We start from the raw sequence: 144179 nt of genomic DNA on the forward strand, positions 1-144179 counted from the left end.
TACATGCCAGGCAAGTACTCTACCACTGAGCCACAACCCCAACCCAGGAGCCTAAATTTTTTTCTAAATACAACAGGCAGCATTGACTGCTTATGAAGTTTATTTCACAGATAACTTGGATAATGGGTTGTAGAAATCCAAGAATGAATTAAGTAAGAAGATAAACTGCAGTGGCCTTGTTACTGGATTCAAATGTCTGGGCTGCCCTCTGCTTTAGTACCATATTTGGGAGGGAAAAGTGAGAGGGGAGTGGGCAGTGAGGTTGCAGGCTGGGCAGGGTTTTCCCCTGCAAGGATTTGATATCCTCTCCAGGATATTATAGTTGATTTGATCTCCTGCACCAGTTACTGAGGAAGGTGTTACAAATGCCATCTGAGTTCAGGGGATCTAAAGCCTCTAGCTGGACTGTTCTTCAGCCAAAAGATAAGAGAGGGATGGAAGGGCAAAAGGAAAGGGGAGCACCAAACAATTCCAAGGGAGCCACTGTTATAGTCTAGGATAGAGATTTTTTTGTGATTTGGTTTATGGTGGTAAAGATGGAGTGAGTAAATAAAGATTTTAAAAGCAAAAAATAAAAAATTGTCTATTGGATTGAGTAGGAGAGAAGAAGAGAAAAGGAGGAACAAAGTATGATCCTTAGATACTTAGCTTGGGAACTGACTGATTAAAGAGCTATATACTAAGATGTGAGTAAGGTGGGAAAGCAATAAATGAAGGAACAGATAGTTTTGTTTGGGTCATATTTGAGATGCCGTTAAGACTTCCTAGAAGTCAGGAGTGGTGCACAAATCTGTAATCCCAGCAACTCAGAAGGCTGAAGCAGGAGAATTGCAGGTTCCAGGCTAGCCTCAGCAGTTTAGCAAGGCCCTAAGCAATTTAATGAGAACCTGTATCAAAAATAAAAATAAATAAAATTAAAAAGGGCTAGGGATGTGGCTCAGTTGTTAAGCATCCCTGGATTCAATTCCTGGTACCTGCCTCCCAAAGACTTCTAAGAGGAAATATGAAGAAGCAAGTAGGGCTGGCTGTGATGGTGCAGGCCTGTAATCCCAGTGGCTCAGGAGACTGAGGCAGGAGGTTCATGAGTTCAAAGCCAGCCTCAGCAATAGTGAGCGAGGCACTAAGCAACCCAGTGAGACCCTATCTCTAAATAAAATACAAAATAGGGCTGGGGATGTGGCTCAGTGGTCAAGTACCTCTGAGTTTAATCCCCAGTACCAAAAGACAAACAAACAAACAAACAAAGAAGCAGCAGTACCTAGGACCCCCTACAACTCAGGAAATAATGCCAAGAGTTAATAAATGAATGGCATCAAATTAAAAAGATTCTGCACAGCAAAGGAAACAGGAATGTGAAGAGAGAACCTACAGAATGGGAGAAAAATCTTTGCCAGCTACTCTTCTGAGAGAGGATTAATAACTAGAATATATAAAGAACTCAAAAAACCCAACACTAAAAAAGTCAAATAACCTGATTAATAAACAAGCAAATGAATTAAACAAACACTTCTTAAAAGAAATACAAAGGGCAAAAAATATATGAAAAAATGTTCAATATCATAAGCAATTAAGGAAATACAAATCAAAACTATACTGCTAATCTCTGGTATCATCTTATACCAGTCAGAATGACAGTCATCAAGAATATAAATAATAATAAATGCTGAAGAGGATGTGGAGAAAAAGGAACACTTTTACCCTACTTGTAGGATTGCAAATTAGTACAAGGTTATGGAGATCAGTATGGAGGTTCCTTGAAAGATTACGGCATGGAGGCATCATATGACCCCTTGGTTTATCCAAAAATATTAAAGTCAGCATACTATAGTGATATATGCACACCTATGTTTATAGTAACATGATTAAAAATAGCCAAAGTGTCCATAAACAGATGAATAGATAAGGAAAATGTGGTATATATACATAATGGAGTTTTATTCAGCCATAAAGAAAAATGAAGACATGTCATTTGCAGAAAAATGGATGGAACTGCAGTCCATCATGTTAATAAAAGTAAGCCAAACTCCAAACGTCAAGGGTCATATGTTTTCTCTCATATATAGAAGATAGAAAGGAAAAAGGAGGAAAAGGTGAGAGGTGATCACATGAAAAGCAAAGGGAGATCAGTAGAATAGAGGAAAGGGACCAGAGGGTGGAAAATGCTGGGGAAGGATATTGACCAAATCATGTTATCATATTGTGTGCATGTATGGATATGCAACAACAAATCCCACCATTATTAAAAAAAGAAAGAAAGAAAGAAAGTCATTCATAATCTCAAAACAAAAGAAAAGCTAGGTGCAGTGGCACATGCCTATAATCCTAGCAGCTCAGGAGGCTGAGGCAGGAAGATCATGAGTTCAAAGCCTGCCTCTGAAACAGCGAGGCACTAAGCAACTCAATGAGGCTCTATCTCTAAATAAAATACAAAATAGGGCTGAGGCTTAGTGGCTCAGTGGTTGAGTGCTCTTGAGTTCAATCCCTGGTACCTTACCACTAAAAAAAAAAAAAAAAAAAAAAAAAAAAGCAGATATATGAATTTGGGAGTCATCAGTCAATAAAGATATTGACTCACACAAGGGACAGGTATGGTTAATTACAAAATTTAAAACTTCTTCAGATGACTTTTGACTTCCCCCCCTTATTTTTTGGTGACTTTTTGCACAAACTATGTCTATTTCCTTTTCATTATCTCTTCAGTACTTATATCAGAGGTTGACTGGCCTCAGGAAAAGTGACTAGGGCAATGGGATCTGGAAAAGAGGTGAACAGAAGAGGTGTCTTTCAGGACTGGGCAAAAAAGAAGGGGTGAGTTTGGGAGGAGGCATCGGGATAGGAGAGATGGTGGAATGAGATGGACATCATTAACCTGGGTACATGTATGACTGCACTATGGTGGGATGCCACATCGTACACAACCAGAGAATAAAAACATTGTGCTGCAATTGTGTACAATAAATCAAAATGCATTCTGCTGTCGTATATACCTTATATATATGTGTGTGTGTATATATATACATATATATACCTTGTGTGTGTATATATATTCATATACATATATATCTTACATATATATACCTCATACATACCTAATGTGTTATTTATTAAAATAAATTAATTAATTTAAAAAAGAAGGGGTGAAGTGAGAGCTGGCAAGCTGTAAGGAATAATCAGTAAAGAGCTCATTTATTGGAGTCTTTTCTTCTTAAGTATATAGTGAGATTGTTAGCTGGGTATGGCGGTGTGCCCCTGTAATCCCAGTGACTTAATGACTTTATTTTTTCAAAATAAAAAGGACTGGGATATAGCTCAGTGGTAGAACACTACTAGGTTCAATCCCTAGTATGGTATAGGAATAGGGAGAAAAAAGATAGTAAGATCATTTAGTGTGTATACAAATCATTTCTTTTCCTATTTTGTTGAGGGCTAAGTTTCATTTATTCTTATATTCTTTCTGCTACTTAGCATGGGGCTCTTAATATAGTACATGTTCTAAAACTGTGTTTTGGGGGGCAAGGAAAAATGGGTAAAAGCATATTTCATAAGCAGACATGGATCATGCCTATAATTCCAGTGACTGAGGTAGCAGGACCCCAAGTTCAAGACCAGTCTGTATGATTTAGTGAGACCCTGTCTCAAAATTTTACAAAGTGGCTGAGGATGTAGCTCAGTGGTAGCATGCCCCTTGGTTCAATCCTCAGTAACACACACACACACACACACACACACACACCCCATACCTTTCATATCTTGAACATCACAGATTACATCTAGAACTGCAATCTGCACATAATTTGCATTAAGCCAATATCCAGTTGATTGATTTGCAGCATGACATAGGGTGAGATAATGATAAAATGTGAAGTCTTCAAACAAAGTTGCCATCTAAGCACAGAGTTCTATTGATTCACTTTGCTTAATAACAAATAATTCTGACATTTTCATTTGTTTGATACTTTGTGTACTTTTTCCTATTCAAATTGAAGACAGATTGGCACTGACTAGGATTCTCAGAAACTTCTGAAAGAGAAAATAAGGAGGCTAAGCTGGAATAAAACAGATATTTGTCTTTGTGAGCTCTAAGGGTATTGACAGTAAATATATTTAGTAGAATGACACAGATAGGATCTTTTAAAACAAAACTTTTAAATGAGTCTTCAATATGAATTTTAAATACAGCTTACATTTAGAAAGTTCACATTAACCATTTATAAAAATAACTACCTAAAACAATGGTTGCAGAAAAAAAAGTCACAAATTTTTACTTTATTCATTTTAACTGGTGCATAAAAACATAAAATTGTACATATTAATGGGGTACCATATACGGTTTTGATATACTTATACATTGTGTAATATTTAAATCAGGTTAAACATATTTATCTCCTCAAATATTTATCATTTTTGGTAAAAATTTTCAAAATACTTTCCTCTAGTTTTTTGAATTGTACATAATCTCTCTAACTTCTTGATCCTTAGCTTGGCATAGTGGTACACACTTGTAATCCCAGCTACTCCAGAGGCTGAGGCAGGAGGATTGCAAGTTTGAGGCAAGCCCTGGGCAATTTAGCAAGACCTTGTCTCAAAAATTTTAAAAAGGCTGGGAATGTAGCTCTGGGAAGAGTGCTTGCCTAGCATGTGCAAGACCCAGGGTTCAAGCCCCAGGACTGTAAAATAAAATAGTAAAATAAAATAAAATGAACTCCTTTATTTCTATCGAATTGTAAATTCACATCCATGGATCAAACTTCCCTCATCCTCACCCACCACTACTCCTCCCCACTACTACTCTCCTTGGCTTATATAATGGCTATACTACTCTCAAATTTTATGGATCAATTGTGTGTGTGTGTGTGTGTGTGTGTGTGTGTGTGTGTGTGAGATTGGAGATTGAATCCAGCATGCCATGAAAGTGTTCTACTCCTGAGCTACATCACCCACCTTTTTAAATTTTATTTTGAGACAGGATCCCTCAAAGTTTTGCCAGCTAGCCTTGAATTTACTATTTTCTTGCCTCAGACTTCCAAGTAACTGGGATTATAGGCATGCACCATCATGCCCATTTATGGATCAACTTTTTTAGATTCCACATGACTGATATCAGGTGGTACTTGTCTTTCTGTACCTGGCTTATTTCATTTAACATAATGATCTCCAGTTCCACCCACGTGGTCACACTTGACAGGATTTCATCTGTAAGAAAAAAAAAAAACAGTCTGAATAGGATTCCATAGTGTATATGTACAATATATCATTTTCCTTTCTTTTTTCTTTTCTTGTGTGAGGCTGGAGATTGAATCTGGGACTTTGCACATGCTAGGCAGGAGCTCTACCACTAAGCTACATCTCTAGTCCTTTGTCTTTTCATTAGTCGATGGACACTTCAGCTGTTTCTCTCTTGGACGCTGTGAAAAGTGCTGCAAGGAACAGTGGCGTGCAGATATCTTTTGACATATTGATTTCATTCCTTTGGATATATACCAAGTGATAGGATTGCTGGATCATATGTTAGTTCCATTTTTAATTTTTAAAGGAACCTCTATACTTTTTTCAATAATGGATGTACTAATTTACATTCCCACTGATAGTGTGCAGAAGTTACATTTTCTCCACAACCTCACCAACATTTATTATCTTTAGTCTTTTAATAGTAACAGTTCTTTACTGGGGTATGGTTTTGATTTGCATTTCCTTGACGATTAGTGATGCTTGGCACTTTTTCATATACCTATTGTCCATCTGTATGTGTTCTTTTTGAGAAATATCTATTTAGATATATTGCTCATTTTCATTTTTTATATTTAGTTTTAGGTGGACACTATATCTTTTATTTTACATTTATGTGGTGCTGAGGATTGAAACTTGTGCCTCAACCTAGTGCTTTGAGCACTTTATCGCTGAGCCAAAACCCCAGCCCCAAAGTTAGTGTTTCTTGGGATCTCAGGAAGATTCTTTTTTTTTTTTTGTGGTGCTGGGGATTGAACCCAGGGTCTTAGAGAATGCAAGGCAAGCACCCTACCAGCTGAGCTATATCCCCAGCCTGCTCATTTTTAAATAAGGCTACTCATTATTTTGCTATTGAGTTTTTGGACTTCCTTATATATTCTGGATTGGGAGATGTATTGTTTATGAATATTTTCTCCTATTCTGTAGGTTGTCTGTATATCCTGTTGATTATTTACTTTTTTTGTGAAGAAACTTTTTAGTTTGATAAAATCCTCATTTATCCATTTTATTTTCTATGCTTTTGGAGTCTTTTCCAAAAAATTATTGCCCATTCCAATGTCCCAAAACATTTCTCCTATGTTTTCATCTACTGATTTCATATTTCAGGTCTTACATTAAGTCTTTAATATATTTTGAGCTGATTTTTGTAACTAATGAGAGAAAGGGCCTAATTTCACTTTTCTGCATGTGGCTATCCAATTTTCCTAGCACCATTTATTGAAAAGACCAGCCTTCCTCCAAAGCATGTTATTAGCATCTTTGTTGAAATCGGTTGGCAGTAGCTGTATAATTTTACTTCCAGATTCCCTATTCTGTTCCATTGGTCTCTGTTGTTATGACAATACCATGCTCTTCAGGTAATATAATACCTTCTGTTTTATTCTTTTTGCTCAAGATGGTTTTTGCTATTCAGTTTTTTTTTTTTTTTGGTTGTTGTTCCATATACATTTTAGGATTTTTTTTCTAGTTCTATGAAGAATGTCATTGGTATTTTGATAGAGATTGCATTGAATCTGTAAATCACTTTATGTAGTATGGGTATTTTAACAATATTAATTCTTCCAATCCTTGAACATGGAATGTCTTTCTACTTTTATTGTGTCATCTTCAATTTCTTTCATCAATGTTTAATAATTTTCACTGTAGAGATCTTCCATCTCTGACTGAGCGAGGTGGTGCACACCTGTAATCCCAGAAGCTCAGGAGGCTGAGGAGGATCACAGGTTCAAAGACAGTCTAGCAATTTAGTGAGGCCCTAAGCAACTATTTAGTGAGACCCTGTTGAGAGAGAGAGAGAGAGAGAGAGAGAGAGAGAGAGAGAGAGAGAAAGAGAGAGAGAGAGAGAGAGAGAGAGAACTAGATCATCCACCTTGATTACATTTATTCATAAATATTTTATTATGTATTTTTGTAGCTATTGTAAATGTAATGTTCTCTCTCTCTCTCTCTCTCTCTCTCTCTCTCTCTCTCTCTCTCTCTCTCATCCCTGCAAGATTGAATTTATAATCTTGCACATTAGGAAAGGGCTCTACTATTGAGCGACATCTCCAGCCCTTTAAAAATGTGTTTTTTTTCTTTTTGTTTTGAGACAGGGTCTCGTTAAGTTGCCTAGTCCGAACTTGAACATATAATCTATCTGTCTCAGCCTTCTAAGTAGCTTGGATTAGAGGCATGTGCTACCATACCCAGATGTTTTCTTGATTTCTTTCATTCCTTCTTACCTTCTGTCATTCCCTCTTTCCTCCCTCTTTTGCTTTTCTTTCTTTCCTTTTCTTGTGATACTAGAAATTAAACTCAGGGCCTTGCACATACTAGGCAAGTGCTCTACAACTGAGGTACATCATTATGTGTTTAATTTTTTTTTTTTAATTTTGAAATAGGGTCTCACTAAATTGCACAAACTGGTCTTGAACTTGTAATCATCCTCTGCCTCAGCCTCCTTAATCTCTGGAATTATAGGCATGCACCACCATATTTGGCTTAAAATTCACTTGTGTGTGTGTGTGTGTGTGTGTGTGTGGTGTGTGTGTGTGTGTGTGTGTGTGTGTGTGTGTTGCTGGGAAACAAACTCAGAGTTTTGTACATGCAGGACAAACATTCTACTCCATAGCTATACCCTATTCTTGTCTTCTTGATTTCTATTTCAGATAATTTGCTATTGGTACATATCAATGCTACCAATTTTGTATGTTGATTTTGTATTCTGAAACTTTGTTAAACTCATTTATTATTCACTTATTCCAACAGTTTTTTTTTTTGGTGTCTTTTTTTGGGGGGGAGAGGGTTCACATATCTTCTTAATTTCTATTTCAGATAATTTGCTATTGGTACATATCAATGCTACCAATTTTGTATGTTGATTTTGTATTCTGAAACTTTGTTAAACTCATTTATTATTACTTATTCCAACAGTTTCTTTTGGTGTCTTTTTTTTGGGGGGGGAGAGGGTTCACATATAAGATCATGCCATCTGCAAAAAAATGACAATATGATTTCTTCTTTCCTAATTTGGATGTATTTTATTTCTTTCTCTTACCTGATTGTCTGGGCTAGGATTTCCAGAACGAGGTTAAATAAAAATGGAAAATTTGTCTATTTCAGATATTAGAGAGAAAGCTTTGAGCTCTTCTTCATGCAGTATAATGTTAGCTGATGTCTTATAAATGGCTTTTACTATGTTAAAGATATGAATCTTCTAATATTGACTTATTTAACATTTTTATCATGAAGGATGTTGAATTTTATTAAATGCATTTCCACATTTGTTGAGATGTTTATATGATTTTTGTCCTTCATTATGTTGATAAATTGTATCATATTTACTGATGTACATTTATCAAACTATCCTTGCATCTCTGGTGAATTCCACTTGATCATGGTAAATAACCTTTTTAATATGCTGTTGAATTTGGTTTTCTAGCATTTTGTTGTGGATTCTTTTACATCTATGTACCTCAAGGGTATTTGCCTTCAGTTTTCTTTTCTTTCTTTCATGTATGTTCTATCTGGTTTAGGTATCAGGGTAATGTTGGTGGTGTAGAATGTGTTTGGAAGAATTTCTCTTTTTTTCCCTATTTTTTGGAACAACTTAAGTGGTGTTGGTATTAGTTTTTAAGTGTTTGGGTGAATTTTAGTGAATTTGGATGAAACAGATCTTTGTTTTATTGATTTTTTTCTCCATTTCATTTATTTTTGGTCTGCTGTTTATTATTTCTTTTCTCATGCTTATTCTGGATTTGATATTTGTTCTTATTTTATATTTATATTTGTTCTTATTTTTCTAGTTCCTTGAGATGAAGAAATAGATTATTTATTTTAAAATTTTCTATTTTAAAAAAATTTTATTTATTAAGAAAGGGTCTTACTTAAAAAAAATTGCCCAAGCTAGCCTCAAACATGTAATGCTCCTGCCTCAGCCTTTCAAGCAGCTGGAATCACAGGCATGTGCCACCCTATCTGTCTTTCCACTTTTTTCATGTGGACATTGATTCCTATAAAAATCTCCTTTAGTATTGCTCTTGTTGTATCACATAGGTTTTGGTATCACCATTTTTGCTTGTTTCAAGAAATTTTTAAAATTCCATTTTGATTTCATCTCTGATTCATTGGTTGCTCAAAAATAAGTTGTTTAATTTCCATGGATTTCTATAGTTTCCAAAGCTTTTCTTGTTATTGAATTCTAGTTTCATTGCAATGTATTTAGAAATGATGCTTGACATGATTCCAATCTTTTAAATATTGTTGAGACTTGTTTTGTGATCTATCATATGACCTATCCTAGAGAATGTTCCATGTTCTCATGAGAAAAATATGCATTCAAAAGCTGTTGGATGAATTGTTCTGTAGATGTGTTTTAGGTCCATTTGGCCCAGAGTGTAATTTAATGCTGTTGTTTCTTTATTGATTTTCTATCTGAATGATGTTCCCATTTCTGAAAGTGGGGTATTAAAGTACCTATTGATATTTGCTTTATATAATTGGGTGCTCCATTGGATGGATATATATATATATATATATATATATATATATATATATTATATATATAAATATTATATTATATATATATAAAATAAGGTAAATATATATGTTTATTTTGCAGTGCTGGATTGAACCAAGGGCCTTGTGATTGAACCAAGGGCCTTGTGCATGCAAAGCAAGCACTTTACCAACTGAGTTATACCCACAGTCCCTCCCTATCCCTTTTTAAACTGTATTTTGAAATCAGGTCTTGCTAAATTGTTCCAGCTGGCCTTGAACTTTTGATCCTTTTGTCTTGGTCTCCTCAGTAGCTGTGATTTACAGGTTTGCACCGTGTCAGACTATATATTAATGAAGAATTGATATTTCCTCTTAGTGAATTAATACTTTCATCATTGTGTAATGACCTTTCTTGACTCTTCTTTTACTGTCGATTTAAAGTTTATTTTATATAAGCATTGCTACTCCTGCTTTCTTTGGGTTCCATTTGCATGAAATATCTTATTCCATCTTATTCCAACAAAGTCTCTTTGTTCTTAGAGGTGAAGTTTCTTGTAAGAAATACAGTTTGGTCTTAATTTTTAATTCATTCAGTCACTCTATGTTTTTTTAATTGGAGTATTTAATCCATTTACAATCAATGTAATTATTGATAGGTAAGCTTTTACTACATCCATTATGTAACTTACTTTCTAATTTTATTATAGTTCTTATCCTTCTTTCTTTCCTTACTACCTCCCTCCCTCCTCCCTTCTTTCTTCCTCTTACAGTCTTCCTTTGTAGTTAAGTGAGTTACTCTAGTAGTATGTTTTGATTCCTAGCTTATTAGTTTTGGTTTGTGTTATGTTTTGAATCTTAAATATCCCTAATCTTGTGTTTAATAGATTTGTCCCCAATGTAGTCATCTGCAGAAGTGGAGCCTGTAGGAGGTGAGTGGGTGATGAGGGTTCTGACCTCATCAATGTATTCATTCATTAATGGATTAATAATTTAATGGGCTATTAGGAAGTGGTGGAAACTTCCCAATAGGAAGTTAGGAGATGGGGCATAGTTGGAGAAAGTAGGTCATTGGGGGTATGTCCTTGAAGATTTTTTTTTTTTTTTTTTTGGTACTGGGGACTGAACTCAGGGACACTTGACCACTGAGCCACATCCCCAGCCCTATTTTGTATTTTATTTAGAGACAGGGTCTAATTGAGTTGTTTAGTGCTTTGCTTTTGCTGAGGCTGGCTTTGAACTTTCAATCCTCCTGCCTCAATCTCCTGAGTCACTGTGATTACAGGCGTGAGCCACCGTGCCCGGCTTGAAGAGAATATTTTATGTCCATCCCTTTCTATCTCACTGCCTTCTGCCCACTGCAAGATGAATAGCTTTGCTCCATCATGTGCTCCCTGTCATAATGTTTTATCTCACCACAGTCTCAGAAACAACAGAGACAAGTGATCATGAATTAAAACCTCTGAAACTTAAGCCAAAATATTTTTTATTTAAGTTGATTTTCTCAGATATTTTGTCACAGGGATGGAAAGCTAGCAGTTTGCCTATTGTAGATTTTTGCTTTGTTATCATGAGGCTTACAAAAACATAATTTGGTCATAAAAAGCTATTTTGAAATGATAGCAACTTAATGTGATGGTAAAGAAAAGAACAGCAATAATCAAACAAACAAATAAAAGAATAAGTGAAGAAGTACCCATAAGAAAACTCTCCAATTGCATTCCATTTTTCTCTGCATTTTGTATTTTGTTATCCCATTTACATCTTTTATTATAAAAAATAACTTTTTATCCCTTTCACATCCTCAACTAATGTGTTAGGTCTTAACACATTAATGTAGCTCCATTCCATCCTTCCTTTTTATTTTTTTTAGTGGTACTGGTGTTGAATTCAGAGTCTTGTACGTGTTAATCATGCCCTCTGCCACCGAGCAACACCCAGTCTCCCTTCTCCCCTTTGAGACACGTATCTCATTGTATTGCCCAGGCTAGTCCAGAACTCTTGGGCTCCAGTGATGCTCCTGCTTTGGTGTGTCAAGTAGCTGGGACTATAGACTAATGCCACCAAATTCTGCTAATGTAGTTACTACTGTTTAATTTTTTATTGCAGTACTGTGACTTGAACTTGAGCCTTATGCATATGAGACAAGTGTTCTGCCATTGAACTATGTCCCCAGCATTTTTTAGATGTTTATTTGGAGACAAGGTCTTGCTAAGTTGCCGAGTCTTCAAACTTGCAACCTTTCTTCCTTAGTTTACTGAGTAGCTGGATTACAGGTATGTACCACTACACCCTGCTGTTATTTTTTATTTACTTATTGTACTGGGGATTGCACACAGGGGTGCTTTATCACTGAACTACATCTCCAGATCTTTAAAAAAAATTTTTTTTTGAGACAGTGTCTTGCTCAATTGCCCGGGTTAGCTTTGAATTTGTGATTCTCCTGCCTTAGCCTCCTGATTAGTTGGAATTATATGTGTGTACCACCATACCTACTGTTATTTTTAATTGTTTTATTTTTTAGTCTTCAAACTAAATATGAATGGTTTATGCACCATGCGTGTAATATTATAGCCTTCTGAATTTGTTCATATAATTTCTCTTACCAGTGAGTTTTTTATATATATATTTTTAGTTGTAGATGGACACAATACATTTTTTTATTTTTATGTAGTGCTGAGGATCAAACCCAGTGCCTCATACATGAGAAGCAAGAGCTCTGCCACTGAGCCACAATCCCAGCCCCATTACCAGTGAGTTTTATACCTTTCTATGTTTTCTTCTTACTCGTTAATGCCCCTTTCTTTTAGTTTGAAAAACTTCCTTTAGCATTTCTTATAGTTCAGTAGAAATCTATTCTCTCAGCTTTTGTTTGAGATTTTTTTTTTTTAATCTCTTCTCCACTTCTAAAGGATAGCTTTGCTGGGGACAGGATTCTTGGTTGTTTTTTCCTTCAGTACTGTAAAAATCTCATGCCACTCTCTCTTGGCCTATAAGATTTCTGCTGAGAAGTCTGCAGTCAGGTAAATTAGGGCACTCTTATGTCCTAATATTTGTTCCTTTTCTCTTGCAGTCTTGAGAATCTTCTCTTTATCTTTTTCCTTTAAAAGCTTGTGAAATTTTCTCTCTCTCTCTCTCTCTCTCTCTCTCTCTCTCTCTGTGTGTGTGTGTGTGTGTGTGTGTGTGTATTAGTTACTTGGGATTAAACTCAGGGGCACTCTAGCACTGAACTACATCCTTATGCCTTTTTATTTTTTATTTTGAGGCAGGATCTTGCTAAGTTGACAAGGCTAGCCTTGATCCTGCTATCCTTCTGCCTCAACTTCCAAAGTCACTGGGATTACAAGCATGTGCCACTGTGCCAGGTTTATAAAATGTCTTTTGGTACACTTGGTTGAGTAAAATTTGGTGATGTTTGATGTTCCGATACCTTAATATTCATATCCTTCTCTAGGTTTGGCAAGTGTCCTGAGGTGATGATGATGATGAAGAAGAAGAAGAAGAAGAAGTAGTAGTAGTAGTAGTAGTAGTATGGAGGATCCCATGGATATTTTACCACTGAGCCACATCCTCAGCCCTTTTGTAATTTTATTTTGAGATAGGATCTCACTAACTTGCCAAAGCTGGCCTTGAACAATTCAGACACCTGAGTTGCTGGGATTACAGGCATGTATCACTGTGGTTGGCTATCATTATTATGTTTAAAAATAACTTTATCCCTTTCGCATCCTCAAGTCCTTAAGCTGCAATAATCTGAATATTTGGTCTTTTAAAACTATCTCAACATTCCCATAACTTTCTTCATTCCTCTTCATTCTTTTTCTTTTTTCCTCTCCCAACAGTGTATTTTCAAATAGTTTGTCTTTAAGCTGATTCTTTCCTCTATTTGGCCTATCCTACTATTGATGCCTTCATGTTTAAAAAAAAATTTTTTTTTGGTTGTAGATGGATACAATATCTTTATTTATTTATTTTTATGTGGTGCTGAGGATGGAACCCCATGCCTCACACACGCAAGGCAAGTGCTCTACCACTGAGCTACAATCCCAGCCAGCCTTCATGTTTTTTAATTTTTCCAAATGTATTTTTCAGCCTCAAAATTTCTGTTTTAATTGCTTTTCTCTGTTGTAAGTTTCTGTGTTAGAGTATTGAAATATTTCTCTTCATTTTCCTCAATCTCATTGAGTTTCCTTAAAATAGTTCTTTTAAATTCTCTGAAATTTTTCCCATACTAATTATGGCTTGTTCAGTTTCTGATACCTTATTAGGTGAAGTTGTGATTTCCTGAAACCTCTCAATGCTTGTTGATGAGACATTGTTGGGGCATTAAAGGGTTAGGTCTTCCTATGTTCACTTTGTTTGTGCCTGTCTTTCTAGAAATAAGAAAACCAGCTTATTTTCTCTGAGCCTATAGTCACTTCCACTGTTTTAGCAATGGATTATGCCCAGGTTAATTTTCTAGGCATCTGCTATTGATTTGTCATTCATAGTACTAGAGGGCAATCCAAGCCCAGGTTTGTCCCAATACATGGTTGGTGTGTTATTCAAAAAAGAATTAGGAGAGTCCCTAGAAAGAGTTGTCTGTTCCCACAAGCCTTTCCCTGGCTTGTGTAAGGTTGAGTAGGCCCATATACCAACTATGGTCAGTCACTGTGGGATTCTGCCTGGCTCTGGGTAGAGGACCATGGATGGACCAGCTCCAGGCTTCTATGTGACACCTGTAGCCATCAATAACCCCCAAGCTGTGTCACACCCTGAGCTCCCAGCCTGCCAAGACCAGCATAACACTGGGAGTAAGACCAGGACTCATACAGATATTAGCTACCTATTGTTGTGGTAGACTCCTGACTCAAAACGGCTGCAATCAGCCACAGGGAATGCTAGCTGCAACAGAAGTCTGATAGGCTGGGGCCATGTGTCTTGCCCTGGCATTGGAGTTTTTCCAGTTGTTCTATCCTCAGACAGACCTGGATATGGGGGCCATTAGGAGGCCATTACTGTATTGTTTTTCACTAACGTAGCACTAAGTTCCAGTGTAAAGACTGTCCCACCTTTGGCAAATGGGATCTTACACTATATTATGTTGCCCAAGGTTGGGAGAGTTCTGGTGAAGGCAGTCCTTTGGCAGATGCTAAGCTGGGTCATGCTTGAGTCTCACAGTTGCAAGGACATACATGGTTTAAAGGTCCATCAAAGCCCACACCAAAGGTGGCAGAGATGCAGGCCGAAACAGGGTTATAGCCCATTGGTGCACAGGACTCTGCCTGTTACCTGGGCAGTTCTAATGACCCATCTCTCAGTACTAGCCTAGAGATAGCTGTGCTGCTCAAGGTAGGGAACAGGTGGTAGAGACAGTACCTTGACAACTAAGGCTGTCACAAAGGTCCCTTATGTCTCACAGTCACAGTGTCCTGCACAATTTCAGGATGAGGGTGGGTGTTCTCTAAGCCATTTCAAAGCTAGAAATGATGCAGACCAAAACTTGAGTCTGTTTCACTGGTGTGCATGTCTCTGCCTAATGCCAAAGCCTATCTAGAGGAACCATCTACAAGCTCCGGCCTGTGTACAAGGATTTTGAATTCTAGCAAATGGTGGGTCTTATCTTGGTGAGCCTGGCACTTGGCTCCAGGGAAAACCCCTGTGCTAGTTTTCCTGCTTGTTCTCCAGTGGATGGAGTCTTGATGCTTATCTACTGCCTGAGTTGAAAGGAGCTGTGTTGAGGAAAAGTTCTAGCAGCTCATTCTGCAGGTATGCCATGGGGCACTGGGTTTCACTGTGGTGAATCTGGTACTGGGCTTCAAGTCCAAGGTCTAGACTCCATCCTTTTTGCCTTCCCCAAGCAGGATGCCTCTTTCTCTACACTGGGTGCTTAGAGTTGGGGCAGGAGTGATGTAGGGAACTCTTTCTTTTCTGCCTTCTTCAATGAATGTTTTCATTTCCTTGTACTAAAAGCAGGCACTATGTTCTCTTGCCTGATTTTTTTAGGGCTTGTAAAGGTAATTTGGTGCAGAAATAGCTGTTCAACTTTGTGTTTTTGTGGGGACAATTGCCAGAGGATCTTAATTGTCTGCCATCTTGCTCCTCCCATCCTATATGGTCCATATCCACTAGGGATTGGATCCAGGATTTCCCCCCTCCCACAGATACCATAATTCAAGGGTTCTCCATTGTATAAAGTGGAATAATGGCTGGGCATGGTGATATAAGCCTGTAATCCTAGTAATTTAGGAAGCAGAGGCAGGAAGATCCCAAGATCAAGGCCACAATCAATAACCTAGTGAGATCATGTGTTAAAATAAAAAATAAAAAGGGCTGGAGATATAGATTAGTTGTAAAGTTCCCCTGGGTACAATCCCCAGTATCAGAGAAACAAACAAACAGATAAATTAAAATAATAGCTTGGCATAGTTATATAAGCCTGTAATCCCAGTAATTCACGAAGCAGAGGCAGGAGGATCCCAAGATGGAGGCAAGCATCAGTAACCTAGGGAGACCCTGTGTCAAAATAAAAAAATAAAAAATGTTGGAGACATAGCTCAGTAGTAAAGTGCCCCTGGGTTTAATCTCCAGTACCAGAAAAACAAACAAACAAACAAACAAATAAATACAATGGAATAATAGTTGGGTGTGGTGATGCATGCCTGTAATTCCAGAAACTCAGGAGAGTGAGGTAGGAGGATTGCAAGTTTAAGATCAGCCTGAGCAACTTGGTGAGACCCATCTCAAAAAAAAAAAAAAAAAAGAAAGAAAGAAAAAGAAAAAAGGAGCTGGAAAATAATATTTGCCCAGGCTACTATCAAACTTGTGGGCTCAAACCATGCTTCAGCCTCAGCCTCCTGAGCAGCTGGAACCACAAGCATGTACTACTATGTCTGGCTTCCTCCAGTATACATTAAGTCATCTCTAGATTACTTATAATTACTAACACAATGTGATATGCAATAGTTGTTGTACTGCATTGTTTAGGGAATGATGACAAGGAAAAAAAATTTGGCTGGGTAGGGTGGCACAAACCTGTAATTCCAGCAGCTTGGGAGGCTAAAGCAGGAGGATTGCAAGTTGAAGACCAGTCTTAGCAACTTAGTGAGACCCTGAGCAACTTAGTGAGACCCTGTCTCACCAACAAAAAAAAAAAAAAAAAAAGGAAAGAAAGGGTTGGGGACTTATCTCAGTGCTAAAGCCCCTGGATCCAATCCGCAATACACACACACACACACACACACACACACACACACACACGGCTGTAACTCTTCAAACACAATAAAAAAAAATAGTATTTGTAAACTGGATACAGTGATGCAGGACTGTAATCCCAGAGACTTGGGAGGTTGAGGAGTATGGCAAATTCTAGGCCAGCCTCAGCAACTTAGAGAGACCCTGTCTCAAAAAAGGGCTGGGGATATAGTTCAGTGATAAACCACCCCTGGATTCAATCTCAGTACCCTCACCTCCATCCCACTCCAAAAAAAGTATTTGTGATCTGAGGTTGGTGAATCCAAGGATGTGGAACTAATGGGTGCAGTTGTGGGCTCACTATACCACATTCCTTCTAATACCTTCTAAGACATCCATCGTTCCCTTATGCTGTGTATTCTTTCTTACTCTAAGGAGTAATAAATTCAACTAGTCTAACTATATATATATTCATGAACATCTAAACCATATTTTAATCTTATATATTTATACAAAAGCACACACTCCATAAAGGGACTATGTCATGCTTGCTGGAGTTGTTTTTTGTTTTTTAGGTAAAGTTGTTTTTTTTTTTTTTTGTCTTGCCTTTTGTACTTCACCCTCTTTATGGTTACTTCTATTGACCTGTATCCTATGCTTTCTTCCTTGCTCACATAATCATATACATATGTTGTCAAATTAAAAAACCATACAAATCCTACTTAGTAAGAAGAGACTTTCTGGTAGTCTTTGGTAGGAGGATATTGACAATATGCTTTGCCTCTTTTCTCTTAGGATCCTTTTCTGTGGGGAGGGACCAGCTGCCAAGTAAGCTGACCAAATACGCTGATGTCACCAGGCTGTAAGGAAGTTCAAATTAGTCTACATGGAGGGTCCCTGAAACTAAGTGGCTACAGAGAGGTGCTGGTCAGGTGCTAGATTTTTCAACATTATTATCATATCCTACCCCTGCCTTCTAACTTCAACTGCCTTCAAATGTAACTGCACTAGAAACCTCGAGCCAGAATTGCCTGGCCCATGCTTTCCTGAATTCCTGACCCACAGAAACCACAAGAGATAATAAAATGATTGTGTTTGAAGCCACAAAGATTTGGGGTTGTTTGACATACACAATAAATAATATAAGTATCTGATATATGGTAGGTGCTCAGTAAGTGGTAGTTACTATTGTTGCTATTATTTTGACTTGTAAGAAGTAAGATTATTATGTACAAAATTCCCAGCACCTAATTTTTTTTCCAGTACATTTCCTTGGACAAAAACTTGTGGATTGGTGCCAACAGATCGACTCAATGTATTTTAATCCTGATACCAAAATAATGTAGACTGATCAATACTCCTCAGTAAGGGAATGAGCTCATTTCGTGCTAGAAAGTACTACTACTTGCTCCTCTTTGAGGAGGACTTTGTGTTTAGAAAATACATATAACTTTTTAACTTTAGAATCTGTACCACTGGTTGAATATTTCCTGGCTCCATCTTCCCCTGGAAGTGATACATTAAGCCTAACATGTTTTAAATTAAGATTAATATGGCTTATTGAAAAAATTCCCTAATTGAATTTTATTTTATTTTTCTGGTACTGGAGATTGAACCTATGGGTAATTTACCACTAAATTACACCCCCAACCATTTTTCTTGTTTTTAATTTTGAGATAGGGTTTCAGTAAGTTGCTTAGGGTCTTGTTAAGTTGCTGAGGCTGGCCTTGAATTTGTGAACCTCCTGCCTCAGTCTCCCAGGATGCTGAGACTACAGGCAAGCACCATTGCGCTCACCCAGCTAAATGAATACTTTTTTAAATCACAAAATTAAAATATTAATTTCTAAAAATTGAAGCTATTTTAAAAACCAAAAAAAAAAGAAGAAGAAAGGTATGTCATAAGAAAATGAAGATATATAAGACAGCTGGACACCGTGGCACATGCTGGTAATCCCAGGAACTCTGGTGAGCTGAGGCAGGAGGATTGTAAATTCAAGGTCAGTCTTAGCAATTTAGTGAGACCAGGTCTCAAAATTGAAAGAAAGAAAGAAAGAAAGAAAGAAAGAAAGAAAGAAAGGAAGGAAGGAAGGAAGGAAGGAAGGAAGAAAGAAAGAGTGGCTGCTGTGAATGTAGTTCAAAGGTAAAGCACCCCTAAATTCAATCCCCAGTACTGGGGGAAATAAGATACATAAGACAATCTCTCTGTTACTGAAAGCTCAGCCCTTGTCCCTGATGCCAATCCAATAACAAGGATGAGGATATTTTAAAAAAAATTTTAAATACATGACAGCAGTAGAAAGCAATATAATTCTTATTACACATATAGGGCACAATTTTTCATATCTCTGTATATAAAGTATGTTCACACCAATTTATGTCTTTATACATGTACTTTGTTGTTGTTTTTTTTACATTATAATTATTAATACACATATATACCACAATTTTTTGTATCTCTGTTTATATATAAAGTTTGTTGACACCCAATTCAAGTCTTCATACATGTACTTTGTATAATGATATCCATCACATTCCACCATCCTTGCTAATCCCCTACTCCCTTCCTCCTGCCCCCCCATCTAGAATTAATCTGTTCCTCCCATGCTCTCCCTCCCTACCCCACTATGAGTCAACCTCCTTATATCAGAGAAAATATTGGCATCTTTTTTATGGTTGATTGGCTGACTTCACTTAGCATTATCTTCTCCAACACCATCAATTTACCTACAAATGCTATGACTTTGTTCTTTTTTAATGCTGAGTAAAATTCCACTGTGTATATATGCCACATTTTTTTTTTTATCCATTCATCCACTGAAGGACATCTAGGTTGGCTCCACAGTTTAACTATTGTGAATTGTGCTGCTATAAACATTGATGTGGCAGTGTCCCTGTAGTATGCTGTTTTTAAGTCCTTTGGGTATAGTCCCAGGAGAGGGATAGCTGGGTCAAATGGTGGTTCCATTCCCAATTTTCCAAGGAATTTCCATACTGCTTTCCAAATTTACTGCACCAATTTGCAGTCCCACCAACAATGTATAAGTGTACCTTCCCCCCCGCCCAATCCTTGCCAACACTTATTGTTGTTTGTCTTCATAATAGCTTCCATTCTGACTGGAGTGAGGATATGGTTTTGAGAAAAAGGAAAAAGAAGTTTTATTGCTTTGCTAACAAAGGAGAAACACAGGGGACTCCTGTTCCAGAGGCTGTGATTTTGCACATTAAGGAGACTAGAGGACTTTTAAAGAGGTTATTCAAAGGCTATATTCCACATGTTCTGTCCAGAAGTTGTAATTCACTTGTTAATTTGGAAGACAGTCATTTCTAAGATTTTTTTGGTGCCATCCCCAAAGTCTGAATTACTTCATTCCTATAATGGGACAGATAAATCTGCGTAGGATGGGGAAGAAAGGTAATCTTGTTTCCCCTGAGATTAGGGAGAGAAAAAATTTAGGGAGGCACGAGGAGAGAGGAAGAAAAAGTAACATGTTCTTTACAAATCATTTAAAAAAATAAATTGCAGTGGCAGAACAAGGCCTATATTCAAAGCATAAAGTGGGCCACTGTCACATCTCCTTATATCCAACTTCAATTCCTGATCACTCCCATGATTTAATCCTTATTAGTTACTTAATATGTATTCTTCCACACCCTACCTTTCTTGATCATGTAAGTGCAAGTGAGTATAAATATATTTATATGTGTATGTATTTGCAAAGATATTTTGCTATTTAATTGGTGGTTTTCATTAAAATGCATACACATTACACTAATACTCCGCAACTTGCTTTCTTTTACTTGATAATATATTATCACCTTTATAAATTAGTATGTTTATATTTATGTTTGTTCCTTATGGCTACTGTAGCAAATTACCATCAATTTTTGTTTTTGTGTTTTTGGTACTAGGGTTCTAACCCAGGGCATTATACCACTGAGCTACAAACCCAGACCTTTGAATTTCTATTTTGAGGCAGGTTCCTGCTAAGTTGTTGAAGCTCTCACTAAATTGCTGAGACTGGTCTGCCTCCTGAATTCCTTAGATTACAGAGACTTTTCTTTTGCTCCTTCCTATGATACTTCCTCCTCCTCCTCCTCTTTCTTCTTGCATAAGTATGTGGGTAGGTGTGTGTATGTGCACGCATGCGCATGCTTGCGCTGGGGATTGAAGACAGTGGTACTCTATCACTGAGCTAAATCCACAACCCTTTTTAATTTTATTTTGAAATAGGGTGTTGCTAACTTGCTCAGACTGGCCTTGAACTTGAGATCCTCCTGCCTCAGCTTCTTGAGCAGCTAGGATTATGGGTGTGTGCCACCATACACAGCAGGTTCACTTTTTTTTTTCATTTTTCATATCCACTTACCTTTTCTCCTTTTTCCCTCTTAAAGTTTTTCTTTTCTTTTTCAAATTTCTTCCCCCGCCCCCACCTCTCTCTCTCTCTCTTTCCTTGTACCTAGTGAAGGGAAAGTGAGGAGCAAGAGATGGGTAAGCAAGAAATGAAAGACGGAGACCAGACAGAGATACATACAAGAGTTTATTTGTCAGAGCTGACAAATAAAGGCCCTTTCTCTATAGCGCAGAGAGGCAAAACAGGCTTGGGTTCCGGGATTTTTATGGAGGAAGGCTCAGGAATGAGAGCTGGGCACATCCTAATGCAGGCGGTTAGGGCTTGGGTTGGTATGAGGGAATGGTGAGCCTTTCTCAGAAACGCTGTTGGGAGGGAAAGCGAAACTTTTTCCTTAAAATGACGGTTGTCACTTAAGATGGCTGTCCAGATGCTAAGCAAGGGCCTTATACCTAGGGCCTCATGTATGTTAAGTGTTCTCTCTTTACCCTTCAGGTTTTCTCACACATTCTTTTAAGGTTACTTGGTTACTTATTTTGACAAACATCCTATATTTTTCTCTGTGCTCAATAACCATAAATATATTGTCAAATAAAAATATGACTTAGTAAGCAAAGACTTTATTTGGAAGAATTATTGCCTGGGGAGGGGTGGGGTTTACTGCAGTAGAAAGAGGGGGGCTAAGGGGTGGGGTTGGGGCTCAGTGGTAGAGTGCTTCCTAGCATGCATGAGGCACTGGGTTCCATTCTCAGCACCACATAAATATAAAGACATTGTATCCACCTAAAACTAAAAAATAAATATTAAAAAAAAGAAAGAGGGCAGCTATTCCCTGAGTAGGTGGGGGGAATAAATGTAAGCGTGGCTTGATTGTTAGTAGATGACAGAATGTTTTGACCTGAGGTCAGCTTATAAGGAAGGGCCTTAAGGAGGGTTTACGTGTTTGCTCAGCCTTAGGGTAGGTGAAAGTACAGAGGCCAGGAAAGGAAAGGAATTTTACCAAGAATTTTGTTTTGGTTGGTCAGTGGAGACAAACATTTCAGCCAATCATTTGTGAGATAAAAAAATAGTAGAAGAGAGGGAGGGAGGGAGGAGGTGGGGGAAAGGGAAGTACTGGGGATTGAATTGAAGTAAATTATATTCCATGCTTATATAATTATGTCAAAAGAACTCCAATGTGTGTGTGTATGTATGTAATGTATGTGTGTGTGTATATGTGTGTATATGTATGTATGTATATATATATATATATATATATATATATATATATATATATATATGAAAGAATTTAAAAGATCTGAGGCTCACCTTGTCCCAAAGGGACATTATGGGTCTTAGAAAAATCATATGGAGGACAGGGCTGGGGTTGCAGCTCAGTGGTAGAGGGCTTGCCAAGCATGTGTGAGGCACTGGGTTTGATCCTCAGCACCACATTAAAATAAATAAATAAATAAATAAATGTATTTAAAAAACTCAGTCTTCATTAAAAAAAAAATCACATGGAGGTGTTTCTTTGTACTGTGTTGTTTACAGGAACTCAACAGTGTGGGAGATTTTTAAGCCATAACTATTTTCCAGGAGCACAGGGCTTGGGTAAAATTCAACATTGTCAATATGCAGGATTTAATGCGCTGGGGCTTTAGAAAAAGGAGATCCTATTAAATACAGTTCTGATGTCCTCATAATGCTTCATGATGTGGTTGTTTTATACCATTTAGTTAGTCCTTTATGGATGACTTAGTTTTCAGGGGTTTTTCCTCCATTTCACTTCAGCAATTTACGCACACGCGCGCGCACACACACACACACACACACACACACACAGTGGGGGTCAGGGGGAACCCAGGGGCCTGGAACATGCTAGCAAGCACACTATCACTTACCTCCATTTCCATCTCTATTTTTATTTTGAGACTGAGTCTCACTAAGGTGCTCAGGCTGGTCTTGAACTAGGTCATTCTCTTGCCTCAAGTTCCAGAGTTCCTGGGATTATAGCAGTGCACCACCACACCAGGTTCACTTCAACAGTTTTTAAAATAAATCATTTCTTTTAAACTTTGGGGTTTCAGCTGGTCCCCGTGACACACCCAAGTAATCCTTGCGCATCCAGAGGCTGAGGTAAAGGACCAAAAGTTCAAGGCCCTCCTCAGCAAGTGGGACCCTCAACAACTTAATGAAAGCTTGTCTCAAAATAAAACATAAATGGAGTGGGGATGCAGCTCAGTGGTAAATCTCCTCTGGGTTCAATCCCCAGTTTAAAAAAAAAAATCAAGCAATAGAAACAAGCAAACAAATAAACAAGCAAAACAAACTTCAGGGTTCCTGTAGTTGGTAAATTTGGAATTCCTGAAGCTACATTTCATCTTTCAAAACCCATTTATTTATTTTTTTTAAAGAATCTTTTTACAGAAAACTGCCCACTCATTTACACTTCATATATATATATATATATATATATATATATATATATATATTTTTTTTTTTTTTCTTTTTTTTTTTTCTTGTCCTCCACCTCTCCCAAGGAAGGAGGTGGGGTGGATGTGGGGAGTGGGGAACAAACAATATCAACACCTTTTCTTTTGTCTTCTTTTTTTCCCCCGGAAGCAAGTACTCAAGCAGACTTAAGGATTTCCTTCTGTTTGGGAGAGCCTGGAACTTTCCCACCCTAGGCTTTAGTCTCTTTTAATCCTTAATCCTCTGGGGTCCTGGGGAAGCATCGGAAGGTGTGGCCCTGGCAGCGGCATCCTGGCTGAGCGCCAGGGGTCGGTAGCGTTTCCCTCCCTGGCACCCCCAAGACAGCTCCGAATGCTGCAGGGAAAACCTAACATACCCCTCAGGAAAGAGACGTGCCGAGCTCCACGCCACAAAGACACATTTCCAGGATCTTTTAAGGATCTTACCCGTTGCTTTGCAAGGAACACACACACACACACACACACACACACACACACACACCCCGGGAATGTGCCTTTAGTTCTTTCAAAGGGGCTGGCTATCTTCTATAAATCAGAGGGAGGAGACCGCGAGATAAAGGGAGAGGTCGGTCGGTCCTGCTAGTTAGCAAAGTTCAGGTAGTTACCACCTCTCTGTTTTTAGTGAGGACACCGTGGAGCCAGTCACAATAACCTCGGATCACCCCATTTGCTGATTTGAAACAAGGAACCATAAAAACCTGAAAGGCATATTAGGTGCCACAAAACACGGAGGCTCGACTGCCAAGGTGAAAAAAAAATCGCCCTTTCTCCTGCTGCTGCCCCCGTGGTGCCAGGTTGCAATCTGCAAATGTATTGTCTGGCCCTTGGGGCTCGACAGTTAATGATTTGTCGCGGAAGGAGCCCGACTGAGGAGCGAGAGGGAAGCGAGCGAGCCAGCCGGCGAGCGAGCTAAGGAGGTAGAGCAAGCGCAGGGCCCGAGCTCAGTCCCCGCCGGCTGCACAGGCGCCGCCTCCTGTCTTCCGGGCCCCGGCACTTCGTGGGGTTCCGGGCGCAGGACAAGTCAGGGGTCCCCATGGAGACAGACTCGCCGGCGAGTGCCGGCACCCCGCTGCCCCGCGCGCTGGGAGAGGCGGGCGCGCCGGGTAGCCTGCTGCGCAGGATAAAAGGCAAACTCTTCACCTGGTGAGTGGAGGGAGCGCGCGGCGGCCGGCCGGGAGGCGGGAACCCGAGGGGAGCGCGGGCCAGACCGCCTGGCGACCGGCTCGCACGTGTCTGGCGAGCGGGGAGGCAGAGGTGGCGGCGGCATGGACTTTGGTTCTGGGCGCTCAACACGAGCACCAGGATGTTGCGCTTTCACCTGGCTTCCTTAGGTACTTCTAGCCCCTCCCTTGGCGCTCTCTTAGGTCGTGGCACAGCCTTTCAGAGGATCTGGGTGACATTCACCCTCCTGGCATTGTTAGGTCGGGTCCCCGGTGGCCTCCCGGCGGATGCTGTGGAGAAGGGGTACCCATCCTCGGGCTTGGCAGGTGGATGAGTTCCACCTCTGGCACGGTGCCCGCATTCCTTCTGCCTCTGATCCTGTCAGACGGGGGGCGGTGATCTGCACTGAGTTCACCCAAGAAACAAATCCAGGTTCAGTTTAGTATGGCAGAACAGAACCTGCCTCGTTCTTGGGCCCGAAGCTAGGTGACATGGCCACCTCCGGGGCTGGAGTCCAGGGAAGCCTGTTTCTGGTGTCACTCCCGCTCTGAGGGAAGTAGGGAGAAATGTTCTTAAGGAGCTGGCAGCGACTCTGGGGAAAGCATTTCTGTGGTTACTGGAGGACTTGCATTCTGGAAATACAGATAACCTAGGACCTAAATAATGAAAGCCATTTATTGAGCATTCATTCTGCGCCAGGTATTGTGCATAGCAATTTGTATGGATAGTATCATCTCATCCTCCCCAGTAGGAGATAGTGCTATTGTTATACCCACTTTGCAGATGGAGAAACAAAGAAGGCTAAACAATTTGGCTAGGACCATTAGATGACCTATAAGGAGAGGTGACCGTAAATTCTGATCTAAACTGCACTTTAACCTCTCCTGGCCAGGCACCTCCTAAAATGGGTATTTGATTTTTATCTTTTCCCTTTGGAGATCCTGAAAGCTATATTCTGAAAAGCCATACTATTTTCAAAACTAGATCAATAAAGGTGTATGCATTCTTGTCATATAAGTAAGTATAGTTTTAAATAGATGCACATGTTTAAAGGGGACATTTGGTCAAAAATCACCTTGTTTCCAGCCAGGCACTGTGGCGCATTTCTGTAATCCCAGCAGCACCTCAGAAGGCTGAGGCAGGAGGATCGTGAAGTCAAAGCCAGCCTCAGCAACAGCCAGGCACTAAGCAACTTAGTGAGACCCTGACTCTAAATAAAAAACAAAACAGGGCTGGGGATGTGGCTCAGTGGTTGAGTGCCCCTGAGTTCAATCCCCTGTGCCCGCCCCCCATCACCTTGTCTCCTAAAACTTGTGTATATCCTGATAATGTAGCTAAAAGTGCTCAGCTCTGAAGTAGTATAATGGTATGGCCAAGGACACATATTCTGTATTCAAATCCTGGCTGGGTAGACTTGAGCAAGTCACTTAACTGTGCTCTAGTTTTTTCTTTCTTTCTTTCTTTCTTTCTTTTTTTTTTTAATTTGTAAAATGGAGATAATCATAGTAACTACAGAGGCTGGGAATGTAGCTCAGTAGTAAAGTGCATGCTTGGCCCATGCAAGTCCTTGGATTCAGTCCCCAACACCAAAAATAAAATGTAGTAAAAACAAACAAAAAACAAAAACAAAACAAATCAAAACTAAAAACTAAACAAACTAAAAAAACAAAATTACCTCCCAACCTCAGGACAGTACTTACCTTGTAGGACTTTGTGAAGATTAGTTGGGGGACTATACATGGCTACACAGGAGTGGGCACACAGTCTGGTCATTTCAGTGCCTGCATAGGTTGTTGTCACCATTAGTTCTCTCCATTCCTGGGTGATGGGAAAGTGGAGGTGATTGCTCCAGGAGATGCCTGTGGCCCTGAGGCTGGGCCAGATGATATAGCAGATTTCAGTTTAGCAAGATATAATAAATAGCAATAATTACATTAGCAATTCTCCTAATATTCTCACATTTTCAGAGTCCTGGTGTGTTTTACACTTAGAGGCTCTAGTAGCCCATTTATTTATTTATTGTGGTCCTGGGGATTGAATCCAGGGCTTTGTACATGTTGGGTAAACGCTTTACCACTGAAATACACTCCCAGCCCTTTTAGTTTTATTTTGAGACAGGCCTTGCTAAGTTGTCCAGGTTGGCCTTGTGATCCTCCTGCCTCACAGCCTCCTGAATGGGTGGAATTCAGGCATGTACCACTGCACCCGTCTAGTTACTTTTTAAATATGAGATTTCCTCTGTCTCCAAATGTACTTCCTTTTTTCTTTCTTTACTTTTTTTTTTTTTTTTTTTTACTTTTTTACTTTTGTCTGGAGACTTTTTGCATTTCCAGTGGATAGAGTTCTTTAACAGCAGCAATCATATTATTTTCATTTTTATATGTCCTATAACCTTTAGCACACAAATGAATGAAAGAATGAATTAGAATTGTTCATTTCAGTTTTTGGTCTTACCTATGCCAAACATCTAGGCACTTCAATTCTGGATGGCAATTTTGTCCAACCTAGTGACTAACTAGTTTAGTGAATACCTATCTGTGGTGAGGGAACTATGGGGATGCAGAGCAGTTTGTGAATGGAGATGATGTGTTACCATTGTATGGATAGGATGGAGAGGGATTGGTTTGTAATTGCACAGCTCTTTTCTACTCCTTTTACCAAAAAGTGGAAAGAATAGCCCTTTTACCAACTGGGTACCAAATACAGAACAAAGTTGGGGGCCTAGAATTCATTCTGTTTTCATCATGAGAAGCATGTATTCAAGGTGACCCCAACTCTTAGCTATCTGCCTCCCTAAGGTACAAACAGCTTTTCTCTTTGATTAAGAATTTCAGGTTGCTCATTAAGTTTATTGAGCACTTACTATGTGTTAGGATTCATGATAATGAGTGTCACATAGTCCCAAAAAACTCTCTGCTCTTAATTTTTACTTTCTTTTTTAAAAAATTTTTTAAACTTTTTTTAGTTGTAGTTGGACACAATACCTTTATTCCATTCATTTATTTTTATGTGGTGCTGAGGATGGAACACAGGGCCCTGCGCATGCTAGGTGAGTGCTCTACCGCTGAGCCACAATCCCAGCCCCTAATTTTTACTTTTTAAAAATATCTTTTAGGTGCTCGCTTTGGCAGCACATATACTAAGATTGGAACGATGCAGAGAAGATTAGCATGGCCCCTGCGCAAGGATGACACACGCAAATTCGTGAAGTGTTCCATATTTTAAAAAGTATATATATTTTTTAGTTGTCAACAGACCTTTATTTTATTTATTTATATGCATTGATGAGAATTGAACCTAGTGCCTCACAGATTCCACCCAGTGCTCCACCACTGAGCCACCACCCCAGCCCTTAATTTTTACTTTTGTCATTTATCACTGTCAACTCAAATGACCAGTTCTGTAACAAAAGTCTGTGAGTGCCCAGAAGTACCTGAAGATGCTTATTATTTAATTGTATTCCATCAGGAGGTTTACATATTGTCCCACAGATTCTTTTATTCATTTATTTTTTTGATTAGAGGAGAAAGAGGTTTTATTGTTGTTCTGGGTGTAGTGGCGGAGAGCTGATGGCCAGGCCTGGGTGAGTCCCTTCAGGTAACTTTAGGTAGAGGGGAAGGGATGTACCCCAGGATGGAGAAATCGTGGATCACAGAACCCCTGTTGATTGCTGTTGTTCAGTGCACTTCCATTAGGCTGTTTTATCAGCTGCTTGGAATGAGGAGGCAACTTCTCTAGGTTGTAACCCATTAGCCCAAGGAGCTGGGAGCAGGTGGGTGGAGGAATGATGGCTGGCTGGACAGCCTGACCTGTTTGGTTAATTTCTCAACACTCTGGGGAGATGTGAAAGGGGCAGGCAGTATCTCTCCCCACGCAATGTGAGTGGAATTTGAAAGTGTTCCTCTAGCGGGCCTTCCTCTAGGCCTCTGGTTGCTCCACCTCAGGCTGTAGTCCTCTCCCGCCTCCAGACCAGTTCTAGACAACCCCTGGATTCTTCCTGCTTTCCTTCATTCCTTTTTACATGTTGATTTGAAGGCAGCAGCAATGGCTGCCAGTGCTTATTCTCTGTTTTGACAACACTTCCAGAATATTCCCAGATTCCTTCTCCTTTTTCAATCCTTACCTTCACTACTTCAGTGCAAGCCTTTATCTTAATCTCTCACTTGGACTCTTATGGCAGCTTCCATTCACATGACCTGCCTTCCTCCTCCTCAGTCCCCTGACTTCCCAGGATCCAGAGTGATACCAGCTAAGAAGAAAGGGCACCAATAGCTGTCACTATGTGAGAATTCACCATGTATCAGCTATCCTACTTACATTTCATCAATCCTGTGACACTCCTATAAAATAGGTTTTTTTTTTTTTTTTTGCTTTTTAAAAATTTTTACTTTATTTGTTCTAATTAGTTATACATGTCAGTAGAATGCATTCGATATTGTTGAGAGCCACAGTTTAGTCGGAGTGACTAAACGCCAGAGTTTAGTCTGGCGTTTTGCTAGAGGGAATAGTTGAAAGGTGACCCTGCTCCGGGATTAGGGTGGATCCTGCTGGGATTAGGGTGGATCCTGCTGCCCTCTACTTTGGAGTTCCCCTTGAGTTCTGGAGGGGGGGGGTTTCCGGGAGAATTTGCACGCGGAGCCTGGTAGAGGGAGTGTGTTCCCGGGAAGTGTGTGTAGAGTGCCCGTGAGAGTTCCGGAATAAAGAGTTGCTGTTTGAACCTACAAGGCTTTGTGGCGGCTCAGTTATTTGTGCCCAGCCGGACTGCAGCATGACATATTGTATACAAATGGAGCACAACTTCTCATTCCTCTGGGTATTCATGGTAAAATAGGTTTTTTAATCCCACTTGACAGAGTAGGTGAGCAACTTGCTTAGGACAAATGGCGGCTGCAAGGCAGAGCTGAGGGAGTGTCATTTGATTCCAAATGCAGACTGTCTCTACTTTTTCCAGCATCTCACTGTATCATATTCAAGTGGAAGCTTCTTAGATATTCCTCACATCACCTACACCAGTGATTTGCAAATTGGTGGTGAGGCTCTTGGGGTTCCCTGGAGGTTCCTTAGGGTTCACATGGGGGAACCAATGGAAAATTAGGAGTTTGTGTGCTTCTGGGAGGGCCTCTGGGGCTATTGTCAGTTTTATAGTTGGGCTTTTAATCTGTCCAATTGGGCTGTGATAACAGCAATACTATAGACTGGGTAGCTTATACACAACAGAAATTTATTTCTCATAGTTCCAAAGTCTGGGATGTCCAAGATCAAGGCTCTGGCAAACTGGTGTCTGGTGGAGGCCCACTTCCTGCTTCATAAAAGGCTATTTTCTCACTGTGTCCTCATATACCCCAAGGGTTTTGTCTTTTTTATGAGGGTACTAATCTTGATCATAAAGACTCCACCCTTACTGCCTAATTATCTCCCTGACCCTCTCCCACAGCTACCATCACACTGGGGATTAGGTTTCAACATGGATTCTGGGAAGACACAAACATTCAGTCCACAGCTGTGTTGTCTGAAGAATGATTTCTATAGCTAATAGGGGTCTGAAAGCCACTGGTTACTCGAAAGAGCTCAAGTTGGTGCTGTAGCTGCTGGCCCTTCCCCTCCTGCTGTTTCTTCTTTTTCCTTTACCTACTATTTTTTCATTTTTTTCTTGAACTCGGAATTGAACCCAGCGGTGCTTTACCACCAAGTTGCATTGCCAGCATTTTTTTTTTTTTTTTAATTTAAGACAGAGTCTCACTAAATTGCTGAGGCTTGCCTTGAATTTGTAATCCACCTGTCTCAGCATCCCGAGTTGCTGGGATTACAGGTGTGCTGCACTATGTCAGTTCATGTTTTTTTTTTTTTTATTGTGATAAAATATATGTAACGTAAACTTTACTATTTTAGCTGCATTTATGTGTGCAATTCAGGGGCATTAAGTACCTTCACAGTGTTGTGCAACCATCACCAATGTGTATTTCCAGAACTTAGTCATCCTTCCAAACTCCATAGCTGTCAAACAACTCTGTGTCACCTCCCTGCACAGCCCCTGGTAACTCCTGTTCTACATTTCATGTCTGGGAATTTGATTTCTCTAGAAGCCTCACATCGGTGGTGTCTCATCACATTTGTCCTCTTGTGAGAGCTTAAGCTTCTTGGTATGAACCACAAGGGCCCCATCACCAGCCCCTCCAGGCTCATATCTCAGAACCTGTGTTTCTCACTTGTGTTTGCTCCTGTGATTGCTCATGTGCATGCTGTGGTGGCTGCAGTTTTGCCCTGTGGTCCCCTTCTGGGTTGCTTTTGCTGTTTGACCTCTTCTCCTGGCATCCTAAAGAATCTTTGTAGTCAGCATCAAGTTGGGAAGTTGTCTTTGCTGAATTCTTTCAATTTCTCTTCACAGACATCTTCTTTGGGTGCCCCTCCTGTCAGGTACTATTCTTAACTCATCATTGTCCTTACCGTATTGCAGGGTGAAATGTAGTTCTCACCAGCCTGCCAGTGTACTTTCAGGTAGAGGCTGCCATTCATCTTGGAACTTCCTGCAATACTTTGTTCTTGGCACAGACCTCAAATGATAGCAGTTCTTTCCATTTTGGAGGTAGAATTGATTTCAAGGAACAGTAAAAACCTATTTGCAACTAGATTTGGTAAGTAAGACGTATAAGTTAGGACTGAAGTAAGATTAGGCTATTTCTGGGGAGGAAATTTCAAAGCTGTTTCCAAGGTAAGCACATACATGGAAAATGGGCTTGTGTCTGTAAGTTTTGGTAAGTTTATTAAAGGATTCTACAACTTCCTTATGTTATTATTTACTGAGGATCATCAGGAGGAAATTATCATTTCACACAGGTGAATTTCCCAAATAACTTCAAATTTACTCTTCTAAGCATTAAAATTTACTTTTTAACCCAATTGAACGGCAGCATTTATGTAATGGATTTCTCACTTCTGCTAAATCATTTGTTCATAATTTATTTATTTATTTATTTTTGGCAGCAGCTCTCCAACACTTAATTGGTCTGTACTGAACAACTCTCCAGGGTAGGCCAAACCATTTAATTACTTAGTGGGTCCATTTGCAACAAATCCTAGAGATTTTGCCAAGAAAGAAAAAAATAAAACATTATTCAAAATTCTTCATGGCATGTTTAAAATATATAGGAGTAGTCTTTTTCATAAATTGAATGTGATGCTGTCTCGTCTTGATTCAGGATCATCATGAACTTGATTCTGTTGAGCGGCAATAATATGCTCAGGTGCATTTAAGTGAATTACTTATCTTATTTTTTCCCAACTTTTTCTCCCAGCTTGTCAACATATGATGTGTGTGTGTTACTAAGCATATTTGCAGAAGCCTGTATTCTTTCTAAATTATGATTTCTAACCCATTAACACTATAAGAACCAGATAACTCAGTTCACTTGCTGTGAAAGTGTGAATAGGCTCTGAATAAAGACTTGAATGGTTTTCATTTTAATAAGTTATAGATGTTTTTAATCTGCAGATTTTGGGATGTTTATTTTGGATGGTTACAGGATGGTCTATATTAATTGAAAGTCACCAGGAAAAATGGTATGTCGCAAAAACCTGTGTTAGTTATTGATAACAGAGACAGATTTTATGAGACTTACATGAAAAATCCATTCCAAAACTTCTTTCTAAGGCTCGGGTTGTAGCTCAGTTGTAGAGCAGTTACTTAGCATGTGTGAGGTACTGGGTTTCAGTCTCAGTACCACATATAAATAAATAAAATAAAGGTCCATTGACAACTAAAAAATAAAAAAAATTAAAAAAACCCCAAAACTTCTTTCTAAAATATGGGTGTATTTATAAAACAAATTGATTCAATTTCTTAAGTCCAAGTCCTTACTGCGAATTTAAGGCTGTTTTCATGCTGAGTGTAGTACGTCTTCCCAGAGAATTATTAAAACATTTCTACTCTAGAAGAGCTTAGGATATACTTGGGGAGAACAGCATTTTCTAAGTTTTTCACAGTGGAATCAAGTGAGAGATAAAAATAATAATAAAAGTCAAACTTGATTATATTGGACTTTGTACACCTAGAGCACCCACACCATTTCAGGACTTTGGGGATGGGAGAATTAACTCATGTAATCCTTCCGCTAACTTTCTGCAGTCAGCATTTTAATACTATAATTGCCAGCCCCATTTGACGTGTGGAAGCTGAGGCAGAGAGGTTAGATAATTTTCCCTAACAGGATAAGTCATACAGTAGTGAGGAATGCAACCTGGTTTCCCACCAGGTGGTCGGTCCCAGATTCTGTACTCAACACTGTTTTCTCTGTTTCTTGAGAGATGCACAGCAACAACAATAAAACAAAAAACAAAACAGTTCTTGGGCAATCTTATCCCAGGCTTGCTCTGGGCTATTTGTGTCTCCAGTGGGACCAGAAAGATGTACATCACAGGATAAATAAAAGTATCTTCCTGGAACATCATTTGACTAATTTTTTAGCCTCCAGTGCCCTGAAGTGGATTAATCATAATTCCTGGTTCATGACACACTCCCATTGTTGACCCATGCGTGGCTCAACTGATTTTTTTAATGTAACAAGTTCCCATGTTCCTACTACCAGCCCTAAAACGAGGATTTTCAAGTTTTATAAAACTAAATTTACATGCAGGTAATCCCTCTTCCAATCCCTTACTCTTCAACCACAGATCGTCATCATCTGGAATCCTCTTTATCTCTTATTTTCATATAGTTTTGTATTTCTATGTATCTCCACAAAGGGTTCCTGTCGTGATTTTAAACTTTATAGAAAGGGTACCATGCTGTGTGTAATCTTGAGATCTCACCTCTAAGTCACGTTGCCGAGATTACTTTGTCTTATTGCATGGTGCTGCAGAACAGTCACTTTTTCTCTGAATAATATTCTTTCTGTGAGCACATCATTCTCCAACCATTCTGTTTCTAGGCATTTAGAAGTTTCCAGGTTTTTCACTCTTGTGAACAGGACACGCTTTTTGCACATTATATTTATATTAAACAGATCCCTCTATACACTTTTCTGTGAGTTTTAAAGACACCACCAGAGGGCTTGCAGCAGGTTTACCACCCAGGCTCTTTGGCTTCCCTTGGAGAGTGGAAGTTCACTGGGGAAGTTTGAGAGTATCTAGCGTTGTTGGCTGGATGAAAGCAGTGGAAGCTGACGTAGGAGGAGGAGTGTGACAGTGTTTTGGGTCTGAGGCCTGTGGGGTGTTGAAAGGCTGGTAGGATAGGATGACTCACAGGAAATCTCCCCTCCGCCTCCATTCCTCTCACTGGGCCAGGTCCCCAGAAGCTTTGTAGGTCAGTTTTAGACTCTAGTTTTTTTCAGGAGCCTGGGTGGTGTTTGATGAGTGGATTAGGTCGGTTCTTCCAGAAATCAAGCTCACTACTGGCCTAGGAAAAAAGAGCATTTATCGCTTTACAGGATCAGGAAAGGCCACACTGCCAGACCACAGGGAGACCAGGGAAGGAGAGGGATCCTGGAGCCCAAACCACACCGGGCTTCTTTCTCTCTGTCTCTATTTGTTCTTCTCGTTCACTGTTGGCTTCATTCTCCCAAAGGCAGGCCAGTTGTTTTGTCTTCATTTGGATATTACATTTTGTAGTTTAAGTCACACAAAACAAAACAAAACAAAAAACAATGGAAAAGTCAAGTTTTGAAAACATTTTTTGCTTGGATAATCCATGAAGAAGTAAGTTTAGATGTTATGACAGTTAAACAGTCCTTCAAAACTTCTTATTCGGCCTCAATGGACAGACAGTATTAAGGATTTTCTGGGATGTGGCTTCTTGGCTGCCTTTGAGAGCAGGGTTAGTCTGTTCTCAGTTCTTGTGCCAGATTGGGGTGGGTAGAGAGGGGGGAGTTGTGTCCGTCCCAAGGACATAAACACTTGTAATCCAGACTTGAAACAGCAGTGCACTTATGATTCAGTAACAATCCCACGCTTCCTAATCCTGCCCTCCCCCCATCCCTGCACCCACCTTTCCAGCCGCACTGGAGGTCCTGTGTGTCTACCTGGGTGCTTCTCTTGGAATTCACAGAGAGGAGTCTGGGGAGAGGGAATATTCTGGAAACAGAGGCAAAATCCTTCACATACTGCCCACAGCATAGGACTCCCCTCCCTGAATCTAGGATCTACAAAAATAGAAGGACAAAGAGAAGACTATCATAAATTGATTTTATGGGATCTGGAGCTGTAGCTAAGAGGCAGAGTGCTTGCCTAGCACTTGTGAGGCACTGGGTTCGATCCTTAGCACCACATCAAAATAAACAAATAAAATGAAGGCATGCTGTCCACCTACAACTATAAAATAATTTTAAAAATTAGATTTTATGGCTTCTTTCCTTCATTAACTTTGCAGTACTGGGGATTGAACCCAGGTCACTGAACCCAACCCTTTTTATTTTTTATTTTGAAACAGGGTCTTCCTAAATTGCTGAGGCTCGCCTCAAACTTGTGATCCTCCTGCTTCAGACTTCTGAGTGGCTGGGATTATAGGTGTGCTCCACCTGTCTGGCTTTCTCTCTTATTTTCATCAGAACACCCATTATTAAATAACTGTAGAACATATCATCAAATGGGTTGTGCTAATCAGTGCCCATTGTTAGAGATGCTGGAATAGGTTTATATCAGTTGATCTCCCTATGTAGTACAATAGTCTTCAATATTATATATTTACTATTATGAATATTATGAGCGAGACATTGTGTGGACTGGCAAAAATGTAGACTTACTAATTCTCTGACCTTGGGTAAGTTAATTCTCTGAACAACCGAACCTCACTTTCTCAACAGTGTAACTGTGCTAATCATCCCTATCTCATGAGAGTTTTTTCTCCTTTGATGCTCAGAATTGAACCCAAGGGTATTCTACCACTGAGCCACATTCCCCAGAACTTTTTATTTATTTATTTTTTATTTTGAGACAGGGTCTCTCTAAGCTTAGAGGCTCACCTTGAACTTGTGATCCTCCTGCCTCTGCCTCCTCAGCTGGGATTACAGGCATGCTCCACTACGGCCACCAAGTTTTTGTGAGACTGAAATGAAACATCATATATAAGCACTTAGTATGATCCTGGCACATAATTACTTTTATTAAGCCACCTCAGTTTTGTTGGGATAAGATGAAAGTGTTTTTGAATCCCTAATGGATGTAAGTAGTGTTCTTGCAATACAGCAGTGGTTATGAGCTCTAATGTCACACTTGGGTTGTTTTCCAGATTTTATCATTTGCCTCTTGTGTGATATTAGGTGAGTTGTTTAACATCTCTGTGTCTTGGTTTCTTTATCTATAGATAGCAACAATAAATGAATTAGGACTGTGAAATTGTTAGCATAGTGCTTGGAATATAGTGCACAATGACTATGAGATGTCTATTATTATTATTATTATTATTATTATTATTATTATTATCATTATTATCATCATCACTATCCTCATTCTACTGTTACTAGATATTTTGTGTGGCTATGTGTATACGGGGAGAAGGGGTAAAAAATATTCCTGACACGGTTTCTTTATTTATAATCTGGTAAATCAAATGCAATATGTAAAACTTCACAGGCAGAATGTAGAAATGGGAAAAAAGGGTTATAACCAAAATGCCATAAGAATTTAGAGGTTGTCATTCTGGTGCTATGCACCTTTTTCTTTAATATTTATTTTTTAGTTGTAGTTGGACACAATATCTTTATTTTACTTATTTATTTTTATGTGGTGCTGAGGATTGAACCAGGGCCTTGTACGTGCTAGGTGAGTGCTCTACCGCTGAGCCACAACTCCAGCCCCTGCTATGCACTTTTATTACTTTATTTATTTCATTTTCTTAGCATGGCAGAAGGGAAAGAACACAGGCTGTAGAATCATATTTAGATTTGAACCTAGTGTTGCTACTTATTTGCCATATGAACCTGGTTAAGAAACATAAACTTTGGCAAAATGCTACCTAGTTTGTAGTATTGTGTGAAAACACAGTAAGTTCATACGTGTAAGAGGTCAGCACCGTGGCTGGTACTTTCCCTTCTTCCTGTATAGGAGGTGGGAGAGCATTAACAGGTTTCCCTTATTCTTGACTATCTAAGACTCATGCAGGCCATAATGTATATGAAGAAATCACTGGATTTATACTTTTATTTTTGTTGGTCTGCATAAAAGTGGTTTAGTGCCACTTGATGGCATGGTTTTATCTTTTCCCTGGCAAACGATGAAAGTGCTTTAATCCAGGGTGACTCCTGATCAGCTTTGCATGCAGTTATTTAATGGACTTTTTTATTTGATGGGATTATCTTACTAGTGAGGAAATTCACTGAGATGAATCTGAATGGATCTAACATTATGATTCAAGTATCTCATACATTATTGACTTAGTGTGATAGTTTTCTATTGCTTTCATAACAAATGCCTACAAATTTAGTGACTTAAAACAACACAAATTTGCTGGGCGTGGGGGTGCACATCTATAATCCCAGCTACTCAGGAGGCTGAGGCAGGAGGATCTCAGTTGGAGGTCAGCCTCAGAAACTTAGTGACACCCTGTATCAGAATAAAATTTAAAAAGGAGCTGGGGATGTGACTCAGTGTTAGAGTGCCCCTGGGTTCAATCCTTGGTACCATATACACACATCAAATAAAAAAAAAAAAAGAGAACCCACACATTTATTATTTTATAGTTCTGTAGGTCAGAAGACCACCACAGGTCTCACTAGGCCAAAATCAAAATGCTGGTGGGGTTGCATTCTTTTTTAGAAAAGTTAGGGAAGAATCAATTTGTTTGAGTTTTCTAGCTGCTAGATGCTGCCTGCCTTCCTTGGCTCGTGGCTCCTTTCGATCTTCAAAGCCAGCAGCTCTCTGACTCTCCGACTACAGTTGGAAAAGGTTCTTCCTTATAAGGCTCATGTGGTTAGATTGAGTTTACTTGGATAATCCAGGATGACCTCCCCATCTCAAGCTTCTTCACCTTAATCACATTTGCAAAGACCCTTTGTCCTGTAAGTTATCCTATTTACAGGTTTGGGGAGAGGACTTGGCTGTTTTTGGAAGGTCAGTATTCTCCCTCCCAGAATTAGTGATAAAACTTAAAATGGCTCCAATAAAAAAAAAAAATAGCTTTAAAGCACAAAGAAAGAAGACTACCTGGATGTTGGTAAAAATGAAGCAATAATTCATAAAATGTCAAGGAAACATTTTCTCAGATTTTTTAAACCCCAACTTTTCATGTTTGAAATAATCAACCAAGAATAATTGCTACTGACTCTGTTCAAGTTGTACCATAGATTTGGAAAAAATTAGGAAACTGCTAATTCCTTTGGAAGAGCTGCATCTCCTTGCTCCGGTCATGCTGAGGACTGCTGCTTCGGCTGCTGGAATGACACTTCCCAAATCTCTTCTCTTGACCTGAAAAACTTGTCCTCCACTACTTCCCCCTCTTTAGTTTTTCTTCTTCTTTTTTCCCCACTGTGGATGGAACCAGAATCTCACACTTGTTAAGCAAGTGCTCTACCTCCCAGCTGCATCCCCATCCTTTTTTTAAAAAAAAATTATTTTGAGAAGGTCTCATTAAATTTCCTGGGCTGGACTTGAACTTGTGACTTCCTGCCTCAGCCTCTTGAATAGCGGGGATTTTAGGAGTGTACTACCACGCCTGATTTACTCTGTAAGTCTCAGATGACGTATTACTTCATGAAATACTTCATGAAGATCTCCATGAAATCCCAGATTAGGTTGGATCCTATTCTACCCGCTCATCTCTTTGGGCACACTCTCCATATTTGTAATGAAGTCTTTACTGTTCTTCTTCTCTGTTGTATTGTGAATTCCATGAAGACAGGTGCTTTATTTGTCTCCATTCCCAGAGCCTAGCATAGTGTTAGCATTCCTCTAGGTATTAAGAAAGTATTGCTGAATTGAACTGGACATCATTAAAGAGATGACAATAAAAGTCACTGTGGGCTTTTGAAGTTGCCTTCTAGGTTTGGACTGTTTCCACTAAACAGACAAGGAATATTCTCACATATTCCAGTCTTTCAGTAGAAGACTTGTGCTGTGTGCTATTGCAAAGGCCTCTTCTGAAAAAGTCCCAGGAACAACCTGGACTTGAGTGTTCCCAAAATAGTCCAGATAAGACTGCATTTACCAGGTGTGCCCTGTGCATCCCACAGGTGCAGTTACCTTCAAATATCTCCACTGGCTATTTTCTCTTTCTCCACCTCTCTCTCTCCATCTTTGTTTGCAAGTGTGTGTTTTTAAGGTTTCAAGACATTGAATGGTTTAGTCCCTTCAACTAGCATCTATTTGATTTTCTGCTTAACAGTAATTTTCTAGAGGATTTGATATTGATAGCTTTTGTCTTATTTTCAGTGGAATGATATTGTGATGATTTAAAGTTGTCAGGGATTGCAGAAAGTTGAACCCTGTCAGTAGTGTGGGCAATATTTATTAAACTGATTAAAGTGTGTAAGTATATATATTTGCATGCAAAATTCAGATAATTATAATCTTATAAAAACTGAGTCTGTAGTTATTATGAAATACATTATTATATACTATATGAAAAATATAATACCCAAGTAATGTTTAATGATCTTTAGTTTGGAGTTATTTTAATAGTTTCGTGTAGGAGGAATATGGTTAGCAAAAGTACTCTACTTAGTGCCAGTGGATTTGAATTTTGTACCTGACACTTTCCAACAGCATGAGGTGACCCATTCAGCCGCTCTTAGCTTTAGTTTCCTTGTGTATCATCCTGCAGCATTGGTGGATGGATCAAAAATCAAATAAGGAAGGGTATAGAAAAGTTTTTGTAAACTATGAAGCACTATAAAAAACAAAGTATTCTGATGGGGTCCATTAGCATGAATGTGATAAATAAATAATACCTGATGATGATGGATGCCCTACTGGCAAATCCAGGGAGCTTTAAGTCAGCAGTTTGGAAACCTTGAATGTCAACAGAGGATCACAGGGTAGGAGGAGGTGGAGGGGAAACAAGAGGAAAGTGAGCTGTGAATCCAAGTTAGCCCAAGGATTCAAAGTGAGGAGTGAGGAGAAGTCTTCGAATGTTATAATACTGTTTTCTCCTGGTCCCTTTACTTTGCTAGTTTTTTTTTTTTTTTTTAAATAAATGGATGTTGTTGGAGAAGATAATGCTAAGTGAATTTAGCCAATCCCCCAAAACCAAATGCCGAATGTTTTCTTTGATATAAGGAGGCTGATTCATAGTGGGATAGGGAGAGGGAGTATGGGAGGAATAGATGAACTCTAGATAGGGCAAAGGGGTGGCAGGGGAAGGGAGGAGGCATGGGGTTAGAAATGATGGTGGAATGTTATGGACATTATTATCCAAAGTACATATATGAAAACATGAATTGGTGTGAATATACTATGTATACAACCAGAGATATGAAAAAATTGTGCTCTATATATGTAATAAGAATTATAATGCATTCCACTGTTATATATAAATAAAAAATTAAAACAAAAAACAAAAAACAAAGATTTAAAAAATAGATTTCTCCTTGTTAGAAAACTTGGTACACATAAAATGGATAAAGAAGACGCACCAGATTCTGTGGTTCTTTAAGATGCCATCAGGTAATTTGATCCATTCATCAGTACATCCAAGTCATTGATCTCCTACCCCTTCTACTAGTATCCTTCAACTGTAAGCCTTCTCTTTTTTTGGAATGGGGGTGTTACTGGGGTATGAACTCAGGGGCATTTGACCACTGAGGCATATCCCCAGCCCTATTTGTATTTTATTTAGAGACAGCGTCTCATTGAGTTGCTTAGCACCTCGCTTTTGCTGAGACTGGCTTTGAACTCCCAATCCTACCTCAGCCTCCCGAGCCACTGAGATTTCAGGCATGAGCCACCACTCCCAGCTCTAAGCCTGCACATTCAGAACACAATGAAACAGTTCCAGGAACTAACAGAGTTGGGAAAGCTAAAGGTTGAAAATTGTTTTAATTGAGAACATCCTGAATTACAACTAAAGTGACTGGATGTAATTCAGTGGGTTTCTTGCTGGATCTAGACCCACACTAGGCTTGCTCTTCTCTGCACTTTTGTTGTGTTGAGAAAAATGCTGCAAGACTGGTTCATTGTTTTTCCCTTCTAGTCTAATAAGTACAGTATGATGTATTGTGAAGATTAGTAGAGAAAAGAAATTGCTGAAATCAGGCATGTCTTACTACATTATTCTATAATCACAAATATAAGAAAATGTAACTGGCCTAACATATGGGTTAGTTTTTAGAAAAGCTTACTTTGTTGCCTCATTAAATGCTGGACTGTGGTTTTGGCAAGACTTTATGAATATGCTTCTAGAGTTGTAGATAAGGCTGACATCTCGATCTCAAGGATTCCTGTTCCTTGCTGGAATTTTTCCAGTTCTGTATGTTTGGAACATCAATTAGTTCACTTGAGGGTGACCAGGCTCTGGAGAAAGTGCTTGTGCTGTTCAGACTTACATTTATACTTGAAAACAAATGTACTAATTAAGGGAATCGACCCTGTTAAATTTGAAACTGGTCATAATAAGATCCTTCCAAATGAAAAGCCAACATAAAAAATGTAAGATCTGACACACACACATGCACACACAAACACACTCATGCACACATACAACACACACACATGAAATATGATATCTGAAGTTGCTTGGTAAATCTAGAACAAGGACAAAATAAATTATATGACCTCCTCACTCCATGAAACCTTTTCTTCTACTCTTGATATCTTTCTTCCAAGAAGATGAGAAGTCTTGGTAGTGGAAAAGGACTCCACGACTCTTCCTCATCCAGTTCCCTTTTTTTTGGAATTCATATTACCCAGCATATCAGATCACTATCACTCTATCCCATTTCACTATACACTATGACTTATTTTAGATTTTATTTTTAATTTATTTTTATGATGCTGGGGATTGATTCCAGGGCCTGGCCCATGCTAGGCAAGCTCTTCACCACTGAGCTCTGCCACAACCCCTACATTTTTAAGCTGAATGCTTTTTAATGGTCACGTATGGGTTGGCACATTTCTAAATTACACTGTGGAATGGTTTCTTCTTATAATCCATTATAATTTCTATTTATAATCCATTTGCTATAGATGGACTAATGGGCCTTCAGAAAGGCCAGCTTTCTTTGTTGGCCTTTTCTTAACCTTTGCAGCAATTCAGCCCATACTAATTCACATACAGGATGAACAGAGATGAACGTAACATCGTTTCTGCCTTCCAGGAGCCTACAACCTTACTTGGGGAGCCAAACAAACATAGTAAGGAGAATTAGGGGAGATAATTTATAGTGGATCAGCAGTCTTCATGTTTTTCCTTCATCATAATCCTCATTTGTTCATTTTTTTGGGGGGGCCAGAAATCCTGTTTTTAAAAAAATCTTAACACTTTGCTCCCATAATTGCATTTGTTAAGTACTAATGAATTAATGTTTCCCTCTGTCTCTTAACTAATCAGAAACTAGAACTTCTCATTAGCAAAAGAAAATGAGTGTTACCACACTTGTTGGTATAATTATAGTTGACAACAAATATATGCGATGCCTTGGTGTGTCTGAAAAACCTTACCATTGAAATGTTTCCTTTAAAAAATTTTTTATTGTGGGAATGTTGAAATAAAAGTAGAGGCTGTTCCCTCTGATGTATTCATCACCCAGTTTCAGTAGATGTCAGTAACTCATCTCGTGCCATTTATACCTCTGCACTTCCTCCTTCCTTGATGGTCTTAAAGTAAATCTAGGCATCAGATAATATTATGTGTATAAGTATTTCCGTATTCATTTCTTAAAGATAAAGACTTAAAGATATAATCATAATCCTGCTATCTCATCTAAAAATTAACAATAATTCCTTAATAGCAAATAGCCAGTTCATCTTCAAATTTCAGTTGTCTTTCGTTTTATGGTACTGGGGATTGCATCCAGCACCCACCCCACACTGCCCTGCACTTTTTTTGAGGCATACTATTGGTCTTGCTGAATAGCTGAGGCTGGCCTTGAATTTATAATCCTGTTTCAGCCTCCCATGTTGCTGGGATTACAGGCCTGTTCCAACATGCCTCTGGCTCATATAGTTTTTTAATGGTTTGTTAAGTCAAGATGCAAGTAAGCTCCACACATTGCAGTGGGTTGTATTACCTATATATTTTTCTCTCTGGAGGCTTCCTCCTTCACTTTTTTTGCTCTTGGTGTATTTTTGAAGAAACCTTTTTTTTTGTTATACAGAGTTTTCTATATTATGGTTTTTGTTGATTGTGCCATTCTGGTGGATTTACGGTACTTCTTTTTCACATTTTTAAACTAGTTCATTATAGTTGTACATAATGATGAGAGTTTTTGCTGCATTTTCATATATGCACACAATATAACAATATAATCTGACCAGTATCACTCCCCAGCCCTTCCCTGATCCATCCCCTCCCTCCAACCCCTGGTCCCTTTGTTCTACTGATCTTTGATTTACCTGAGATCTGCGGCCTTTCTTTTCCCTTTTCCTCTCTAACTTCTGCATATGAGAGAAAACATGCACCCCTTGACCTTTTGAGTTTGGCTTATTTCACTTAACATAGTGGTTTCTAGTTCCATTCATTTTCCTGAAAATAACATAATTTCATTTTTCTTTTTGGCTGAATAAAACTCCATTGTGTATCTATAGCACACTGTCTTTATCCATTCCTCTGTTGATGGACACCTATGTTGGTTCCATAGTTAGGCTGTTGTGAATTGTGCTGCTATAAACATGAGAGACACGTGTCACTGTAGTATGTTGACTTTAATTCTTTAGGATAAAGACTGAGGAGTTGGTATAGCTGGGTCATATGGTGATTCTTTTGAGGAGCTTTCAGACTGATTTCCAAAGTGGTTGTACTAATAGTGTAAAGTGTCTATTTTTTCTGTTTTCTTGATGACTGCCATTCTGTCTGGTATGAGATAAAATCTGTGTAATTTTGATTTGCATTTTTCTAATTGTTAATGGTGTTGAACTTTTTTTCATATGCTTTTTGGCCCTTTTTATTTCTTATTTTGAGGAGTCTCTTTAATTCAGTTGCCCATTTATTAATTGGCTTATTTATTTTTTTTGGTGTAAAGTTTTTTGAGTTCTTTATATATTTTAGATTTAATCCTCTGTCAGAGGAGTACTAGCAAAGATTTTCTCCCATTCTGTAGGGTCTTTCTTCACATTCCTAATTGTTTCCTTTGCTGTGCAGAAGCTTTTTAATTTGATGCCATTCCATTTATTAACTCTTGGCATTATTTCCTGAGCCTCAGAGGTCCTATTAAGTAAGTCTTCACCTGTGTCTATATGATGGAGTGTTGACCCTATGTTTTCTTCTAGGAGTTGTATAGTTTCTGGTCTAATTCCTAGGTCTTTGATCCATTTTGAGTTGATTTTTGTGCAGGGTGAGAGGTAAGGGTCTAGTTTCATTCTTCTACATATGAATAACCAGTTTTCCCAGTACTGTTTGTTAAAAAAGCTGTCTTTTCTCTAATTTATATTTTTGGAACAGTACTTTTTTCTTAGAATAAATATTTTCCCCCTCAGTACTGGGATTAAACCCAGTACTGATTCAACCCAGATTGAATTTATTGAATTCAGAATATATCACTGATCTATATTCCCAGCCCATTTCATTTTTATTTTGAGACATGGTCTTGTTAAATTGCCCAGATTGACCTCAAACTTGTGATCCTCCTGCCTCAGCCTCTGAGTCACTGGAATTACAGACGTGTGTCATGCCTGGCTAATTCCTGAATTCTTTGGCAGCAAAGTCATAGATACTGTAGTACTATAGTTGTCATCTACATTCATAATTGAAGGAATTGTTAAATTTTCAGATCATGTTACTGAAAATCAGGATGTATTTTTTTTCCCAGTGAAGTATATGTTTCCCAGACTATTTTCATGGGCTTGGCTCATGCATGCCAGGTAAAAGCACTTGTAATTGTATTATTGGTGAGAATATTTCACAGGTATTGTGTACTGCCATTAGGAGTCACTTAGTGTTTGCTTTCTCTTTTTTGTTATGTTAGTAGCTATTGACATTTATTATCCAAATTCATTTTTTAAAAATTAAGACTTATAAAGTGATATTCTATTTCTATCATTTCATAAGAATATTTCTACAAAGATTAAACTCGCTTTCATCAACTCTTTGAAATGTACAGGAAAAGGCAGGATAAATGTTTCATCTTTCCCTTTATTCACTATTATTTATTTATTTATGGTACTGTAGACTTTTAACCCAGGGGTAATTTACCACTGAACTATATCCCCAGTCCTTTTTATTTTTCATCTTGAGATAGGGTCTCACTAAGTTGCTTAGGGCCTTGCTAAATTGCTGAAGCTGTCCTTGAACTTGTGATCCTCCTGCCTCAGCCTCCCAATTGGCTGAGATGAATTCCAGTGAGTTTTTTTTTTTTTAAGTATTGCTATTACTAACTAGTGAATTTAAACATATTTGAGGTGTTTGAGTCCATTGCAGTTATTCTTATCATACTCAGAATATCTTTTTGTCATGTATTTGGTAGTTTTCTTGTGCTTTGGTATTGATGGTCCAGGCTTGTTTTGTCACATTTCCTGCCCTAGGTCTGAAATCAGCTATTCTCAAAGAACCCTACCTCTTTTTAGTGGGAGGTAGTACTTGGTCTTCATGATATGGGTTCTGTGGGTGTTCATAAGTCAGTGGGTTGGTGTTTGTTTCAGGGCTTTTCAGTGGACAGAGGTGGGAAATATGAATAATTATAGAATATCTCATGAGTTAATTCTAACTTTTAAGTTCAGAATTATAGGGTCTTAACCCAACCTCGTCAGTCTTAAATCTTCATCTCCTTTTTCCTTAACATTGGTACATCCATGTAATTTCTTGTTTATTTTATTCCACAGTGTTCTAACATAGTCTCATAATAATAGAAACACTATTGCCAAACCAGTTTAAGATGTCTTACAGTTCTTTTTGTTCCTATGGTGTATTTTTCTGTTAGGAATGTAATGTTAAATTAGCATATGTTAAAGTCACTTGAAATAATTCCCCTCTTTTTTTTTTTTTTTTTTTTTGGTACCTGAGATTGAACCCAGGCGTGTTTAACCACTGAGTCACATCCTCAGCCCTTTTAAAATATTTTAGCTAGAGACAGGATCTCACTAAGTTGCTTAGGGCCTTACTAAATTGCTGAGGCTGGCTTTGAACTCTTGATTCTCCTGTCTCATCCTCTTGAGCTGCAGGGATTACAGACCTGTGCCACTGCAACTGGCCTCTGTTTGGTTTTGCCATCAATTTAAAACATCAAATTCATTTTTAACTTAAGTTTTTAGTTAGATGTACCTTAAAAGTTTATTTTAGATAATTAAATTGTTTTACAGTCTTTACATGGTTCCAAAGACAAATCTAGAAAACAAGATATATTTAGATATCTTTTACTTTGCTCCCTTCCAACCCTATGAATAACTTTAACTTTTAAATTTTAATTTTTTGATTTTAAAATATTAATAAGTCAGGTGGGGTGCGGTGTTGCACGCCCACAATCCCAGTGGCTTGGGAGGCTGAGGCAGGAGGAGTGCTAGTTCAAAGCCAGCCTCAGCAAAAGCGAGATGCCAAACAACTCAGTGAGACCCTGTCTCTAAATAAAAAGAAAATAGGGCTGGGGATGTAGCTCAGTGGTTCAGTGCCCCTGAGTTCAATCCCCAGTACTCCCTCCCCACTTCAAAAAAATAATAAGCCAGGTGTGGTGACACACACCTGTAATCCCAGTGACTTTGAAGCCTGAGGTAGGAGTAGCACAATTTTGAGACCAGCCTCAGTAACTTAGTGAATTCCTAAGCAACTTAGTTAGACTGTCTCAAAAAAAAAAAAAAAAAAAAAAAAAAAAAAATTAAAAGGTTGTGGGGCTGGGTTTGTGGCTCAGAAATAGAACACTCACCTAGCATGTGTGAGGCACTGGGTTCAATCCTCAGCACCATGTTAAAAAAATAAAATAAAGATATTGTGTCTACCTATAACTAAAAAATAAATATTTTTAAAAATAAAAATATAAATAAAAAGGGATGGGGATGTGGTTCAGTGGTTACACATCCTGGAGTTCAGTCCCCAGAACCAAAATAAGTAAATAAATACATAAATACAAAACTAGTAATGAATTATAGATAAATATTAGTATTCTGTTTCCACTTAGCCCCACATTTGCTTCTTTTATTTAAGTGCACCTGGCAGTTACTTTATAGCAGTGTATAGAAATATTTGCCTTGTTTCTTTTTCTTTCCTTTTGCCCTGTTTCATAGCTGTACAGTACTGCTCTGTGTTTACTACTCCAGTCCCTTTTTGGACATTTGGGTTTCTTCTTTAGTCTTGCTATTACAGTGTTGCAGTTAATAGCTTTTTATATATTCCTTTTGTATTTTTGATGACATAGCTTTGGGATGGGTTCCTAGAGATAAAATAGCTCAAGATGCCAAAAATTGCCATTCCCTCCCTCTCAATAGAGATTATTTCATTTTGCATTCTTACCAGCAATGGTCAGAAGTAGTTTTAGACTTCTTGAAGTTTTATAAAGATCCCCAACAGTACAAGAATTGCTGTCACTTCTTTCAAAGGGTGCTGGGTCTGAGGTCTCTCAACCTCAGAATTGGAAACATTGCTGTAAAGCCTTGCTACTTGAAGTGTGGTCCAGGGACTGGCCACATAGGCATCACCTGTGCACTCATTTGAAATGCAGAATCTCAAGATTGTCTCCAAATGCATTGAATCAGAAGTATGCAACTTAACAAGAGCTTTAGGTGATTTATATCACATTAACAATTGAGAGGTACTGGGCTAGAGCTGTGCTTTCTGGTATCAGAGCTAGTTGCCATCTGTAGTTATTTAAATAGAAATAAATAAAAATGAAAATAAGTGAAAATTTTAGTTGCTCATTCATACTAGCTACCTTTCAAATGCTCAATAGTTACTTCTTGAACATTCCCATTATTACAGTAACTTCTACTGCTCAGTGCTCTTTTATAAGTGCACCATTTAATTTGATACCAGTAGCTACATATGACTGTTTTAATTTACATTGTAGTTGAATAACATTAAAAATTCAGTTCCTCATCCACATTAGTGATATTTTAAGAGTTCATTAGCTACACATGGCTCAGAGCAATGTATTTGATGGTGCATGTATTAGTCCATTTTGTGTTGCTAGAACAAAATCCCCAAGACTGTGTACTTTTAAAGAAAACAAACTTATTTGACTCACTATTTCTGGTGGTTGGAAGGTCCAACCAGCATGGTTCCAGCATCCTGATGGGATTCCCCTGTGTCACAACATGGTGGAGAAATGGAAAGGGAACCAGCTGTGTGCAGAAATGGGAGAGTGGCCGCCTGGTGAGACAGGAAGCCAGAGAGATTTAGGGGAGGTTTCAGTCTTATTTATAACAGTCCTCTCTGGGAGAATGCACTTCTATGAGAAAAGCATCAATTCCTCTCAAAAACTTAATCACCTCCCAAGAGGCTCCACTTCTTAGAGTTTGTACCCCTTTCAACATCACCACATTTGGGATCCAGCTTCTGGCACATGAAACTTTGGGAGACACACTCAGACCATATACAAACCATACCAGTGCACATATGAAATATTTTCATCATTAAAATTCTACTGGGCAGGTTACTGAAAGGATGGGCAAGGCAGAGGAAGGAAGGAAATAAAATTCAATGCGTGCATAATAAGGTGGGTGGGTGGTATAACATCCATTTAAAATAACAAGAACAACTATAATTTTAAAGGAATTTTAAAAGGGTAGAGTTAGGTTCTCTGTTTTGAAGTCTAGGATTCTTTGGTATATTTGGAAGGCATATTCCTTTGAAGGCCACATCTCAGGAGCAATCACCCTCAGACTTCTAGAACAAGGCTTGATGCAAACCACTATTTTCACTTGCCTATACCTGTTTCTGTTCTCGTTCATGTTTCACATTTAAATCTAGATCTCATTTATTTTTAAAAGTTATTTTATTTTATTTATTTACTTTTTGGGTGCCGGGGATTGAATCCAGGCGTGCTTTATCCCTGAGCTACATCTCTGGCCTGCAGAGATGGAAACAAAACAGGTCATTGAGGCTTCTTTTCACTATGTAAAGAAAAAACTACTTATAATTAATTTTGAGCTTGTTTCCAATATTATTTAAAATGTTCTAGAAAACAACTGGATAATTTATGTGCTAAGTGTAAGGACTTGGCCTAAATGAATATTTCTTTATGGATATGTGATAAAATTTCTATAGATCTTATGGAAATTATTATTCTTTACCAGAAATTTATAGGGGTAGATGTGATGGATTTAAAAAATTATCCAAAGTCGCTGTGCTTTATAGAAGTCTTTAATATTAAATCCTACCTTTAGCAGACAATGTGCAACCTAGCAGCAGATTTATTGAGACATAATGTGAAGGAAATATGTGATCTGCATCCAAACAATGCATTTTATCAATCATTTGGATGTTTCTCTCTCTCTCTCTCTCTCTCTCTCTCTCTTTCTCTCTCTCTCTTTTTTTAAAAATATATTGAGGGAGTTGAACCCAGGGTGATTTATCACTGAGCTACATTCCCAGGCTTTTTATTTTTTATTTTGAAACAGGGTTTCACTAAGTTGCTGAGGCTGGCCTTGAACTTGTGATCTTAGTGCCTCAGTCTTCCAAGTCACTGGGATTCCACATGTGTGCCCCTGTGCCCAGCTTGGAACTCTTTTCTTTTCCCCATCAAATAAAAAGAAGAGAATAATTTGATGACTTGCTATCTTGATTGAATCTTAGACTCATCTAGGAGGCTTTTAAAATAGGTTGCTATTTTTGACCCTGCATCCCGAGAATCTGATTCCGTTGGTCTGAGCTGGGGTCTTGATGTCTAAGTAGAGGACTTCTCGTCTGACTGGAAGTTGCACATGAACAAGTGCTAAAGAAATGAATGAACTCCATCATTGTGTATCATGTGTATATTATGTCCAACTAGTATTTGATTTAGGCAGAAATCAAGATTATAGCCTTTCCTATGTTCTTGAATCTTCCTGGAAATCGTTCATCTTTCTAGTCTCTAATCAAGTATCTCCTCTCTGAACCTTCTCTAGGGGATCCTGACCCTTCTCGTCTTAGCTGCAAGCACTGCTTTTATTTTTAACTTTCCCATTTTATTGTTCTTCTGTGTTGTTAGGTCTGACTCTTTATCTAGACAGAAACTCCTTAAGATGTTCAACAATGGTAAATATCCCTCCCTGTGTGCCAGACACTGTGTTAGTCATAGAGGATGTAGGGTCCCTGTTCTCTTGGAGCTTAGGGTCTTAGTGGAAGAAGAGCCATGAGCCGTGTCAGACCCAAAGTGTGAGGCCCAGATTTGGGCTGGGGAGAAGAGAGAGGGTCTGGACTGGGAAATATGTGGGTCTATTATTTTTATTTTTTTTTAATGTTAATGACTTTTTAAAAAATATCTTCATTTTTTTTAATGTGGTGCTGAGGATCGAGCCCAGTGCCTCACGGATGCGAGGCGAGCGCTCTCACTCTGAGCACAATCCCAGCCCCAGATGTGGCTCTTTTAAATTCTAAATTCCTGGTGGGTGACATATATATAATATACATATATTAACATTCAATATATGACTGAAGAATTTACTGAAGGAGTAAGTGCATAAAAGAGGATATGGTTTCATTGGAAAGCATATGCATGAGTATGTGTTTTGGAGTAGAAGGGATATTAAGTTACGTACTTTAGGTTTTCTGGAAGAAAGAAGGGGGAAATAAAGTGCTTTAAGGACTGGGAATGTAGCTCAGTGGTAGAGCACTTGCCTAGTGTGCGGAGGTTAGGTTCCCAGCACTACATACAGTCTTCTTCTTATTTTTTTCATTCCGTAAATTCTTAGGTTCTTATCGAAACAATAAAGTGGTTGGAAGTGGCCTTACTCACATCTTTCCTACCTGTCTTCTGCTGCTGCCTCCAGAGATCCATAGCTCTTTTGTTTGCTGTGCTTTCTGGTGGCCTGGCTCCCACAGCATGATGCCGCCTTGGGAAATATATCTTACAGTTGGACCGTATCCTGCCATTGAAGTTCACTTCAGTGAAGGTTCCGTTTGAAAAACCATGACAGGATATATCCCATGGTCAGATGCACGATGATTCTGGCAGCTTCCCTCAGACAGGAACAGGTTTTGTTCTGGTGTAGTGTCCCTCTGTTCAGAATTCATCCAAATTAGGACCTCATGGTAAAATGTAAATATGAATGTTAGGTTTTAAGCAACAAAACGTGTTTTGAAGCTGCTGTGTCTTTCATTACAAGTCTGAGTGTTTCCCTCTTTTTTCTTTAATTTCCATCCCCTCCAGGTTCTCCCTCTCTCTTGCTTGTATGCCCTCTCTTTCTCCCTCTCACTTGCTCACTTGATCTTGCTCTCTCTCTCTCCTGCTCTTCCATTATAGATGAGGTCATTATGATTTGGAGCCAAGAGAAGTGCATTCCTGTAACTTTAAATCTCCATACTCAATTTGTGACTCTTCTTTTTTTTCTAGAAGATGGTATACTTTATAGTTGGAGGACAGCTTGCTTAATTGCACTATTTTAGAATGCAAATATGAGCTTACTGGAGAAATTCTGTCGGTTTGTGAATAGGACTTAGTGATGCCACACTTCTTTTTCTCACTTATTTCAAATTTATAATTGTTTTCAGGTCCACTATGGGATGTGAAAAATAGTCTGAATATGATTAGGTTATCAGCCACTTGATTAGATTTACTGTGCCTTCTCGTTTGGAAATCTAGCTCCCCCATTATACACAGGGAGGCAGTGTTACTGAAGGGAGGGGAGAGACCAGGGGTGGCTCGCTCTTTCTTGACAGCAATGTGAGGTGCCAAGAATGTTTCGGAGGAGAGGTTTTCTGATATAGGCTGTGTTATGGAATCACAATAGAGAGGTTCAGGCGGCTGGGGAGAGAGACATGAGGAAGGAGATTGAGGAGAAATGATGCAGAGAGGAGGAAGATACCCACTGTGAGGGATGACCTCACCTATTATCTCAAGACCATGTGCTGTAGGAGGCACAGCAGATGTTTAATGGTCAGGAGATTTGGGCATTGCATTTTTTCCCTGTCTGTCCTTAGGCAGAATGAATCCCTCCTGTGGGCCCCAGTCTCCTCAATTTAAAGAGGTGGGCATTAGTACCAAACTTCGATAATTCTAAGATTTTCTTTCTGGGGAGGAGAGGAATTTTCCCTAACTCCCCCACCCTCTTAAAGGGAACTTGAACCTTCTGATTAGTTCAGAACAAAACAAAACGAAACTGATTTCTTCTGCCCTTGGCTAACTGGGCGAGTTTCTGAACCATTCTGAGCTTTGTTTTGTCCATCTGTAGCTTGAGTGTAATGATGCTTCTCTCGGGGTTATGGTGAGAATTGTGTTGGGAGTGTGTGCTACGGTTATACTCACTGCACAATGAGATATTGGGAGAATGAGAAAATTGGGATAATTCCCATTGCCGGAACCCTGTCCTTCATGCTTACCAAGGGGAATATGTGGCTGTGAGGAAGGACACTAATGAATGAACACATAATGAATGACAGTAATGAATGAACTGTTCAACCTTTGGCTTTGTCCTCTTATTCCTTCAGACACTGAGTGTACTATACGGGACCAAGTGGTGCATTTCTTTTGTCTAGGATAGACCCAATTACAGCCTGAGATCAAGGCCAACAGGCCCCATTAGTAAGAAGTGAGCACAAAAGAAAGAGGCAGCAACCTCGGGATCTGGGTTACCACATTAGCCTGTGGCTACAGCATCCCTAAAAAAGTACCTCCCCTCCAAGAGCATGTCCTTAATATTTTGCTCATCTTGGTGGATTGTTTTTTTCAATAGCTTAGTCTTTGGATTTGGCAAGTTTCTGACATCATTCCTTCCTCTTGAAAGGTGGAAGTTCCTTCCTTTTGGAATCGACAGACTAAAACTACAGGGAAGAATATAACCCTTTGAACTGCAAAACTAGTAAAGTTAATGCTTATGCCCTAAGACCAATGACTCCACTCCAGATTAAATGATTGCTTTAAACTCTTAAGACACAATAGAAAGTCATTATATTTTCAGTGCACTCTAAATTCACTGTTCCCAGAAGTAAAAGCAACCGACTGGAATCTCTCCAGATGCCTTAGATGGCCCCATCAGGCAGTCCTGAGCGCTAGGGAGATTACATTTTAAGTATATCTGTAATCCATTTGTACAGGTTTGTTAAAAACTAGAAAAATAGATATGTAAATCAGGAGACATAAACTAGAATGTTTGTAGAGGCCTTGTTCACAAGAACAATAAAAAATTGGAAAACAATCTAAAAATCTAATACTGGGAGAATGAATAAAATATGATATATTTGTACAGTGGAATACTACATAGTAGTGAAAAGGGAGGGATGATACTCTCAAACAATGTTGATCAAAATAGCAAGTTGTAGAAGTATACATATGTATACATATACAGTATAAAATTTAAAAACAAACAAAAACAATGATATTTGCTTAGGGATACTCATGGTAATAAAAATGCATGAGAATAATAAATATCAAGTTCTGGAAAGTAGTTACCTCTCAAGAGGGCTCAGAGATTGGGAAGAATACAAGAGAGGTTATGTTGATGTTAATTTTTATTTCTTAAGCCACCTGGTAGCTACATGGTACATATTGATTGTATATTAGATAATTGGTCTTGTATCTGCAGGTTTTGTATCTATAAATTCAACCAACCATATTTTGAAAATATTTGGGAAAAATTATGTCTGTACTGAAGACATACAGATTTCTTGTCATTAATTCTTAAACAGTACATACATTATAACACATACCTTACTTTTTTTTCTTTTTGATGGTACTAGGAATCAAACCTAGCACATGCCAGGTTAGTGCTCTACCATTGAGCTCTACCCTCAAGTCCCTTATAAAGTGCTTATGTTGTAGTAGGTATAATAAATACTCTAGAGGTGCTTTAAAATACACAGGAGAATGCTTTGGTTATATTTGAATACCACACCCTTTTATATACAGTATTGAGCATCTGTGGATTTTGATAAGTGTGGCAGATCCTAGAACTATATTTTGTTAAAAATATAACAAAGGTATCGTGTTAAAAATTAAACAATCTGTGAAGGAGTAGTGCAAGATGAGGCTGGAGAGCCAGGCACAGGTCCATCTCCAACTTGGTTCTTTCCCCAACTTCCAGCTGCCTACTGGACATTTCTTCTTGGCTGTCTAGCAATTAAACAAAATCCAGTATGTCCAAAATAGAGTTATTTCCTTCTAAATGTGTCTTTTTTCTTGCCTTTGGGATCTTGATTAAACATTGTTTTCTGGTCTAGGAATCTGGGTTTTGTTCTAGACTCCTTTGTCTCTGTTAACTTGTCTCTTTAATTGGTTTCTTTCTGTGTTAGGTAAGGTTTCCGGTGCCATGTACTCTGACATATTTGGAATGACAATGCTAAGGGTTGACAATGTATTCTTTTCTCTGTAAGATTTGTTTCAGTAATTTGCCATTCACCTCAAACAAGGACAAAAAGAAGAAAAGTGAAGCTTGCTGGGTAAGACAACCCTAAGTACATTTGCAGAGCACCCACCATGTGCCAAGCCTTGGAGATGCAAAAATGAACAGGCACCCTCTGCCCTGAGAGGCTGGGTCTGCTGGGGATGGATGTCAAGAGTTCACCAGAGGGGCTGGTGTCGTGGCTAAGCGGTAGAGCGCTTGCCTAGCATGTGTGAGGCACTGGGTTCGATTCTCAGCACCACATATAAATAAAGGTCCATCAATAACTAATAAAATATTAAAAAAAAGAGTTCACCAGAGGAGGGCTGCAGCTTAGTGGCAGAGGATTTGCATAAAGCACATGGGAGGCCCTAGGTTTGATCCCTAGTGTCACACACACAAAAAAAATTCACTAGACTGACTCAGTAAGAAAAGGCATTCCCAGCAGAAGGGATATCAGATACCAAGGCACAGAGCCAGAAAACTGTGGCCCATTCAGAGATTTCAAGTACATTGATGTAGGTACAGCACAGAGCATAAAGAAAAATGGCAACAGGTGAAGGTGGAAAAGTCAACCCAAAGCAGATCAATAAGGGCTGAGGATGAAAAATGCTCTAATGTCAATGTCTTATCTTGCTGGTGGTGAGATCACTAAAACCTCCTAAATAGGAAGGAGGGGAGTGATCAGCAAGGCCGGAAGGGAGCATTCATTCACCACGACACCAGCCCCTCTGGAGAACTTGACACTCATCCCCAGCAGACCCAGCCTCTCAGGGCAGAGGGTGCCTGTCCATTTTTGCATCTCCAAGGCCTGGCACATGGTGGGTGCTCTACAAATGTACTTAGGGTTGTCTTACCCAGCAAGCTTCACTTTTCTTCTTTTTGTCCTTGTTTGAGGTGAATGGCAAATTACTGACACAAATCTTACAGAGAAAAGAATACATTGTCAACGGTTAGATATTCTGTTTCCTCTTACTGCTTAGGAACTCTGGACAACAAGTACATGTTGAATGAAATAAAAGAAATGAACGAACAAGGAAAATATTTTAAAAAGTAAGACAGGGTGACAGTATAAGGTTCTGAAGCTAGAAGAAGCACTAGAGAAAACAATTAGAGCTGGGTGTGGGGGTGCATCCCTATTATGCCAGCTACTTGGGAGGCTGAGGTAAATTCAAGGCCAGCATGTCCAGCTTAGCAAGTCTCCTGTCTCAAAATTAAACAAAAAAAGGTTGGGATGTAGCTCACTGGTAGAGCATCCCAGAGTTCAAGCCCCAGTACTGTAAAAGGAAGAAGAAATCACACATCCACTAATTTAACAGAAATTCATAAATCACTGCAGCAAGGCTGGACTATATCAGGCTTTCTTGTGGCAGTTGGGTTGTTTTAGTAAAGCAAGACAATAGCGAGTTGTGTTTAAAAGATGGCTCCTGGGGACTGGGGTTGTGGCTCAGTGGTAGAGCACTTGCCTAGCATGTGTGAGGCACTGGGTTTGATTCTCAGCACCACATATAAATAAATATATAAAAAAACAAAGTCTATTGACAACTAAGAAAATATCTAAACAACAACAACAACAACAAAGATGGCCCCTGGCACATAGTTTTAAAATTCTCTTTATTGGCTCTAAAGATGGTGGTAGGAGCTGCCTCACAGGCCAGGAGAAAAAAAAAAAAAAAAGAGGAATATGGTCATGATTAGAGGAAGGGGCAGCCCTACCAGTGGCTGATGGAAAGGCCCATCTCCGTGGCATTAAAGTATGTAGAGGGCACTTGTGGCTTCTGCAGTCTCAGATCCAAAGAGAACAATGCCTCGAGCTTTCAGCCTCACAGAGAGCCCAGCCTACTAAGGTGACATCAAAACCAGGGGTGTTTTTTTTTTTTAGTTGTAAATAGACACAATATCTTTGCTTTATTTATTTATTTTATGTGGTGCTGAGGACCGAACCCAGTACCTCATGCATGCGAGGCAAGGGCTCAACCACTAAGCTACAACTCCAGACCCCAAACCAAAGGGTTTAAAAGGAGTTTTAAAAAGCCATGACATACTTTGTTGAAATGATCATGCACATCCTCAACACAGATGACATGGTGAAGAGTCTTGGAATGTCTGTGAAGACTTATTGGGTTATGCATAATTTCTCTGAAACGTTAAAAAGAAAAAAAAAAAAAAGGAAGAAATTCGTAAATCAGATTGGCTCTCTAAGGCACCTCATCTCCCCTGTGAACTTTCCTATGGCAGCTGTAACAGGAGAAGGTTGAAGTGCCTCTTCAGTCTCAACGTGGCTCCCTAAAAGCAGACCAATTCCTAGATTCCACTATAGAGATTGTCCAATAATTGGTCTGTTTGGGGGGGCCAGGAAATCAGTATTTTATCCTATTTATTTGTTTGTTTTTTTGCCGTTGAAGATTGAATGCAGGACCTTGTGCATGCTAAAAATTCTCTCTGCCACCGGCTCCTTCCTGAGCCATAGGTTACTTTTAAAACAGCTCTCCTGTTAATAGTAGTATGAGCCAGGGTGGAGAACCAGTGAACTCTGAGGTTCACACGATAATGAATTCAAATTCTTATCTCTCTAAGTTCAAGGAAGCATTTCTATAGAGAATATTTTTGATAAAGGTTGTAGTGTTCTCAGCCCTGGTTCCTGACCCTTCCAAGAACTGTCTGCCTCCATCATCTCTTGATTTTCTTTCCTGTGGGTCTTAGGCTTTCACCCTTGCTGTCTTCTGTTGTTAACCTTCCAAACATGTTTAAGTTTCCCTGATCCTTGGCAAGACAATGAAAACCCTGTCCTCAACACTGCTGCCTATTCTTTGAACTCTTTGCGCATCCCTGTTCTCCTTCCTTTCATCATTTTTTGAAACAGCGGTCTGTTTGGTGCACTCAATTGCAGGTCTTCTGTTCCCTCGGCCCGTTGAAATCCACTTTGGATATTCCCACCAACAAAAAGTTTGCCTTCAAAAATCCAGCAGCTTCCAATGTACCAGTCATCCTGTTTCCTTAGCCATCCTGTCATTCTCTCTGCAGTTTCTGACACTCTGTATTGATGATCTCTTCCTTCTTACTGTGCTTTTTCTATCCTAACTTCTCTGTCATGGCATTCTCAGAATTTCTTACCTTTTTCTGACCATTGCAAACTATTGGGAAAATAGGGAAGTGTATGTATATTTGGACTGACAAGGACTGACAATCTATTTACATTCTTTCATTTAACAAATGAAAGAATTTATTTAGTGATTACAAAGGGCCAGTTATCTATGGCTACATAAGAAATTAGCATAATCTTCGTGGCTTAAAAACAACACATATCTCTTATCTTACCTTTTTTTTTTTTTTTTTTTTTTGTGGATCAGAAATCTGAGCACTGCTTAGCTATACTTTCTGCTTCAGGGTCTTTCACGAGGCTGCATCATGGTGTTGGCCTGGGCTGGACTCTAATCTGAAGATTCAGCCGGGAAAGGATCTACTACCAAGCACCAAACTTCTAAAGTGCAGGCAACATTGACAATCACTGATTCTAGAAGGGCAGTTGAAGAAACAGAGTCTTCAGAGAGTGAAAAGATGACAAATTGTCCAATGCTTACCGAATAGAGAGAATTTAACTAGAGTTAAAACTGAATTTAAAGAAGTCTCTCTCTCTCTCTCTCTCTCTCTCTCTTTCTCTCTCTCTCTCTCTCTCTCTCTCTCTCTCTCTCTCTCTCTCACACACACACACACACACACACACACACACGTTTCAAATAGCATATAACAGCTTAACTAAAATGATCACTGAATGGGGAACATGTCTTCATGAGACTGAGGAGGGGTCAGAAATGTAAAAGAGAATAAAAATGTAGCCTCTCAAATCCAATAATTTAATTTTTTGTGCACATGAAGTAAGCAATAAAATGAAATAAGGAACTACTTGCAAAAAATTTAGTATTTCCCTTTATGTTTAGCAAGAGAGAGAGAGAGAGAGAGAGAGAGAGAGAGAAGGAGAGTGTGTGTGTGTGTGTGTGTGTGTGTGTGTGTGTGTGTGTTATGGATAGAACTTACTTGCAAGTTATTCTGATACCTTCTTTTATTTTCTAGGAATATTTTGAAAACCATTGCTCTGGGCCAGATGTTGTCCTTGTGTATATGTGGGACAGCCATCACCAGCCAGTATTTGACAGAAAAGTACAAAGTGAACACCCCCATGCTTCAGAGCTTTATCAACTATTGCTTACTGTTCCTAATTTATACAATGATGCTGGCATTTCAGTCAGGTAGGTCAAATGTGGAAATTTTCAATAAAATTATCTTCAAAAAGATGTTTTGCTTTTAGTCACTTAAAAAATAAAACAGTGCAAAACCAAGAAAGAAAACAGTAGCATTAGTTATAAAAGTTATTAGAAAAATATGACATTTTTAAAGTCTGAAAGTAGTGACTAGAAATTTATGCATAACTCTCTGAAGTTGTTGATTAAAATCAAGTATGTAGCACCAGCTGTTTGTGACAGGGTAGAAGTTGTAAAAAAAAAAAAAAGTGTAAATGTTAGATTTCATTTTTTTCTTCTTCTCTCCTCTGGTTGATAAAATTAAGAGCCAATATCAGAAACACTTGAAAAGTCAAGAACTTCGCTTTCCAAAATACCTAGTTCCACCAAGGGGAGAATGCTGCATACGCATGGATTACATGTGGGATCAAGTCCATTTTGAGAGTGACAAAGATGAGAACTTGGCAAAGAATTAACATCATTTTTGCTAGCATCATTAGAAAATTGTCGAATTATTGTTTCTAGCTAGTTATACAAAAATGGGAAAAGCTAGACTTTTTTTTTTTTTTTTTTGGTGTTGGAAATCAGACCCAGGGTGTTGGTCACATGAGGCTCACATTGAGCTCCACCAGAGCCCCAGGCATCATTTTGATTGCTTAACTCGTTTGTTATATATGGACTCATGGAAGCCTCATAGCTCAGGTGTTATATTATCCTCATTTAACAGAAGAGGAAGCAGGTGTGTAGCACTTAGATCACTTGCTTTAGGTTATGTTGGTGGTAACTGGTAGAACCAGGAATTCAACCTAGGCAGCCTGTCCCAGATACCATGCTCCCGTCACCTCTCTGTATTAGGGGTTGCTTGTTTTGCAGTCCTAAAGTCCTTCCCACAAGAAAAGAGGAACATGGTATCGCCAAATCAGTTAAAAAAGATTCAGTTCAGGAGCATGAAGAAAATGGGCAACCCAGCTGACTAGGTTTCATCATATTTAAAATTACCAGTGTGGCATTTGTTAATCCACTTTTATTTTTTTATTTTTTATTTTTTTTAATTTTTATTGTTGGTTGTTCAAAACATTACATAGTTCTTGATGTATCATATTTCACACTTTGATTCAAGTGGGTTATTAAAATGAATCTTAGTGCATTGGTGGTATTCCTATGTGTCAGGATCATGACTTTTTTTTTTTTTCTTAAAGAAAATAGAAACTAGTTGTGAGAGGGGAAAACATGTTTGGGAGTGGGGGAACACCACATTTGGCAAGAGTTCTAGAAGTTGGAAGCAAAACCAGTACATGGTTTACAGACATAGACCTTGCTCTTTTCTGGAAGCCCTGGACTTCAGGAAGTCAATGTGATGCATAAGTGCATCATGCGGTCCTCCTAAGGAATGCTTGTTGTGTGCTTTCCGTGGATCTTACATCTAGGAAGACTTACTCTGTTTTCAGGATATTCCTGGCAATTGGATTTTAATGATGTTTATTTGGTTATGATTTTCATTAGTTTTGTTTCTTTTTAAAAAATTTTTTTTAGTTATACCTGAACACAATATATTTATTTTGTTTATTTAATTTTATGTGGTGCTGAGGATCAAACCCAGTGCGTCACACGTGTGAGGCAAGTGCTCTGCCACTGAACCACAACCGCAACCCACTGGTTTTATTTCTTCATGGGTTATCTTACCATAAAGCTTCCCCTATACATGCCAACTCAATGTCTCCTGTGATGCTCGATTCTCCAAAGTATTGACTCTTTGTTAATATGAATAAACAAGATTTGGTAGAATAAAAGGTGTTTGTTTAGTTGTATGGCTGGGCCTTTTCCTAAGCTTATCACTGGCTTCCTTTCACTTAACAGTTCATCTTTTTCAAAAGAAAGACCACTTGCAGAGTTTCCTTTGAAGAAGCCCATGAATGGAGGTTAAATAACCAGTTAATTCACAGGAAAACATTTCATTTCCTAGAATAGTCTGTGGCTAGTCAGAAATAGTGACATCCACGCTCATCTGGATATTGTACTTCTTTGACAACAGGAAAGAAAATCTAACCACTTTTCTCTCAATTTCTTTCTCGTGTTTTCATTGACTACTTGGTCTATGGTGACACCTTAACTTGAGTATCATCTAGGAAAAATATGACTCTGCTAAGGTGGTGCAGGAGTTTGGATTCTGGGTAATGAAACTTAGGTGGGACCACTTTCAAAATACACAATACAGAATACAGATCAGAGAGTCCTGGCTTGAACGCTCTGATCTCCAGATGAATATGTGTTTTATTATTTTCAAGTAACATGAACTAATCCAGCATTCTTTCACCCAGGCAGTGATAACCTTTTAGACATCTTGAAAAGGAAATGGTGGAAGTACATTCTGCTGGGACTGGCAGATGTGGAAGCGAATTACACGATCGTCAGAGCATACCAATACACCACTCTAACCAGTGTCCAGGTGAGAGGGAGCCTTCTGACCACTGTGGATTTTATAGCTTCATGAGGAGAACATGTGCTTACGTGTGCTAACTAATTTTATTGAAACCTGTTCACTTGAAGAAAAACCTAAACACAGGTGGATGATATCTGTTTTCCAGTAGAGCACATGCAGTAATGAGTAATGTTGCCTGGAATTAGTAAAAAATGTATACATATTAATCATTTCCTAAACCACTAATGCTGGAGCAGTTTAGAACAATTCCTACCAAAATAAACACAAATATTTAGTTGGCAGTTGGTACTGTGATGTTGACAGGAGTTCTGTTTTATGCGTTGCTCAAACATGAAAGTGGATGTATCTTTATACTACAGAAAAGTTGGAGGTTTGCAAGCAAAGGAACAGATTGAAGGAGCCTATTAAACATCTTGGGGAGAGAGGGTAGCCAAAGGTAGAACTCTCATCCCTATTTCTTTATTAGTTTTATTCTTGCAGGGTTGAAAGAAAAATGCTCCTATATAGCATTAATTTCCAACTTTTTGGAGTTGAGGAAGACTTAATTTCAGTTGTTTAAATGTTAGTGGGGATGCTATGTATTAATACCAACTCATCATTACTAGCAACAAAATGTATATGGAGATGGAAGTGAAATGGACTCCATGTTTAAACTTCGAAGTTCTATGAATTTATAACTTTTTGTTGTATTACTTTTCTCACTATGCAGTTTGTATTAGACCTATAAATTTTAGCAACTGTGGAAAAATTAAAGTGAAATTAAACTCATTTCACTGGAAAAGGTAAAGATTGACAAAAATTTATTTTTTCTATATGAACATACATGAAATGTTATTCCCAGAATGTGTTTTATTAAATACTTTTTCCCCCCTATAAAATTGTGCTAAGCATCATCCTCAGCAAACCCTTTGATTTTTTCACTGGTATAGCTTAAAATTCCCAGATAGGAAATGATTTGTTAAGACAGACATTGTTTTAGTCACCAAAATTCCTGACAAGAATAGTTAGAGGGGGAGAAGTTTATTTTGGCTTGCAGTTTTGGAGGTCTCAGTCCATAGATGACTAACTGCATAGCTCTGAGCCCAGGGTGAGGCAGACCTCTTGGCAGAGGAGCATGGTAGAGGAAAACAGCTCAGGATGTGGTAACAGGAAGTAGAGAGAGCTCTCCTGGGACAAAATTCATACCCAAAGGCTGGCTCCCAGTAGCCTATGTGCTCCAGCCACACCCTACCTGCCTACACTCACCACTGGTTAATCCATATCAGTGGGATAAGCCATCCATCAAGTTACACTCATAACCTAATCATATCACCTCTGAATGTTCTTGGATTATCTCACACATGAGCTTTCAAGGGACACCTTATATCTAAACTGTAAGCTGAACACCAGAGGAGGCACACAAAGAACCTAGAATTTCATAAAAATTATAAGCAGAGTTACGTAAAGGATGAAGTTTGTCACAAGGAGGAGTGAGTACATATAGAAAATGTCATTTTCTAGTCACATCTACCCTTATAATTTCAGATACCTTTTTTTTTTTGGTGCTAGAGAGTGAACTCAGATACATTTTAATTACTTGATTTCAGTTTTCAGAAACTTTGATATCTGACTAGTAATGATGAACAGTTTTTTAATTGGTTCAAGGTCTACACACAGTTAAACAAAATACTTACCTTTGGATTTTCTTTAAGGGGGGGGGTGAGGTATCAGGAAGTGAACCCAGGGGTGCTTGATCACTGAGCCACATACACAGCCAGTTTTATTTTTTATTTTGAGACAAGGATCTCCCTAAGTTGCTTAAGTCCTTACTACGTTGCTGAGACTGACTTTGAACTTGTGATCCTCCTGCCTCAGCCTCCTTAGCTTCTGGGATTACAGGCATATACCAACATGCCCAGCTTACCTGTTGAAACTGAAGTTCATGCTTTTTTCCTATTGAAAACAATTTCTTATATGCTAGCCCCTTAGAAAAACCTAAGCATTTGATTGTCAAGTCATATACTTCTGGTCCTAGCAAAGAATATATTATTTCAGAAAAAGCATCTAACAACTAAAGCTCCTTCTAGCAGCAGAGATGCCTATGATTGGATTTATTCAAGTTGATTCTCTGTTAAGTAAATCTCTTGACCAGGGAAATCTGAAAATGTGGAAATTTGGATTAGAAGGTCTTTGTACCTCCTTCTTAAGGATTCCTTCAATGATTCGTAATTACAGGTAGTCAGACGGTGGTTCATTGAAGTTCATTGTGTGGCCTTGGGTTTCTACTCCTGTCTCTTCCCACTCTTCTGCCACATCTGCCCATCCCCTGCCATATCTGCTCCTTCTCTCTTTTGCCACTCTATTTTTTTTCTAGAATATAATCTAGAAATCTGTTTTGAAGTCCTCTCCTCTTTCTCTAAGGCTTACTTCAATGTAGCTATCTTTTCTATATGCTATTGTTCTTCTTTATTTTATTAAAATATATATTTATTTTATTATATATGATGGCAGAATGCAACTCATTTCATATTACATGTATATTGCACAATTTTTCAAGTCTCTGGCTGTACACAAAGTATCTTCACACCATTCGTGTCTTCAAACATGTACTTAGGGTAATGATGTCTAACTCATTCCACCATCTTTCCTACCCCCAAACTCCCTCCCTTCCCCTCCCTCCCCTTTGCCCTATCTAAAGTTCCTCCATTCCTCCCATGCTCCCTCCCAATTGCCATTATGAGTCAACATCCTCATATCAAAGAAAACATTTGTTGTTTTTTTTTTTGATTGGCTTACGTCACTTAGCATGATATTCTTCAATTCCATCCATTTACCTGCAAATGCCATTATTTTATTCTCTTTTAATCCTGAGTAATGTTCCATTGTGTATATATATACCAAAGTTTCCCTATCTATTCATCTACTGAAGGGCATCTGGGTTGGTTCCACAATTTAGCTATTATGAACTGTGCTGCTATGAACATTGATGTGGCTGTGTCCCTGTAGTATACTATTTTTAAGTCCTTTGGGTATAGATCAAGGAGAGGAATAACTGGGTCAAACAGTGGTTCCATTCCCAGTTTTACAAGGAACCTCCATACTGCTTTCCATATTGGCTGCACCAATTTGCACTCCCACCAGCAATGTATGAGTGTGCCTTTCTCTCCACATCCTCACGAACACTTATTGTTGTTTGTATTCTTAATAGCTGCCATTCTGACTGGAGTGAGATGAAATCTTAGAGTAGTTTTGATTTGCATTTCTCTAATTGCTAGAGATGTTGAACTTTTTTATATGTTTGTTGATTAATTGTATACCCTTTTCTGAGAAGTGTCTGTTCAGTTCCTTGGCTCAATTATTGATTGGGTTATTTTTTTTTTTTTGGGGGGGTGTAAAGGTTTTTGAGCGCTTTATATATCCTAGAGATGAGTGCTCTATCTGATGTGCTTGTGGTAAAGATTTGCTCCCATTCTGTAGGCTCTCTATTCACTTCATTGATTGTTTCTTTTGCTGAGAAGAAGCTTATGATTTTGAGTCCATCCCATTTATTGATTCTTGGTTTTAATTCCTGCACTATAGGAGTCTTATTAAGTAAGTTGGGGCCTAATCCGACATGATGGAGATTGGGGCCTACTTTCTCTTCCATTAGGTGCAAGATCTCTGGTTTAATTCCTAGGTCCTTGATCCACTTTGAGTTGAGTTTTGTGCATGGCGAGAGATAGGGGTTTAACTTTATTTTGTTGCATATGGATTTCCAGTTTTCCCAGCACCATTTGTTGAAGAGGCTATCTTTTCTCCAATGTATTTTTTTGGCACCTTTGTCCAATATGAGATAACTGTAATTATGTGGGTTAGTCTTTGTGTCCTCTATTCTGTACCATTGGTCTACAAGTCTATTTTAGTGCCAATAGCATGCTGTTTTTGTTACTATTGCTCTGTAGTATAGTTTAAGGTCTGGAATAGTAATGCCACCAGCTTCTCTCTTCTTGCTAGGGATTGCTTTGGCTATTCTGGGTCTCTTATTTTTCCAGATTAATTTAATGATTACTTTTTCTATTTCTATGAGGAATGTCATTGGAATTTTGATTGTCGTAGCATTGAATCAGTATAGTGCTTTTGGTAGTATGATCATTTTGATAATACTAATTCTGCCTATCCAAGAACAAGGTAGATATTTCCATCTTTAAGGTCTTTTTAAATTTCTTTATTTAGCATTCTGTAATTTTTGTTGTAGAGGTCTTTCACCTCTTTCATTAAGTTGATTTCCAAGTATTTTTTTTTTGAGGCTATTGTAAATGAGGTAGTTTTCCTCATTTCCCTTTCAGAGGATTTGTCACTGATGTACAGAAATGCCTTTGATTTATGGGTATTGATTTTACATCCTGCTACTTTGATGAATTCAATTTTTAGTTCTAGAAGATTTCTGATGTAATTTTTTTGTGTCTTCTAGGTATAGAATCATATTGTCAGCAAATAGTGCTAATTTGATTCTTCTTTTCCTATCCATATCCCTTTAATTTTTTTCAATTGTCAAATTGCTGTGGCTAGAGTTTCAAGAATTATGTTAAATAGAAGTGGTGAAAGAGGGCATCCCTGCCTTGTTCCAGTTTTTAGAGGGAATGCTTTCAATTTTTCTTCGTTTAGAATGATATTGTCCTGGGGCTTAGTATAAATAGCTTTTACAATGTTGATATGTTTCTGATATCTCTAGTTTTTCTAGTGTTTTGAACATGAAGCTGTGCTGTATGTTGTCAAATGCTTTCTCTGCATCTATTGAGATGGTCATATGATTTTTATCTTTGAAGCTATTGATGTGATGCATTACATTTATTGATATCTGTATATTGAACCAACTTTGCATCCCTGAGATCAATTCCACTTGATTGTGGTGCACTATCTTTTTGATATGTTTTTGTATTCGATTTGCTAGAATTTTATTGAGAATTTTTGCATCTATATTCATTAGAGATATTGAAAAGGTCTGAAGTTTTCTTTCTTTGATGTGTGTTTGTCTGGTTTTGGAATCAGGGTGATATTGGCCTCATAGAATGTGTTTGGAAGAGCTCCCTCTTTTTCTATTTCATGAAATAGTTTGAGGAGTATTGGTTGGTTAGTTAGTTCTTCTTTAAAGGTTTTGTAGAACTCAGCTGTGTATCACTCCAGACCTGGGCTTTTCTTGGTTGGTAGGCTTTTGATGGTGTCCTGTATTTCCTTGCTTGAACTTGATCTGTTTAAATTGTGTATATCATCCTGATTTAGTTTGGCATATCATATGCCTCCAGAAATTTGTTGATGCCTTTGATATTTTCTATTTTTTTGGATTACAGATTTTCAAAATAATTTCTAGTTATCTTCTGTATTTCTGTAGTGTCTGTCATGATTTTTCCCTTTTCATCACAGATATTAGTAATTTGAGTTTTCTCTCTCCTTCTCTTTATTAGTATGGCTAATGGTTTATCAATTTTATTTATTGTTTTCAAAGAACCAACTGTTTGTCAGTTTTTTCAGTTGTTTCATTTTCATTGATTTCAGCTCTTATTTTAATTATTTCCTGTCTTCTACTGCTTTGGGGGTTGATTTGTTCTTCTTTTTCTAAGGCTTTGAGATGTAATGTTAGGTCATATATTTTTTGACTTTTTCTTCTTAGAAGGAATGAACTCCACACAATGAAATTTCTTTTAGAACTGCCTTCATAGTGTCCCAGAGATTTCAATATGTTGTATCAGTGTTCTCATTTACCTCTAAAAATTTTTTAATCTCCTCCTTGATATCTTTTGCAACCCATTGTTCATTCAATAGCATAGTATTTAGTCTGCAGGTGTTGGAATAGCTTTTATTTTTTGTTTTAGCATTGATTTCTAATTTCATTCCATTATACTCTGATAAGAATGCAGGGTAGTATCTCTACTTTTTTGTATTTACTAAGAGTTGCTTTGTGGCATAATATATGGTCTATTTTAGAGAAGGATCCATGTGCTACTGAGAAGAAAATGTATTCGCTCGTTGATAAATAAAATGTTTTATATATGTCTTAAGTCTAAGTTATTTATTGTATTATTTAGTTCTACAGTTTCTTTGTTTAGCTTTTGTTTGGAAGATCTATCCAGTGGTGAAAGAGGTGTGTTAAAGTCACCCAGAATTATTGTGTTGTGGTCTGTTTGATTCCTGAACTTGAGAAAATTTGATTGATGAACATAGATGCTCCATTGTTTGGGGCATACATATTTATAACTGTTATGTCTTGTTGATGTATGATTCCCTCAAGTAGTATAAAATGTTCATCTTTATTCCTTTTGATTAACTTTGGCTTGAAGTCTACTTTATTTGATGTGAGGGTGGAAACCCCTGCTTGTTTATGCAGACCATGTAAATGGTGTATTTTATCCCAACCTTTCACCTTCAGTCTGTTGACATCTTTTCCTATGAGGTGAGTCTCTTGAAGGCAGCATATTGTTGGGTATTTTTTTAATCCAATCTGCCAGTCTATGTCTTTTGATTGGTGAGTCTAGGCCATTAACATTCAGGGTTATTATTGAGACCTGATTTGTATTTTTGGTCATTTTGTTTATTTTTGGTATTTAACTTGACTTAGTTTCTCCTTTGGTTGGCTTTTCCTTTATTGTAGTTTTTCCCTTTGCAGATTTTCATTGTTGTTTTTTTATTTCCTCCTCCTGGAATATTTTGCCAAGAATGTTCTGTAGTGCAGGCTTTCTTGTTATAAATTCTTTTAGCTTTTGTTTAGTACAGAAGGTTTATTTCATTATCAAATCTGAAGCTTAATTTTTCTGGATATAAGATTCTTAGTTGGCATCCATTATCTTTCAGAGCTTGGTGTATGTTGTTCCAGGATCTCTGGCTTTGAGAGTCTGGGTTGAAGAATCTGCTGAGACCTGAATTGGTCTTTCCTTATAGGTAATCTGATATTTTTTCTCTTGTGGCCTTTAAAATTCTATCCTTATTCTGTATGCTAGGCATTTTTATTATAATGTGTCTTGTTGTAGATCTGTTGTTATTTTGTACATTTGGTGTCTTATAGGCCTCTTGTATTTGATTTTTCAATTCATTCTTCATGCTTGGGAAATTTTGTGATGTTATTTCATTGAAGAGACTGTGCATTCCTTTGGTTTGAATCTCTGAGCCTTCCTCTATCCTAATAAATCTTAAATTTGGTGTTTTGATGCTATCCCATAATTCTTGAATGTTCTCTTCATTGTTTCTTACCATCTTCATTGTGAGGTCAGCTTTATTTTCAAAATTGTGTATTTTGTCTTCATTGTCTGAGGTCCTGTCTTCCAAGTGATCTAGTATGTTGGTGATGGTTTCTATTGAGTTTTTTATTTGGCTTATTATTTCTTTCATTTCATGAATTTCTGTTGTTGTTGTTTTTCCCCAGAATCTCTCTTTCTTGAAGTAATCTCTTGCTACCTGTCTTTGCTCTTTTATCTCTTTGTTGGTGTGATTGATGGTCGCTTGTATTTGTTCTCTTATCTCTTTGTTGGATTGATTGATTTTTGCCTGTATCTGCTCATTTAGGTCATTCTTTAATTCCCAGATCATTTTAGTTATGAATATTCTGAACTCCTTCTCTGACATTTCATCTACTGTGCTATCTATGGATTGTATTGTTGTAGTATTTTGCTTTGTTTGGGCCACTTTCCTCCCTTGGTTTTTCATGATGTCTCTGTGTGTTCCTCTCTTGCAGTGTAGATCTGAGGTATTACAGCTTTGACCTGTTGTCTTATAATGTCCCTACCAATACCTCACCTTTAAGGGGGAGATTAACATTACAGTACTCAATGTACCCAATGTGCAACCATAGATCCATTAGTTTCTATTTTTACATTTACAGTTTTGTTGCTATAATCAGAAATGATGAGTTTGGTTATCTTCTACCATATAGTTGATGGGTTTGCATAATGGTTTACAGTTTCTAATGGTAGAAGTGGTGGCTTGGGGGTGGGCTGAGATGTTTGTGAGGTAGGATGTTAGTAGGAGAAATAAGAGAGAGGCAACCCTATGCAAGACTCCCTGTTACCTTAGCAACAGGATAACTGTTAGCACCCCTAGTAAAGATACCTCTGGTGCAGCCAGGCTCACAGGGACCTTGGTGACATCTTACCAGGTCTTTATTGTTGTCCCTCGATAGAAGCCACGATATGCCAGTTTTGTGGCAGTGGCAGCTTCAAGCCTATATATACCCTGATGTTGAGCCGTGGAGCCACACTTTGGTGAATAAGGAGCCCCAGCTCAGTCTGGGCCTCTCTCTGGGTCACCAGGCCGAGTGGAGCTGCGGAGCTTCTAATATGATCTAACTCGTTTTTATATCCGTGTCTCCCTACTCCTGTCCTAAGGGTCTCACTTAGTGCCCTCTTGTTGTGACTCTATAATGCTTTTTAAAGATGAAGGGAGAATCTTGGAACTGAAGGCATCGAAGAAGACACCCGTCAGCAAGAATACATTTTGAAAATTTGGTTCATGTAGATATATGATTGAAGGTGTTAGGTATCAGATGAGAAGTTATGGAATTTTAGAATAGGAGTGAACCTGAGATCATTTGGTCTGATCCCTTCATTCCATATTTTAACTCAGAGAGTGACCGGCTTGAGATCATAGAGTTAGCTGGACCATGTCAGGGACAGAGCCAAAGCTTCTGAGGCTTTTCCTGTGACAGCAGCTTCCTCATAAGGTCATTTGTGGCCTACCGAAATTGCTACAGGTAGAGCAGATTCAAGTCTGATTTTAAGATGCAGTTTTTGGATAGGGAGTCTTTTGTGACAGTTCCGAGTGAACTTTTTCTACTTTTTTTTTTTTTTTTTTGGTTTGAGAACTTTGTTAAGCTATGATGATGGGTTCTGCTGGTGTCTTCCGGGACAGCCTATTATCATTTGCATCATTTAATGGCTTGTTATTCAGGCAAACTCAATAAAGCACTTAGGAGATTAGAGAATTGCAGCTGGAATAAATAACAAGGCAAGGTGCCCATTTCTACATGGTTTGTTGGATTCCAGTGATGATACTGCAGTAAAAGGCAGATAGGATCAGACAGGCTGCTGGAGATTTAGAGATCTGCCTTGTCTATGACTAAACAGATTCAGAGAGAATCATGGACAAGAGTTAAACAAATAACCAAATCAAACCAAACTCACCAACCAAATAACAACAAAAAACAGGGTAATCCAAACCCAGAAGTTTTTGGATATTATTAGTGTAAGGCATATATATACTGGAAAGCATCATGAATTATCCTTATTTATATTTTATCCTTGAATTTACATAGTTTTGCAAAATTAAGAAGTAAGTGTGATCTTTATTTTTCTTTTATTTTGCAAATAGTTTTGGATTTGTATAATTTTGACACCCTTAATGTCCCTGTCTTTGAGATGGGCAATATCAGGGTACAAGTGTTTTCTGGACCTAGGATTAACAGGTGATGGAGGAGCATGTGATGAAAACAAGCAAGAGTTTGAACAAACCATTGTCTGAACAAACCGTCTTGTCATGGGGTCACATACTCATCAGGGAGAGGGTTCTACTTCCTCTTTCAATGTGACCTTTACTTCTTTGTAGCACATTCCCCTTTTGCAGTTACTTATCTGGTTTTGTGATTATTTATTCCATATCTGTTAACCTTGTATAACTCCTGAGGACAGGCCTTGTATCTATCTTGTTCACCTCTGTATTCCCACCTCCTCTTACAGTGTCTTGCACATGTCAAGTGTTTAATAAATATTTGTTGACTGAGTAAAGAGATGAATGCAGGAAGGAAAGTGTGCCTTCTGGATTTTAGGATAAACATAAGTGGGAGTGTAGAGGTAAATTGCATATGCCTCTGAATAGAATTTTTGGGTTCAGCGACCAGCCATCCCACTTTGGACAATATGGTTTTGGGCAACTCTTTTCTTCTCTCTGTGCTTTTGTTTTCTCATGTATAAAATGTGATTATAATTCCAAGCTCACAGGGTTGTTGTAAGGATTTTTAAATGAGTTAGTCCAGGTAAAGCACTTAGCATACAGGACTGGCAATAATAAATGCCCAAGAAATACTGCTTCCTATTATTAGTAGCCATTTTTTAGCTTATGAGAGAGTTTTGAAGCTGTTTATTTTTCTTTCCTTGAAGCTTTTGGATTGCTTTGGGATTCCTGTGTTGATGGCTCTCTCGTGGTTTGTTCTTCGTGCAAGATACAGAGTGATCCACTTCATTGCTGTGTTTGTCTGTCTGTTGGGGGTAGGAACCATGGTTGGTGCAGACATCTTAGCTGGGAGGGACGACAACTCAGGTAAGAACTTGTGTGTTATTTCTTTATGGTTCAGTCACAGAAAAGTTTTGCTCATGTTTACACTTTTAGTTTTGCAAAGATGCAGTCAAAGGCAGTAAACATGTCTTTTACATTTTATTTTCAGCTGTACTTGTTTCTGGTGTTTTGTAACTGTTTCCACAAAACAATCTTCCTGTTCCTACTGCCCACAGTCCTTCCCTGCTCTTTTTTTTTTCTTCTCAGTAAATAGTTTCTGATTTTGTCTCATGAGAGAGTCGTTTCTTTGCATATTTGCAGTCATCTTCTTTTGGTATGAACATTTAGATTAGTTACTGAAAAATCTACTGTAGAGTCTTCTTGTTTTTCTGTTTTTATCAAAAATGAGACTTGGTGTTCTCTGGTGACATCTAAAGTCACTGTAGATGACTTTGGTGAAATTTAGACTTTGTGCCACATTTAGACAAGAGCGTTTCCATGCTTCCTGCCCTGTGGTTTTTAATATATCCCCTTACACAAATTCCATGAATTTGTCAAGTTATAGAATCACTTTCTGAGGCCTCATATTATGGAATATAATATTATTTTCCAGTTATTGAGGAGTAAAAATATGAAAACTTTGCCATATAGTGAGAATCGTATGAACTTCTAGAAACCAGGGTTAAATAAAAATCTTACTTAAATGAACAGGAATCAGGTAAACCCCTAGTTCACTTATTGACAATATATTCCTCTTTGTGTCTTGCCTGCCTGTAGGGAGTGATGTGCTGATTGGTGACCTCTTGGTCCTGCTTGGAGCTTCCCTCTATGCCGTTTCTAATGTGTGTGAAGAATACATTGTGAAGAAGCTGAGCAGACAGGAATTTTTAGGAATGGTGGGCTTATTTGGAACAATTATCAGTGGCATACAGCTGTAAGTGTCTAAGATTTTTCTTAAGCATGAACTAAGCAAATATATCAGAGATTGCTTTCTAACTACTAATATTCATTTGTTCGGTTAAGCCCAAATTCACTTCTGAAATAGAAAGCTGATAAAGATTTATTAGAGGATTGTTAAACATCAATATTATTATGTTTTATTTTCTTATGCATGTGGGATTCCATAGGATTCCTGACTACAATGTTGTGGAGGCCTTGCCAGTAAGAACTTTTTCTTTTAAAATTATTTTCGAAAAAATGTTAACACATTAACTTTCTAATCTTGTTCAAGGGAAAGGAGTATGCCATGTTTTCCTTCTATAGCTGATTGCTGTTGAAGAACACTCGCAAGGGAGTCTCACATATCATTTTTTTTTTTTTGGTGGTGGTGGGGTACCAGGAATTGAACCCAGGAGTGCTTAACCACTGAGCCACCTCCCCAGCCCTTTTTAATATTTTTATTTAGACACAAGGCCTCACTGAGTTGCTTAGGGCCTTGCTAAGTTGCTGAGGCTGGCTTTGAACTCGAAATCCTCCTGCCTCAGCCTTTTGAGCAGCTGTGATTATAGGTGTGTGCCAATGTACCTGGCTGAGTCTGACATATCTTTATGGACTCCTTTGGTTTTATTCTTTGTCTTTTTTATTGAAGATAATTATTTCCTAAGAAAAATTCAAAAGTCAACATAATTCCTTACTTTTGCTGAAGTATAGCAACTAAACTACTTATGAAATAGTAAAAATTAATATGTGGCTCTCTCTGCAACCTCTTGTTTTTATCTTAGATTGATTGTGGAATATGAGGATATTGCCAGCATTCACTGGGACTGGAAAATTGGTATGTAAATAAATAATAATTTTGTTATCTGTGTTCTATCCCCAACTGACAAAAGGCACACCAAAAAACAAATGCTTCATTTTAATAATATTTATGTGTCTTTGTAAAATCTCACTGAAGATAGAGATTTACATTGAGTTTTCTCTGAGAATTGGTAGATGAACCCTTATAAAATTAATTTTTAATTTTTAACTCCAGGAATAGCTTTAAAAAAAAAACAAACTATGAATTCTGAACAAGACTGATGACTGAACTTCGTCACACTAGCTTTCAATTAGATCTGTATTTAGGTCCTCCAACGCGTGAAGGTTGCCATCTGCTTGTTGTAATTTGTGAAGCATTAACTGGAAGCATCGAAGGTTGTGTAATCACTCACCACCTCTGGTTGCTCCTCTCATCTGACATTGCTAGGTGTCTGCACAAAAATAAAACTGAAGAAAATGTTAAGAGAGTGAAGAAAGATTTGAGCCGTATTTTTCTTTTTATATTGGTTGTTCAAAACATTTCAAAGTTGAGCCGTATTTAATGATGGGTGGAAAGAAGTTAAACAGTACATAAATGTCACTGAAGATTATGTACCATGCTTGAATAACTTGATTCAATTAAATAACAGAGAGAGAGAGAGAGAGAGAGAGAGAGAGAGAGAAAATGAATATATGTATATATTTGCACTGAGCTTAGCACAAGGTTAAAGAAGTAGATACAAAGCGGAAACATTGATATTGTGATCAGCATCCACATGACTAGCACTGTCCCAAAGAGGATAGTTATATTGTGCTGCCTTGGAGCATTTAATTTAATGTGATGTACAAAATACAAAGATCTCATATCTGTCTTGGATGTTCTAAAAATACTTTATTCTGAATCCAGTTATACAAACCATACCCTAGTGACCAAACAAATAAAAGGAACAAAAGATAATGAGTGATTTCTCTTGACACATGACATTGAGTCTGTTTTTATTGACTTTTTATCACAGAATCATTTGCCCTGGGAGGGTGGATAGGATAGCAGAGGGTGATAAGAGCTGTTAACTCAGTCACACTCTAAGCAAGATATTATGGTCTTCATCATCCAACACCCTATTAGATTTTTAAGGCTTGTCATCTACATCACAGCTTGGTATTTTGTTATTATTTTCCAGAGAACTTTGTAGTCGCATTTGCAGTACTACTATGAGGAGAAGCTTTGTAGATAGTGTGTTAAAGGATCAGGGAGTTTTATATGGAAACCAAGCTTAAGCCACTTTGTCTTGTGATTTCTCCCCATAATATTAGATATTCCATTTTTCCACAGCCCTGCTATTTGTGGCATTTGCTCTCTGTATGTTTTGCCTATACAGCTTCATGCCATTGGTGATTAAAGTCACTAGTGCCACCTCTGTCAACTTGGGCATCCTGACAGCTGATCTCTACAGCCTTTTCTTTGGACTCTTTCTGTTTGGTTATAAGGTAAGAAAATAGATCATGTTCAAATAAGAACACTTACCTGGTGGAAAAGAAGTTTCTTTAAGCAGGTTTCTTTAAACTCTCTATCCAAAAATAAAACCTCATCCTTTTGACAAGGATTTCACTGGACAAGCCTAACTCCTTTTGTTTCCAAATTAGAAAATCAGTCCAAATAAGAATCGCCCTTCTGGAGTTATTCTAAAGGGCGAAATGCAGTGTACTTTTTTTTTGATTTAGCCAAGAACACTAGGTTTTGGAAATGCTAATATGTCTTGCCAGGTGATAACCAAACAATCCGAGAGAGATGCTATTGACCTTGCAAACTAGACTGAGCACTTGGGGCTTTTCTCTTCACTCTTTGCCCAGATATAGAGTCTGCAACACCTGATGGAAAGGAAGGAGGAAAAGGTACATTATCACGAGTGTGTGATTGCAATGGGTTCCTCTTTGGCAGTAATCTTGTATCATAAGGGACCTAAAAGGTAGTTCAGTCCAGTGGTTTTTCAGATTTTTTTCTGTCTCCAGAGCATCACAGCACACCATAAGCATAACCCACTCCCATCATTAATAGTTTCTGCTAAATGCACTAATGATCAAGGGGAATAGGGTGGGAGGAAATAAATCAGCGTCCTCAGGGGAAGCAAGAGAATGAATATGTAATTTGAAAAAATTGTATCCTCAGTCTGGACCACCCTCTCTCGAGAATTACTGATTATTTTTATTTTAGAGATGGGAAACAAAGGCCCAGGGAAGTTATATGTAGTTAAGTTGGTTAGCCTTAGTGAGCAAGGCTTTACCACTGGTTAGTGGTGAAGTCATGACCAGATCTTAAGTTGTCATCCTCTTCTTTCTCTTCTAGCAATCCAATTTTCTTTTCACTGAACTTCCTACCCTCCCATTTTCATTTATAAAATGAGAATTTCAAGTTAATGAATTCATCATGTTGTCTCATACAACAGAGAGAACCAAATAAGTAAATATTTTTTTGACTTCACAGCCTATTTGAGAACTCTTAGTGCAGCATTTTCCTTACTTTTTGATCTCAGGACACTTTGAAATGCTTAAAAATTGAGAGCTCAAGTCACTATTCCCTATTATTTATCATATTGGAAATTAAAGCTGAGAAATTTAAAAATATTCATTTATTAACACATTGAGAAAATAATAAACTCATATAGTACATAATAGCATAAATAATATTTTTATGAAAAATTATGTTGTCTAAGATTTTTAAAAAATGAAATTGATTTACATTTTTTAAAGATTAGTATATCTTATTTTTTAGTTGTAGATGGACACAATACCTTTATTTTATTTTTCATTTTTATGTATTTTTTATTCTAATTTGTTATATATGACAGCAGATGCATTACAATTTATATTACACAAATAGAGCACAATTTTTCATATCTCTGGTTGTATACAAAGTATATTCACACCATTCACGTCTTCATATGTGTAATTAGGATAATGATGTACATCTCATTCCATCATCTTTTTTACCCCCATGACCCCTCCCTTCCTCTCCCATCTTTTTGCCGTATCTAGAATTTGTCTAATCATCCCATGCTCCCCCTCCCAACCCCACTATGAATCAGTCTCCTTATATAAAAAAAAAAATTCTGCATTTGTTTTTTGGGGGATTGGCTTACTTCACTTAGCATTGTATTCTCCAACTCCATCCTTTATCTGATTTTATTCTCTTATTGCCGAGTAATTCCATTGTGAATATATACCACATTTTCTTTATCCATTCATCTACTGAAGGGCATCTAAGTTGGTTCCACAATTTAGCTATTGTGAATTGTGCTGCTATAGACATTGATGTGGCTGTGTCCCTGTACTATGCTGTTTTTAAGTCCTTTGGATATAGACCAAGAAGAAGTGGGATAGCTGGGTCAAATGCTGGTTCCATTCCCAGTTTTCCAAGGAATCTCTATACTGCTTTCCATATTGGCTGCACCAATTTGCAGTCCCATCAGCAATGAACGAGTGTGCCTTTTCCCCCCACATCCTTTCCAACACTTATTGTTGTTTATATTCTTAATAGCTGCCATTCTTACTGGAGTTGAAATCTTAGAGTAGTTTTGATTTGCATTTCTCTAATGGCTAGAGATGTTGAGCATTTTTTCATATATTTGTTAATTAATTGTATATCCTCTTCTGAGAGGTGTCTGTTTAGTTCCTTGGCCCATGTATTGATTGGTGCTGAGGACTGAACCCAGTGCCTCACATGGGCTAGGCAAGCGCTCTACCACTGAGCTACAATCCCAGTCCTGATTTACTTTTCAAAGAATCTGTTTAATGTTCAGCTTAGTAGAAAACGGTTGGAATCTTGCATCTGCTTCTTCATTCAGCCTTGTGATTACATGTCATGTAGCCTCTGGAGCATTCCACTGTGCACTTGTAAGACAGTGGAAGTGAAAAGGGCAGATATTATCTTAGTATCATTGTGAAAATAGTTTTGAATTTACAGATTCCCCTCAAGGGGTTCCCTCAAAGGTCTTTGGATCACACTTTGAGAACTGCTCTCTTAGAAGCTTTTTTTCCTCCATCATACCCACAATAGAGGCTGGTTGACCTGCTTGCTCTCTTTCTCCGTAATCGTGGAGCAGATAGTTACCATGTTGGCTGTTACCTGATAATTTTAATTTCAGTAAGGGATAGCAGCTATATTTCTTTGTTCTAGTAAACTTTGTATCCACATAGTAATCCTTTATGCTGATGTATGCTCTTTCCCAGGAACCAGCCATGAACTCACATACTTATCTGAACTTGATACATGAAGCTCACTGGGTTCTCAGAAATTGTTGCTTATGAACTGTAAACCTTTGTCTTGCAAAGCGATGGAAGACAGAAATCAGATTTTATCTTTGCAGACTTGGTTAAGATATTACTGAATTAAGACAGAAGGAGTATTTATAGTTTATTGGAAGCATCACAAAAAAGTAACAAATGTCAAAGTGAATCTGAGAAGTGGTCCTGACAGGCCCATTCCCCCCCCCCCCCATGAGAATTGTCAAGGGCTACAAAATACTTCTTAAGGTACTGAGCTGCTTCTTGGTTCTGTGGTTGCATTTCTCATGACTGCCACTAGGGGATGGTGGCGTTTCCATACTTTCTTTCCAGGCCCATGATAGCTTCTGTACTCAAACAAAGCATTTGGGGGCAGAAGTAAAATTTATGACCTGTCTCACCAGTGCTGTTTAATTTTTTTTAACCAAACATATTGATTTATCTCTAGTAGTTTAACTTTTACTCTCCTATCATAAGTAAAATATTGTCCAAAAAGGAGCAAAGGTTAAAGAAATAACTTCTAGGGCTGGGGTTGTGGCTCAGTGGTAGAGCGCTCGCCTAGCGCGTGTGAGGCACTGGCTTTGAGCCTCAGCACCAATAAATAAATAAATAAATAAATTTATTGTGTTCATCTACAACTAAAAAAAGAAAGAAAGAACTTCTAAGTGGAAGTTCCCTTGTCATTATCATAAACTCTTTTATCTTAACAAATATGTCATTTAATGAACTTTTAATAATAAGTAATTAAGATTAGACCTTAAATATTTGCTCTTCAATCTTCCTTGAAAAAGCCCCCTTTTGTGTCATTTTTGGGGTACATGACTTTAAACTATTATTCTTAGAATGGGAACTTGCAGTCTATATATTCCTCTCCAGTTCTTTTGTTTTATGGTCCTTTGTCCCTGCTGGTCTAGTAGCTAATTCCTAACTCAGATTAGATTTTATTGTTTTTGTCCAAAGGCCATTTCAAGACTTACAGAGCAAAGAGCAGGACTGCAGTGATTTTCAGACTAAATTGTAGATGTAGAAAAAAGTTCAGGGAGTAATGAAAACACCTAGCATTTTAGACAGTTTTTAAAGGAAGCCCAGTATACCACCAATTTAAAAAATTGTATAGCCAAAATAACTTTGATTCTTTTGAAGAAGACAATTGAAAAGAGGTTTAAAAGATTTACACTTGTCTGTGTCAGATCTTAAACACTCTGTTCCTCTGGAATCGACCTTAAGTAAATACTTGTTGAATAAAGTGGCTACCAGAAATTTCCTGTATAGATCCAGACTCAAAGGGTAGAATTGTATAAAGGAAAAAGGGTAATAATCTCTGTTTAGGAGACTTACCACACTCCTTCAGTCTCTATTCTAATAAAGGTGCCTCCATTTCATCACCCTTCTTCCTAAGAGTGATATAGTGTTTTTCTTTGGAACATTTGAAAACCACCAAACCAAATTGGATATGTTTTGAACAAACTATATAGCTTTCCCCAGAGGTACCTCTGAACACTTTACAGGAGAGTGTGATTGCTTTTTATAATACTGACTTTAAAAGTTTAATGAGCTGGGTGCAGAGATGCATGCCAGGTTCGTGGGAGGGTGAGTCAGGAGGATTTTTTCGAGTCTGTGAGTTCAAGACCAGCCTAGGCAACATAGTGGGACTCCATCTTAAAAAAAAAAAATTAGGATATTCTAAATAGCTTTAACTTCCCCTAATAGTCTCTGAATCAATGTTGCCCCTACAAGCATCCGTTAGACACCAGCTATCTGTTGACACCACCATGCTAAATGCTAGATATAAGAATTAAAGCCAGTGGTAAGAAGGTAACTCAACTGCTCTGCTTGATGTTGTTACTAGCTCTGAAACATCATTGAATCTGGTGAAGGCTGTCGGGCCTTGGGAGGAGAGCTGTGGCCATTCTGTTCTTTATGAAGATTAATATTAAGAGGAAATAAGCATCTTTGAAAATTAGCATGTCAAACCCAATGGTGTTCCATAGAAGGTCACTTATTTCACAAACCTACCTTTAGGGATGTGTCTTGCTTTCCTTTTCATCTCTTTCTGTAATCTTTCTCTTTCCTTCCCCTTGCCCATTCTGTTTTCTTACTGCTCTTTTTGTAATCCTCTTATTGAAACCCTTTTTTAATGGACATAATATAAAACCTAAGTTAATTCAATACATCTACTGACCTGAATAACATAACATGCCCTTCTACCCCCATTCTTCATTTTAAAATCAGTTTAACAGGACCATTCATGAACTGAATTTACTTCTATCAAGAAAAAAAAAATCCTGGGCATTTAATTATGCATTACTTATGCTACATAGTTTCCATAATTAAAAAAAAATATTCTATTTTTTGGTACAGGGATTGAACTCAAGGGCACTGGACCACTGAGCCACATTCCCAGCCCTATTTTGTATTTTATTTAGAGACAGGATCTTTCTGAGTTGCTTAGAGCCTCGCTAAATTGCTGAGGCTGGCTTTGAACTCATCATCCTCCTGCCTCAGCTTCCTGACCCACTGGGATTGCAGGCATGAGCCACCTCGACTGCACGTAGTTTCCATAATTTTTACTTCACCATTCTTGATTAGTCTTCAGTAATTTTCTTTCTGTGCTTTATTTGTCATACTAATATAAAAGCAAATACAGTGTGTTCCAAAACCTTCAGGGAGTACCTGAAACTGACTGAATGGCACTGAACCCTATATCTATCTATCTATCTATCTATCTATCTATCTATCTGTCTATCTATCTATAGATAAAGTTTATAAATTAGGCACAGTAATGATGACTACTGACAACAATTATAATAATAAACTGTAATAAGAGTTATGTAAATGTGTCTTATTGTACTGTTCTTATCCTTGTTGCCTTGGGTAATAGACACCAAGGAAGGTGAAATCATGGGTAAGAGGGAACCACTTATATTGATTTTATTAATTTATTTAATACTTGAATTTTTGTATGGATCTTCAATTCATGTAAGAGAACATTTACAAGGTACCTAATATAACTTGTTTAAATTTTGGGAGATATGTCAGATGTCATTTTTGGAATATATACCCAATGAATTAGCTTTCTGTCTGTATTGCATTTTGCCCTGGGTAGATGTTTTTATTCCTAAAAAGAATCATTTTTTAGGAATAAAAAGAATCATTTGAAGAAGTCACCAAAACTGCTCTGCATTCTTATGGTGTGTCTGTCAGAGTGGCTCCAGTTCTATTGGTCCTTCTGGGAGCAGAGAGGGTAGCCAGTGTCTCCTGCAGTTTCATTCTTGTGGCTGTCGTCACCCCACTCTCCTCTTTGGGCTTCAGACTCTTTTGAAAAATGGTGTCTTAATCACTTTCTAGCTCTAAAAATCTGAATCTGTGCAGTCCATCATAAATTTTACTATGTAATAATTTCCTACAGAAACAGGATAATTCATTCTAGTATAACAAAATGAAATTTATTGAAATAGCAAGATGTGTTAGTCAGCTTTTGTCCCTGTGACCAAAATACCTGACAAGAACAATTTATAGGAGAAAAATTTATTTGGGGATTATGGTTTTAGACGCTCCGTCCATGGTTGGCTGGCTCCAGACTGGAAGGGGGAGGGGAGCGAGAGAGAGGGGAAAGAGGGAGGGAGAGAATACAAATGTGCACACATGAGCAAGAAATAGCCCAAGATATAGTCCAAAGCCACACCCCCAGTAGCCTACTTCCTCTAGCCATGCCCCACTGCCTACAGTTGCCACCCAGTAGTCCATTCAAATTGTTATTCCATCAAATGGGTTAATCCACTGGTGAGGTTACAGCTCTGATAATCTAATCAGTTCACCTCTGAACATTCCTGCATTGATTAACACATGAGCTTTATGGAGGACACGAAAGATCCAAATTATGATACACAGATTGAGAAGTTATTGAGTAGATATGACATCTGTGCATCCATATTTTGTCTTAGGTTCTGTGTCCTTCTGTTTTATAACAATATGGTAAACTGTGTCTAGGATCTGAAATGGACTCTCTCGTGGCATTCATCCTGGCCTTTTATTTCCTCCACTTTGTTGGATTGGTTTCTGGGTAAGGTACTCTAAATTTATCACAAAGCAAGGCAAGGTTCCATTTCCCTAAAGATGCAAGGCTGTAGTTGGCTGATGTGCCAGGTGTTTTGATAGCCCGTGCATTCACCAGTATACATGGGAGGGTCTGGGGCATTTAGCTTCTTCTTACAGAACTTTCAGAAATAGATAAAGAGAAGGTAACCTTCAAAGGACTATAGACGAAAGGGGTGTATATGCGGGAGCGCTTTGCATTGTTTGTTCTTTTCTTCTCCCAGTTTTCAGGACTCTATATCCTGTCCTTTACTGTCATCATGGTGGGGTTTATCCTGTACTGCTCCACCCCGACGCGCACAGCAGAGCCAGCGGAGAGCAATGTGCCCCCAGTCACCAGCATTGGAATTGACAACCTTGGACTGAAGCTTGAGGAGAGTGGTCTCCCAGAGACCCAATCTGCGATCTTGTAGCTGGAGAGGATGGCACACACCTGTGCAGCACCAGGAGAAAGCAGAACCCACCGACTGCTAGAGACACTTGGGGAAATTACAAGTCTCGGAATGAACCCTCTATAGCACTGGATTGTACTCAGTGGTTAGATTTTAGAAAGGAACACTGAACAATGTATCAAAAATAGATATACCAAAATAGAGCAGAACCCAAGACTAGGATCTGTTTCTTCTGTGTGTTAAGGACCAAAACCTTTGGGTGAGAGGGAGACAAGGTGTGGGCTCCGCCACGGGTATCTCAGAAGTACATGTGAGAGAGCAGAATACCCAGGAGGGAACCAGCCTGGGGCAGGGTCTGAAAGCAGGCTGTCCAGCCTGGGCCAAGTGCTCAGGAGTAGGGATGGTCCTGGGTGGTTCTGGAACAGGTTTCCTCTGTTGAAAACTTTGGGGTTTTGTCCTGCTGAGGCAGTTATCCACAGGCCTTGTGGCCTTTGGGCACAGATGAGTCCTGGCCACTGATTGCATATGGTGGGAAAAATGGGTGGGGCAGCATTTGAGAGGTTCTGAGATAAAAGAATGAATAATATGGAAGCATGAAACTGGAAATTAGTAGCCTAGAACCCTCTCTCAATTGTATGCTCTTTCTCTTTTTAAATATTTCTCCTCCATCATTCCCAGGTCCTCACTGGTCACATTTGTTCCTCCATTCCAGGGCCCAGAGCAGACTGTGATCTTAAAGTCTGTGACGGTGAACATCCCTTCTACATTTTCAGCTTTACACCGTATGCAAAGATTTCTCAAACCTGAGCAAATATGTGGATGTTATCCTTTAACAAAAATTCTCATGACTCCCAGAAATATTCCCTATTGATCTCATTTTATTGTTTCAGCTCAGAAAACTAAGTCTTACAGCAAATTATCACAGCAAGGAGAAAACTTTATTTGTATAACTGGTAAAGAAAATAGATTATCATCAAAATGAAAACATAAAATGAATGATTTTTCAGAGAATAGTATGCCCCAGAGCCTAGGAAGCCTCCATTAGTTGATAGAGAGCTCTACACCACTTCCTACCAAAATGTTTGTAATGCCATGAGATTTTTATGATTCTTTTTCAATGTAAAGTGTTAACATGCAGCATCAGTATAATATCAAACACCAAAATGACACTTTCAGAAAACTGTGTTTGTAAAAAATTTTTTTTATAAAAGTATAATACAACAATTGGGGCTAAATAAAGATCTTGAATTCACAAAATATAGTTATTGTGTGTTTTCTTAGGTTCACTGAATCCCCTGGTGGACATTAAATGACTTCATATATTCAAGATCTTTTATATCCAATTTTTTAGAATCATGTCTCCTGTGAGGTGAGGCAGACATACATATTTGGGGGCTACTGTGGGATTGAGGGAAATTGATCCTGAGCTTACAGGTCATTTGTAGGAATCTGAAAGGCCACAATGGGATTTTTACTTTTTTGAATAAATATACTTTCATTCTCTGAAACCTATTAAAACTGCCTTCCCGAACTCTTCCCTCTCTCCCTTCCCCTTTTCTTTCTTTGTACAGGGGTTTGAGTCCAGGGTTTCATGCATGCCATGCTAGTGCTCTGTACTGAGTTATATCCCCAGACCTGCCCATCCCCTTTAAAACATTTTTTTTTTTTTTTGAGACAGGTTCTTGCTAAGTTGCCCAGACTGGTCTTGTACTTTTGATCCTCTTGGCTTAGTATCCTGAGTAGCTGGAATTATAGGTTCACACCACCATGCTAGATTTTTATGACAAAGTACTCATTAAGCAGGTTACAGTGCTGCATGCCTGTAATCTCAGTTATTCAGGAGGCAGATCCAGGAATATCTCAGGTTTGAGGATAGCATGGCAACCTGGCTAGACTTTGTCTCAAAATTTAAAAATTTAAAAAAGATCTGGGGACATAGCTCAGTGGTAAAGCATGCCTGGGTGGTTCAATTACCAGCACTATAAATTACAAACAAACAAATAAATAAATATTCAAATATGTGGTGATCCCTTTGAAAATCAAGAGCCTATGTAGGCTTTTGAAACACCACATTCTTAAGCTGAGAGTCTTCTCTAAATTCTTTTTGCCTATTAGAACAATATTGATTTTTCAATAATTTTAATAGATATTCATGGCATTAAAAAAGACTCCTATGAATGACAGAGTTGCTAGAATGTTCCCTAGTGTTGTATAGATGTGATAAATTGGGCAACCGGACTGTAGTAGCACTATAAGAAGAGAGGACTTTGCCTATGCCATGTTCACTATTTGTATTTTGAAATTAGGTTTTCTTTGGTAACAGTTAACAATCAGTTAACAATTCTAACCTGATGGTAGCAGCATCTCATCCAATTGATATGTATCAGTGGCCTTTCCAGCAGGTGGCGCTTTAACAATTGTAACAATCCAGAAATTGTGCTATAAATAACAGTGTCATTTTATAGCACCACCATGCTGTCCTGTTAGTGTATTTGATTTTTTTTTAAATTTGTAGATGGAAATTATACCTTTTTATTTATTTATTTATTTTTATGTGGTGCTAAGGATCGAACCAGTGCCTCACATTGCTAGGTAAGTGCTCTACCACTGAGCTACAACCCTAGACCCCAAGTGTATTTTTTTCCTCCATCTTTTTTTTTTCCACGTCTATTTTTTTAAAAAAAGGTTATTATAATGAATTTCCTCAGCAGAGATTGCTGTTGCTTAACAGTTGAAGAACTGGGGGTTTAGAAGAGTTGAAAAACCTTTGGCAGCTCACACAGATTTGGGGGGCTAAGTAGAAACAGGATGCAGATTTAAATTTTTTAGTTTAGCCATAATCTGGTTCCTGCTCAGTATATTCTCAGGGGTCATGGTTCCTGTGGAACTGCTGAGTCGGTGAATGCAAATGCTACTCTTTTGAGAGCTGTTGGGAAGATTTTTGTGGAAAAACTAGCTTGGTCGTGTTTTCTCTGCAACTCTGGAGCCTGCCCTTTAAAGAGAACTGTCTACTCTTGTCTCCACAAGGTGTTTTGCATGCCTAGTCACGATTCTCGTTTCTATCATAATTATGGTGATGTGCCATTTCATCCTCATTGAATCACTTAGTATCTGGACATATCCTCAGCCCTCAAAAGATATCAATAAATCAGGGAAATTCAGCAGATAGCCACTTAGCTGATTAAAAGGCAAGAGATTTATGAGCAAATTAGGTAATGCTGAACATGCAATTCTCCAGTAGTCATATAAAGGGTGTTTTGGAAACTCTGATGCTATATAAAAGGTATATCAGGGGAATAAAACCTCTTCAAAACAGCAGAATATAACCTGTCCTTCCATGTGTGAACCTGTAGAATTTAATGCCCCAAGGTTTTTTCTCCCAATGCTCAACAATTTTCACCATGTACTTTATTCCTTCATTTAAATAATGCCCTCTTCTAATAACCTAGGTCTGAAATGCAGACACTTTTGGAGAACGAAATTGAGATTGAAGGAGGGTGGGTAGACCTGATACTGATATAAAAAGGTAGGCCTTCTGAACAATCATTGTCACTAACTGACCGTAAACAAGCATTTAGATGTTTCCCGGCACTTGTCACTCAATCTGCTATTGCTACTCACTGCCTGCTCACTGAGGAGGCCAGAGTTTATACACAAGGTATGACACAGAGAGCTTGCAATCCTAGTAGCTACAGTTTCCTTGTGAATCCCACCTTTTCTGTGCTTTTCCACATTTGCCTGATTATTTTACATTCTTTCAGATTCATAATCTGACTTTGGCCTGTGATCCTCTGTAGATCGTACTAGTTCAGTGCATCCACCTTTAGAGATCACTCACACACACACACACACACACCATCATTAAAACAAACTTCACCAAGATCTACTTTCTTAAGAATTGCTATTCTCAATAAGATGGATTATAGCAGCTTCAGGGATTCTGCCCCTGCCTCTGGCAACATCCAAAGGCCTTCCTGAAGAACTTCATTTCCCCAGTCCCTCTGTTAGCTTGAGTGTATTTGGTACCCATACTTGGACACAGTTGGTGTTCAGCAGTTTTTTGTTCTCTGTTGTCAATCTGGAGGATCACATAGGCCATGAAAGGGCCAAGGTTGGTCCCGTGATTTGCTAACTAGAGTGGGAGACATGCCAGAGCAGGCAGATTTGGCTCAGCAGAGAGGCTAATTTGGCTGGTGAGCCCAGTGCACTATCCTGGGTACTCTTGGTTATGATGTAGTAACATGGTTGAAGTCCATAGCTCCTTGTGGGGGGCAGAGCAGGAGGACTCCAGGCTAGGCCAGCAAACGCTGTTGGGGAGATCTATCTGTGGATAACCGGGCTCTCTCTTAACAGCCTGGAATTTAGCGACCACATGCCAGTCTCTTAGGGAGAAGGCTAGCTAGAGGATGGGAGGGTGCTTAAATAAGTCCCCAAGGTGGGATACCTGGCATGGGGAAAGAAACTGAGGAAGGTGAGACTCCTGGACACCTGGGGTGAAGATGAACTCAAGAAAGGTAACTGCGGGCATTAAAGACAGACTGGACTCAGTCTGCTATTGGTTTAGCAATAGGCCTGTGTCCTTAGAATGTTATTAAACTTCCTAATATGGAAATTCCTAAAGCTGACTATCCCACCATTGCCTCAAGCCCAGGAAATCAAATTGAAGCATGTTGTGATTTCTATTCCCTTCTCGTCTTCCGTCATCTCCTCTCACCTTTGAGTGTCCACTTCTGAATTCCATATTGCATTGGTTGCACTGTTCTAGTGTTACTCAGATGCAAATCTTTGAAACTATATCAGATTTTTTCTCACTCATTACATCCAACAGGCACCAACAGGCTATTCTTTGATGATAACTCTTACAACTGTCTTTCTTGTTATTTTCAGTTCTTTCATTAGCTCAAATTCTCATTACTTTTTTTCATACTCATCCTATAGCCTTCTGTATTAATCACTGTTCTCTAAAGAAACAGAACCAATAGGGCATATAGATAGAGATACAGAGAAAGATTTTTAATGAGTTTTTATTTATTTCTCATGCTTCACTGTTTATCTTTTAGAAAACATAAATGTCAGATAACATACAAAATCTTATGTAACTGCATGTTTTGTTTCACAATACAATTTAAAATTTATTAATCATTTTTTGTTTCTAATAATTTTAATTTTTCCTAATTTCTATTTTATGGATTACTGATTTCACTGATTATTGATTCTACCTCTATACTACTCTCAGACATTTTCTTTTCAGATTTTGCATGTGTACACACATTTGTTTGTGGACATGTAGATATGATTGCTACATTAGATAAAGTATCAAAATGAATGCTTTGAGGAACCCTAACCTTCAAGAACTCTCTCAGAGATGACTGCCTATGAAGCAGACTACTATGACCCTTTCTTCCTTTATGAACTTAACTGTGTCTTCCCAATATTCATATCTTGAAGACCTTACAAACAATGTGAAGAAATTTGGAGATAAAGTCTGCAAGGAGGTTATTAAAGTTAAATGAGATCATAAGGTTGGGGCCCTAATCCAAATTGACTGGTATATTCTCATAAGAAGGAGAGAGAGGGCCGGGGATGTGGCTCAAGCCGTAGCGCGCTCGCCTGGCATGCGTGCGGCCCGGGTTCGATCCTCAGCACCACATACAAACAAAGATGTTGTGTCCAACGAAAACTAAAAAATAAATATTAAAAATTCTCTCTCTTAAAAAAAAAAAAAAAGAAGGAGAGAGATACCAGGGATGCACACAAACAGCAGAAAGACCGTGTAAGGACAAAGCAAATGGTGGTTGTCTGGAAGCCAAGGAGAGAGGCCTGAGGAAAAGCTAAACTTGCTAACATTTTTATCTTGGGTTTCTAACTTTATAAATGTGAGAAATAAATTTCATTCATTTATACCACCCTGTCTGTGGTGTATTATTATGGTAACCCTAGCAAGCTTATATGTCCCACACATACATTTCCCATAGTCACTAGAGTGGTCTACATTATGGATTATCACACAAAATAGAAACTAAAAAATGGCTTCAGGTTACCACAATACTAAAACAGAAAAAGGGGGGGGGGGACTGGACTCCCATTTTAGTCAGATTTTCATTGCTGTGACCAAAAGATCCAAGAGGAACAACAGAGGAGGGAAAGTTTATTTGGAGCTTATGCTTTCACTGGCCTCAGTCCATAGATGGCCAACTTCGTAGCTCTGGGCCTAAGGTGAGGCAGAACATCATGGCAGAAGGGCATGGTAGAGGAGAGCAGCTCAGGAAACGACAGGGCAGCCAGGTAGCTAGGAGAGCTCTGGTTACAGGGACAAAATGTCACTCCAAAGGTACACCCCCAGAGAACTACATTCTCCAGCCACACTCTACCTGCCTGTAGTTACCACCCAGTTCATCCATATCCTTGGGTTAATCCACTGATTAGGCCATTACCTTTCATAATCCAGTAATTTCATCTCTAAGAATTCTTGCATTCTCTCACACATGAGCTCTTGGGATTACACCTCTTATCTAAAACCTAACATTCTACCCCTGGCCTCCAAAAGCTTATGCCCATTTCACAGTGTAAAATACATTTAGTCTATTTCCAGGAATCCCCATAGTCTTAACATTTCCAGCATTGTCCAAAAGTCCAAGTCCAAAATCTCTTCTGAGACTAAAGACAAACTCTTAGCTGTGACAGTAAAAATCAAAAATCAAGTTACACATTCAAATATATAATAGCAGAGTAAACATTTCCCTTCCACCAGGGAGAAACAGGAGCACAGAAAGAGGGGATGAAACCAAAGCATGATTGAGATCCGGCTGGACAAACAAGTCCTGTAGCTCCACTTCCAGCATCTAGGGCACATGGCATATGATGTTCTCTCCAAAAGCCTTGTGTAGCTCCACCCGTGTGGCCTCACCTGTCGCAGCCCACAGGGCCTCTCTCTTGACTTGTTTCTGCTTCGTTCCTGCAGGTTTCCTCAGAAGATGACCTGTATGGATGGCATCTCTTAATCTTGGGACTTTCCACTATCGTTTTGTCATCCTCCTCACTTCTTCATGCATCACCATCTCAGGGGCACCCCACAGGGACTCTGACCCTGCTACCCTTTGCCTGACCTCCCAGGCCTTCCTTTGAAATCCTGATGGAAGCCTCCATGACTCTTTACCTCCACTATCCTGCATTCCTGCAGAACGAGCACCATGTGGTGAATGCCAAATTCTGCCACTATTTAAGGGTAGCCACACCCTCCTGGGAACATGGCTGCAGCAACCTCTGAGTACCTGGGCAGCTGAGTCTGGTGAAAATAACTTTTTAGATACCTCTGCAAACAGGGCACCCTAGTGGTCTCTTCTCAAAGGAATTTTGACTTTAACATCCTTGAACCTGAGATGGATATGGTTTTGCCAATTTGTGAATTTTCCTCAAGCCACCTTTTTTTATTGTTTCTGGGTAAAGTACTTAGCATTCCTTTAGTGGGTGTAATCTCTTTAACCACTACACCTTCCCTGGCCATAGTTTTATTTACACTTTGCAAGCTGAATTGCCAAATTTTAAAATCTTTCTGCTCTACTTTCTGCTCCTAATTATCATAGTAAACTTGACTAAAGGCCTCCGGCAATATCCATGTCACTGCTTACAATTTCTGCTGCCTAGAAATTTCTTCCACCAGATAATTATTCCATCTTCTTTAAATTCAGCCTCACGGAAAGTCTCAGCACATGGGGAAAATGTAGACAAATTCTTTGCCACAACATAACATGAATTGGCCCCTACTCTAATTTCCAATAGAGTCCTCCTCCTCTGAAATGTCATGATGCCAGTGTTTGCTGTCTACAGTTCTATAGGCCATTCTGGTCTTCTGAGTTCTCACCCCAATCATCAGTTAAGCTCTGCTTACAACATTCTAAAAGTTTTCAAACTTGCATCTCTAAACTTTTCCAAATTCCTCCCCCCTGCAAACCAGCTCCAAATGCTTCTGAATCACATGGTCAGATTAGTCACAGCAATGTCTCCACTTCTTGCCATCAATTTCTGTTTTAGTCAGCTTTTTTGTCACTATGACCAAAAGATCTGAGAAGAACAATGTAGAGGGAGTGCTTATTTGGGGTCATGGTTTCAGAGACCTCAGTTCATAAATGACTGATCTATAGCTCTGAGCCCAACATGAGGCAGAATATCATGGCAGAATGGAATGGCAGAGGAAAGCAACCAGGAAGCAGAGTAGAAAGATTTATTAAGTGGGGTTGATTCCTGTGACTATAGAGGCCAAGAAATGCCACAAAATGCCATCTGTAAGCTGGAGGTCCAAGAAAACCAGTGGTGTAGTTTTAATTCAAGCCCCAAAACTTAAGAACCAGGGGTGCCAATGGTGTAAGTCCCAGTCCAAGTCTGAAGACCTGAGAACTGGGGGGTTGATGTCCAGGAACAGAATAGATGACTCAAACAAGAAGAGGGAATTTAACCTTCTTCTGTCTTTGTGCTCTAATTCAAGAGTTTGGATGATGCCCATCCACATTTGTGAGGGCAATTTGCTTTTCTTAGTCTACTGTTTCAAAAGCTAATCTCTTCCAGAAACCCTTTCATTGACACGCCCAGAAATGTTTTGCCAGCAATTTGGGCATCTCTTAGCTGTCAAATTGACACAACATTAATTATTACATCTTCTAATATCTTGAGTTTTTGTCTACAGTTTCTTTCTCTACACATTCCTATAATTCTTCAACCCTATGTATTCGTGCTAGAGGAAATTTTCTAAAGCATGCTCAGACCCAGAAATCTTCAATGCTCCTAATTACTCTTAGAATAAAATCTGAACCTAACTGATTCTGTTCTTACCTTCCAATCTTATATCTTGTTACTGCTTTCTCACATAAATTCAATCAATAAGCCTCCTTCCTGGTCTATGCTCACATGCTTACTGCATTCTGTCTTCATATACTTTATAGGCAATTCTTCTTACACATGATTTCTTCTTCCAATTCATCTTTGTATATCTAATGTGTACTTCATTTTCCAAGCTTCAGCTCCAGTCCTCTTCCCCCTTCCTAGATGATGGAGTCCACAAGCTTGTCTCCCTCCTTAGGGTGTCAGTATTGCTTATTCTCTTGTAGCACTCAGCTGATACACATGGATCATTTTCTACCAGAATCATACTGCATTCCTTTAAATGTGAATAAAAGTTGAATAGGTAAGTCAAAGCAATACATTTTCATGTTATAAAGGAAAAGGAGGTTCATTTTAAGACAGCCAAGAAATTTAGACTATCCAACTACAGCTCACATTTTATTTATTTTAATTTTTAAATTAGAGCTTTATAGTAACACATAGTGGATGGGTTCATCTCAACAAAATCATACAAACATAGAAATTGATTTCAGTTCATGATCCCCCCTTTTCCCTCTTTCCCTCCCTCTCCTTTCCCATTCTTCTTCATCTACTAGACTGCCAGTCACTCATCTGTTACTATATATTTGATTGGTTCTTTATGTTATTCTGTCCTTCCCACCCCTCTTTCCTTTATTTTACTCTAGCTTCTGCAAATGAGAGAAAACATTTGACCTCTGAGTTTCTGAGTTTGGCTTATTTCACTTAGCATGATATTCTCCCCTTCCATCCATTTACTGGCAAAGGCCACAATTTCATTCTTTTTATGACTGAGTAGAAGACCCTTGTAAATATATACCATAATTTCTAACCCGTTCATTTATTGACAGGCATCTGGGTTGATTCCATAATTTAACTACTATGAATTGTGCTGCTATAAATGAAGTGGCTTTATCACTGTAGTATTCTGATTTTAGATCTTTTGGGGAAATACCAAGGTATGGGATAGCTGGGTCAATATGATGATTCCAACCCTAGCTTTTGGAGTAATCTCCAAATCTCTGCTTTCCAGAGTGGTTGTACTAGTCTTCAGTCCCACCAACAATGTACAAATGTACCTTTCCCTCCTCAACCTCACAGAATTTATTGTTATTTGTATTTTTGATCATTGCCATCCCGACTGGAGTGAGATGAAATATTAGTGTAGTTTTGATTTGCATTTCCCTGATTACTAGAGATGTTAAACATTTTTTCACATATTTTTTTGGCTATTTGTGTTCTTTTTTTGAGAAGTTTCCATTCAGTTCTTTTGCTCATTTATCGATTATCTATTTTTTTTGGGTGTTAAGTTTTTTTGAGCTCTTTATATATTCTATATATTAATCCCCTATTGGAGGAGTAGCTGCCCAAGATTTCATGACATTCTGTAGGCTCTCTCTTCGTATTCTTGATTATTTCCTTTGTTGTGCAGGAGCTTTTTGGTTGATGGTATCCCACTTACTGATTCTTAGTTTTATTTCTTGCGCTTTTGGGGTCTCATCAAGGAAGTCAGTGCCAGCGCCTATATAATGGAGTGTTGACCCTATGTTTTCCTCTAGCAGTTATAAGTTTTCTGGTCTAATTCCTAAGTCTTTGATCCATTTTGATTTGAGTTTTGTGTAGGATGAGAATAGGGGTCTACTTACAACTCCCAGTTTAGACACATACTTAGGTTCTACATGTTCAGCATTTTGTGAGTGAGTATTTTATACTCAATCTTTATTGCTTCCTTCCTCCTCATTTGAAAATCCAGTGAGGTTATGGATACACCACTTTCATTATTTCCACATTTTGGAAATGTAAACATTTGCCAGTTTTGTTCTATTATATTACATTTATAAGAGTTACACTACTATATGGAACTAATATTATCATTCCTTTTTATAAAATAAGATGGGCAAGATGAGGCAAAATAGCCAAACAGTTACATAAATGCCAATTGCTCAGTGGAAATAAGCTGTTGATTGGCGGCAGCATCATTCATTAATTCATTGAAAAATAAGCTTATTGAGCAACTGAGGGCTTTCAAAAGTTGGTCTGGGGTCTTATGGGATATTTGGGATTCTATGGACATGTTGAATTTGAGGTCTTGCATTGCTAATTTACTTAACAGTTTATGTTAGTATATTATCTTCTTAATGAAATGATAAGATCCTTATGGACAGAAATTATGCCTTGCTATAGAGTGAATGTTTGTGTGCCTGTGAAATTCATATGTTAAAGTCTAATCCCTAAAGTAATGGTATTTGGAGGTGGGCTTTTGAGAGGTGATTATGGAATGAGGGCAGAGTCACTAGTGTCCTTATAAAAGAGCCATCAGAAAGCTCCCTTCTACTTCTGCATGTGAACATACAGTGAAAAGATGGCCATCTATACACTGGACAGGAGGCCTCATCAGACAATCAGTAGCCACCCAGCTTCCAGAACTGTGAAAAATGTATTTCTGTTTATAAACCACCCAGGTTTATAAACCACTTGATATTTGTGTTATAACAGCCTGAGCAGAGCAAAACATGCCTTGTTTTAGTTTGTGGTATACCAAAATCTTAACGCAGTGAGAAAGGTTAAAACTCTCTTTTTAATATTCAATATAATCAAACATCAACTCTTAAAAATAACAGAGACTGGTCTGGGGCTGTAGCTCAGTGGTAGAATGTTTGCCTGCACTTGTTAGGAACTGAGTTCAATCCTCAGCACCACATAAAAATAAGTAAATAAACTAAAAATGTTCATCTACAACTAAAAATGTTAAAAAATAACAGAGATTTAGGCATCCTGTGGTTTGCATTTGTTGGTTAATTATGTTTTTCCCATGTTCTATCAGACTCTAAACTTGTGAAATGCTATTTTAAGTTTGGGTAAGTAGTAATAATTCTATGATGTAAGAACTAGAGGGTAATTTATTATTTAGGACATTGTCCAATGTTGTGGCTGATGTGGTTCCCATTAATTGGATTAATTTATTAATTATTAGTTTTATTAGTTGCATTAATGTCTCGCTGGAAGTATTTTTAAAATCCTTTAAGATGGGACTGAATGAAGAATTTTGGAAGATACTTGATGAGGAAATGTTACTCTGGTTTGGAAAAAGTAAAGTCCAGGTCAGTAGACTTAATTTCCTACAATTAGACCTTGTTATTGAAAAATGACAAGCATATCAAATAGAAGGGAAATTTTGGTCATCACAGTTTTAATATGCATGTTGGTGAAAATGACTACATTTGGAAGCCAGAATATGCATATTTGAATAAATGATTAACGTTTTACAGACTCTCCAGATGACTGCTTGGGGATAAAGAACCTTGTTCTATTATTAAAAATTTAGATGATATAAGCTGATTCTTTGCTACTTTCCTCTTTCACATTTCTTATTAATCTAGAAGTAGTATATGCATGGAAGAGTACTAAGTTTTTAGAAACATGTCATCTGACTTAAACTTTATAACATCTTAAGCATGTTGTATTTATATCACAATTTTACAATTAGGAAACTGAGGTTTTTATCAGTGAGGAAGGACTAGGTTATGCTGTTGTAACAAACAATGCCAAATATCGTATTGCCTTAAAACAGCTAAGATTTAATTTTTGACCATACTACAGTTCCGTTTTGAGTGTGCCTCAAGTTGTCCTGACTCTGAGACCCAGCCAATGGGATCACTGTGGGGAGCCATTCTCACACGTGACTGGGTGACTCCCGGTTTGGGTCTGAGGCTTCTGGCTGTGTCGGAATTTTCCCAGCCTTCTCCTGATGAGAGAACCCGTCCGTGTGGGGGTGTGACTGACCACTGACCCCGGGGCCCAATCACTGACCCTGACCTTGGAGTGCGGCCCCCCCTTCAACCTTCATTGGATGGAATTTTCCCCTGAATTTCTTGTCCCCCAATAAAAGGCTACTCCCTGGCGTGCTCCCTCTCTCTCTCTCTCCTGCCAGCCCTGAGTAATCCTTGCTGCCCTGCCGGGCGGTTAGACATGGGAACCAGAGAGGGGAGCCGTCTCGGACCTGGTCATAGAAAAAGGTAACTGAGTCTGTGTGTTTATTTTGATCTCACTAGCTAACTTTTATGCCAAGAACCTCTTTAATGAAACCATTGCGCTGGCCGCATGGTGAAGATCACCATGGCAGAGGGACAAAGGGAAATTGAAAATTCTTTCTTGGCTCTTAATTACTATCCTGAAACAACATATATCACTTTCTATTATATTTCACTGGCCAAAGCAAATTAGATGGTCATATGTAAATTGAAAGGTACATACAAATGCAATTCTGCAATGTGCTGGGATGGAGAGAAACTTGGGTTATTTATGTGTATCCCTAAGACTGTAGAAAGACTTAAGGAAGTTAAGCAACATCAAATTTAGATCTTCCTCTGTCTGAATCCAGGGTCTACATTTTTAGGCTCCATGATATAGTGCCATGGTATAATAACAATACTTATATTATCATCCTTGTTGAACAGTAAATCAATAATATGGTCAGAAAATAAAAATTATGAATAAATTTCAAGGTATTGTTTTTAAATTAAAATATCATTATTATTTTGTTATTATTTGAATACATAGAGATCTGATTATAACCAACATAATTGTGAGCTTTAAACATTAACATCTCCTTGCACTTAATTAGTGATAACCAAATGCAACCATTTGAGAGTTGACTTGGTAGCGTGTAAGCCTGACAGAGAGTGTTCTTAGTTCCTGGGGATCTGAAAGTAAATTCTGAGCTTTAGATTTTGGCTGTTTTCCACATACAGATAAGTCTGCTACCCAGGGAACTATTGGAAAAGCCAGCCAGAATAACTAATGTGCTGCTATACTCAACCCTGTGAGAGAGACTTCTTCATCTAAAACTTAAACAAACAAACAAAAAACCAACCTGGGTGAATTGGAGTTCACAAATAGGTTGGTGTCTGCTGGGCTGACCAAAGATCTCTTCTGGCCTACCAGTCTTTAGAGTACAAAGCGACACCACACAGTGATTGTGAGTGGAAGTGGGTGCAATCCTGGTTCGCCTCTTGCTTAGTGAGTCTTGAGCAAGTGATATGATTTACAAAGTTCAACATAGTTCTCCACAGTTTCACAGAGGATGTTATTCCTTTTTGGTGTGAGGCTTGTGTTTATCCAGATCTGCACAAATTGATGTGGTTCTTTGATGGAGAGTGAGTGATCCATGCCTGTTGAAGTTTAGCCAGGCATGTTGCAGCATTTAATATTTAGCATTTTATTTTATATATAACTATCTCTTAAGTGTCATCTGGACTCAGATACTTAAGTAGGACTTGTTTAATGCCTGCTGACCAGAACTACTGACATATTTTCTTTAGCACTCAAGCAATGTAAAAAGGTTCAATTCTCAAAACACAAAATAATTCTCACTCTCCCCACACATCAAACCACCAATCCTCTTCAGAGATGCAACCCTTAGTTTTTTTGGATGCCATGAAAATAATTTAGGAGAGATACATTTTTAGGAAAGATGCCTCCAGGAAATTGAAACGACTCCACATAAAATTCTGGGGTAGTGACTAATTTTAATGACTCTAAACTATTCTCTTTCTTTCTGAATGGAAGATGCTCTCAGTGCATCTAGGGTAGTTTTCTGGTATCTTCCTTGCCAAAAAAAGAGAAATTACCTATAAATTTGTTGTCTGGAAAGTAATTTCATTACAATATCAGGATGATTTACACTTAAAGAATAAATCATCAAGTTTGAAAAGCCTGAATAGCTTTCTTTAAAAGTATAGTACCCACCAGGAATCTTTTCAGGGAATTAATAACTATTTGTGCTTTATTGCCATTGCCATATAATTTGTTGCCAACAGTATTCTTTCAATTCTTGTCCCAATGAAAAAATTAGAGATTTTTCTCAAAGCAAAAAATGTATTTCAACAAATATGACTACACCTTTTATTGTATCTCTTCGTGTTTCATACTTAGTTTCATGCTTTCTGCCTCTTGGTGTGGCCCCTTTCTGCCTCCTTTTCACTCTCCAGCCTTCAATAAGGATCTTGCAACTTGGTTTACAGTTCTCCCACCCAGCATCCTCCGTCACATGGAGGGTCTGTACCCTTGTAGATGACCCCCCCCACACACACTTGAACCTCACAATTTCTTTGTCTCTTTAATGCCAAACACTACTTAATTTCTCTTTGGTAATTTCTCTCATATTGTATTTAAAATTTGTTATCCCTTAGAAATGCTCTGCTTTTGTATCTTAAAATCCCATATTTTCTATTTGAGCACAATATTCTCAAACCCAACACACCTATCTTTCAAGTTCTCCTGAGTTCTTATTCTATAATTACTTTAATATTTCCCCTTCTGGAACATTTTTTCTCCTCTCTACTCTGACTATAGTCTGTGGTTGATTGCTTGGACTTCTTCCATCTCACCTTAATATTTCACATTTTTTTACATTCATAAGCTGCCTAGCAAACCCTCATGCTTGGTAAGTGGTATGATACAGCATTTTTTATAGTTTTTCCCAACCTGACATTCCTTCCTCACAACCTGGGCAGGTTTCAATCACATGCTTAATATTTTAGCTTGTCTAACACTGGAAATGCATGTTGGAGAGTCCATGGGTTGGAGTTTCTGGGCCACCTTTTGTCCAGTCAGGGGAATCTATGACTCTGGATAAAGCATTTTTATAGTGGAAGTCTCCTCTCAGAGGAGCCCAAAGTCCATGTTCAGTGATCTCCAAACTGACAGCAAATGGAAAGTAGCACCAAGTACGGGAAGGATCACACCACCATGATAGGTCCTACCAGTAACAGAAATGAATCATCCATCATATATACGACTGTTACTGAATGCATAACAAGTTAATGCATTTCTCTACTCAGAATGGTCTACTGTATTTCTGTTACTTCTTCACCTTCTGGTAAGTCAAGGACTGGTTCAAAATCTTATTCATAATAATCAGATTTCAGGTACAACTATCCAAGTGGCATATATACCAGATCTCCTCTTATTACATATATATATATATATATATATATATATATATATATATATATATATATATATACACTGTTCTATTGTGCTAAAGATAGGAGACAATTCCTGGCTTGCAGATAATGGAGGTCATCAGTACAGTGGTCTTCTATTAACAAGAATGCTTAATGTAGCTTTAATTGCAAGGGTACAAAAAAATCGAAAATAATGCAAATGTTAATCAACAGAAAAATGGATAAACAAGTTGAGACAAATTCACAAACTGAATATGTTATGGTTTGAATGTGAGGTGCTCCCAAAAGCTCACAAGTAAGAGACTACAAGAAGGTTCAGAGGAGAAATGATTGGGTTAGGAGAGCCATAACCTAGTCAGTGAATTAATCCCCTGATGGGATTAGCTGAGTGGTAACTGAAAGTTGGTAGAGTTTGGCTGGAGGAGGTGGGTCACTGCGGGTGTGCCTTTGGAGTATATATTGTATCTGGTGAGTGAGTCTATCTCTGCTTTCTAATCATTATGTGACCCTCTTCCCTTTGCCACACTCTTCTGCCATGAGGTTCTGCCTTACCTCAAGCCCTGAGGAATGGAGCCAGCTATCCATGGACTGAGACTTATTGCCCACTTCCCTCGCGGGTGATGGGGTCTTTCCGTGTGAATTAGGCTGGAAATGTAAACACCACAAAAACATGGAAATACCTTTTGTAGGGGTCAGGGATGGCTCTTCGACCTCAGGGGTCAGCTCCTACCCTGGAGGGCAAGAGGAGCTAGGGAGGCAATAGAGAGTGAGCGTACCCCAAACCCCTGTATTTATTAGGGAAAAGACATTCGATAGAATATACCACCCAAATAAGGCAAGGGATTGTGTTACAAGAAATAGGAAGGCATAGCCGAGTTCCAATGGGTGATGCCCAAGCCCAGAGCTGCACTTCCTTGCTGAGGGAAGGTAAGGCCCACTTGCTTTGCACTGCATGCGCTGCCAGTTCAATACCTTTATTACTCAATGAAGGGGAGCGTATTTAGTTCATGTTCAGAGTGACCCGGACAGAGACCTCTGAAACTGTGAGCCCCCAAATAAACTTTTCCTCCTATACAACTGTTCTGGTCAGATCTTTTAGTCACAACAGCAAAAAAGCTGACTAAAACAGAATTGTACTTAGCAATAAAAGGAATGTATTATAGATACATATAATAATGTGGCTGAATCTCAAAAATATATGTTTATGTTGAATGAAAGAAACAGAAAGCCAAAAGAATACATATTGTTTGATTCCATTTGAATGAAGTTCAGAACCAGGCAAACTAATCTATGGAACTAGAAATCAGAATGGTGGTGCTTTGGGGGTATATAAGTCACTGCAAAAGGGCAAGGGGGAACTATCTTGGTTTTCTATATCTTGCCTGGGGTAATGGTTACATGGTTGTTCCATGACTTTTTAATGCCCATACTCCTTTTCTTTGAACCGCCTTATCTCGCATTGTTCCTTGTTCCATATGACCTGCTCAGCTTCCATCTTCTCCCCTTCACCTGTGACTTACCTTGATACTTCCCCGGATGGAAAACCATAGGAAACAGTAAAGGAGATAGTTGCTCCATGTAGATCCTGGTCTGGTGGCAAACAGCATGCAGTTCAGAAGGGTATGGGATATAATCTTCCAAGCTCAAAATTTCAGGAAGGTCAGGAGCCCTTTGCCAAAAAAATAAAGAAATTTGGATTTTCTCTCTGTGAAAGACAACTTCACACTCTAAATAGAAACCTCTCCTCCAAGTACTCATTTTTGATTTAATGAAGACAACTGAATGTAGGTACAAATCTTTAAAATTATAATCTGAAATAGGCAAAATCCCTAATAATCAGTATGCTAACTGTTAGGCAGAATAGCAAAGATGTCCATGTCCTAATCCTTGAAACCTATAAACATGCTGCTTTGCATAGTAAAAGGAATTTTGCAGATGTGATCAAGCTAAGCATCTTGAGATAGGGAGAGATCTTGGATTAGCAAGTGAGCCCAATACAACTACAAGAGCCTTAGTAGGTGAAAGAGAGAGGAGAGAATGGCAGAGACGGAGGAGATGTGATGATGGAAAAGGTCAGAAATGTAATGTGAAAAGGCTCAACTGACCATGCATGGCTGGCCTTGAAGATGAAGGAGCCATGAAACCAGGAACATGGGCAGCCTCTAGAAACTGGGAAAGGCAAGAAAATGGCTTCTCCCCTTGAACCATCACCAAGGAACACAATTCTGCCCACAGCTTGAATTTAGTCCAGTGAGAACTATTTCAGATTTCTCATTACCAGTAAGATAATAAATTTGTGTTGTTTTAAGCAACCATGTTTATGGTAGTTTGTTCCAATAAAAGATTAATACATTAGCCATTTGTAGTTAACACACTCTTGCATGTAGGTGAGTTCAGGTGTCAAGAAGAGTCTGGGAATGCCTGAGAATCAGTCATGCTGGATTCTAATCATATTGACTAGCTCAGGGATCATGGACATTGCATTCAAGTCTCTGGGTCCCAGACTGTCTTCTGCAAAATGAGGACAACAGCAGCCTCATCTTCCATTTATTCATCTGAAATCCATTTTTGTACTACCTTACACCCAGGACAGCACGAGAGAGAGAGAGAGAGAGAGAGAGAGAGAGAGAGAGAGAAAGAGAGAGAGAAGGCTTGGCATTTTGTATTCAAATGCCAGACCTTTTATTTACTAGCTAATGTCTTGAGCAAGCTGCTTAACCTTTCTGAACTCTTTCTTCTTCTGCAAAATTAGAATGATAATTGTGCATGCTACTCATGGGATTATATGGAAGATTAAACAGTTCAATGCATATGAAGTTCTTAGAACAGGACCTGACACATAACTTGTGCTCAACATACTCAGTAATTTTATTTCCCATCTCTGAGACTTCAGGAAAACTTGTACAAAGAACTTCGCCTGTAATGTGGTTGCATGCTAGGACATATCACTTCATCGATTATTGGTTAGGGAATAGTGACTAACACCACTGAATAAATTTTACTTTCTTTTCTATTGTGCTTGTGAACAATATGTGGGAATTTCTTAGACACGTGGAGAACTGTGTAGTGCTCAGTGTCTAGAAGAAAGACTTGGATTCGAATGCCATATAACCTTTATGACTTTGAGAAAGTTACTTAACCTCTGTGAGTCAAAGTATTCTCACCTTTAGGATTTAGTAGTTTCGCCTTTAGGATTATTTTATGATTTAGAACACAGTGATTAGTATATTGCATAACATAGCAAACATTCATTAAATGGTAGCTAATATGGTAGAGGGACATTGTCTGACTTTTTTGAAGATCAAAAGAATACATTTATGCATAGTCACTCAATAAACATCAGTTGAATATAATTACATTTAGAAAATAGTCCTTTTTGGATGAATTCTTATCTTGGAGGCTCATTTGGCCTTTTAAAAAGTTATGTCTTCTCCACAATTACTTTTTCTTTTTTTTTAGAGGAGGAAAAGTTTATTTTGGCTTATGATTTAAGAGGTTCAGACCATGGTCAGCGGGCTCCATTGCTCTGGGCTTAAGGTAAGTTAGACCACCACAGCAGAAGGGCATGGCGGAGGAAAATTCCTCAGCTCAAGGCCCAGGGTGACCAGGAAACAAAGAGAGAGAGAGGGAGGAACCAGGGACAAAAATGTATAATCCTCAAACCACATCCCTAGTAACCTACCTCCTCTAGCCACACCACACGTGCCTTCAACTAACCAGTAACTGAAGTTACCCAGTAAAGAAGTACTTTCAGATTAGTAATCCATCAAATGAATTAACCCACGGATTATGTTACATTTTTATAATCTAATCATTTCAACTCTTGTATTAACATACGAGTTTGGGGGATAGCTCATCCAAACCTCAACAATCCACCTCTGGGTCCCCAAAACTCATGTCCATTTCATAATGCAAAATGCATGTGTCCATTTCCAAGAGACCCCATAGTCTTAACAGCTCCAGTTTTGCCCAAAAGTCCAAGTCCAAAGTCTCATCTGAGGCTAAGACAAACTTTTGATTATGAGCCCCTGTAAAGATCAAAGGCAATTTGCATACATCTAATATATATTGGCACATAGTAAGCATTCCCATTCCAAAAGGAAGAAATTGGGGCATAGAAAAAAGTGATGGGCCCAATACAAGACCAAAATCCAGTTAGAAAAACAAGTCCTGTAGCTCCAAGTTCTGTATTCAGTGCACATAAGGGCAAAATATGATCTTCAAAGGGCTTGTGCAGCTCCACCCCTATGGCCTTGCCAGTTGCAGTCCAAATGGCCTTTCTCTTAAGCTGGCTCTGTCCACAGCTAGCCTCTTTCCCCAGCAGATGTTCCATGTTGTTGGCATCTCTTAATCCAGAGTGTCTGCAGTGCATCTTTGGCTTCCTTCTCAAAGCCTCCTGCATTGATATTTCAGGGGCTGCCTGCAGGGATTCTGACCTGCTGCACTTTCCCTGGCCTCCTAGGCCTTTCTCTGAAATTTCAGTGTAAACTTCTGGTATCCCTTAATTCCAGCGTCCTGCATCCATGCAGAACAAGCACCATGTGAATGATGCTGAGGTCTGAAGTCAGCTCAAGCTGTAGCCTGGCCCCCTTAGACCATTACTGCAATGACCTCTGATGCCTGGACAATCAAACACAGTGAAATGAATCCTGGGGAAACTTCTTTCTAGGCAACACTATGCAAGCATAGGTCCAAGGTCTCTCAAACAAGTTTTCACTTCTACACCCTTGAGCCTGCAATGGGTGTGGTTTTGCTGTCTCCTGAGAGGCCCTCCGGGTATCTTTCCTTTGTCTCAGCAAAGTACTTAACTTCTCTTTATTGATGACCATCTTTACAGTAAATTCCTTGGCCCCAATTTTACCTGCGCTTCTTTGACCAACAAAGTTTTCCAAATCTCTCTGCTTCCAATTTTCACAGTAAACCTAGCTAAAATCTGCCAGCAACACCCAGGCCACCCAGGCCTGAATGCTGTGCTTCCTTGAAATTTCTTCCATCAGATTATTAGTCCATTACCTTTAAATTCACCTTCACAGAAAATGTCAGGGCATGGGCAAAATGTAGACAACTTCTTTGCTGGAATATAACATGAATATTCTCTAGTCTGATTCCCAATAGAGTCCCCATTCCCCTCTGAAAACTCATATGAGTACAGTCTTTACTGGCCACATTTCTAACAGCATTCTGGTCTTCTGAGCTCCCACCAGAATTGCCCATTAAGCTCTGCTCACAACATTCTATGGCTTTTCCAGCCCATATCTATAGGACTGTCGGAAAAGCTCCGCAGAAACAATCGTTTACCTGTCCGAGATTTTATTAGCAGGACGTAGAGGTCAGTTGTAGAGGCCAGTCGCAGAAGAGAAGGGGGTGGAGAGGGAGAGAGAGAGAGAGAGGGAGAGAGAGGATGAGAGGGAGAGGGAGAGGGAAAGGGAGAGGGAGAGGGAGAGGGACGATTATTTAAATTATTGATTAATGTTATGAACAAATGAAGGACAGAAAAGAATAACAAAATTTGAAAAATCCCCAAATTCTACCAACCAGAAATAATCATCAATAATAATTTGGAGAATGTTTGTAGACCTTTATGCAATAAAAACATATGAAAAAATTTGTACACAAATAGCCCCATATATGGATCCACATAATACGTACCATTTTGTAATTTGCTTTTTAAAATGTTTTAATATTTTATTTATTTATTTTTATTTGTTATTTTTGGATATACATGACAATAATAGAGTATATTTTGACATATTATACACACATGGAATATAACTTCCCATTCTTGTGGTTGTATGTGATATGAAGTTATACTGGCTGTATATTCATACATGAACATAGGAAAGTTATATCTGATGTAATTTGCTCCCAACAATATGTCAGGACATTTTCTTAGGTAGAGAATATTGATCTTCCTAAGATTGAATAAATAGTATTCTCTTCTACAGATATTCTGAGATTTGGTAAATCAGGGAACTGAACACTAGATGGCGGTGTTGAAATAAAAATTTTGGAAAATAAATACCTGCATTAACACGAGAACAAGAAGCCCCTGGGACTTTGTTCAGTTGATCCTGTTATTGACTTTCCTGATAATTAATAACTGGTGAAAGAACATTTATCTGATTAAGATAGTATTACTTTGGAGGGTCCTTATTCCCCAGGTTGGGCTGCAACATCAGCTCCCAAGACTGAAGGATTTGTAAAACTACATTCAGGCATCCAGGTCTGTTTCAGCATCCATCTGTGACACTGAGAATTTTCACTCCATGGAAGGCATACGGTGCTTGCCATCTCTTTCACACTCTTTCTCTGATGCTCATACCAGACATGGCAGATGGACTGACACTTCAATGCCTTCTGCCCCAAAAACCAAGTCTGATTTTGTACCATGTTCATCACAGCACTGGAAGCCCTACTCTGTGATAGTTGGGTGAGAAATAGCTTCCTGTCTGGTCCAAGGTACTCTGGGTGATGGTGCTTCACTCTAGAATTCCAAATTCCAGAGACTTGGATCCTGGGAATGTGTATTCCACATAGTAACTGTGTGCACAGAGATGCCAGGTCAATCTCGACCTTCAGAATCCCAGTCTTCCTTGAGTCAGATTAAGTCTTGTGTTTTATAGATACTTTCCACCACTGTCCCAATACCTGCACACATTGTGGACACAACTAAGTATATGGGCAGTGTAATCTAGTGGAGAGAATGTAAGATGCAAGTCTAGAATTTCAGTTTAACTACTAACTAACCACATAATCTTGGTCAAACCCAATAGAGGGTCTATTGTCTTAGCAAAAAACAATAATTGCCCCCATTCTGAGATTTCAAATATATACATCATACCTGTGCTTAGGACTTTCCCAGATCCACCCATAAAAATAAAAAATATATATTTTTAAGGAATTTGATAATTTCTATTTTTCAAACATTCATTTTGGAGAATATCAGACGTTTGTGAGTTGTTTTTCTTTGCATTTATTTGTTTTTTATTTTGGACAATGGTGACTTCTAAAACCACTCCAGGGTAGAGGCTTCTAAACACGTAATGCTGTCAAAATACTCTGTGATTTAGAACATGAGGGTATTTTCAGAGTCAGAGCTCAGTCATGTCACGTTCCCTGATGGTTACCCCTGGGTCTATTATAGCACTGAGTCATGGGCAAAAAGTTCATCCTATGGGAAGCAGCAAGGGGAGGAGAAGCAGCTTTGCTCACACAAGCTCTGTGAAAAGCCAGGTGACGCTTGCTCTGGGAGCTGATTGTCCTGGCTTTAGCTGGACAAAATGGAGATATCTGTCTGAAACTGAACCTGAATAGGATGAGAGGTGGAGGAGATGGTTTGAGAGAAGTTACATTGTTGAAATTTTTTTTAATTCCAAATTGTGTGTGTGTGTAAAAACACACACATATATATTTTTTAATTAGAGCTTTAGAGTTATATATAGTAGTTGGGTTCATCCTGACAATCTCATACATGCATGGAATTGGATTTCAGTTCATGATCCCCCCTTCCCTCCCTCTTTCCCCTCCCATCCTCCGTCCCCTCTCTTATTCACTTTCCTCTACTCTATTGGACTTCTTTTTGCTCATTTATTCATTTATATGTGATTTTTTCCCTACCTATGTATAAAGATGAGGTTCCTGTGGCATATTTATACATGCACATAACATGATTTTTAGAGAATTCACTCCACATTGCCTACTCTTACCCATCCCTCCACTCTGCCTCTAGATCTCTTTCTACATTATAGATCTTCCCTTTATCTTTGTTATCTTCCCCTTCTCCTTTCCTTTATTTTACTCTAGCTTCTGCATATGAAAGAAAACATTTAATCTTTGAGTTTCTGAGTTTAGTTTCTTTTTTTAAAAGAATTGTTTTAGTTGTTGATGATATCTTTAATTAATTAATATGTGGGGCCGAGAATCAAACCCATTGCTTCCCACGTAGTAGGCAAGCACTCCACCTCTGAGTTGCAATCCAGTCCCCAGAGTTTAGTTTCTAATTTCACTGAACATGATATTCTCCATTTCCATCCATTTACTGGCAAATGCCATAATTTCATTCTTTTTTCATTGTTGAAAGTTTAAAATGACTCTAGCTCTCTTCCTGATCACAGGCAACCAACGAAATACTGTCAATTTGATAACCTTTGAGTGAATAGAAGAGGCAAACTCTCTACCTGTCTCTTTCATTTGTATTTCCTATATTTCTAAGATAAAAGGGAGAAATAGTCAACCATATATTCCAGAGATTTTTTTACCATAGTAAAATAAGAGGTTATATCATAGTTTATCCAAATGGTCCCTTGGTGATGAAAATTTGTTTGTTTACAGCCTTTCACTGCAGTGAATTTCCTTGTTCAGTACTACTTTGTAACATCATGAAGGAGGTTCGTGTCAGTGCTAAGGGATAAGAAGTATAAAAAGGTGGGGGGCGGTGTCTCAATCTCTTCAACATGGCAATATCTTAGAACTATTAAAAATACTTGGCAAAATTTCTGGATGCAAGATCAACTTATAAAAATAGACACCATTTCTCTCTAGGCCAGTAATAGCAAACTTGAAAATAAAATAGAAATAAGATTCTGTTGACAAAAATAATAACAACAGCAGAAAATGACTGACAATTAAAATATAGTGGATAGGGCCTGAATTAGAAGCTCTGCTGTATCTTAAAAGTGGTATATAAACAGATTTAAATGATATTTAAAGTACATGCACAACACCACATGTTTCATGAGGATATATGCTTATTTTATGACATTTTATGAAATACATCCATTAGTGACTTTTGGGGTCAAGAATGAAGAGAGAAAATAAATAGATAAAGCAAGAGAGATGCTTTTCATGGACTGAATATGATAATGTGCTAAGAATGAGGACATTGTATTTAATGAGATTATTCATCTAAGTTAGAGCAAAACAAAACAAAGCCTCTTAAACAGACATCCCTGCAAATCCACAGGGACAAGGCTCACCTTACACAGGGCAAGTGAAGTTTACATAAATGGATCATTAGAAATTGCATGGCATGCTGAGAAGCCGTCTGACAGATTTTCCAAGCATGTAAACACTTTGTTGAAATAAATTCAACAATTTGTTAAATCAAGCCCTCTATGCCTTAACTGAAATGGCAGATGTGATACCCATGACATCTTGTTACTCCTGAGAGCCAATCATAAGAAACTCACTGCATTTTTTTCACATGGGACCCGGTCTGCAAAAAATAGTTTTCTATTATTGTGTGGTGATCTTCACTCCATAGGATTTAAAGTGGGAAGCAACTGTCAGTAACCTTGAGTCACCAAGATTCATGGTTAGAATATTTCTGCCTGCTGGAACATTGAGCACCAGCACCACCTCCTGTTGATGGAATGCACATGGGGCCCCTCTCAGTGACAATATATAGAAGGTGCATAGTCCTACAGAAGGTTGAGTTTCAATTGGTTTATTCCAGTTGTCTCAAATAATGAGCTCTAGGTACTGGGGTCGAAACAAAGGTATCCAAGGAAACTGTGTTCCTTTGACTCATAAAACATCATTTTTAGAAGGAGTATATTAAATGGTCATCCTGTCCAGTTCTCCATTTGATGCTTGGCTCTGCTTAGCAAGATTCCATTAATTACTCATTTGATTATGATTAAATATCCTTGTCTGGAATGTTTACTTCAACAACAGGGATAGTGTTACCTTTTTCATACCTTGATGGATTCATTAGTTCAACAAATATTTATTAAATATCAACAATGTATCAAGTACTAGGCGTACACGGTTGAGCAAGAAAGATAAATTTCCCACTCTGGGTCTTTCTGGTGAAAGAAGAGTTAATTAACAGGTAAAGGATATGTTACTCAGTGATAAATGCATGATGATATTAAAAGAGGGGGGGTAATAGGGCAGGCAGTGGGATGGTTACTTAGGTGGGGGGGATGGAAAGATCTCTGAAGAGATTACATTTAAACTAAGAGATAAATAGCAAAGAGACAATTATAGGAAGTTTCAGGGAACAAATATTTAGGACTAAGGCAGTGGCTGGCACATACATAATGGTTAGAGTTAGAAAAGCTGGTATGTTGGAGGAAGAGAAAGACCTTGATTTGAGGGACGGGTATGTGCTGGTCATTTGGTGTTTCTCTTTTGTAAATCCCCTGTTCATAGTTCTTTACCAAGTGTGGATATCCTTTTTAAAATTTCTTATGTTTTCAGGTGGCCCTGGCATATGGTGGGAATCCATTCCTTGTTGGCTTTTTATGTTATAAATATATCCTAATCTGTCACCATATCATTTACAGGTATATGTGCTTTCTTGAACAGAAATCTGGGCTTTGATGTAGTCAAATTTCACCAACTTTTCTCCTTATGGATTTTTCCTTGTTTAAGAAATCCCTGAGTTATAAGATATTTTCTTTCATTTCCCCCTTTTTATTTGCTTTACGAATTTACCTTTCATGTATCATTATTTAATCCACCTGGAATTTATCTTCATTTGTGGTATAAAGTGTGGATCCACATTAATTTTTTTTCCATATCTTGAGACATTGTTTTTTCCAACCCCATCTTTTCCTCTGTTTAACAATGCCACTCCTACTATGAACCAAACAAGACTGAGGCACCAGTGACGACTCTTGTTACTGCCATGTTTGTTTATTGTTGAAATTATGAGCTCATGCTAAGGCTCCAGTACCATTCAGCACAACATATTTTCCTTTCTATCCTCCATTCCATCACTGTGTCTCTTTTCTTTCACAGTTTGAACCCTGGCTTCCTCAGACTTAATCACATTCACTCAAACTCACATCTATAATAAACACAAAATAGATTCAAAATTATTATATTTTTACCACTGTGAAAAACAAAACTGCTAAAAAAACGTTTAGATTTGTTTGGTATTTTCTCACCTCCTAACTTGACTAGACTGTTGACTGAGGATTATGGTCAAAATATTGTGTTCAAAAGTGATTATTATGTACAACTATAATGCACCAATAAAAAATGTGGGGAGCTGGTGTGGTGGCATACGCCTGTAATTCCAGTGGCTCAGAAAGCTGAGGCAGGAGGATCGCAAGTTCAAAGCCAGCCTCAGCAATTTAGGGGGGCCCTAAGCAACTCAGTGAGACCCTGTCTCTAAATAAGAGGTAAAATAGGGCTGGGGATGTGGCTCAAAATAGGGCTGAGGAGTGGTTGAGTGCCCCTGAGTTCAATCCAGAGTATCTGCCCTACCGCAAAGAAAAGTGGGGAAAAAGTGATCATTCACTCCTGCCATCCCCCGACCATGCGCCTTCAGTGTGATCATGTTATTTACTTATATTTTATTTTTTAGAGGAATAAAAGTTTATTTTGGCTTGTGGTTCCAGAGGTTCAGTCCACGGAAGGCCAACTCTATTGCTCTGGGCCCTATGTGAGGCAGGACATCATAGCAGAAGAGTGTGGTGAAGGAACACTGCTCCATTCATGGTGGCCAGGAAGTAGAGAGAGTGTTATTATTATTTATTTCAAATATAATTGGGTTCATTTGTTTTTTGTTTGTATTCAGTTTTAGATCCCCTCCCATTTTTGTTGACTCAACTTTATTATTTATGTATGTAGAATATTAACATGCTTCCAAAAATTAACACTTCACTCAGAGAAGCATCACTTTCTCTTGCATTTATCTTTCTCATTCCCACTTGTAAGTGACCAATTTCATTGTCTTCTGGTTGCCCTTCCTGTATTTCTTTTTGCAAAAAGACAAAATAGTACAAGTTATGCTTCTTGTCCCCCTATTTTTTCAATCACAAAATGTAGCATACTATGTGAACTCTTTAGCATTTTACTTTTTTTTCACTCAGCATATCTTGGAAATCACATTTTCTCAGCCTTGTCATCAATTAGATGTTATAATGATGGTATATATTTATGCACTATGCTTTTTTTTTTTGCTATTTAGAAAGAATTTCTATTAGCACTTAGTTTTATAATTAGTTCTGATAGTTATCTTTGTTTTAAAACCATTTCCAATCCCCTTTTCCCCTTTCATTTTCCACTGACTTTCAGTTGAAGACAGCATCCATTTTCTGAATCTTTTTCTATTTCCCCTTTGTCTCTTCTCACCATTATTTTAGTTGCATTGTTTCTGTTTTGTTCACATATTATTCTTCTTCCTTTTCCTAACCTTTATTTTATTCCCAGTTTTATGAATAAATATGTTAAATGTTCATTTTCAGTTCTCTTCCCATGTTTTTCTCAGTTATCCTGTGGTTAAAGAAAGCATTCCTCGTAGGTTCCCCTCTAGTGAGTACTAGAAGCAAGCTTGACTCCATATAAAATCCCTGGTTCTGTCTGAGACCTCTCACCAAAGCTGTTAACTGTTTCCTTCAGTTTCCCACAGACTTGAGATGTGCTGAGACAATCCCAATTAACAATATTTTGTTGCAGCATCAGACCTGTGTCAGATCACATATTGTACTTTGGGGTTCAATACATGATCACCAAAGCTCTAAGCCTAGTATAGTTAAGAATTAGTGACAATGAGGTTTCAAGTTAAGGCTTTTGGCTTAAAATTGGGGAAAGGAAACAGTAGCAGGATGTCCAGACCCCATCACTGTACAAACTTTGTGTGGAAACTGAATTTAGATAGAGTTCCCAGAGTATAAATAGATGGGACACTAATTGGGGAATGCCTGTGGGGTGAGGCTATGTGAAAAGAAGCAGCATTCACAGTTTAAAAAAAAATGTTCCATGGCGTCTTGTAACAGCTGACAGTATATTTCTAGCTCCTTCCCAGAATTTACTCGAATAAAAGGTCACCTGTCTCTATGCTCTTCAAAGCCTTTGAGATTTCAAGGAGACTACGGTGTCAGGGCTGGAAGGGATCTTAGACTTGATAAAATCTACCTTTTCTTCCATTAACAGATTAGGAAGCTTGCAGAGTTAAGTCTGAAACATTTGAGACTTCCTTATGAAATGTCAAGCTTATTAAAAATGTTTTGAAAAGAAATTGTGTTGCAGAAATAAATTGGAGCTAAAATATTTTTAATTATTCAGCTTAGATTTTTGAAAAAAATTAAGAAAAATAAAGAGCTAGCAAAATTGGAGTTCTTATATTTCTCACTTCTATTTATTTTCCTCTGTTTCTAGAGGTAACAATTATCAGGAATTTGGTATATGTTCTCTCCACGCTTTTACACTTTTCATATATATATTAATAAATATTTTATAATTATTCTAATTTATAGAAATGGTAACATGGTATATAACATTTCAAAATTTGTTTTATTTTCATTTTGGTGGCAAACAATATTTCAGTGAACCCCTTTGTACATACCTCTGTAAATATGTGTGAGTCATAGAAGATCATAAACCATTTTTTAACTTCATTAGGTATTGTCTGATTCACTCCTGAAGTGTAATTCTTTCTCATCCCATCTTTATCAATACTTCCTCTTTTTAGACGTTAAAAGTTAATAAATCTGGGGTAAAAAGTTATCTTATTGCTTTAATGTGCACCTCAATTAATGATGAGTATTTTTCATATATACTTCCTTGGCCATTAAGTTTACTACTTTTGTGAGTTGCCTGTTCATATCCTTTGCCCATTTTTCTATTAGATTATTAGTCTTTTTCTTATTACTTATAGGAATTCCTTGGATTATTTTTTTTGGTGGTTTTGATATGAAGTTGTTTTTTTTTTTCTTTAACCAATGGCTTATCTTTTAACTTGGTTTATAGAATCTTACTTTTATGGACACTTCACCATTTTATATAGCCAAAATTAACATTTTTTTTTTACTTGTAACAAGGGTAATTTACAACTGGACACCAAATAAAGGCAAGAGTAAATAAATCCCTATGATTCCATCTCTCCCCAGGCTGTTGGCAAGTGAGGCATTCAGCACAAGTGTTCTGGTAATTGGGATGGCTATGAGTAATTAGCAGTGGTCTGTCCCTATGAGGTGTCAGAATGCGCTTGCATGTTGGATGAGGAGCCTTCTGTGGCTGGATCTACTCCTACAGTTGTGACTGGTAGAGAGCTGGGGCATGGCAGGAGGAACCCTGAGCAGACACCGGGAGACCGGACTTCCAGCTCTACTGCTAATTCCATCTGAACCTCATTTTCTGATCTGTAAAAAGGAATGATGTTGTTCCACAGGGCTGTTTGTTTCAGGTTGGATAGTGATGAAAATACTTTGTAAGATGACAAATAAAAGCAAAATACTGTTACTATTAACCTCTGTGGACTTCAGTGTCCATATTTGTAGAATAAGAGGGATACAACTAGGCATTAGAGACCCCTGTCAGCTCTACAATAGTCTGTGATTCTATGACTGGGGGTAAAAACAGATCCTACAAATAAGACGGGGTAGCAGGTGGCCTTTAGCAGTTACAGGGCTCCTGGTAAAGCCACATTCTGGAACAAAGCAAGAAAGATAATGTGTCTACCTTCTCCTTCCTCCCTTTCCTCCTTTCTTCCTTCCTCTTGTTTTCTTTCCTCCTCTCCCCTTCTTCCTTCTTTTTTCCATTCTCCAAACTGCTATTCTTTCTGGAGCACTCTTTAGCCTTTTCCTAGTTAACTTTCATTTAGTCTCAAGATATTCTTTTTTTTTTTTTTTTTTTTTTTAATTTCTGGGAAGCATCCTCTAGGAGGCTTTTCCCGAGCCCCCCCACTTTCTTGCGTTCTTGTAGGAAGTCCTTCAAATGAGCCCTTCTCATTGGCTCCCATAGGGTGCTCACAACCTCCGTCATTGTACTTATCACATTTACTTGAATTATTTGCAATCCTTGATAGAATTTAAACTTGGGGGTAGGGAAGATTCATGTCTTATTCACAAATGTATTTCCAGAGCTGTTCCAGGATACATACCTAGCAGTTGTTCAAATTCTGTCAAATACATTAATAATAATAATAATAATAATAATAATAATAATAAATAGGCACCATTCTAAGTGACATAGGTACAGAGATAAATAAAAGACACAGCCTTGGCCCTAGACAGGCAACCAAGTAACTGTAGTACTGTAGTATAACTGTAGTATAAGAACAAGTGACAATAATCTGTTCAAATTGCAGATATATGAAGAGAAAGATTTGGATGGGTCAAGGAAAAGTCTACATGAGATAGATGAACTATATTTTTATTTTTTTAGGAACTGGGCATTTAATTCAGGGTCACTCAACCACTGAGCCACACCCCCAACCCTATTTTGTATTTTTATTTAGAGACCGGGTCTCACTGGATTGCTTAGCACCTTGCTTTTGCTGAGGCTGGGTAGGAACTCAGGATCCTCCTGCTTCAGCCCAGGAATTGCTAGGATTACAGGCCTGCACCACCGTTCCCAGCTATGATGAACTAGATCTTGATGGATGAACAGCAGTGTGTCAATCTGAGAAAAGTAAAATGCCTGCCAGACAGAGAAGCAGCATATTTATTCAATAATTCATTTAACGAATATTTATTGAACCCCTGCTCCGTGCCCAGTACTGTTGCAGGTGCTGAGCGTACAGCATGTGAGTAGGAAACAGGCCTCCTGGGCCCCTCCAGTTCCTTGCAGAGGTCCTCTTGCATGGATGACTCATGTCATATGGTGCCGCTTCAACTCTTCTAGAACCTGGGTATCTGCTGCACAGGAAGTCTATGAGAAGTTGACATGCCTTTAATTGATCCAGGAAAATAGAGCTCTGGCTGGTTTTGTGCCAAGGAAGACATGGAGGCTTGAGTTTCTCAGTGTTTTGATCAAAGGAACACAGCTGTTACATGAGAACACCGTGGAAATGTAATCTGATTGCTCCAAGGCGTGGACTGGGCCTTGCCATCTGTCTCAGGCCACAGTTTGACCGAGAACTGTCTTTGACTGAACACCCTTGGCATGCATCTGCTGAGGGAAATAACAAGATAAGAAGAAATAAAAATGGAATAAAGGCTGGAGGAAGTCTCATAAATCCACATACACCATTACACAGAGCTTTTATGGAAAAGATCAGTAGAAAAAAATACAGGGTTGCATGAAGATGAAAAATAAATCATTTAAGGGGTCATTTTGTGGCAAAAGCAGAATTTCAACTTGCAGAAATATTTGATTCATGTGGCATCCTAGAAAGGAAATGATTTTCTTTCTTGTCTGATTGGATTCTTTTATTTACCCGAGTCAACCTGATATTTAAAACAATTTAAACCTTCTTCTTCAGCTGACTGAAGAGCTGAAAGGGCTGTCATGAGATTTATAATTTGAGGAGAGGTGTGCCCTTAAATATTTCTTTAAGTTTTTAAGAAAATTTAGTGGTTTAGATTTTTCAATGATATGTGCAATAGTTTAAAGAGACCAATAGCTTTATAATAAACAGCAGCCATTTTCCACTCACTCCAATCTCTTACCCTGATGACCACTTTCTCCTCTTGGTTCATTCATTTCATGTACCTTATATAATTGTTTTTGCTTATCATCTCATGTTTACAAATTAAAAGATTTTTTTTTCAAAGAATCAAAGATTTATTCAGGAAAGCAGGGACACATTTAAGGGCGAATGTGGCCCATCTCCAGAGAGAGAGAGAGAGAGAGAGAGAGAGAGAGAGAGAGAGAAAGAGAGAGACAGCCTTTATATGTTTTTAAATAAAATATTTGCATTAGTTCTTGAATTTTAAGTTTTTGATTTCTCATTATGGTAAGAAGAAGCTATTTCTCTTTACTGCTTTTCCCTTAAAATCCCAATAAAATAATATTTTAATTTTGTTTAGCTTATTATTCAGCATTTACTTTAGTAATATGAAAATGTTTTTCTTGGCTGAGCAGTATGATAAACTAGGCTTTCTTTTTCCTTTCTTGGACAAATTGTGATTTTTCCCTGGGGATGAAAACTGCCATCATTCTGTTGGTTTGGTGACTTTTCTATGTACTTATCACTTATTCAACCCTGAACTCCACACACGCTTGTAAACACCCCTCAGGTTTTGGATGCATCAGGTTTCTTAGTGGTTTGCATTTTCCTGATGGCTTCTCTTATAGTCTTCTGATCTACTCTAATCTGCACTGGTTGCCCTTTGTTCCAGGTACATAGATGTTCATTTGCTATCATCTTGGGATTTCTTCTGCCTCTTCTGTTTCTTGGATCTCATGTCTGTTTTCAAGGCCAACTTCCTTGGGGGCTGAAGCCATTGGAGGTAAATTGTTTGAAACCAATAGTACCTAAATCTTTATTTTGCCCTTCACTTGGGCGAAGAATTCCAAGTTAGGTGCAGTTGTCCTTCAGACTTTTGAACTGTTTTTTCATTGCCTTGCATTTTTCAATGTTGCTCACAAGAAGTTGGAAAGCAATCTGATTTCTTCCTCTTGCATGTTTTCTTCTCACTGTGTAGTTTCTGTTTCTCACAAATTGCTTTCCTTCTCCTTATTTTGGACTTCCATACTTTATGCTAATACTTAAGTGTACAGGACTAAACATTTTTAAGACTCTCCAAGTTCATGAGTGAGGCTTAACTCTGTTTCTGTTTTTGATGAACTGTGGAGCTGTTTCTTTGGGGGGAATTCCAGTGCTGGTATCTTCTCCCCTTGGGCTGCTCAGATTCCCCAGGGGAGGTTCTTCCAATCTTCTGCTTGTCGCTCAAGTGGAGGCCTAGCTTCCATTCTTCTGAGAATTGAGTGGGAGAAGAGGGTTGAGTGGAAGGTGGACTCACCACACATAAATACAGTTGCACATCACTTAACGATGGGGCTATATTCTGAGAAATGCGCGATCAGGATCACATTGTTGTGCAAATACCATAAAGTCTACTTACACAAACCTAGGTGGTGTAATTTCTTCATTCTCTGTGGCCTCTTGATTGCATCAAGCAACTTGGTGCGATGAGCTATGAAGCTGCTGTTGGTGTAACATATCATATTGTTTCACAGTAAATTTTTTATAATTTTTCTTTTATAAGAAAAATTACACTCAAATAACAAAAAATATAGCACCATAAATACATCATCCCATAACAGTTGTTTATCATCATCAAGTGTTACGTACTCTAAGTAATTATCTGATATACAGATATCATAGACTGGCAGTGCAGGAGGTTCGTCTATACCTGCACGTGAGTAATACCTTGTACTACAATGTTCCCTCAGCTTCTGCATCACCAGGCAATAGGACATTTTCAGCTCCACTATCATCTTATGGGACCAGCATTGTGTGTATGGTCCCATGTTGAACAAAACATCAACATAGAGTGCACAACGTCACATTCTTTTAAAATCTCTTTTCAAAAGGACATTTCTGCTTTCAACTGTGCCTGGACAGTCCAGAGACTCTCTCCCAGGAGTAAAACTCCAGTCCTTTGCTTCTTAAAGCTAGGGTCAGAAAAGGGATCTTGGGACCTAACAATTTCTTCACAATTTTTCAATTACTTCTTATTTTAGTCCCTCATCTCTTCTCCCAAGTGCCACCAATTTAAGCAGTGTCAATGGGGTAGGCTCTCAGTTACCGAGCACCAGTTCTGGATGCAGCTGTTTTAGCTTTGCTAAATCAGTTACAACTGTCCTTTTGTTTTATTGCTTCCAGCATTTGTTTGCTGCTTTCTCTTTCAGTTCTCCTTGTTCTCATGGCATTTTGCCGTTTAAAAAATCATCTACTGCCTGGCATGGTGGTGCACGCCTGTAATCCCAGCAGTTTGGGAGGCTGAGGTAGGAGGATCACAAATTCAAAGCCATCCTCACCAAGTTAGTGAGGCTCTTCAAAAAAATAAATAAATAAAAATAAAAAAGGAGTGGGAATGTAGCTCCATGGTTAAGTGTCCCTGCCTGGGTCCAATCTGTGGCACCAAAAAAAAAAAAAAAAAAAAAAATCATCTATCATTTTAGGTGAGTTTTGAGGGTTTAAAATTAGAAATATTTGTTTAATCTGATATTATTAGCATACTAACTCAGAAGCTCAGAAAACTTTTGAGGGTAAAAAGAAACTATTCCTATTAATGAATCTCAAACTCATATAACTAGGACATTAGCAAGTAATAGCAAGCAATAGCGAAAGCGTTCAGATCTTAGACCCTAGCATCAAACCTGAAGATTGAACTCTGTGTCTGTTATTTGCTATATGTTTTAGGCTATTTTGTGGTTGCTATAACAAAATAGCTGAGGTTGGATACTCTAGGAAGAAAGAGAGATATCTGGCTCACAATTTTTGTGGCTGGAAGGTCCAAATAGCGTGATGCTGGCATCTGGGGAGAGCCTTATGGCTGTGTCACAACAGGGCAGATGGCATCATGACAGGAACTTGTGTAAAAGATGAGTGACATGTGCAGAAGAGATCACATGGTGAGAGAGGATGCAAGAGACCAGGGAGGGGTTAGCTAACTCAATATAACAACCTGCTCTTGAGAGAACTAATTTATTCCTGAGAGAATTAACTCACTTCCTTCATGAGGTGGGCCATGACCCAGTCTCCTCCCTTTTAAAAATCCTGCCACCTTTCAGTATATTATATTGGGGACCAAACTTCCAGGACAGGAGCATCTGGGGAACTAACCATAACCAAATTATAGCACTCAATTTCTGACCTTTTGACATTTTCCCTACCTCTCTCAGCCTTAATCTGTGACAGAGATAACAGTATAGCTAATCTATATGTTCAAAGTACATAAACATATAAACCTTGCTTCTTACATTGTCTAAATTTTAGAACACAGTAATTGCCAATAAATTGATATAACTTGGGTGCCCATGAAAGAACGGTCATTTAGTAAATCAATCAACATCTTTATGACCCTCTGGCTGCATGTTACCTAGCATCCATTGCACATCAGGCACTGTGCTAGGCACTGAGTTTTTTTTTTTTCCCAACTTCCCTATGCTACCTTTTCCTTTCTTCTACAAAAAAGCCATTTGAAGATTGCACATACATGGCCAAACTGAGAACTGGCTTTAGTGTGCTGAAGTGAAGAAGAACAGGATCCTGAGAGTGCATTAGGAGACAACCCCTAAATGACCACACTGAGAACAAGGCTTGATCCTGCATATGGAACATGTCTTAGGCACTAAGTGTATAGTGGAGAATTGAACACGTAGAAGATTTGCCTTTAAAGACTTCAGGGTCTGGTGGGGGAGAAGACAATAGATAAGCAAAAAGTAATATATAATTAAAAATCATGGTCCATGCTGGAAAGGAAAGGAACAGAACACATATAAAAGGGAATAACAAGGGAGAATTAGTTTGAAGTTGTCTGTTGGGTAAAATCTCTTAATGAGAGAGAGAATACTGCATATGTCACATCCAGATTAATGCCAAAGTGTGTTGGTAAAATGCATACGCATTTTAACTACTCAAAGTAAATTAATATTAATATGTAACATTAAGGTCAAAGGGATTAGAGATGTGGCCTTGCTGTCTAGTTATGTAACTTGGTTTAATTTTCTCATCTATAAAATAGAAACTGGACAAAGTAATCTCAATTCACCTCCAGTGCTACAAATCTATGCAAATACAAGACAGTAAGAACAATTAAAAAGGCTAAAAATAAAGAGAACAATTTCCCCCCTGTAGTCCTCACTATATAGTTTTATTACTGAATTTAATTTTATTTAATAAAGCATAAATACAGTTTAGGAGTTACCAAGCCAGAAGTGAAACATCCTTCCTTCCCCTCCAACCTCTTTCCATAGGGACCACCATAACTAATTCTATGCCTTTTCCTAGGTGTGCATTTTTTCATTTGTTCTGAGTATTAGGCATTATATTCTTAGAAATGAAAAGCATAAGTGTGTTTTGGAGACTGGAAGATAAGTGACAAAGTATTAATAATAGTTAACAATGCTATTTTATCCTCGATTTTTCCTTCTAACATTTCTCCCCTTTTCCAGAATTTGCAAATATTACTTTTAAAGTAAAAGTTACTTTTAAAGTAAAAGTTCTATTTAAATAAAATGTTAGTTGTGATGAATAACAACAAAAGTATTTTATCTCTTATTCTTTTTTAAAAAAGATTTTTTTTAGTTGTCAATGGACCTTTATTTTATTTATTGATATGTGGTGCTGAGAATTGAACCCAGTGCCTCACACAACCTAGGCAAGTGCTCTGCCACTGAGCCACAACCCCAGCCCTGTCTTATTCTTAAAGAGAGAATAAGAATAGACCTATTCATTTCATTAACAAATCTGCATGGAGATAGTTCTAGCTAGTTATTAAATTTACTCTGTTAGTTTTAAAAAATGTGATAGTAAGTCCATGTTTCCATCTCCGATAACGATGTAAAATATTCATAAAGACAATACTGGCCTCTGTCAGCAAAACATTCTTATGTAATGAGTTCAGGACAGGTTTGGTTGGGCGGGGGGAAGCTTCTCTAATATCTTTCAGTAAATAGTTGAATTGAGAATTTATCAGCCTTGGAGGAGGGATGGTCAAATCTCCATTATTGTCTCACACTTTTCTTCTTTTTAACTTAGTTTTATTTCAGAGTATTATTTTCTAGAAGTTAAAAGAAGGCCAATAAGATGTACTGGCCTTCCCACTGAATTATTCATTTTGGATTCTACCATAATCCATTATATCAAGGATATTCTAGCCTTTGAGAAGTTCAAGGGGAGTTTCATGATGTCATATTGTTGTTGAAATTTTAATGGACTGAAGCTATGCCATGAATGTCACAGATTGGGTCAATGCCTGGGTGTTACTGCTAAAGCTTGTGAATCCATATTCATACTAGTCACAATCTATAGACTGGACACATAACTTTTATTACTATTTCCCAAATATTTGTAGATAGGATTTAATAAATGTGAATTTATTTAGAACTATTATCATTTTTTTTCTGTGTGAGTTTTTTCAATAAATATTTTCTAAAAGGTTGGGAACATTTAGTGAAATGAGCACTTGATTTGGAATCTGTTGTTTTTTTTTTTTTTAAGTACTGGAAAATTAATCCAGGGCTTCACACATTCTAGGTAAGCATTCTACCATTGAACTACATCCCCAGCCCAGGAATCTTTATTTTGAAAAGACCATAAATACTACTTTTATATATAAAAGATAAAGTTCATTCTGGGTTGACCATTTAACTAGCTGTGTGGTGCATTTTCCTTTTCTTTTATTTGAAAAATTGAGATAATAATATAATCTGTATTTATTCCTATATGAATTTTGTGAGTCTTCAAGTGCTTTGAAGAAATCATGTTTTGAAAGTTTTAGATGTCTCTATGATGACAGTTATTATCACAATTATTTATATTGCAATATGAAGTATGCTTGAGGTTAGAAAAATCAGGTTTGATTTCCTGCTTTTTAAGTCCATGAAAGCACATTTTTTGAAATTTCCTTCAATAACTTATTTTAAAAATATAAGTAGGAGGAGTCATGTCAAAAGAAATTCAGAAAAACCACCTTCAAGGTGCTACAGGCCTAAAATGGAACAAATTTGAGCAGAAGAAATAATTAATCAGGGAGCTGGGATTGTGGCTCAGAGTGAGAGTGCTCGTGTCGTAAGCGTGAGGCACTGGGTTCAATCCTCAGTACCACATAAAAATAAAGATATTTTTAAAAAGCCAATGGAAACCTTTTTAAAAAGAAATAATTAATCATCACTGATTAAAACAGCAAAAATAGAAGAATCTCTAGTTCATAAGCATATCCGTGAAATTTATTTGATTTATAGGGCATTAACCACAGCCATGAACATTGATATACAAAGGGGTTCCTGTCTTCCTGTCTGAACTATGTTTTTTGGATAACCCAACAGAATTTGATGAAGGAGACTGCTTTATGGAAGAATTTTAGTAAATAAAAATTTGGATATTATATCTACAGAAAGAATTAAAATGTTACTAGTTTGAAATCCCCACTAAATAATGTCAGGGCAACTGTTTATTATGGCTCCTAAAGCAATCAGAATTTACTAATCAGTCTTATATATACTATAGCTGGGAAAACTAGACATCATCTGCCTTACAATTTTATGTCATAAAATGTATATTGCTGCAACAATGAAATATTCTTTCCAAAAAAAAAAAATTGAGCCTGAATCTATTCATCAGTTTAGATGAACTTAGATCTAACTAGCATTTTGTGGTAAATACAGAAGATAAAGGAATAAGTTAAATGACATCACAAGGAGAGTACAACCAATCTAGAATGTGGACACTACACAATATATTAGCCCTATTTATCTGACAAATTAATAGTGCACATGCATGCATGCTCAAGAGAGAAAGAGAGAGAGAGAACACTGTTAGAGAATAAAGATATTAACCAAATACAATGTATGAATTTTGTTTGAATACTAATTTATACAAACTGGAAAAAACATTTTTGAGACAATCAGAGAAATTTGAATATAAATTCTTAAATAGAATTCAGAATACTATTAATTTTGTTAAGAAACTGGTGTGTGGCTGTGTTTAAAATTTTTGTTAATTAGAGATTCATATTTAATGATCATGATCACTGGGCTTTCCATTAAAGCATTCTAGAAGAAGTCCAGTGCAGTGACACATACCTATAATCCCAGTGACTTGGGAGGCTGAGGCAGGAAAGGAAGATTGCAAGTTCAAGACCAGCCTCAGCAAATTAGCAAGGCCTCTTAGCAACTTAGTGAAACCTGTTTCAAAATAAAAAATGAAAAGGGCTGGGAATGTAGCTCATGGGTAAAGTGCCCATCGATTTAATTCCCACTACCAAAAAAAAAAAAAAAGTTCTGGAAGAAATAATGACAGAAGTAAAGAAAGAAAAGGGGGGCAGTGGGGGCGGAGTGTGAGGGTAAGGGTAAATGTAAATAAATGTAACAAGATTGGCAAAATTTTCATCATTATTAAAACTTGGGTTCATTATATTTTTCTTCAATTTTTGTGAGTTTAAAACTTCTATTATAAAATATTTTTAAAAGGGGAACAGAAAAATAGATGAGAGATCTTTAAAATAGAGTCTAGGCAAATATAATGTAAAGTGATACCACTAATAAAATACAAAAAGATTGAATGGATAATTTTCTAGTAATGTAATAAACGCCAGAGTTAACTTGAAAGGAAATAGGAAAACAACTCAATAAGACCTATAACCATGAAAAATCACCATGTAAGTAGTTAAAAATTTTCTCCAAAGCTCCAAAAAGGTCAGAGCCCTCTACAGTTTAATGTTGTATAAAAACCAAAAACCAACCAAACAACAAACAAACCCCAAATCCTATTTTATAAAAACTGTTTCAGAGAAGAAAGACTAAAACCGACCTCTCCAGCTAGCATAATCTAGATACTAGGTCTAAAAGGGTTAATTATAGAAAGTTGTATTATGCCCCAAACTTATAACAGCTGGGGAAGTATATCTGGGGAGGTGAAGGAGCACAGAACCCCTGATTTAGTGGGTCCCTGCGTTTATCTAAAGTATTTTAATTCTTTTATTAAAGAAAGACTTGAAGCAATATGACAAAAATGTTAAGAACTATAATCGTGTATGGTTACAAACATTCTAATTAGTTTTTGCTTTTTTACATTAAAAAATTTTCTAAAAAATCCACAATGAATTACATTGTTTGCTGCTCAACTTCAATAGCAGAGAAAACCAACCCTTTAAAGCCTATTATGTGTCAACCAAATAAACAGCTGTCAGGCCTGCTTGGTGGTAGGAAGCCCAGAATATGCTATTCTTAGATCAAGAAATTCTGGGCAGTTCAAGTTACTTACAGCTCTTGTAAACATCTGAACTTAAACCGATGAAAGGTTAGAACACTTCATTTTCAAAACCATTCACTGATGTGGAAAAAAAAAATTGCTACAACCCCCCAGAGTTTAAAAATTATTAGTTAACCACTTTACATCCATGTATTTATTTATCTAACGAATGCTATGGAGTGCCTACCTCATACTGTGCACTATATGATTAGGCACTGAGTCCGCAGGGGTGAGACACACAATCCAGTTCATAAGGAGGGGTGATGGCAAGAAGGCCAAGGTTGACTACATGGTAAAACCAGTAGTGGATTTGGCTCCATAGGTCATAGAGGCTTAGTTGTCCTTGCCTTGAGAGTTGGGGAATGTGGTATGTGAACTAAATGCATTTGTCAATCATCAACTCATCAAACAAGGTGGGAGCTGTTGAGGAAATGAAGGAAAATGTTCTGATAAGGGAGAGTAGTAAATGCAAATGGAGATGAAAGTTGAGGAACTCTTCAAGTTTGGAATTACCAGAGAGGAGGGCCAGGATTTTGCCTCGGAGGATTCAGAACTTAATCTGGGAGCTATAGAAACCATGGTGGGGTGGGAGGTCGGAGGTGGGGTGGGGTGGGGGGGGTGGGGAGGGACACAAACAAACATGCTTTTTATCTGGAGTTCAGAGAAGCTACTTTATACTTGGACCCCAAGTTCATTGGTAGAGACCATGACAGGCTGCAGATTCTGTGCAGGGATATTACGTGGTAGGGCCTCAGCTGGAGTGCAAGGTGTGTCTAGTTGTATAGTTCCAGATTTGTCAGCAGATGTCTCACATACTAAGAGCAAGCCTGGGCGAAGTTGATATGCTTTGTGAACCTAGATGCCTCCTGAGAGAAGGAAAGTCATATCTATTCCTGCTGTAGTCCCTGGATGAACTTCCTTATGAACTCCTGTGTGGGAAGATGCTGGAGTGAAAGTGAGGTAGTATTGCTTCGTTCTTGTGATTGTGAATTTTATGGGTCAGTTTGGCTGGGTTCAGGGATACCCAGATAACTGGCAAAAGTTTTCTGGTAAGTCTGTGGGAGTGTTTCTGGAAATGACTGGCCTTTGAATAGGTGGACTGAGTAAGAAGATCACCCTCATCAGTGTGAGTGGGCATCTAGAATCCACTGAGGAACTGAATAGAACAGAAAGGTATAGGAAGGGCAAATTCTCTCTTTCTCCTTGAGCTGGGGCCCCTGTCTTTTCCTGTGCTTAGGTATCCTAGTTCTCCAGCCTTGGGCTTCTGGGACTTACACCATTGGGTTTGTTGGCTCCCAGGTCTTTGGACTCAGACTGAATTACACCAACAGCTTTTCTGGTTCTCCAGTTGTAGATGGCATATTGTGAGATGTCTTGGCCTCCATAATCTTGTGAGCCAATTCCCAAAATAAATCCCCTCTTACACATCAATAGCTGTCCTATTGGTTCTGTTTCTCTGTAGAACCCTGACTAATGCGGTACTTCTCAGCAGGGTGAAACACATCAAAAAAGAGGCCCACTTCCCCACTCCCACCTTTCATTTTGCTCCAGAATTAAGAGTAAGTTTGGTATTTCCAATGGTCCAAAGCATGCAACCCAGCACAGGTGGTGTCAAAGGAAGGACACTTTGTAGGCATGGAAAATACCCCAGGCAAGTTATGATGGTGCTTGGCAGATGTAATCACATCCATAAAGGGTGCTGTGGGGAGGTAGTGTGCATGTGTTGGTCCTCAGTGGGAGTAGCAGGCCTGAAAGTTTGCTGTAAATGTCTGGGGAGCAAAGTACATCTAGAAAAGAAGGAGCAGAATAGAAGAAGAGGAAGAAAATTTGGCTAATTGAACTTTTATTAGCACAAAAAGTATGCCTCCAAAGATATAATCAGTGGCCTGAATGTGTGGGGTTTTCTCTTCTATTTTGGCAAGTGGGGGCAAGAACCTGTGAAAATGTGAGCTAGAATAGGGCTGAATACCTCTCCCAGATGAGGTGCCCAAATTCCCAGAATACTAGCCCCTAGCAACCTCACATTTGCTCTTACTGTAAAAGTGTAAAAGGTTAGGTTACTGTCCAACCTGTCGATCAAGTGCCAGATTGCCTTCTGAGGTGGCACATCCCTAATCCCAAGGGAAACCAAGCCTCTAGCTTGCATCCAGCTAATTTTCCACATTGCTGCAACCAGGCAGTTCAATTTTCTCATTACCTTCATGGACAGCAGAGATAGATTTTTGTGACTCTTCAAGACTCTGTTCTGTATGCATTAGTAGCCAAAGGCTAAAGTCAAATGAACTCTTTCACAGGGAACAAAAAGCAATTTTGTCTGATCCTTATTATTGATGCTGAAATAGCAATTGTGTTATTCTGATTGACAGATTCTCAGAAGAGATTCAGTGAAAATACTGTTGATCAAATTCACTAAAGAACAGAATGTTTCAAGTGGGCGTGTCTGGCTAGAATCTGACTGAACTGCTCAGTAATAGCACATCCCAGGACTGCTGAATTCTTACTTCCCATCAGAAAAAATAACTAAGCAATTGAAATCTGGGAGTATTTTGAGGGCAGATGGTATTAGCCTAGTAGTAAACACATTTTTGGCTGCTTCTTCTACGCCCCTTCTCTGTAGCTATGTTTAATGTGCTGAGGGAAAGCCATTTGTGTGCATAATCTTATTTTAGAGCAGAAATATACTTGTTCCAGAGAAAAGAAATTTAATTGGTTCCAAGTCAAATAATGTTAGCAGAGGTCACCTCGCCAATCCAGGACTTAAGATGGGTTATTATAAATAGAAGAAACAAAAATTTCTGGCTCTCGCATACGTCTCTAATGTTCCTCCTGATTATTTTCCAGCAACTTCAGGGGTGGCTCATGTGCGCTCATGAATAAGTATTGTCAGTGCCTACTGTTTTCTTGCTCCTTAGCTCTGGCTCTTCTCAGCTGCTTATAGAGCTTAATATGCTGCAAGTAAGTACTGGTCAGTATCAATGCTTCTGCTAGGCTCTGTAACACTTCAACAGAAGGACAGTATGTTGCTGGTTGCATGGATATGCAGTGATCTGCCAGAGGTCATATGAAGGGAGAATGTCTCTCTCCAATTCATCATCATACACTGAGAGTTCTGGAGTTTTGGCCCATAGTCCTTTCTCCTCCCAGCAGGGGAAGTTGAATGGGTAGTTTATCATTCTGGAGACTGTGACCATGCACAGTTCAGATCCTACTGCATGGTAATCGAGGCGGGTCCAGTAGCTGTGCTCTATCACCATCATGCTTGCACTGAGGCCACACTTCCAGCAGGCTGCTCCCTGTTGACCATGCAACACAGGAGGGATACTAAGGCTGACTCATCCCTGGGAGATATGGCACAGCTCTGACAGGTGATTGATTTGAGGTTTCCTGCCAGCTTGTCAAACTTTCCTAACAGCTGCCTTGTGTTTAACCTGCTTCCACTGGACCTTCCTTCCCTTTTCTGTCTCCTCTTGGGGATGGATCTGCATTACTGTTTGATGATTCTCTGCTCCCCCTGGATTTTCGCTTAATCCCTAATACATTTTTTTTGGGGGGGGGGCACAGTTAGTTCCATCTTGGCATCTGCTTCTCATAAGAGTGTCATGAACCTGTAAAATGTTTTCTTTTATAAGAGCCTTGAGCCAGTCTTCCTTCTTAAAGTTAGAAAAAAAAAAAAAAGAGGACATTTTTTATTTTCTCTGGTCAAGCTAAATACAATTCCTATTTTCATTTCTGTAATTATTAATCGACGATCTTCTTATCTTTGTTATTCTGTGTAATTTACAAGCTTGATATGCAGAACTATAGATTGCTTGATGGTCTACCAGATGTCCACTCTCACCAAGCAGTCTGAAAATTTTGATTTTACCAAGATGTGTGAAACTACCAGCAACTCCGCCACTCCACCCCCCTTCCCCTTTCCCTTATGCAGCTCATAATCATGCTTGCTGGGGTAAGGTGAATTTGGCACCTCCCCTGCCTTCCCAGTGGTATCTTCTTGTTTGGTACCTTCTGGATTAGATTAATTTTTCTTTACTTTGACCTCCACTGTTCAGTGATTGCTGTGCATCTGGCATCGGAATTCGATTTTGGCATTTAGTACAGGACCTGGACTAACACAGAGCATTTCTGTAATGTGCTTTGGAATCCTTGTCTCGTCTCTCTGCTGCGGAGCCATGTGTATCTTCTTGATTCACTTCCTTTCAGAGGAGTTTTCCCTCCCCGGAGGTTTCTAGGTCCTTTCATGAGTAGATTTGATGTTGACCTCAACTTCTCCACTGGTATTTGCCAGGCAGGCTCAGGCATGTCAGGATCTCAGCGGGGTGAGGTGTGAGGGGGGGTTTTAGGTCTTTATTATGCATTTCAGAGCATCTATTTCGCTTCTTTATTGATTCAGTAAACAGGTAGGAAATGAGAAATACAGGAATTGTCTCTGCCTTGGAAATTAAAATTCAGGTAGGGAGATAAAAATCACACATGTGCTACAAGTGGATAATGTAGATAATGGCATTTATTTTTCAAGAAGGATTAATTGATCACCTGTCATGATTCAGTGTATAACCACAGCTAAATTGTATGGAATTCATTTTTCAGGGCCATAGGTTATAGCATGTTTCTAAAACAGGGGAGAAAAATATTCTCCTTGGAAAAAAAAAAACAAAAAATAAAATTTTTATTTATCTTCCTTTTAGAATGAATTTCATACAATTTAGCAAGACATCTCATGTTTAATAATGTTTATTTTGGTGGGCTGTAAAATACACACAGAATACTGGTAAGGTAGCACTTACACGTAATCCATAAAAAATACACATATTTTCTGTTGGTGATCATGCTAAATTTGTTATTAATAAAGTGTACCATAAAAAGAGGTGGAGGTGGGGCTGGGCTATAGCTCAGGGGTACAGCGCTTATCTAGCAAGCATTAGGCACTGGGTTCGATCCTCAGCACCACATAAAAATAAAAGTATTGTGTCCATCCACAACAACAACAACAACAACAAAAAAAAAACAAAATAAGAGGTGGAGGTGTGGGAAGCCACTCCTGAGCTATTTGGCGTCTTTAGTGGGCCTTAAGCCAAGCAGATTTGGGTTTGGCATTGCAAGTCATTTTGTGGCTCCTCCCACTTAATACACTACTCAGTACTCCTGACCTCAGTCTTCACTTGACTAGGAAGGCTGCTCTTGTAGTACCAGAATTGGACGTGACCCATTGGGCCTGGACAGCCCGCCTGCTACCTTATTTGGCAAAAGAACATTCCATGGAAAACCTTTGAAGTTCCCTTGTATGAGTAAACCAAACATGGGCTCTTGTTCTCTCTCTCCCCAGTGTGGAAGCTCAACCCCTAAGGTCAAAGAGTCATCCCACCCTTGCTTTTAAAATTACTTTCTGTGTAGTGTGGTTTTTCGCTGCCTTCTTTTCTTAGCTTGATTTTGCAGCCAGCCCTTGTCACAGAGGAAACCCAAATTCCACCGCCTGCCCACGGTGAATTTGGGTGAGATGGAGGATTTGGGGCTAGAGAATACTTTTATCACTGTACTGACGACATTATCATGTAGTGGTTAGATGTCCAGGGCAGGGTCCAAAGCTGTGTCTTTAAATCTCATCCCTGACATTTACTGACTCTTTGGACTTTTGTCTAGGTACAGAAATGTTATGCCCACTTCACAGAGATATTGTAGGGATTAAATAAGGCAATGCATATTTAGTGACTGCCAATTGACATGATGATGATGATTTATTGTTATTCTAGCCTTAAATAACTTTGTTTTTCTCATTTTGAAGTTCAACTCAAGCCTTCTGGTTGATTGCCCATGAGTTTGCTTCATCTTTAGGACCTTATGTTTACTCTTTTAAGGAAGCTGCTCTGCTTTCTTATCATCTCAGGGGAAAGACATCTCTCTTGCTCTGGAATTCCTACAGATTTTTTGATTTTATTCTGGTTCCATTTATCTTGTACTGTGTCCTATTGTGCACTTAATTTTTAAAAAATCTTACTGTAAATGGACAACTTACAACTGTATATATTTATGGGGTACAGAGTGGTGTTGTTATGGAGCAATTGCAATAAATCACCCAGTTGATCTTAAAGCAGGAGACAGAAACTTTATTCACCAGTTGGCGGTCCGGATCCACCAGCTGGCGGACCAAGGGGAAGGCTGCAAGTCTATACCCATCAACGCCCTCCTGGGGTTTGAGTACACCTATTATAGTCCAAAACCACATTAATCATAAGTGGCTGTTGCTATGATTCAAAACCATAAACAAACGTCATGAGATCTAAAATCATAAGCAGAAAAAGGAGTGGGCCAAAATGTCCCTAGTTGAGTACAAGTAAAAGAATGGTTACCAATATCTAGACAATCAATCTCTGAAAGGGCACATTGTCCAAGAAAAATGGGAACCAAAGAGAGAACACTTTTACATTGTATAAGAATTGCCATTTTGTGTTGCCAAACATGCTATGCTAAGCAAGTATTCATGGGTACAGAGGCAGGGCTTTCTCTGGGAGAAGACTTTCTTACATGACATGGAGTCTCAGGGTAAGATGGAGTTGGTTTGGTCATTGCTCATATAGCCTGAATAGAGTGCAAGCTAATTAACCAAGCTAACATATCTGTCACTCAAATACTAATTTTTTTTGTGTTGAGAACATTCGAAATTTATTCTTATCAGTTTAGAAAGATATACACACTATTAACTACTATACTTTCCACACTGTGCAAGAGATCAAATAACAACAACATTCACTCATCCTGTACCCTTTGACCGTTATCTCCTCACTCCTCCCTTTGCCCCCATCCCCACTGCCCCCTGGTCACCTCTGTAACCACCATGTACCCTCTGCTTCTATGAGTTCAGTTGTTTTGGATTCCACATGGAAGTGAGAACACGTTGAACTTGTCTATCTGTGACTGGCTGATCTCACTTGGCATAATGTTCTCTAGTTCCAGCCATGTTGTCACAAATGATAGGATTTCCTCCCTTTTAAAGGCTTAATAGTATTCCTTTGTGTATATACACCATATGTCCTTTGTCTGTTCATCTGTGACACTAAGGTTGATGCCATAACTTGGCTAATATGAGTGGTATGAACTTTTATTAGCTTTCTCCTTTTGGGGGCAATGGTCCTATTTGGTGTCATTATGACTTCCTGTGTGTCTAGAACACTGTTTTGTATGTAGTAGTGCTCACTTGATACCAGTTGAACAATCACAGGAGCAAAGATGGAAATGGCGACTTTGGCCTTTTGCAGTAAACCTTTCCTGCTCTTTGGGAATAGTGGGCAGTAAATGAGGGGCACATGGATGGCAAGAGGAAAAGTCAGGGAAGCCATGCCTGCTTCAACTCTGTATATAACCACCCCTTATGCTTATGCTCCCTTCGTAGGATTTTTACAGTAAGTGACCCTCAACCTATTCTCTTTTGATCATAAATGAAAAGAGAAGTTTTGCACTTATGTTAGAGAAAGGTGTTCCTTGTCACTTGTTTATTTATGTGTATTTTAAACTGTTACAAATGAAAGAAAAGAAGCCCAGTGTAATTTAACTTATAGGCTCGGCAGATTCTGTACTTTTTTGTTCTTTCTTTTTTAATTTTTTTTGGCCCTGGGGATTGAACCTAGGGGTGCTCTACCACTGAGTTTTACTTTTTATTTCTTAGAGACAGGATTTTGCTAACTTGCTGAAGGTGTGAGGCTTGAACTTGAACTTCCCCTGCCTCAGCCTCTGGAGTTGCACTAAATCTTAGTAGTAGAAGGGAACAAGTGCTTTTACACACATTATCAGTTGGATTCTGATTGGATGAAAATGTTTTTAAAAACATTGTTAGTATTTTCATCTTCTAGATGGGGAAATAGACCCAGAAAGGATAATTTTCTTAATGTCATTTAGTAAGTGGAACATTCAGAATATGGACATAGGTTCTTGTCATTCTAAGGTCCCTGTGCTTTCCACTTTTCTATCGGGACTGTATGGGGGCAGTTTTCCCCAAATGGTGTAGACAAAAAGGCTTGAGTTGGCAGTTCTGTGTAGACTCTGTGGCTGGTCACCCAAGCACCTTCTTGACTTTTTCTTGGATTTTCCCTGTACTCAGAAAGGCAGCCTTACACAATGATTGTAGATAGTGACATGGAGAGAGCTTCAAGAGATCAAGCCTCTTTTTTCTCTGGACTTGTCCTCATGTGTTTGGGACAGTGAAAGAGAAGAGCAAAAACCCACTTCATTCTTTTTTGAGCAGCTGGATGTGAAGACATGAGGTGAGAGGGCTCCGTGAAGATCACACTCAGGACTGTGATGCTCAGAAGCTTAGCACCTTACATCATGGCCTGGTGAACTGTCCTATCACGTCATGGGCTACAGAATTCAGAGACTGACATAGGTATTTACTTTTTAATTCTTAAAGTACAAAAGAGGATGGGAATGGGGAGTAAATTAAACAAGCAAGTTCAACAACTACTCAAGCACAAGAGCTTATCACTGCATCTCAGGGGGTCTAATATTTTATACCTGAAAATGCATATGGTGATGGTGGTGGGAAAGATAAATGTCAATCAGAGCATTGGTCCCACTGCCAATGTGCACTCTGTTTCCTTGACATTTGTGGCCCTTGGCTAAGTTGTAGATGAATAGGCACAGAAATAATGTCAAAGATTATTTAATATGTCCTCCTGCTGACAGGCAGAACGGCACCTTGAAAGAAAGTTGATATGGAACGAGCTTGGCTAAGTCACGGTAATTGCTCACAGGAAGGAAAGTATCAGCAGAATGAAGTAAGGTTAATGGAAAGGGATGGATTTGCTTTGGCACTGAGGTTTGAAGCCTGGTCATTCTCAGCCTTTTACATGAACGCAAAAATGTTGATCTTTTTTTTTTTTTTTTTTTTTTTTTTTTTTTTAATGGACTTGCAGATCCTGAGAGCTAAACTCTCCCTGAGGCCTTTGAATAGTTGTCAGGTGATTTTAGGTGGCCTGCATAATTTTCCCAAGACTGAGTCAAACGAGTGACAAGCTGAATTCTGAGTGTAATTCCACCAGAGAAACCACTGAAAGGCAGAAGTTTCTGAAGCCTGGGATTTTGTCAGTGTACTGGGCACAGCAATCCCTGTACAATCTGAGATACTCTTTTTTTTTTTTTTTTAATTTTTTTCATCTTTCATACATTTGATTCAAGTGAGTTATGCATTTCCATTTTTATCCCAAATACAAATTGCAGAATCACATCAGTTACACATTCACAATGTTTAATAATGCCATATTAGTGACTGTTGTATTCTGCTGTCTTTCCTATCCCCTACTATCCCCCCTCCCCTCCCCTCTCATCTTCCCTCTCTACCTCATCTGTTGGGGGAAGGGAGAGAACGAACAACAACAGATAAGATACTCTTGAGCGAGATAAACAGACAAAGTAGCTGACTCATCGATTCAGTGAAAAAACAAAACACTTGGATGTTTCCTCCAAATTACATAGAAATTAACAATTTCAACTAAATCGACAGTGTTGGCTAGCAGTTCCAGTGATGAATTAACATCTCCCATTGTCTTTTTAATATTTTCAACATTGTAGAGCTAATCAATATTCCAACATGTACAAAATAGATGCCTGTCCTGTAAACCCAATACCAACACATGGTATAATGTGAATAATTTGATTCTAAATGAGTCAAAAAGGAAAAAAAAAAGTTATTCAAGTGTCAGATTCTTTTACTAAAAATACCTTGGGAATTTGAGAATTTTGTCTATACAGATCAAAACATATAAATAAAAAAAAATATAAAGTTTTTCCTTCTTGAGGTGGTGAGATAAGTGGAATTGGATATTTTTATATTTTTACATATTTTTGAATAGTCTACAATAAATGTTACTTTTAATTGGAAAAAAAGATAGTTTTGAGTGGTTAAAAAAAAAAAAAAGGAGAGAGGTATCTTGGTGACCAGGAAAACATTCCCAGTATTTGAAACAATCTGGCAAGAGCTTGGAAGCAAACGGCAGAAATCTGACTACATTCAAGGAGTTTGCCAGATGGCAACAAATGACTGCCAATGTTCAGTTGCACTATAATTGTTGTACACTATCTGTCACTTCAGAGAGCTATCTTTTTACAAGACAAGTGGTGACAGAATGCTGTATTAAGATTACCCAAGAAACGAAAAAAAAAAAAAAATGAAATGGAAAGTCCTTCTTTTAGCAATGAGCCTGGGGTATGAGGACTTGTGGAAAAGGTTTGGCTGAACACAATTTACAGATAATTTTTTTAATGCCTTCTGAGACTGCATTATTTTGATTGACCCTAGTTGGGAATTCAGAGGGGAGATTTGTTCTTTTATCTATAGAGAAACTCCATATCTGGAGTCATGGTTAAAGGGTTAAATTAATCTCATTTCAAGTCCAGTTAAATGTTTCAGAGATTCCATTTTCTTTCAAACATCTGATTTGTTGATTGCAAACTCATTTTAGTCAGTTAGGGGTTATATTTGAAAATTACATATTTTATTTCCTTCAGATATATTCTACGTATCTCTATTATAGTTTATGTCTCACGTCTTCACTATCTTGACCAGCTCCTCTTCGACCCCCAATCTACCCCAATGACTGAGTCTTGCTGTCTGATTTCACGCCTATGTTAGTGTACTGACAGAGATATTCAAACCAGGGCTTTCTCAGCTGTTTCAGATGAAACTGTAGATGAATGTGTAAACTTGGAGCGCCCGGCTTAGCTGGGAAGTTATGTGTAGCAGGTGACGGAGGAGAACTTTCACTGCCGGAATTGAAGTCAGTTTTCAAGGAGTGCCTATGGAATTCTTGTGTGTGGGGGAGACTGGCGGTGTGGGTGCAAGACAGAGACCTCTTCACCTGTCAGATGGATAAAGATGTAGGTGGTGAAATGAAGTCACATTTCCACACCTTCACGTGCTGAGTGGGGAGAAGAGCCAAATGCAGCATGGATTGGTTAAAATCAGCCTATTGCTTTTGGTTTATGATGTTTTAAAGACACGCTAGAGATATTCATAAGGATGGAAAAGATAAATTTAAAATCCACAGAAATTACACTAAAAGGTCACTGGGGGGTTAACACAAGTTGGTAACCAAAGGAATAAGGTCTTAGTCAACACATTTCCATGTCCCCCTGGACACAAATAGCCTCAGACCTTCGGAGGGTGTTCCTTTGAGATGTCTCATCACTGACGTCATAGTGAGTGCCACCTCCCTCAGACTACTTTAGGCCCTGCCCAGAGTCGGGGAGTCCAGACAGCCTGGGAGAGGAACAGGAGTTGGGGCCTGAGTGGGAGAGAACAAGGAGAAGTCTACTCAGCCAGGGCGTGTCCTAGACCCTCTTCAGGTAACCCTGAACAGGATTTCCTGCTCAGCAGATGATGTGTGTTTGTGTGCACAAATTACTAATGAGGGAGACAGAGGAGAGCTTCTATTTCTCAAAAATAGATGATGCTCCTTGTACATGGTATTTCTTAAGATGCAAAGTGAATATTATTGATTCTTGCTTTTCTTTGGTGTGCATTTTCTTTTTTCGTATCATGGAAGAAAGTTTATCTTCCATCTTCTCAAAGTTTCTAATGAAAGAAAGCCAATGCCAAGCTTCCTGTACAATTTATTCATAGCTTTTTGGTGTTGGTTCATCTATATGACAATCACTTCAGAACACAAGACATGAACTTGATGCTAGGAAAGGTTTAGAAGGAAGTCAAAGCTGTTTGGTGTATTAACAGCAGAAAAATAGAACACTGCTGATCAGAATTTATGTCTAACTTTGGTCTGTTCTTCTTCTTAAAGGGTGAAAATAAAGTCTACACTTTACATTCAGCACAGACATTGATTGGATTGGGTTCCTTGAAAATTCTTTATGTTTTGTTCATTTAAAAATACACAAAACAACAAATATTTAAAGATGCCATTGAAGTGCAATAAATTGTAAGAGGTGAACCACAGTAGACACAGAAGTATGATGGGTAACCTGGTAACCTGTCAATTCAGAAAAAATTGAAAAAACTTGTGGAGTCCATAAACATATGCAGTTTAAACAATAATTTTAAGTCTCATCAAGAAACACATTTTTGCCAGCACCCAAGAAGTCCAATCCTGATCACCCCTCTTCTGCTCCTAAAATGTTAAGATTGTCTTGTCCCTGCTTTTCTTTAAAGTTTTACCATGTCTCTATTCCTATACAATATTTTAAATTCCCTGTTTCTGATTTTGTCTAAATGGAGTCGTATTCTATGTTCCCTTTGTAAATTCTTTTTTTGTTCAACAATTATGCTTGTGAGATCCATTTATCCTGTTGTGTGCAACTGTAGTATTTCCTGTACTTTCTTTACTCTGTAGCATTCAAATATATGCACCACTGTACTGCTGATGAACGTGGGAGATGTATCCTTGTTTGGGTTCTTGTGAACAATGTAGTGAACATTCTTGTGTTTGTACCTCAGCACGTGTGTGCTTGAGTATCTGGGGGGTACAAGGGAAATTGATAGATATTAGGAAGAAAGCATTTTCCACTTTAATTTTTAAAAGGTCAAATTATTTTCCATAGTGGTCGAAAATTCATACTAACTTTGTTTAGCCATGGCAGTTAATTGCAATAATAATTTGTTCTTGTAATACGTTGGTGGAGTGATCACAATTCTGATAACTAATTCTAGTCTCCCACTTTTAGCTCTACTTCCTACTTTCTGAGAATCATTACACAGCAACTTCTCTCTAAAAGTCAATTTCTCAGCTGTAATTTTGGCAAAGACAAAAATCACAATAATACTTGCCCTAGTGTACAGGTAACATGAACAGAGCTGTTGGAACTGCTTTTAATAGCATCTTTCTCATTATCCAAGTATATTCCTGTTGGATCACTATCCATAATTCCCTTATATAATAGCTTAATCTAATAAGCAGATTTGATGGGAAAGTTATTTTGCTTTCCCTAGATTGGATTGTTTTGATCATTATAAATAGTGTTTCATAATTTCTGCTTCTTCCCCCTGACCACCTTTCTTCTCTCTCTCTCTCTCTTTTGGAGGGGGGGTACAGGGGATGAACCCAGGGGTGCTTTACCACTGAGTCACATCCCAGTCTTATTTATTTATTTTGAGACAAGGTTTTGCCAAGTTGATGAGGGTTTCCCTAAGTTGCTGAGGCTGGCCTTGAACTTGTGCTCCTCCTTGAACTTGTTAGCCTGCTGCCTCAGCCTCCTGAGTTGCTTGGATTATAGGCACACACCATTATACCTGGCTGTATCTCTGCCCTTCTTGAGAACTTAATCCCAAAGTAGGCATTTGGATCAGGGTTTGATTTCAAATAGTAAGTTCATAAGGAAGAGTCTATGTTTGATTCTCATTCCTTTGCCTCCAGCCTCCTTGGCTGGATTCATTCCCTTCCTGCTCTCCTGTGCTCTTATGTGCATTCTTACATATTCTCTATTATTTCTTTACCCATTAATCTTCTGTTTACTTTCCTTTCCAAGCAAATCTTTGTAAAGTTTTTCATTGGCAAATTACTATTTCCTTCATGCTGAAGGTCAAAAGATGGATAAAAATTAAATAGGAAATTAAACATAGATTCACCATTATTGGCCATTTTAAACCCCAACTCAACAGTCTACTGGTTGAAATAATCTGGTTTGAACTTATATGTCATATTAACATAATTTAAAATTTGATTATTCAGCTGAAATTTACACAGCTAATAATTTGGTCTATTGATGATATAATAAATATTATTAATAATTGAGTCAGGTTAGATGGTTAAAAATACCATTCAGGTCAAAACCTTGCTAACAAACCTCTCTGTCCCTTGCACTCCCATCCTTAGCAAATAGAATGTCCTTTCTGCCTAAACTTTTTCATTCTGTAGTAGAATTTGGTCCAAGATATCTAAAATATATGTATCTACATAAAATTATTTAACATATAAATCTTCTATTTAACATAGAAATCTTCTATTTTATTGGGCTGGGGCTGTAGCTCAGTGGTAAAGTGCTTGCCTTGCATGTGTGAGACACTGGGTTTGATACTCAGCACCAAATAAAAATAAAAGATACTGTGTGCCCATCTACAACTAAAAAAAATTTAAAAAAGAAATCTTATATTTTATTATATTGCAAAACAAAAGCCAATTATAATACATCACTGAAGCTAATAATTTGACTGACTGCATTGTATATGTTCTTCAAGTTTGATTTCCTGCAGGTACAATCTGTACACACTCTGAAGATATCATTCCTGCTCTTTGAAATGTTTACAATTTAGGCACATCCTGGGCCTAACTAAAAATAGCTGGCACAAGCATTTGTTGAAATAGGAATACCCATTAAGTTAACACTTGCTTTTTGGACTGAGTACCTGTTATGTGAGGGACTTTTGTTTGACCCCGGTAGGCTTTGTGCCCAGTGTAGGCTTACACAAAAACCATGCAGCTGTTGGAACTACTTTGTGCTTTCATCAGGGTTAGATAAAGACCTATAGCAGCCTGAAACCTGAAGGATTATGGTATCCCACTTCTAAATGTTATCCAAAACAAGAACAATACTAAATTGTAACTTTTTTTTTCTGTTTTGATGCTCCTACTTAGTGATATTCAGTTAGCAAAGTGAATACATGCAAACACCCACAGAAATTGAAGAGAGAAAAATGTAATATATTATATTTTATTGAAAGCACCAATACAATCATCCAAGAAAAAAAAATCAGAACAAAAGTGTTGGTGTTTATCACAGTGGGCAGAGAAACCAGGCTCTCTGTATTAGAGTTCTTCAGAGAAACAACTGTGTGTGTGTGTGTGTGTGTGTGTGTGTTTGTGTGTGTGTGTGTGTGTTTAAGGAATTGGCTCATGTGGTTGTGCAAGCTGATAAGTCCAAAATCTTCAGGATAGGCTTGCAGGCTGGAGACCTAGGGAAGAGTGATGGTTCTAGTCAAAGAATCTGAGGCTACATGTTAGAAATCAGACAGTCGGCAGGGTTGGTTTCTTCTGATACTACTCTTTTTGGCTTGGTGATGTTCATCTTCCTGTGTTTTCACATGGTCTCCCCTCTGTATGAGTCTGTCCTAATCCCCTCTTCAGATAAGGACACCAGTCATATTGGATTATGGATTACATTAATGACCTTATTTTAACTCAATTACCTTTCAAAAGACCCAAATACAATCACATTCTTGGGTACTGGGGGTTAGGATCTCAACATATGAAATTAGAGGAAGACACAGTTCAGCCCCAAACCACCTTCTTTCCCACAATTCTTCTATTTCCTTTGGAAAAGAATAAGCATCATCTTCCAGGAACACTTGTTCACCTCCCCATGTTTTCTTTGTCACTTTCTGTTAGGAGGTGAGGACAAGCCGGAGGTCTTGCTGTGCCCCCAGAAGTCTACCTGAAGGTCTCATCCAGCCACTCTGAGGATGGAGCGATCCACCCAGGAGCTGTTTCTCAACTTCACCGTTGTCCTGATTACAGTCCTCCTCATGTGGCTCCTTGTGAGGTCCTATCAATACTGAGAAGCCATGCCTCACTCCTGGGACTGACCGAGATGCTCTGGAGCTGCCTGCTGCATACCCTGAGGTCCCACTGCTGTCACTGTCATGGGAGGCCATTCTGGACACCCCATGGCACCTCTGATCTGCACTCACAATGCCTGACATGCCCCAGCACTAGGATTGATTGTTTTCTCTAAGATGCTGCTCTCGCAGGCTGCCAAGTGCTTGCCAGTGAGTGTTAGATTTATTCCCCAACTCTTACTGCAAATGTGTCAGACAAGCCTCAAGGTTAAAATTAAACGGGATTCATGATGATGTAGAATTATAACAAGCCCCTGATCTGTCTCACTGCACATCCCTCCAACCCACACTGTCTGCAACCAAACTCTAATTCAACCCTCCAGAAGAAATGTTAGAGGAAGTCTTTGTTAATCTCTCCAGCGATCATGTGAATAAAGTTAAGTCAACCACAAAAACAGCTTTTAGAATTTATTTTAGTTACTAGGTGTGATACAGCATTTGACCCTTGGCTGGGATTGAAGTGACAAATGCTACAGTATTTCTAGCATTTGAGATAAGCCAAGATGCTCCAACTGCTGAGGATTTGAAACCAAGTCAAGTTAGAGTGTCACATTTCAAATAATCCCTTTGGTTCAGAGCTCCTCAAACTTTTCCCTTAACTTGTCCAAGGACAGAAAGAGAGTAAGTTTATTCCACTATGAGATCTGGACCGGAACCTGAAGTGCCCACTAAAAGCACAAAATATCTTTGAAGTATTATGTTTTTTCCTTAGAATTCACAAGAAATATGTATTCTACCCTATAGTATCTCCATGTTTGCCTTAGCGTTTTTTAAATATTTAGAACTCTTTATCCTATTTACCACTGAGTAAAACAAAGTCATTTCCCTAACAGCAGCATATTTGGGTTTATTGTTTGTATACAAAGGGAGCTAGTCAATAACTACCTTTATAAAAGGAGGAAAATGGAAAATACACATTACATATGTTTATGAAAGAGACATGAAATGGGCATTTCTTAAACATGTTGCTAGAATTTGATGTTATTTGGGTCAGTTCTGAGGTGACAATGGGGACAGAGGAATGTGGTTAGGCCTCATCTTTCCTAGCACCCTTCATGGAGGCATTCCTTGCTGTGAACTGGACCTATCCTGGGGAACTGCTTATGTAGCATTATGGTTCTCAGGCCTGGTTGGATTCAAAGAAAGGCAATAAATCTAGGGCTGAGTTTTCAAGATCCTGATGCTGGGTTCACTTAGACCAATTAAATACAAATCTAAGGGGGCAGAACCCACACATAAGCTTCATTTAAAAAATACTCCCTGGGCTGGGGTTGTGGCTCAGTGGAGGAGCGCTTGCCCAGAATGTGTGAGGCACTGGGTTCGATTCTCAGCACCACATATCAATAAATGAATAAAATAAAGATCCCTCAACATATAAAAAAATGTTCAGAGGATTAAAAAAAATACTCCCTGCCCCAAACCCCCAAAGTCCTCTAGATAATTACATTGTGTAGGTGAGTTGAGAGTCACAGATACCTATTAACCATTGCTTCTCAAACTGATGTGAATCATCCTGAGGTCTCATTTAAATGCAGATTCTGGGTCAGATCTGATTCTGATTGTCAGAGGTGGGTCCTGTGAGTTCTCATCAGATATGCTCTTAAATAATGCCAGTGCAGCAGTTCCCCAGGTCACTACACTTGAGTGGCACCTCAGAATCACCTAAGAACCTTTGGAAAAACACCCAAGCTTGAGCTGTGCTCCTAGGAGTTTCTAATTTAATTGGTCTGGAGGTAAACCTTTTTTTTTTTTTTTTTTTTTTGAAGGGGTCCAGGTGATTCTAATGTGCAGCCAGCATTAAGAACCTGAATGCAGTTAAGAGAAAAAAATGTGTATTTTGAGAGGTTCTCAACAAAAGTTGGGAAATAACAGTTTATGGTCCTCAATGTCTTGGCCCTGATTTTGGAGTTGGACCACACACATGGATGTACAACTGTTAATGATTCATGTACAACACACCTGCTCAGAGCACGTGGCTTGAGGGCCCTTTTGATGGTTAGCAGAATCTCCTGGTGTGTGAGTGTTTGAGAAGGTGAATGTGTGCTGGTGGGGAAGGGAATGGACAAGACAAAAGGAGTGACACATTCCCTCCAGACACTGGGCCATCTGATTTTTCCCTGAAGTCTCTGTCCTGGTGCCACATTTACAGGGGGTACCATTTCGCGAGTCCACTGAATGTAAGCCCCGTGCTGGCCACTTTCCACATATCAGGCCATTTTGTGGATGGGGGAACTGAGGGTCAGACACCTGGCTAACCAGACATAGGTGGTGAAGATAGGATGTCAAATAGTGTCATCTCATCATTGAGGACTGTTTGATGATAGATCTCCAAACCATTTGACCATGTTTTAAGTTTTATTCTCAGATGCTTTAGCTTTTGAATACATCAGCCTAATTAGGTAAAGGTAACAATTGTAATTCTCTGTTATTTCTCTTTGTTTATCAATCTTCATCTTTCTTTTCCTAATTTCCTGTGAGTAGATCTATTGATATTTTTAGGTCACATTGTGGTCATCTTTTCAGAGGTAGGACATCCATTAACAATTTTCAGTTGTGGGTCTAGGAATCTATGTCTAATATCTTCCATATACAGGAGTCCTTGTCATTATGGCTAAATAATGACTGACTCAGAAATCTTTGATGCGTAACCTTCCCTGGGACTTTGTGTACTCTGAATCATTGCAGTACTTTTCGCTGCCCTCTTCTGCCTACTGGAAAGGGGCCTGGTTACCCTAAACCAAATATTAGCTCTTCTCTAGAACCAGAGCTCTGAATCTTAGTTGTTAACTGAAGTTCTAGCCCATGAGCTTGAGCCTACCATAACTTCTCTCTCTTTTAGTTCATTCATTCATTCATTTAAGTACTTATTGTGAACTCGTGTGGAGGGCACTGTGTTAGACACTGGGGATAAAATGGCTAATAAGACAGAATTGAAACAGATGTTGTGGCCCCTGCCTGTGATCCCAGAAGCTCTGGAGGCTGAGGCAGGAGGATCATCGAGTGGCAAAGCCAGCCTCAGCAACAGTGAGGCACTAAGCAACTCAGTGAGACCTTGTCTCTAAATAAAATACAAAATGTGGCTCAGAGGTCGAGTGCCCCTGAGTTCAATCCCCAGTACCCCCCCACACCAAAAAAAAAAAAAAAAAAAAAAAAGAGTTGAAACATAGAGCATCTCTCCAACAGCTGGCAGTAATGATGCTTTATGAGGGCCAGTCTCAAGATTCTGACCACATCTGTTTGACTTCCAAGTTGGACCACTGCTGAGATCCTTTGGCACCATGCTTCACACACTGGAAGGGACCTCATGCCACCAACAGTTGTTTGGACCAATGATTATGTTTACAGAGAGTTTAGATACTGGGCCTTGGACCACCTGGCCACCTCTATTGACAGCAGCCAGGCCAGTTCTCCCCAGTACCCTCTCACCTGTGGAGCAGCTCAATGCTGGGTGATGTTCTCCTCTTTCTGTCATAAGTCCTGGGATGCCAATACACATCACATTATTGGTTTGTTTGTGCCTCCCATGTGTATTTCTTGTCTATGGGGACTCTTTAATGTTTAATTTTTTATTCCTAAAATTGTCTTGGAACTGAGTTGCCCACATTACAATGCCAACCAACTATTTGAACTAAAATACCATCTTTCAGAGCTGGTTTGGATTTTCCTTCCAGTATCCTCTAAACTCAAATAAATGGGACATTCTTAGAAACATCCTGTATTTTTCTAACTATTCTCTCACATTGAAATAAATAAACAAGCTTTTAAATCCATTTCTGGCAGTTCCAACACTATATCTGCCCCCAAATATTCTCCCTGGGGCTAAAATATGGTTGTCTCCATAAGGTATAAAAATTATTCAAGTAATACCAATATTCTTCAAATTATTTTATGAAATAAAAAAGAAGGAGCACTTCCAAACTCATTGTGTGAGGCCAATATCATCCTGATTCCAAAACCAGGCAAAAATACATCAAAGAAACAAAAATTCAGACCAATAACTCTAATGAACATAGATGCAAAAATTCTCAATAAAATTCTAGCAAATTGAATACAAACACATATCAAAATGATAGTGCACCACAATCTTGCAACCCAGGGATGCAAGGATGGTTCAACATAGGGAAATCAGTAATTGTAATTCATCACATCAATAGACTTAAATATAAGAATCATATGATCATCTCAATAGATGCAGAAAAAGCATTTGACATCATACAGCACACCTTCATGTTCAAAACACTAGAAAAACTAGGGACAACAGAACATATCTCAACATCATAAAAGCTATTTGTGCTAAGCCCCAGGACAACATCATTCTAAATGGAGAAAAATTGAAAGCATTCCCTCTGAAAACTGGAACAAGGCAGGGATGCCCTCTTTCACCACTTCTGTTTAACATAGTTCTTGAAACACTGCACAGAACAATTAGACAGATGAAAGAAATTAAAGGGATATGGATAACACTATTTACCGATGATATGATTCTATATCTAGAAGAACCAAAGAATTCCACCAGAAATTTTCTAGAACTGGTAAGTGAATTCAGCAAAGTAGCAGTTTATAAAATCAACACCCATAAATCAAAGGTATTTCTGTACATCAGTGACAAATCCTCTGACACCATGCTTCACACACTGAAAAGGAAATGAGGAAAATGACCTCATTTACAATAGCCTCAAAAAAAAATATTTGGGAATCAACTTAATGAAAGAGGTGAAAGACTTCTACAATGAAAACTACAAAATGCTAAAGAAAAATTAAAGAAGACCTTAGAGATGGAAAAGTATACCTTGTTCTTGGATAGGCAGAATTAATATTGTCAAAATGATCATACTACCAAAAACACTATACAGATTCAATGCAACATCAATAAAAATTCCAATGACATTCCTCATAAACAGAAAAAGCAATCATGAAATTCATCTGGAAAACTGAAAGACCCAGAATAGCTAAAGCAAGAAGAGTGAGGCAGGTGTCATCACTATACCAGACCTTAAACTATACTACAGAGAAATAGTAATAAAAACAGCATGGTATTGGCACCAAAATAGACCTCTAGACCAATGGTATAGAATAGAGGACACAGAGATAAACCCACAAAATTACAGTTATCTTATATTAGAAAAAGGTGCCAAAAACATACATTAAAGAAAAGATAGCCTCTTCAACAAATGGTACTGGGAAAACTGGAAATCCATATACAATAAAATGAAATTAAACCCCTGTCTCTCACTATGCACAAAACTGAACTCAAAGTGAATCAAGGACCTAGGAATTAAACCATAGACATTGCGCCTAATGAAAGAAAAAGTTGGCCCCAATATCTATCATGTGGGATTAGGCCCCAATTTACTTAATAAGAGTCCTATAGCTCAAATATTAGAATTAAGAATCAATAAATGGGATGGATTCAAATTCAAAAGCTTCTCAGCAAAAGAAACAATCCGTGATGTGAATAGAGAGCCTATATTTTGTGAACAAATTTTTACCACATGCACATCAGATAGAGCTCTAATCTCTAGGATATATAAAGAACTCAAAAATCTTAACAACAAAAAATCAAAAAACCCAATTAATAAATGGGCCAAGAACTGAAAGGACACTTCTCAGAAGAGGATATACAATTAATCAACAAATATATAAAAAAGGTTCAACATCTCTAGCAATTAGAGAAATGCAAATCAAAACTCATCTCATTCCAGTCAGAATGGCAGCTATTAAGAATACAAACAACAATAAGTGTTGGCAAGGATGTGGGGGAAAAGGCACACTCATACATTGCTGATGGGATGGCAAATTGGTGCAGCCAATATGGAAAGCAGTATGGAGATTCCTTGGAAAACTGGGAATGGAACCACCCAGCTATCCCTCTCCTCGGTTTATACCCAAAGAACTTAAAAACAGTATACTATAGAGACCCAGTCACATCAATGTTTATAGCAGTACAATTCATAATAATTAAACTGGGGAGCCAACCTAGATGCCCTTCAGTAGATGAATGGATAAAGAAAATGTGGTATATATACACAATGAAATATTACTCAGCAATAAGAAAGAATAAAATCATGGCATTTGCAGGTAAATGGATGGAGTTAGAGAATATAATGCTAAGTGAAGTTAGCCAATCCCAAAAAACCAAATGCCGAATGTTTTCTCTGATATAAGAATGATGATTCATAATGGGGTTTTGGGGGGGCATGGGAGGATTAGATGAACTCAGATAGGGTAAAGGAATAGGAGATAGGGCAAAGGGGTGAGAGGATAAGGGAGGGGCATCGGAGTAGAAAAGATGGTGGAATGAGATGGACATCATTATCCTATGTATATGTATGAAGACACAAATGGTGTGACTATACTTTATATACAATCAGAGATATGAAAAATTGTGTTCTATATGTGTAATATGAAATGTAATGCATTCTGCTGTCAAATATAAC

At 38.4% G+C, this 144179-nt stretch overlaps 2 protein-coding genes and 1 non-coding gene across 3 annotated transcripts; all 3 read left to right on the forward strand.

Moving 5' to 3' along the window:
- Positions 1-24733: 24733 nt before the first annotated feature.
- Slc35f2 (solute carrier family 35 member F2) lies at positions 24734-81791 on the forward strand. The gene is made up of 8 exons (XM_076843800.2): positions 24734-24843; positions 58447-58622; positions 60932-61059; positions 71151-71310; positions 72043-72199; positions 72987-73039; positions 74336-74490; positions 81603-81791. Exons 1-8 carry the CDS (start codon positions 24734-24736, stop codon positions 81789-81791), a joined length of 1128 nt encoding a protein of 375 aa, XP_076699915.2.
- LOC143393140 (U6 spliceosomal RNA) lies at positions 27977-28085 on the forward strand. The gene has a single exon (XR_013090462.2). It is a non-coding gene; the product is annotated as a U6 spliceosomal RNA (small nuclear RNA).
- A 51631-nt stretch (positions 81792-133422) lies between the features above and the next one.
- On the forward strand, positions 133423-138137 carry Sln (sarcolipin). The gene is made up of 2 exons (XM_076843801.1): positions 133423-133526; positions 137513-138137. Exon 2 carries the CDS (start codon positions 137587-137589, stop codon positions 137680-137682), a length of 96 nt encoding a protein of 31 aa, XP_076699916.1. The 5' UTR covers positions 133423-133526; positions 137513-137586; the 3' UTR covers positions 137683-138137.
- The last annotated feature ends 6042 nt before the right edge of the window (positions 138138-144179 follow it).

The sequence above is a fragment of the Callospermophilus lateralis genome, chromosome 2, assembly GCF_048772815.1.
Source record: "Callospermophilus lateralis isolate mCalLat2 chromosome 2, mCalLat2.hap1, whole genome shotgun sequence".
Taxonomy (NCBI): domain Eukaryota; kingdom Metazoa; phylum Chordata; class Mammalia; order Rodentia; family Sciuridae; genus Callospermophilus; species Callospermophilus lateralis.

Bases quoted from the DNA above. Each gene is read 5' to 3' on its own strand.
- Slc35f2 (XM_076843800.2), top strand. From the start codon at position 24,734: ATGGAGACAGACTCGCCGGCGAGTGCCGGCACCCCGCTGCCCCGCGCG. The intron at 71,311-72,042 runs GTAAGAACTTGT...GCCTGCCTGTAG, and splicing joins TGGGAGGGACGACAACTCAG to GGAGTGATGTGCTGATTGGT. The intron at 72,200-72,986 runs GTAAGTGTCTAA...TTTTTATCTTAG, and splicing joins ATTATCAGTGGCATACAGCT to ATTGATTGTGGAATATGAGG.
- Sln (XM_076843801.1), top strand. From the start codon at position 137,587: ATGGAGCGATCCACCCAGGAGCTGTTTCTCAACTTCACCGTTGTCCTG.